Here is a 120,049-nt window from a genome sequence, read left to right on the forward strand (position 1 = left end):
CAGGGGACCTGGGCTAAGGCCAAAACTCTATCAATAACTTGCCCATTGGGGCAAGCTCTATACCTTCCATCCCTTCCATATCTGCAAAGAGGCCTTGCACAGGTGGCCTGGCGGCCTCTCCAACTCTAACATGTCTATCATCTTCCCCACATAACAGAGTGTGGCTGTAGCTAAAACTGGAAGCCAGCTTTATGTTTTTCTGACCATGAACTTGATCTGACTCAGCTGTGATAATTCCCCTGACACAGTATCGTGGAAGGAAAAGAAAGTGAGAATTTCCTGAGAGATGCCAACAGAGGGGAGTTCAAAAGAGGAAGGTGACAGGAGGGCTTCTCTCAGCCCCTTCTAACTAATTCTGAGTAGTCCACAGCTAGCCTGGACAAAGCACCTCACCAGCAGTATCCATCTAAGACAGTTCCCAGAAGACATTAACTTCAAAAAGCAGCCTCTCAAAGAATGCTGGAGGGAATGTGAAATCAATACAGCTTTTCTGGAAAGTGACTGGGCAGTATGTATCGAGATTCTTTAAAAATGCAGTCCATTTTGTTCAATAATTCCACTTCTGGGAACTTGCCACTCTTATGAGATTGGATATGTGTAAAAATTACTGGACAAAACATTCACATTAGGAGTTTTAGAGACCGGCTGCACAACAATGTACTTAACACTATCGGACTGTACATTAGAAAACGGTTACAATGGTAAGTTTTGTTATGTGTATTTTACCGCAATTAATAATTTTGAATCCATAGGCATTTGACAGCAAGAACAAAGCAAAATGTCTGGGCTTATGCTACAATTTAAAAAGACTTGGGGGCACTTCAGTGGCTCAGTCAGTTAAGCGTCTGACTCTTGATCTCGGCTCAGGTCATGATCTCACGGTTTGTGAGTTCAAGCCCTGCACTGGGGAGCCTGCTTGGGAGTCTGTCTCTCCCTCTCTCTGCCCCTCCCCTGCTCTCTCTCAAAAATAAATAAACTTAAAAAAAAAAAAAAAAACCCAAAGTAACAAAGTAAATAAATAAATAAGCCTGAAAAATAACAAATATCCAACAACTGGAAATTAGTTAAAAATCAATCATAGAGGGGCGTCTGGGTGGCTTAGTCGGTTGAGCATCCCCGACTTTGGCTCAGGTTATGATCTCGTGGTTCATGGGTTCGAGTCCTGCATTGGGCTTTCAGTGCTGACAGCTCAGAGCCTGGAGCCTGCTTCAGATTCTGTGAATCCCTCTCTCTCTGCTCCTCCCCCACCCCCGCTCTCTCTGTCTCTCTCTCTCTCTCTTTCTGTGTCTCTCAATAAATAAAACATTAAATAAAACATATAAAAATTTTTTTAATCAATCAGGGGATATTGAAACAACAGACATTAAATCTCAAGTTCTTCAAGCAAATTGGAAATTGTTCATGATATAATATTAAGCAAAAAAAAGCAGCGCGAGTGTGGTTTCAGGTCTAGATGGAATAGGTAAAAATAATTTTTTTAATAAAAACGCTAAGAGTAGTTCTGTTTCTATCCTGGGATCTCCAAATTTTCTACAAGAAACACTTTTAGAGGGTGAGGGCCTTGGCAGAGAATTAACTTACGGTCCAAGAATCAAAGGGTAGAATGACTTCCACTTTACAGGCTGTCAGCTTTGAGGTTTCTCCCTTAAAGAAACAGACAGCCAGAAGGGTTTTCACAATTGCTACATCAGCTCTGTCAACGGAGACAGAACTAGAACCGGAAGCAGCACAGGTGCAAACAGCCAGCACCATCCAGTCTCCCCGTATAAGTGAGGATGAAAAAAGCAAGATCACCCACTTTCCACCATCTGCTGCTGTACCCCCATCACAGTATTTTAAAAGCTTGCTTCTCGTTCATGTCCTACCTTTTGAGTGTTTCATAATGGGCCCAAAGTGATCTGGGAAATATAATCCAAATATAAAGTAACTAATGATATTACTAATAAATAAACCACAGGAAATGGGCTTTGCTCTTCTCTGGAAGACAAAAGGATACATTACAAATATTAATGACTTCTTAGTCCAAAAAGGCTTGCAACCACCACAAGACTATAAGGGATACTGGTCCTTGTTTTCTTTAGCCACAATGTAGTTATCATTCAGAAAAAAAAAAAAAAAAATTGCAACAATACTCAAAAACTGCAGCTTCAGACTAAATAATAGAAAAAATATAAATATATGGAGCAAGGTAGGAGAGTAAATAATATTAACTAGCAATATAAGTGGAATGTAAGAAACTCAACAATGAAAAGTGCAGGGTCACATTATTGCAAGGTTAATGAAACTCTCTGGCCCAGAGTTCCCAAGGCCCAGGAGCTAATCACCTATTGTATTAAAATACAAACTTTCATTAATACAGGCTATGCTGAGTGCCTATTACAGGGGTTTATAGTATTTGACCTTTGCCAAAATAGTTTCAGTCCCTGACAGTTTCTTGATTAGCATCAATTAGTGAAGAGTTTCTATCCAAACAAGTAAAACAGGTTTAGGTTTTCTTTCCTTCCTTCCTTCCTTTTTCTTTCTCTTTCTTTTTTTTTTTTTTAATGTACCTTCTTAAGAGAGAGAGAGGGTCTTGTCTTAAAAATGAGAACAGAAGTCATCAAGGTAATTTCAGAGCTAGGTCTGAAAGATGACAAGATCCTGAAGCATAGCCCACTAGTGCAGGCCTCAATACTTAGGGGTGTGGCACACACAATGTATTTACTGTATCATTAGCAACAGTGCTAGCTTTTTAAATAGAAGGCTATTTTTAAATCCAGTGCACGTTCACAACCATATGTCAACTTATTTTACAGGCAGGTAGAACAGTAGGTCTCTGGGTACTTTTCTAACAATATGGCTTGAACAGAAACCTGCCTGTGTTAGACACTGTAGAAAAACATTGTTTATTGTCTGATGTACTCTGAGTCACGCCATTTTTAAGCAAGCATCTCTGCCCTTAGCTTCCCTTTTGAATTAAAATTGCCAAGATAATGAAGCCAAATTACCACTGTGAGACACTAATTTGCTGCACAAATTTAGGCAACGCACAAGCATGGCTCCGTTAGAGGAGAATCTGCTTAGTGTATTAAATTTGGACCCAAAGCATCTAAATGGAGAGTATTTTCTTCAATCCATTAAAAAGTTGAATGTTGCAAAACTACTCTCTTCTATTCATAAGGCCTTGCGAAGAGTTTAGCAGAAATAAATTTTATTCCCATGGAGAAGAAACAAACTATAGGATATTTTCTCAACACTAAGGATATCAAATTTGGTCAGGACGCAGGAGACCAGGCCTCGTCAGCGATTTCTGGCCAGTGAGCCTATAGACTCTGAGACACTTCTGGATAGCCATACTTCCCATGCTTGCCATGCCATTCATTGCTACCTAACATCCCACTAAAACCTCATAAAATAAACAAATTATAACTATATGAGGTGATAGATGTGTTAATTAACCTTAATGTAATCATTTTGTAATATACACATGCATATTCAAAATCACTATGTTATACACATGAAACACACACAGTGTTATGGGTCAAGTGTATCTTCATAGAACTGGAAAGAAATCAAATTAAGAAAAATTAAAAAGAAGATTGAAGTTCCACTAAAACAAACCTTTAATTTGTTAATAATAAAATCCTATCTGAAATGCATATTCCCTACTCTCTTAGGCATTCACCAGGCCTAAGGCCCAAGAAGCATCAATTCCTTTGCAGCAGCACAGGCTATATAGGAGGGCAAATTCTCCTAAAGGTCGTATCTCTGCACTTGGCACTTGCAAGTACTATTCCCTTAGGAATCCAGATAGGTTCAGAATTCTATTATCTGTTTTTTATAGATGAGGTATACTTAAAGAAGACATCGTGCCTGTCCATGCCCACCAGACACAGGATGCACATGAACACACTGATTCAAGGAAAAAGGGCAAATGACGTGGCTGATACAGAAAAAAGTATAACGCTACGTACAATTTGCAGAGTCATTCCAATGGGGTAACCAGCAAGAAAGGCAGTGTGGGAACCAGGATTTGAAAGAAGAAGAGAAATCTGACAGAGATACAGTCGTAGGGAAAGGCAAAGAGAAAGAAGGACATTCCAGGAATTTCCCCAAATACTGATAAACAGGTCAAATTCCTTGGCACAGGAAATTGCTTCATACCAAAAAGGTTTCCAAGTTCCAGCTAATGACTGGATTGTAAACAATGTTGTCCAAAATAAGAAAGCTCTAGGACAATAAAAGATTTTGGACACTTACCAATTCATAGCATCATTTCTAACATTCAAAGCGTCAAGGTTTGTCCTCTTAATTTTGTCACCACACAAACTGCAAATATCCACTAAATGATTCAGAAATCACGCCTATCACATCTCAAATAATACAAACATTTAGGAAACCAGAAAAACAGATACCAATTTTATAGGCCCAGGACACAATGTAGACCAATCCCAAACACATTCATGGATAAATGAGAAGAATCCTTTCACTGGCATATGATTGATCAATAAAGACCCCAAACTATCCTACCCGCAGAAAACAAATGCTCAGCAAACATAAAAGAAGATCAAAGAACTTTCATGATTGCAGGTATCAGCATTCTGGAAAGGCTTTCCTCACGTCTGATTCGTAACCTCTCAAAGTTAACTAACGTTTGTGTTTTCATTGGTAATGTTAAGTGCAAAAAGTTGGTAATGATGAAAGAAGCCAAAATACTTTAAACAAGTAATCCATGAGACCCTTGTTCCCACCCTTTACAAATCTGAATTTTCACAAATTGTATATCTACTCAAATGCTGAGTGATGTAATCAAGGAAAGTATATCAGTATATAACACTTGGCAGTAATAAATGAACTGCTGTCAGATTACACTTGCCAAAATCCAAAATCTTTAAATGCGCTACAATGAGTTTAGATTATAGCATTTCCTAATTCACCACCAAGAAAACAAGACCAATGACTAACATTGATACTGATAACAAGATCCTGAATCTTGGTAAAAGTCTAACCTAAGCAATCAAAATAGTTTGTATATAGGCTGAACTAAAGAAATTCGTCTAAATTCAAATCAAAACTTTGTTTTTTAGAGATTTTCTTCTTCCAGAAGTTACTGTAACAAAGAAAAAACCTCCCAGGAAATTTCTTACAAGCACTAGTTTTGCTTAATCTCAATACATGCCTTACATATATAACGAAGACAGTTAGGGTGCTGTTTTGTTGCTTACTTACCTGGGGATTTTTTATTTGATCTTGATTGCACCGAATGAGACTGTCGAGGCAGCAGAGGTGATGAAGGCAGAGACATTGAGACACCTTTGGCCAAGCTCACCCTGTAGGTGTCTTCTGCCACAGGAACGCTGCTCACAGACAAGTCACCACCATGGCCAGGGGGCAGGACTGGGGGAGAAGTCTCTGGACCAAAGTCACCTCCTGGAGTGAAGAGAAAAAACCATAAATTAGGTCATCTATTACAGGTAGATTAATTCCTAAGAACTACATCCTTAGAATATAATTCTCATATGTCACCTATGTATGTTGTTTTTTTAATGTTTTCTTTTCTTCTACCACTCATAACTTTTTCTATGTGAGAGAAAATTCAAGTTTCACCACTCAAGTATCAATGAACTCTGCCTCATACACCATTCTGGACCATATCAACTGGCCCAGTTTCGCTCCTAACAATGGGTCCAGAAAGCCATCAATCTCAGATTAGATTAAGACCAAGTATGAATGATTCACAAGAAGCTGTGATTTCAGATTTCAGCTGAAGTAGGGGAGGGAGGTTATTGGTCTTACCCAAGTATCTTAGAGTAGATTCGAACACCCAGATTCATTCCAGAACTCCGACTTCACTTCTCTCCAATAAAAGACTCCAAGAGAGGGTCTCTCTACTTCAACATTCCTCCCCAGCACTATATCTCTTCTCTCATTAGATCTACTCCATACTACCCATGGCACAGGGTCCACCCTCCTTCAATTCGACCAGCCCAACCCTTAGTCATGAGACTAGAAATATGACTTACTGATGAAGCTGGTTCTTCTTGGTATTCAGCTTAAGAATAAACAAGCTTACTATTATGAAATCAGATATTCTAGGGTAAGCAGATCCAACAACAAAATACAGAGGATGCAATTACAGTATAGAGAGTACAAAAGGAAGGGAGTATGGTGGTGAGGATTAGCCTCTCTGAAAAAGATACAGCTGGTCCTCAAGTATTCCGATAACAAGCTCTCCTCTTATTGTTCCTCCCCTACCCATTACTTCCCCCCCTCTAGTGTGTACTATGAAGCAACTGAGGACAGGTAAAGAGGGAAGGTAAATCATTACCCTGATGATTAAAACATCTACAAGCTCTAATTTATATACAGAACTGGAAAGATATAGAAAGTTTTCCATAAGCAAACTAGTCTCTCTGATAAATACTACCCAAATGGTCCTTATCAGGCCTTCCTGACTCTGAAAACTCAAGGCCTGGATTTGAATCAGAACTCAACTTGTGTAGATCTTTGTGCACAAGACTCAAAAGGGATGTGATCCAAACCATCAAGTTCAAATTGCATCGCTGTGCTTGTTTTTCATGTTAGGAGGCACGGTGAAATATGTAGTCACCCCCTCCACACACTGGGAGTTTGGGGGGTGGGGGTTAAAACTGGCAGACAGGCTCATGCTTGATCCTCAAAGGCAGCTCAAAACCAGTAGATCTGTGAACAGAAAAGCCGTGGGTCCCACAATGGATAAGTTGGCAACATCAGAAAGGTAATTTTAGTCACACCTGGGCCAGCTATGCTTGAAGGATTTTAACAAACTTGGACATTTAGTGATAAATCTTAAGTTTCCCAAGTGACTGGTATTTGAAGAAGAAAACAATTACCAGGAAACCTTCACCAGAATTTTCAAAAAAAGGAGCATTCACACAAATGTTCTGTCCCTGAGGGAAGGAAGCAAGAAGGAATTAGTGGAAATCTTTACATCCTAAATCTATGTGAACAGCGAAGTCACCCACTCTGGTCCTCCTATAACCCTCGTTCACCCTGCTTTATGATGTGTACCGTGAGATACCACCAATTCCCAGGACCCAGGAGCCACTCTTACACCACTGTGGATAAAGCCAGAAATCTTTCTGAAACCACTTGTCCTTGAGGTCTTGAGCCAGGACATGAAGTTTCCCAGGTGCCTCTCCTTTGACTATCTGTCAATGAAAGAGATCTTAAGGCAGAGCTGGGGGTATACTGCAATGCCAGTGCCCATTGGGGCTAAGTGCCTCCCCGACTAAGGAGATTTGAGAAGATAGAGGAAAAGAGAGCTGTTTTCTCCGGTCCTATATCTGGTGCTCATGACCAGTCCCCACCACCACATTGGTCTCATCTAGGGAATGCAAGCAGGTGCTATGCCTACAAGAACGGTGCCTGGTCACCTGACTCCTGGCTATTTGGCAACAAAACTAGGAGAGGTAGAACTTGGAAAGCGCTGAGGCCACAGCCCCAAGGGGTACATGCACAGGATGTGCAGGGGACCTTGAAGAGGTTGTCCATGTGGTTTGAAAAGAGCTGCATTGCCCTGTGGCTGGCGCTTACACCATCCCAATCACCAAGCTGGTAGTCCAATGTCTAGACTGGCCGGATAGGAGCAGGCACTGTGACAAGGTATGGTCTTCCCTACTCACACAGAAATATTTCTAACCTTTACAATAAACAAAACAAAACAAAACCCAAACCAGACTTCAAGTCCCTTAATTTGGATGGGGACACAATATTAGGGAGAAAGGCATCTAACAACACCAGAAATAAAAAATAAGCTCCTTACTGAGAAAGGGTTTATTTTCTTAAATACTTCATATTCTCCAATGATACAAACAAAAGAGGGGAGTTAAGGATAAAAGAAAATTAAAGGGTTTCCTAATTATAAAATGTGCCCATAAACTTTGTTTATATCAAGCAAAGCAAATATTTTCATTAACTCCAAGTATGGTGGGGATGAGTTTCCAAAGCAGGCTGTAACCATGAGGACCTTCAGCCTTCTGAGCAGCTGCACTCTGACACTCTGGTTTTATGTGGTCTGCAATAAAAAGGGACTCGGAGATGGGGCTCGGGAAGGAAGGGTTTCTATTTCAGGATTACTTGAACATCTTACTATATTATCATTCCCAAACATTTTCTGTTGGTTTGTCCTTCAGACACAAAGACCCCTAACTTCCAGTTTCCTTTTATTAGAAAGGCACAAAGCAGGAAGAGAAATTTTATGTATGAACAGGCAGCATGAAACAAGTTGGGTGATTCAGCAGCTTAGAAGCTGGGGGCAGCATTCCGGAGCCTGGTGCTTTAACTACATGTAGGCAAAGGGGTTCAGGTCAAAGTAAATCCGAGAGCATCACAAGGATGCAGACGACGCCAAGGGCAGAAAGTGAAAATCTCCTAAGGGTATCCACAAGAATTATACAATACTGGTTTTGGGCAACAGGACACCAGAAATTCTCTGGTTGATTTAACATTCCACAGCAGATGCTTAAAGAGGTTTTAAGAGGAATTAAAAACATTTCACTGCAATAACCAGCACTGTGGACACATTTCCTTTAGCTCCAAATAGTTGGTGTCCTTTGAACTGTGACCTATTTTATTCCCACCTCAATTAAGTGATAAGATACACTTTGATCACCATTCCTGCTACTCCAGAAATGCCAGGCTAGGTAGGATGACCATGTTATCAACCACCAATGATCTATCAGGTCCCCTCCTGTTCCACTGGCAGGTGTTTCCCATGAAACATTCATACACCACAGATACATGCATCCACCCCACCATGCTTTTAATCTCGGAGAGTATCTAATTCAATCACATTGTTTCACAGACAGAAAACAATGGGACATAGGGGTTGAAATTGACGAGCAGGGGTCAAACACCTAGAATGACCTTCTCTCCCAATTCCTAAAACTGGCCAGCTCAGGCTCTAACACACTACCCCACACGTCTGAGGGGTGCCCAGATGGCTCAGTCGGCTGAGCACCTGACTTCGGTTCAGGTCATGATCTCACAATTGTGAGTTTGAGCCCCATGTTGGGCTCTGTGCTGACAGCTCAGAGCCCGGAGTCTGCTTTGGATTCTGTCCCCCTCTCTCTCTGCCCTTCGCCTGCTCTTGCTTGGTCTCTCTCTCAAAAATAAACAAACAAAGAAGAAAAAAGACCTGTACTTTGAAAAAAAAAATGGAGGTACCCAAAACAGACATATTTTTAAGTAACAAGTCTGTAAAGGGTCAGCACAGTTTTGCTTTTAAAGTTTAGGCTTTGCAGGTCACATACAGCCTCCATCACACGCATGCACACACACACACACCACAAACCCACACATACTTTTAAAATCACCACTTCTTTGAATTCCAAAAATAAAAGACCATAAATGGCATGGGGGCATAAGGTTCTTCCTATTTGTAATACATATAACTAAATATGTACATACGCACATATGTATGACACAAAGGAACTATAAGTCCCAGTCATAGTTTGCCAAGATAATAGAATTATCAAAGGGGATAAAGCCATCCAATAAGGCATTTTAAATTGGCAGAAATGGCTTTTGATAACACTTCTTTATTTAAAAATTTTTTTCTACTGTTATAGACTGTGAAAAGGGATTTAAGTTCATAATGGAAGAAAATGCAAATCTGGGAGATGATGAATGTTTAAAGGTGTCTATGCAGAATGGCAATGTCCAACATTACAGATTAAAGTAAATGGAGTGCAGGATTAGAGAAGGCTTAAAAAACGAGGGCAAAGAAGCCAGGGAGATGAAAGCAAAATCGCATTTCAGAAAGAGCAGACCTGAGAAAGGCAAGGGTGAGCTCAAACATTCAGGTAAATAGGTCTGCAGATGCAGGAAATAAGATTTCCATTTATTGTGCCATTGAAATCACTAGGTGGGGGGGTGGGGAGGGTCAGGTGGAGGGGGGAGGGTGGAAGCTCAGAATAGAAAGAAAGAATGTTCTGTTTATCCAGTTCCAGAAAACGGGACTTGTGCAGTACATTTAACTAGGGCATTAAATGTGTTAGGGCATCTTTTGTGCAGTCCCCGCCTGGGAGTGCATTAATGTTTCTTAAACATATTTTCCATCATAAGGTTTTATAACCACATAACTCATATATATTTACAGAAACCTAGAAAATTGGAAGATTTCCTCCCACAAGATCCAAGTATCATTTTGGGAGCCTTTGGAAGGCTCCCTCTGCAACCGAAAGCATTTTAAACTGTTTTATGTCTTATAGGATCTCCCCAAGTAACCAGCCAAAGCTACTGATTGTTAATGTACATTTTCAAAAAGAGAGTCAAGATAAATGTATCCAAGAAAGCAATTTTCCAGAACATTATTCACAGAGTCGTGACTAAGACTCAAACAATACTGTTAGGAGGCAACAAAGCAGCTAACTTCTACCCCCACTCCCCAGTACAGAAAAACCTGGTCAACAGGACAAGTTTATCCTTTTGTCTTCAAAAATCCACGAAGCAGATTCTACATGGAGATCAGTAAATACTATCCTCACAGTTTTATTCTCAATACTCAGTGGTTACAGAACCAGACATACTTTACCCTGACACAGACGATGAGGAAAGAGACTGGCATTTCCTCTCTTATTGTCAAAATTCTCCTTTAAGGCAGGTCCACCAGGCAAGAGTTTCTAAGCTTAAAGAATACAAGACCTCAGAAAAATTCCACCCCCAAGCCCTAGAGGGGTGTATTTCAACACAGTAAGTGCCTTCTTTGACGTACTATGTGTTAGGACAGGGTTCGTTGGAGACACTTTATACCCATTATCTCATATCCTCACAACGACCTCATGAAGTGGGTGTTGTTTTTAATACTCCTCTGACAAGGAGTCTACCACACAGAAAGTACCCAGCATCTTGCCCAAGGACACCGACCAATGGCAGGGCTGACTCTGAATCCAGGCAGTCCAATCCAGAATCTATTCCACTACCCTGAAAAAAGGGTACTGAGCTATGCCTTTCAACATTACGTCATTTTGAATACTTAATAGGGAATGCCAAAAATAGTATATGTAGGTCTATGCACAGTACCAGGCCACTGTGAAAAGAAACCTGTTCCCTCATCTATTTTCACTTTTCGTGCAGGCTGGTTAATTAGCTCCACAGCACTCCTGGACCATTCCATTTGGGAGGCACCGGGCTCAGATCATTAATTTTCTTTCAGTCAGTCACACCTTATGCTGTCACCACGCAAGCAAAGTGGATCTGAGTTAGATGTTTAGTAACCAAGCACCTTAAATAGTTTCTTCTCCTTTCCCTTTGCACTGTAAATTCATTTAACTCTTGCAGCATTTGGCCCTGCTCTCTCTGCCCAGGGTGGATGTGCTGAGTGTCATTCTCGCCTCATCGAATCAAGAATGTGGCCACTCTATCCGGCCCAGAGGAAGAAGAAAGCAGTGGGCTGGCTGTGGTCAAAGCAGCCTGGTAGGATTCATCCTCAATCTACATGGAATCCGTTATTCTGTATTTCCTTGTCAGGTACACTCAGTACTCGGGTCCCTGAGTCCACTGGGTCTGCTGCTCCTGCACACGACTAAAGCTGTAGTGCCCAATCCCTGCACACAGGGAAACCTGAGCCCTTCCCAGCGAGGCTGTTGTAACTAGTCTGGGGTATGGTTCAGGCACTGACAGGTCTCCCCCAAGTGATTCTCAGGTGCAGCCAGGATTGAGAACCACTGAGGCAGGAAGGTGGTCAAAGAGATCCAAAATGTTTATGCTCCTATTCCAAGACAGAGGTGGGAGAGATGAAAAGGGAAAGAAATTGGAGAACACCATACAGATGATTGTAACACAATGTACATTCCTTGAGTGTGTGTGTGTGTATGTGTATATGTGTGCCTATCTGTATACACATCTGTATATACACTATAAACTTATGTATATAAATCTGTGTAAACATACACAGTTGTACATGTGTGGGGTCTCTAGAAGGACACACAGGAACCAGCAGCAGTGGCCGACTCTGGGAAAGGGAAATGACCAGTTGGGAGCATGGATGAGAGGTGTATACTTTTATATGGTTTACATTTTATGTACATATGTTTCCTGTAAATATTTTATATTTGCATCCCCTAGGATTGAGCCTTGTATGGACATGAAGATCTTAAGTCTAAATGAGCCACCCACCATGGCCTGACCTGGCAAGTGGATGAAATGAAGATCTGTTCCACAAAGATCATCCAAAGTGACCATGTTTGGGGCTGACCACTAGAGGAGCTTATGTTCTACTGACTGAAGTGGACGCAGTACAGGACCCTGCTCTGAAGAAGGTCAGATTCTCGGTAGCACAGAACACACGTGCTCCCATCATCGATGGGCTCTGTGTAGGCACACATTTCATTTCTTTTCTGCCCACTCTGCATTCCGGCTCTCTTCCAGGTCCTGGGCATCTCTGCTGCTGGTGGTGGAGTGTGTGTGGTGGTTGCAGCACACACAGAATAATCCAGAGGTCTGCCAGGAAGAGGGCAGGAAGAGAGACAGGCTTGGCAGGGGGGTAGAGGGGATGGGGAGGAAGCAGAGGCTGAAAGGGCTAGGAATGAAACAGGCAGGACCAAGGACTATGGAAGTACAAGGAAGAGGGGGGACAGCCCATAGTACAGGGGGTGGGGTGATGGTAGGCTAAAGGTGGTAATTCCTGTTTCACTTAAAACATCTCCCAAGACCCTGATAAAATACTTGTAACTACAAAGTAAGAGGCAAGCTCATAAATGCAAAAAGCATATGGAAAGATAAGGGAGTGTCAGAAAAGGAAAGAACTTCCAATAATGTAAGGATAGTAACAGGGCATCTTTTGTTGTTATTGAAACAACCAGGGGCCTAAGCACACTTAGTCCACCAGGTCAGAGAGCTATCCAGGCCCTTTCCTGGGCATCTGCTCCTGTCTTTCCCCCACACCTACCAACAGGAACCAACAGATCAATCCATGTAGGTAAAACAGGGCTGACTAGGGGCACCCGGGTAGCTCCGTTGGTTAGGAGTCTGACTTTGGCTCAGGTCATGATCTCACCGTTCATGAGTTTGAGTCCTGCATCGGGCTCTGTGCTGACAGCTCAGAGCCTGGAGCCTGCTTCATATTCTGTGTGTGTCTCTCTCTGCCCCTCCCCAGCTCGTACTCTATGTCTCTCTCTTTCTCAAAAACAAAACAAACAAATCAAAATCAACAACAACAACAACAAAAAAAACAGGGCTGACTATACCTTTTCTCTTTGATGAAAAGCCTCCCCTACAAACACCCCCAAAATAATAAATGATGGCAGAATGAGCAAACATATAGCTTATGAGAGAAAGGAAAAGAGTATCTTCTTGAAGACTCAAAAAAAAAAAAAAAAGACGGAGAAAAAAAATTCAGTGAATTGCATGGCACCCTCAGTAGAATACAGGATAATATGGCCTCTATACCCTTCATATGCTGTGTTATTTTGATTATTTTATCTATACACTAGATTCACACTAAAAATAAGGGAAGACAAGCAAGGAAATTTAAAAAGCAGTAACCAGATTTCGATCCACATTTCAGGCATAAAGAATAAAATTAACACTATAGAAAATCCACTCGGTGATAAAGAACAAGCTTGAGGAAGTCTCCCTAGAATCAGAGGAGAAGGGCAAACATTTTAATGATGTGAGTAAAGATTATAGATATGAAAAACAAAAGGTGTTTTTGAGATGAAATGAGGACATGATATTTTAAAAACTAAAAACAAACAAACCTTGGGGCACCTGGGTGGCTCAGTGAGTTAAGCATCCAACTCTTAATTTCAGCTCAGCTCATGAGCTCACAGTTTGTGAGTTCGAGCCCTACACGGGGTTTCATGCTGCTAGTACAGAACCTGCTTGGGCTTCTCTCTCCCTCTCTCTGCCCCTCTCTGCTCATGTGTTCTCTCTTTCTCTTTCTCAAAATAAATAAATACACTTTAGAAAAAAAGGAAACAAACCCAACAGGGTACCTGGCAGGCTCAGTCAGTTAAGCATTTGACTTTGGCTCAGGTCATGATTTCATAGTTCTTGAGTTCAAGCCCTGCATAGGGCTTTCTGTTGTCAGGACAGAGACGGCTTCAAATCCTCTGTCCCCCTCTCTCTCCGCCCCTCCCCTGCTTGTGTGCACACACACACGCTCTCTCTTTCTCTCTCAAAAATAAACAAACATTTAAAAAATATCTTTTCTGAATTAAAGTATGCAGATAAAAAGAACCCACCATACCCCAGGCTGTTTCCCTGAAGGGACTGCACCTTGACTCACCTTGGCAAAACTAAGCTGATAATTTTTTCTTTATCACAAATATCCAGGTAAGGATATAGAAAAAAAAAAAAAAAAGAAAGAAGGAAAGAAAAAAAGAAAAAAAGAAAAAAAGAAAGAAAAAAAAAAAAAGAAAGGAAAAAATAAAAAAAAAAAAAAAAAAAAAAGTTTAATGGGCTACAAAACCACAGAGACTTTCAAAGGAACCAGAACCCAACTCCCCTCAGACTGCTTATCTTAGTTTCTCAGGCTGCTGTAACAGAGTACCATAAACTGGGTAGCTTAAACAGAAATTGAAGGCTTCAAGTCTACAATTTAAGGGTGTTGGGCAGAGCCAGGCTCTCTCTGAATGCTCTAGGGGAGAATCTAGTCCAAGCCTTTCTTGGTTTCCGGTGTTGCTTGTTATCTTTAGCTTGTAGACACATCAATCTCTGCCTGTGTCATCACATGGCCTCCTCCCCTATGTCTGTGCTTCTTTTCTTCTAAGGACAGTCATAGTAAATTAGGGCCTACCCTAGTCCTATATAATCTCATTTTACCTCAATTATGTCTACAAAGACCCTACTTCCAAATAAGGTCACCTTCACAGGTATTGAGGGTTAGAACCTCAACATCTTTTGGCGGGGACAGAATTCAACCCACAACACTTCTCCTCTCCAACCAATACCAAAAAAACAGAAGTCAAAAGCAACACCCACAGAATTTGAGGGAGGGAATAGCAAGACCAAACCTTATAAAACTATACCAAGTTTTCCATTAAGTACAGTATCAACCAGAAAAAAAATTATCTGAAACTCAAAGGCTCAGAAAATGCCCAGCCCATTTATCCTTCTTGAGAAAAAAAGTTACTTAAGAACCAAAATTAACTACTCAATACTGAGGACATTATCATTAAAAAAAAAAAGGAAAAAAAAAAAGACAAAAAAAAAAAAAAAAAAAAAAAAGAAAAGAAAAGAAAAGAAAAGAAAAGAAAAGAAAAGAAAAGAAAAAAAGGCAATAAACTCTAGCCCAAGCCCAGCCTCCAAACACCTCATTCAGCTGTCTCCCTCTTCTGCTTCCAGTCCCTGCTCATTCAGGAAATGTGGTTTTTGAACCATATCCTTCACCCCTTAGTGCAGAAACAATCTCTTACCTTATCTGGCAAGCTCTTAGAACAATAATGCCCTGTGCCAGAACTTGCTAACAATGGCTAACATTTTTTGCATGGTTGTGACACTGGGCAGAGAGAGCTCTCCCACACCACCGCCCCACCATTTCCTAAACAAGCAGAGGAGTGCAGAACACCACAACAACCATTTTCATTGCCAAGGAACTGAAATTACGAAAAAGAAAGATTTGAGTTTACCATATGATCAACTTAAAAAAAAAAAAAAAACAAAGGGAGCAACATTTAAGCCAGTATACACAATTTTGTATATGCTGTATACCAATGGGAAAAGAATATGCACAACCAAAAGCCAGAAGAAGGTTTGATAAAATGTTGATGGTTATTCTTAAGGGGGTGGAAGCAGCAATGGTTTTTCCCTTTTACATTTCTCGTTTGACATATCTTCTGACATTTTTGTAATGAGAATGTTTTATAAGAAAACACACTTGGGGCTCCTGGGTGGCTCAGTCAATTGACTATCTGACTTCAGGCCCAGGTCATGATCTCACGGTCTGCGGGTTCGAGCCCCACATCAGGCTCTGTGCTGACAGCTTGGAGTCTGTGGAGCCTGCTTCAGATTCTGTGTCTCCCTCTCTCTCTGCCCTGCCCTATGCTCTCTCTCTCTCAAAAATAAACATTAAAAAAGATTTTTTAAAAAAAGAAAACACAATTTATTTTCCATCAAACATTTATTTGAAACATAAATTTGTACCTATCTCTTTCTACTTCTGGAGGTTTCCCAGTAAGCCCCTGCTGGATACCTGCCAAGTTATTGCTCTTATGAATACCCTTCCCCAGGAACAGAGACTCACTTTTCCCTTATCTATGCACCTCCAACTATGCCTACTCAACCACCTGGTTCAGACTTGCCCTTGTCCATGTAGCTTAAACTGTCTATGGTCCTCTTTTCCCCAAGTCTTACAGACATCAAAAAGTCTTCCTTATTGGTTGATCTCACAGGGAAGGTCTGTTCTGGCTGTATTCTATGGTCATTGTGCAGTCCAAGATCCAGTTCCTTGTTCTATATACTTCAAAGTACTTAATAGAACCTCACTGCTCCAGCTCTGTCTACACTCTGATTTCTCTGCTTACAACTTCCAATCTCCAACCAAACTTCTCTTAACATTAAACTTTCTCAAAAACAATATCCTGAATATGACTTCTTGTAACATAGAAAACTCCACTTTTTCTGTAGGTCTTGAGTGTGATGTGAGGAAGAATGACAGTAGGATCACTGTGCTGCATGTCTCACATCTATGTGAATGGTGCCTTGGAACTGCAAGGAGGCAGCCCTGAGGACTGCAGCTACCCATTGAATATCCAACTCCTCAAGCTATCCTCCATCTCAATTACACGCTTAGCCCCACTATGACTGCTGGAGCTCACTTACCCTGGAATTTCACATTGCAGGAAGTACCCAAGTAACACATCAGGATTTACAGAGAGTTCTCTGCTCTAACTAGATATACATGTTCATCAAATGTAACTGTCCTAATAATAATGAGGGTGATTAAGTTAGCAGTAAAGGCCTTACTTTGTGTACCAGACATCTTGCTAAGCACTGTATACACATTAGCTTATTTATTCATCCTATTCCATTTGGTGGCATTGCTCCTGGGCTATAGCTGAGAAAACTATTGCTTAGGGAGCCTACTAAGTGAGCTACCTAGGGCCCCACAGCCTGTAAGTGGTACATGTGGATTTGAACCCAGGCAGTCTGACCCACAGAGTTCTGCATCATGGCTTTACACTGGCCTGCTTCTGTGTACACCATGGATCTCCTAGCCAAGGTGTGTACCAAGCATGGAATGCTTTTCAGTGCTTAAGAAATTCTGACTGTCATCCACAGATAATTTAGCAAGTCATGTTTCCCTGAACGATAATCACCAGGAACATTCTGTCATATTGGACACGATGACATTTTGGGGGTGGAAAAGTAAGTGGAGGGAAAAAGACTTTTAGAACAATACCATAACCAGCACACCACCCCCTCACTGACTACTCAAATCCAAACCCTGGCAGGCCCATCAGCAATACTCCTGCCAACAGGCCTTGTTACAAGAGAAAGGAAGGAGAAGAGGGAGCTGCCACCATTTATCTCATTTCAACTCCTTACAAGGAAAACGGGATCTATAAACATTTGGGGGGAAATGCCTCCAAGTTTCTAGGCAGCCCTGAAAGTTTCTTCCCTACAAAAACACGTTAAAAATGCAATGTAACCAATTCAGCACACATCCTAGAAAAAAGCAGACTAAATCAATTGTGTACATGTGGCTGTTTAACAAGATCCTTTTCAGGCCTGTACTGCAGGGCAGGGAGTGGGAGAATAAGACATTTTCTGCATCTGTTATTTTATTTGCTATATTCCTGCTTCACCAGCACCACCAGCACCACAAATTGGGGCAGGGGAGGGGGGGTGTTGGGGGGGGGAGCATCACTCAGTTTCGGAAAAAAAGCAGCCTCAATGACATGTCTGGTACAATATCTTAGCAACAATGTCAATATTGTCTCACCACAGCTAACCATATTCACATTCTACTCTAATCATGATTTCTCGACTATAAAATGGAATGTGAGCTACTCCATTCATTCTCTGAGCACTGCACTGGGAAACACAGCCCTCTAACAACTTCCATTAAGCTGCATGTAAATTAAATATCAAAATTACATCCAATAGCTATTACTTCCTGTGTATGTAACTTCGAAGCATGAGAATAAGCAAATATTGATGAGGCATCGACATAAACACAAGACCCAAATAAAATATAACTAACAAATTAATTTGATGAAATCCTGTCCCTGGTTATTTCTGGAATGGAACCCTTATCACTCACCTGCTTGTAGACCTGTATTTCCAACTCATCTTTAGAGGGCTGCCAAGAATGGGGTTGATTAGATAATGGGGAAGTTCCTTCTCCCAAGACTTTTCAAAGTCATACACACACACACACACACACACACACACACTTCTGCCATGGCTGGCTGGGGGTGGCCCTGCACAGACTCAGAAACAAACAGCATCCTAGTGGCTCTCAAACCTGGCTAACCATTCAAAAGCCATTATAGGGGCACCTGGGTGGCTCAGTCGATTAAGCATCTGACTCTTGATTTCAGCTCAGGTCATGATCTCATGATTCATGGGATCGGGCCCCACGTCGGGCTCTGTGCTGACAGCGTGGAGTCTGCTTGAGGTTCTCTCTGCCCTTCCCCACTCACACACATGTGCACACACACTCTCTCTCAAAATAAATAAATAAACTTAAAAAAATTACAAATACAGATGCTCGGGTCCCACCACTGAGGAGTGATTCAATACGCAGGATGGGAATTTAACTCACAAATCCCTCCAGTGAATCAGCCACGTTTGGCAATTAATGCACTAGACAATTATACTAGAGCACACTCTAATAAAGGCAAGGTGAACACCAAATCATGCAGGCACTACTCCTTTGAGTGCACACACATCTTCTCTTGGCAGATAAAGACGCTTCTGGTGGCGGGTCCTTGTGTTTGGGGCTCAAATCCTTTCCCCATTCCCTGTCCTAGCCAGCACATGCCATCTCAGACTATTTACAGCAACTGCCCCCACAGCACTTCGCTAAGGCCAGGCCCATCACCACGGCTCTCCTCCATCTGCACCAGATGAAACGGCCAGGGCTGTGTCTGCCACACAGGCAAAGAAATAAAAATATCCAAGAGGCTGCCACTTATTAAATGCTAAAGGAGGAGATTAAGGGGTGGGGGGAAAAAAGAACCAGAATGATACAGAAAGTACCATCAATTACAATAAGAGCAAGCCTAAAATGCTCACTATGGTCCAGGCACTGTTCTAAGCCCTTTAACTCACTGGATCATCAGAAAAACCAACACCCCTAGAAGACAGATACTGTTGTTATCTCCATTTTGCAGATTTTAAAACGGAACTGAACTTAGGCAACCTGGCTATACTAAAGAGAACATAGCCTTTGGAGACAAACTGGGTTCGAATCTTGGCTCTGCCACTTAGTAACTGCACAGTCTTAAATCAGCTCTTTAAGCTCTACTTAATACCCCATCCATGATATGGCATAACTGTTTATAAGCATTTAGCAGACTGTCTGATACATAATAAGTACTCAAAGAGCAACTTTTATCAGTGCCACCATATCCTCTCCCAGGGGATTCACTTCCTAGTTTCTTTAATATATTTGAGGAAGAAAAAGAGGTATTGCACCCCTCCCTCACAACACTTGGGTATCAAAAACTCCTGATATAAGTTTAAATATTCATATGAGTGTATTTTATTTTCTCACTTAATGGGCATTTCCCCCAAACCAAGAATACCATGTGGTTAAAAACAAAACAAATTCCCCACATCACCAATATTACTGTGCCAGAAGTTAAAACAAACAAAACAAAACAACACAGCTTCATTTGACCTTTACAATTAGTATAAGACAGACGATTACCTTCATTTTACAGGCAAGGAAACAGAGCTTCAGAAAAGTGAAACACTTGTTCACAGAGAGCTAGTAGCTACAATAAACCAGAACTCTAAGTTTCCTGAAGCCAAAGCAGCAGAGCGTTGTTCTTCTTGGAGACGCCGCTTCCACAAAGCACAAGGGATTTGAAGTACGGTTTGCGGAGTCCAATAACCATGGAAACCATTTAATGGATAAAGGGGGAAAAACTCGAGAACCTCTAATCTTAACAGTCTTAGAGCTAAGGATGTAGCTTTAAAAGGTTTAATCAGATTAGCGCATCAAAACTCTCACACAAAGCAGGGAAAGAGAGAGAGCTGACCTCCCTGAAATAATGATGTGTAACCTCTCAGTCAGTTTTCAACACTGAACTTACAGAATTAAAACAAAAGCCTTCACTTAATCCTACCAAAAACGAAGGATGACTTGTATGAATCCTTTTAGGGTTTATAGTTCAAAATTAAACAGGACACGTGTGACTTGCTTAGAACTCCAGCTGGTAAACAATTAATGGTTCACCACTTACCAAATTTTAAAACAAATTTAAAACAGTGAACCCAACAGAAAAATAGGTAAACATACAGGCAAGAGAGAAAAAAACTTAAATCTTTATGACAAATACTCATATAACATATACTATATGTCAAGCACGGATTTAAGCCCTTTATAAATATTAACTCATTTAATCCTCATAAGTGACCCAGGAAGCAGAGAAAGGTTAAGTAATTTGCTCATGTTCACACAGCTGGCAAACTACGGAGCTAGGATACAAATCCAGGCAGTAGGATTTCAAACAGCCAATAAATAGAAAAATGTGTATGAATTCATTCTGAAGAACTGCATAATTAAAACAATGAGATACAATTTTTGCCTATCACACTGCAAAGATGAAATAATTTGATTATAACCCATGTTAGTAAGTGTATAAAGAGACATTTTCATATATTGAAAGTGGAACTATACATTTTTATTTTACATGTTTTAAGTTTATTTATTTTGAGGGAGGTGGAGCATAATGAAAGGGAGAGAAAGATACCCAAGCTGGGCTCCACACCAAGCCCAGATGATCTCATGATGGTGAGATCATGACCTGAGCCAAAACCAAGAGTTGGACACTTAACCAATTGAGCCAGCCAGGAGTCCCACAAGTGGAGTTGTAAATTTAATGTCATATTTTTGAAGGGCAATTTGACAAAAATCTAGGAAGTTGATAAATGAACAAACTTGTTAACTAACTTTTTCTTATAGTTATTTTTATGAGAGCGCAGGCAGGTATGTACAAGGAAGTTCAGTCTAGTACTAATGATAATGATGACAACAAAAGAGATACAACCGTCAACAGGGGAATAAAGAAACCACAGGCTACCTGTCCAATGTAATAAATACTGAGCAACTTTTTAAAAGCCTATATATTAGTGTGTGATGATATGAAAAAGGTCTAAAAACACAATCAACAAATCTGCAAAATAAAACAGTGTAAAGTCTGGATTTCCTTAAGGATCTACACATGCACATATGTGTGTACATATACACATATATGCATAGAAAATACTTAGAAAGATCAAATAACCTATGAATGTTAATTGCCTTTAGGGAGTACAAAGGAAAAAGCAGAGAAGAAATAGGAATGCTGTCTATTTCTAATACCATTGTATAGCTTTTTAAAAAATGATTGCATTATATTTAACTATTACATTTACGGTATTTTAATGGCTTTACAAAAACTAAATAGGGCTGATTTGTAACAGTCTCAAAGACACCAAGCAGAAATGGTCCTTAAGATAAAGAAAAAGAAGACATATCACTCACAGTTACTGGGTCTAGATAAAGACCACGTAAGAAACTCAGAAATAATCCTTTGGGGCTGGGGCAGGGTGGAAATCAAAATAATCCCTGTAGAGAGAAATTATAAATATATAGGAAATCTATCTTCTATCTCAGGGACAGGTTTTCTATTTATTCAGTGCTAGAAACAAAAATAATGCAGCTAGCCAGAGACATAGAAACTGAACTAGTCTGGAGTCAGAAACTACACTTGGACTCCATGTTTGTTTTAACTAGCTATATAATGCTGGACAGTTGCTCAGTGCCTCTTTTCCAAATATTCCTCAAAAAAATGAAGACAGTGAATTTCTTAAGACTCCTCTAGATCTAAATCCTTTCATTATTTTACCTTAGTTTGAAAAAGAATCCCTACACATAACAATCTAAGATTTTGAGCCATGGATAAAAACTTTTACACTTGAGAATACAGCAATTTATTAAGGAGATGCTAATTATCTGGAACTATCCCTGCCTGCTGTTAGCAACTCACCGGGAGTCCAGCTTCGGGCACCTCCAGGTGGTAGGAGGTATTTAGACTTTTTGACTGTGCACAGAGACAGAATGCTATCAAGTACTGTGAAAAACTTGATGATTCATTTTGAGTTGGTTTTATGCTTTTATTTTGGTTTCTCTATAAATTTATTAAATAGAGCCAATCAGACTAACATATCTCCAGCCTCAGCACAAACTGAAACTTCAACAATGCAGGGGACACTTCTACCAATGGAACACAGGCAAGTTTTAGTAAGTTCAATAAAAATTCTTCGGTGAGTGACTTTATAAAGAAACCCCATTCTGACATACCAGGGGCCATACTAGGAAAAGGGAAGAACTAGAATGAAGAGCCTCTCACATTCCCAACAGATAAAAAAAATAAACAGTTGATTCTTGAACAACACGGATTTGAACTGCATGGGTCCGCTTAAGTGCAGATTTTTTTTTTTCAGTAAATACAGTACAATATGTAAATATTATAAAATTTTTAGTAAATACAGTACAGATATTTTTTCAGTAAATACAGTACAATATTGTAAATATTGTAAATATTTTCTCTTTATGATTTTAACCTTTTTTTCTCTAGCTTATTGTTTTTTAAGAATACAGTAATAAATATACAAAATGTGTTAATGTTTATGTTATCAGGAAGTCTGGTCAAAAACAGGCTATTAATTAAGTTTTGGGGAGTCAAAAGTTATACTTGAATTTTTGACTGTGGTAGGGAGGGAGGTGGAGGGTTGGTGTCTCTAACCCCCATGTTGTTCAAGAGTCAATTAGACACGGGCATAAAAAGACAATAACGAGAAAATATAAATGGGCACTAAATACTTAAGAGGTCTACCAATCTAAAAAAAAAAAGCTAATTAAAAGCAAATAACATGTTTTAAGTTATAAAATTGGCAAAGATTGTTCAAACCTACAAATACCCAATACTAGTAAGAGTCACGCAAGCAGGCACATGCACATACTGCTTACACAGGTGGCAATCAATACAATCCTCCTGGAAAACAATTTGGCAAGAGGTACAACCAGCTTCTGAAAAGTTTGCTTCCTTGCACTATTAATTCCTTGCCTAGAAACATTCTACTCAAATGATCAGAGATTTGTATACAGATACCTATTTTCCAGACGTTGTTTCTGTTTTGTTTTCAATGAACGAGAAAAGCACATACCCAAGCAAAATCATGGTATATGAGTTCAATAAAATATTAGGCATTGATCAAAGACTAATGGCATTGGAGAGGTAAGGCAAAAGGCAAAGAATATCCTGGGTTTTTTTCTTTATTCTTACTAGTATTTTCCAAATTTTTTACAATAAACACATGCTATATTGGGCATAGATTCAAAGACCTATATTTGTTTTCACTACCAAAATGTATGTTAACAGTCGATGGCATCTTAAAAATCACTATCAGCCAAGCAGTGATTGTAATGTGGAGGCCACTGACCACAAACCTAGGGTGACTAGACAATTTTAAGCCTTTCCAGGTTTCAGTCAACAAAGCACTTAAGATCAACTGTGGAATGAAGAAGAACCCTGGATTTTATCTGAAAACTTTCCATTAAAATCTCCTTTGGAGATCATGAAAGGATAGTATCAAATATGCAGAATGAAGATCTTCAGCTTGGAAGAAAGCCCTGGAGAATATAGTAACCGACTCAAAAAACACTCTATCATTAATGCTCTCAAAGGCAGATAAGATAATGTAGTGTGTAGAAAAATGGATGGTGACAACTAGGTTAAAAAAAAAAATAAGGACTTACAAAAATAAGGCTGTGAATATAAATTAGAAATGCCTTAACCAACCTGTTTATATTTTCTTTCACTTTTATGAAAAAGATTAAGATATGTAAAAATAACTCTCTGAAAAAGGGAAAACTTAAGTCAAATGAACATTTTAATTAATAAAGTATTATGTCAGCAGGTCAGTAGGTCTTTCTTCCTTAGAGGTACATGAAATAATGGTGTGTTTTATAATCAATGAAATACAATATTACATTTGTAATTAGAATAGAGACAAGTGCTGTGGGCTGAATTGTGTCCCCTGAAAATTCATTTATTGAAGCCCCAAATCCCCATATGATGGTATTTGGAGATGGGGCCCTTGGGAGATAATTAGTTTTAAATGACATCACGAGGGTGGGGCCCTCATGACGGAATTAGTGTCCTTCTAAGAAGGGGTACCAGAGAGCTTGTGGTCTCTCTCACCATTTGAGGACACAGGAAGGCAACCGTCTACAAAACAGAGTCTTACCCAGAACCCAACAATACTGGTGCTCTGGTATCAGACATCTGGCCTCCAGAACTGTGAGAAAATAAATTTCTGTTTTTTAAGCCACTCAGTCCATGGTATTTTGTTATGGCAGCATGAACTAAGACAATAAGAAAACATACCATCAAACAAATATATATATTTTTAATATCTGACACTTGGAAATAAATTTTCTATATAACTCAAAAGTTATCTACGGGGCGGTGAGAGGTAGGGACAAAGAAGCCCCTTTTAAAGTTTATTTATTTAATTTCTGTGAGAGAGAGACTGTTAGCAGGGGAGGGGCAGAGACAGAAGGAGAGAGAATCCCATCGTGACTGTCACTGTCAACGCAGAGCCTGATTTGGGGCTCAAATTCATGAACCGTGAAATCATGACCTGAGCTGAAATCAGACACTTAACCAACTGAGCCACCCAGGTGCCCAAAGACAAAAATTATTAACATATAAATAGTTCAATTTTGAGAACTGAAATAGAAGTGCAATCATCGGAAATCAGCAGTATACAGGTAGCTCTCTCCCATCCTTAGTCAGGAGTTTGCATCCAGGCTCCTAGCCTCTGCTGCCGGTCGGCTCCTTATCTATAAAAACTCCAGACAAGTGCTCAAACTATTACAGCCACCTATGTATGTATCCCCTATCAGAGACATCATCCTTCCTAAGTACTCTGTGTTCCAGGACAGTCTCAGGACACAAAGACCGTCATTATATACCAAATCCAGCAGTTTGGTGTCCCCAAACTCCCTTAAAGATGGGAAACTTTTGGGGCGCCTGGGTGGCTTGGTCGGTTAAGCGTCCGACTTCGGCTCAGGTCATGATCTCACGGCCTGTGAGTTCGAGCCCCGCATCGGGCTCTGTGCTGACCGCTCAGAGCCTGGAGCCTGTTTCAGATTCTGTGTCTCCCTCTCTCTCTGCCCCTCCCCTGTTCATGCTCTGTCTCTATCTCAAAAATAAATAAACGTTAAAAAAAAAATAATTAAAAAAAAGATGGGAAACTTTGACATAAATAAACTTGAAAGTAAAGAATTAAAAACCAACTGCTCATGTCTTATTTTTACCCCTAAAATAGTGCTGCGGTCGCCAAAACTTAAAAATTCTCCAACTCTAGGGGCACATCTGGGTGGCTCAGTTGGCTATGCATCCAACTTCAGCTCGAGTCATGATCCCACAGTTCATAGGTTCGAGGCCCGCATCAAGCTCTGTACTGACAGCTCAGAGCCTGGAGCCTGCTTCAGATTCTGTGTCTCCTCCTCTCTCTGCCCCTCCCCCACTCACACTCTCTCTCAAAAATACACAAACTTTAAAAAAAAAAAAAGAATTCTCCGAGTCTACACCAGCACCTTTAATGGCTGTTTCACAACTAGCCTGCTACCAAAGCAGGGAGAAATGTGGGATAGAGACCTACTTTCCAATGCCATGATATCAGATGTGAATAAAGGTTTCTCAATTTAAAGCTCTACACCAAGGCTAGGGCTACCCAACTGATTACCCCTAGTGGCCATCCATCAGCTGCAGGACAAATGCAAGGTCAAAGCCTCATCCTCCTAAGAGGAATAATAAGTTCATATCATCCTTCACAGAACAAAAAGAAAAAAAAAAGTCAATCTAGATCAAATCTTTGGTAGCTTACCTCCCCCCTCAGAAACTGTATTTTCCAGTAGATTATATGAAATCAAGATTTTTATATTCCTGTAGAATAGAAATAAAACCTTGGAATTCTCCCAGAAAATGCAAATTGGTCACATAAAAATTCAAATATAGAGCTTCTATGAGAATTAAGAAATTACACATGACAAAGTTCTTTGAAAACTCGATATATAGAAAATAAGACCATTGTTTGGGGGGTTTATTTGTTTACAGAAAAGCAACTTTATTTTTTAAAAAGTATTGATAGGGGCACCTGGGTGGCTCAGTTAGGTATCCAATTCTTGATCTCAGGGTCATGAGTTCAAGCCTTGCATTGGATTCCATGCTGGGCATGATGCCTACTTAAAAAAATAAAAACCAGGGGTGCCTGGGTGGCTCAGTCAGTTGAACATCTGACTTCAGCTCAGGTCATGATCTCACAGCTTGTGAGTTCGAGCCCTGCATCAGGCTCTGTGCTGCTGGCTCGGAGCCTGCTTCCGATCCTGTGCCTCCCTCACTCTCTGCCCCTCCCCTGCTCATGCTCTCTCTCCCTCAAAAATAAATAAACATTAAAAAAAATTTTTTTAATAAAATAAAACAATAAATAAAAACCAGGGGCGCCTGGGTGGCTCATTCGGTTAAGCAACTGACTCTTAATTTCAGCTCGGATCATGATCTCATGGTTGGTAGGAATGAACCCCATGTCAGGCTCTGCTCAGACAGCGCGGAGCCTGCTTGGGATTTGCTTTCTCCCTCTCTCTCAGCTTCTCCTTCACTTGCACACACACACTGTCTCCCTCAAAGGAAGTATTTTAAAAAATTAAAATAAAAAAATAAAAAATATTTAGGGGCTTCTGGGTGACTCAGAAGGTTAAGCATCCAACTTCCGCTCATATCATGATCTTGTGTTTGTGGGTTCGAGCCCAGCATCAGACTCTGTGCTCACAGCTCAGAGCCTGGAGCCTGCTTCAGATTCTGTGCCTCCCTCTCTCTCTGCCCCTCCCCCACTTGCACTCTGTCTCCCTCTCTCTCTCAAAAATAAACATTAAAAAAATTTTTTAATATGGTATTTATAAATGAAATTAGATTTGACCCAAAAAACTGGACTCTGAGTTGTTACTTTGTATTTCTCTATTAAGTTTCCTACTACATTTACACATATACAGTTGGCCCTTGAACAACACAGGTTTGAACTGCATTGGTCCACTTATACGTGGATGTTTTTTCTTCAATAAATACAGTCAGTACTGTAAATATATATTTTTCTCTTCCTTAGGATTTTCCTAGCAAATTTTTTTCTAGCTTACCTTATTTTAAGAATACAGTATATAATACTATGTATAAAATATATGTTAATACTATGTATAAAATATATGTTAATAGACTGTTTATGTTATGCTTCCAGTCCAACAGGTTATTAGTAGTTAAGTTCAGTCCAGTCCAACAGGTTATTAGTAGTTAAGTTTTGGGGAGTCAAAAGTTACATGTTGATTTTCAACTATGTGGGGGTCGGGAATCCCTAATCCCTGCATTGTTTCATGGTCAACTATACATGCAAAGAAGGACCCAAGTAAATAAGTGCTGTTGTTTGAGAATTCTGCCACAAACTTTATGAAGGAATTCTTGGAAGTCTTACTGGCCAAAAAACAAAGAAGATCCAGGCAGTGTCTTGATTTCACTTTCTGTGTCCAGAGCTTTCACTAATTATGCCCTTCACAGGAAACAGGCTGTTCAGGATGAACCAGCTTGGTCCATTATGTGTAGGCACCTAACACATGATAAATGCTAAGTATCTGTTCTCTTCCTTCTCTCTTTCATCCTTTATAGTTCCCTAAAACATATGGAAAAGGTACAAAGAGGATGGAAGGCAGAGCCTTCTAAACAGGAAGACCTTCATTAATTAAGGATGTGTTGAAATGAAACATCTCAGAAACTACATAAACTGTACTTAGAAATCTATTCTTAAAGCTGCTCGCTGACTCCCAAAATCTCTTTAAGCAAAGGAAAGAGGCTTTTCATTTAATTTCACAAAGAAAAAGGATAAAATGGCAGTACTTGATATAGGCTAAAAGGTAAAGGACTTCTAAAGAATAGACCACCATACAACAGACAAATGACTCAGCTTTCTCAGTTTGAGGGAAAGGGTAAAGATGGCACAAAAAGACTTCAGTATGCAAAGACGATGGCAGAGTATTTGGAAATGGGAAGTCGTGGAAAGAAGCTTCTAGAACATCACTCCTGAGAGCAGTCCCACCTTCTCTTCAAGGGAAGAACAAGAAGCTTTACAAGGGTTTTGTTTGTTCTTAAAGGCACCACACAGTGTTCTAAGGAAAGCAAAGCTCTACTGAATATTTAGCAGAAGCCATGTGTCAAGTGAGACTTCTGCAAAAAGGTCCTTGTATTTAACCCTGACAACATCCCTGTAAGGTAGCTTAGTGAATAAATTTGTCCAAATTCAAGTAAACTAGGAGGTGATCAAGCTGGGATTTGAATCTGTGACTTCTAATTCCAAAGTCTGTGCTTTTTATAGACTTTGAGACATGTATAGACAACAAAGAAAAAATGGTGAAGGAACCATATCAAACCAGAGGGAACAGCATTCCTGACTTTACCAAAAACCAACCTGGCTTCTATTCTGTTTTTATATCATGTCCCAATATTTTACAGAATTTTCTTAAGTGCCCTGGTAAAGAGAAATACAATACCTTTAGACTGAACTATTTCTGCCTGTTTTGTTGCTTGGGAAACATTTTTGGAGTCCGTTAACAACACGATACCATATATCCATAGCTCAGCAAGACAGTCACTGCACTAAATTCCTAAATAATAGTCCACAACCACAGAAAATGGGCAATGCAGCACAGAATAATCAAAAGCAGCTTCATATTTTCCGGATAAAACAAAGCATCGTTTGTATGGAGGCATTTTTAGAAGGTACCACTGAAAACCAGACTGCAGCCTGGAATGGCTTAAAATACCACATTTAACAATCACATCAGTGGCTTTTAAACTTTAGAGGCAAACAGCTTCCTTTTACTACAAATTCAAAGTGAAGGATTAGATGCAAAGCTAACAGATTAATTCAATACACATTCAAGTTTACAGACTATCCAATGCCTTAATTAACACCATTACAAGTGCACTTAGCCGACCAGCTGGGTTGTAACGATGAAAAGGTGAAGGTCAAATGTGTTTTTTTTTTTTAATAAATTGCTTCAAACTAAGCCTCCCTGCTGAAAAAAAAGAACACAAATAATTAAACTGAAAGGAAAAGGCTAATAAACAATTATTTGGGCATATTAAGCAACCCTTCTTTACACAGTCTATATTTTAATTGAGGCAGTGCTTCAATTAGAAGTTCACCAAACTTTGTTCTTCTTCCTCAACTTGGAGCTTCTTCCCCACCAAAACAGAACAATTGCAAAAGTTGGATAGGGCGAAAGACTATGGTTTCAAGCTTAGCACAGAGCAGAAGGGAGGGATACAGAGAGAGGGACAAACCCTCTCTAGAAGGGCAACAGGTCTTGTCTATTGCTTCCAGAAGGATGCCACTATCTCCAGGATTAAAAGAAAAAACCCAAACTGCTAGCAACTGTAAGCTGCAATTATATCAAATATGTTAGCAAAAAATTAGGTTTCATTTCTGGGAGCCCAATAGGCAAAAAAAAAAAAAAAAAGTCCAAAAAACTAGCCAACTCATTTATTCACTCTGGAAGTGGCAGCTATTCCAATGAGCTATCCTACAGATTTGTGCTTGGTTTCTGAAGTGGAGGGGACCTGCCAATGTCTAGGACAGAAGACTCCTCTTCAATGCATGTCTCAGTGGGAGGTGAAGTCCACTTCACCCTGTAAAATTAAGAAGTCAAAATACACACCTGTCCCACTTCTGCAGCTAGAACCCAGCATGGAAACCAGGCTCAGTCATTTAGATACACTTGCCCCACACTTTCAGTTATTCCTTGGCTATTTTTAACCATGTTTTCTCCCAGATGAATTTTTAAATCAATTGGCTATTTGTGTTAAAAAAAAAAAAAAATGACAGGATTTTTTTGAGCAGTGAAAATACTCTGTAGGATACTATAACAATAGGTACAGGTCATTACACATTTGTCCAAACCCATAGAATGTACCACATCAAGAGTGAACCCTAATGTAAACTGTGGGATTTGGGTGATTGTGATGTGTCAGTGTAGGTTCATCTATCGTAACAAATGTACTACTCTGGTGGGGGGTGTTGATCACGGGGGAGGCTGTGAGTAAGTGGGGGCAGAGGATATATGGGAAACCTCTGTACCTTCTGCTCAATTTTGCTATGAACCTAAAACTGCTCTAAAAGAACCATGTCTTTAGGGCACCTGGTTAAAGTATCTGACTTCGACTCTGGTCATGATCTCACAGTTTGTGAGCTCAAACCCTCCATCAGGCTCTCTGCTGTCAGCACAGAGCCGGCTTCAGAAACTGTCCCGCTCTCTCTCAGCCCCTTCCCAACTTGCATGCATATGCTCTCTCTCTCTCTCTCTCAAAAACAAAATAAACAATGTCTTTAAAAATAAAATAGGATTTCATTAGTGATTAAATGAAATGTATAGGTAATTCTATGAGAGTTAATCGGTTTAAAATAACGCTTTTGTCCACTTGGAAAGCATAGTATTTCTTTCCATTTATTCAGGTCTTCCTGTAAGTGCTTCAGCAAAGTTTTATTTTATTTTATTTTTTTTCAGTGTAAGGCTTGTACATTTTTTCTTAGGTTGATCTATGAAAGTTTTTGTTTCTATTATAAAATGGGACTTTTCCCTATTGGTTTTCTAACAGTGCTGTTCTATAGAAAAAATATTAATTCCCTACATTGCTCTTTTATCGACTCTAAACTCTTACTTGGTCCATACTTATATCAGAATACTCTCAATATACTCACAGCAATTATTTCATCTTCAAATTAAGTAGGTTTAATAATAGTAACATGAAAGTTTTTTGATAGCAAAGGTCACTTAAAAAGACGTGGTCTCTCCCCTCTGGAGAGCTTCAAAATAAATACATTTGCTTTAGATCAAGTCCTTAACATAAGAGCAGGGAAGGGAAAAAAAAAAAAAATAGATGCCCTCATCTAGCTCTCCCCACGTTGTGGTTTAATATTGATTTTTGCTCCCTCGGGCCTAACTCAAGGTCAAGAGAAATACAGTACTCATTTGCACTGATGGAATGGTGGGGACAAAGCAAATGTACTTTCCCAAAAAACATTTTCAAGTTTTTAATACTGCATTCTCTGACACAGTTCAACAGCCTCCAGAAAACACATTTTGCTTAGCTATAAGCATTCCCTACATTATAAAAAGCATAATTAAAAAAAAAAAAAAAAGAATTTCACCATTTTTAGAGTTCACCCAATGGCTTTTAATAGTTTAATATTCAACATACATTATTTCAAATACCATTATATACATATAAATTTCAATACCTAAAATTTTACCAATAATTTAAAGTACACATATGTGACATTTTCTTTTAGGGATAGGAACTGAGGATGTAATGACTTTTCAATACATATTTCTGAAAAAATGTCTGCTTTCTTTTGAAGAATACTAAATTTAACTCAGTGATTATGTTTTCCAAATTCTCAAAGCTGATTCGATTAAAAAAAAAAAAGTATAGTTCAAGATTGTAAAAACAACCTACAAGACATGTATAAAAAGCAAAGCTCAGTACTTTAGACATAAATATTTCCTAAATTTCTGTAATTGTGAGTTCAAGTACATAAAAATGAATTTTCCTTTGTCTTTGCAACAAAGATTGGTTTTAATTGGAAACAGGAGAGCAAAATTTTTCCACTTGTAGGAGATATTATTACCCAAGTCTCAGAGCAGTCTCCATAGATTAACCAGCTTTAATTTACAGAGAAACTTAGCTATGATCTACTTATATAATGAGAGTTGGCACTGAACTTAACATACGAATGGTCAAATTCCAAGTATTTTCCTCAATCATCTTGTGACATAACTTCATCAAGATTTAAAATTCCATCTGCTTTGTTCCCCAACTACCACAACCAGATTCTAGTTAAGAGAAAAAAGGCACATACCATACAGATGTTTTATGAGAAATGTTCCCATTGCTTTTTCAAGTTGGTTTGCATTAGTGAAAAGCCATAGTGTGGGAATTATTATGAAGAAATGATTCAGAAAAAAACAGTAGTTGCTCTTAACAACCAGAGGGGGAAATGAACCCAAAATCACATGCTCTAAAACTGGAAAAGTTACAAATGCAAACTATGTTCACGGTCTGGCCCTTCTGAAAGGCAGGGTGCCCCACATCATTACTGTACTGTTATTTTACTGGCACTGGTCAAAGAGCATCGTGGGTCTGCTGTGAAAGACTCCATTACAAAGCAGGGAGTTTTGGCTTGGAGATCCAGGCCAGTGGTTGGGCAGCTCCAGCTAGATAGACGGCTTAGGACCCAATTTAATGCTGAAAATTCCAAAGGCATGTAAAGAAGCAACTAACAAAGTCCCTAGCATGAGTGTCAGACAAGCCAAAACTGGGGAGGGAAATTTTTTTAAACAGCTTTCAGAGAAATCAAAAGAAGGATATTTTGGCCTTGCCCCAGCAGAGGGTGAATATCCTCCTGGACAGAAATCATGTGTACTGAAAAATCTCTATAGTAACCATTCTAATTAATTATTCAAAAGGTAGGGATTGGTTTTTTAAGATTAAAAGCAGAATATGGTCTCTTGTTTCTATCGTTAGAAACTGGTTTCTTTTTTTGTATCTGCTATACAGGTATTAATGAGAAGCTTCTAATAGAATCTTAACAGTAACTTTACAATAAAGGGTATCTTTTTTTAAATATTTATTTGAGAGAGCGAGCAGGAGCAGGGGAAGAACAGAGAGAGAGAGAGGGAGAGAGAGAGAGGGAGGGAGAGAGAGAGAGAGAGAGAGAGAGAGAGAGAGAGAATCCAAAGCAGGCTCTGCACTGACAGCAAGAGAGCCCGATGCAGGGCTCGAACTCACATCCGTGAGATCATGACCTGACCCAAAGTCAGATACTCAACCAACTGAGCCACCCAGGCACTCCTAAAGACTCTACTTTTAAAGTAAGTTTGACATTTTGCAGACTTTTTGGTTTAAGGGTTAATTAATAACAGAAAATTTGTCTAAATTCCATATAACTAAAAAGTTTAAGCCCACCTATTCTCTTAAGCACAGAAACAACACATATTAATATGATCATTAACATTACATAACATACATTATGAATCTCACACACACATTACATAGTAACATTATGTAATAAAAGCTATTGCAACATCTTTTCAATTGAAGAGTTAACTATAATTCAGTGATGTTTTGGTAATAAGTGTACTTATTTATACTTTAATAGAAATTACAGGACGCCTGGTGGCTCAGTCAGTGAAGCATCCAACTCTTGATCTCAGCTCAGGTCATCATCTCACCATTCATGCGTGAGACCAAGCCCCGTGCTGGGCTCTGCACTGTGAGCATGGAGTATCCCTGCTTAGGATTCTCTCTCCCTCTTTCTCTCTCTCGCTCTGCCCCTTCCTGGCATGTGTGTGCGCACACATGCTCTCTCTCCAAATAAATAAGCATTAAAAAAATAGAAATTAAAACTGCAATGTTATTCAGTATACAATAACTCAGAAAACCAGCCACTCTCCAACTCCAGATCATCGTGAGTTTGCAGAGTGAAATAGCACATCTTGGGGAAATCAATCAATGCTAACAGATTTTTTATTGTACAATAATGGTAAAAAATATGTAATTTTCCTAGCAAGAGAAACAGACCACTAGTGGCCACCAAAATAACCTTAGAGGAGTTTATCACATGGAATGCAGTGAAGAGTCACAATGACTACATATGCACCAGAACTCTATCAACAGGAATGAAATCCAAGGCAAATTAAGTAGCTCTCATCATAATGAAAACTAGCAGTCTGGCACTGAGTGAGGCTACACCTGTTAGGCGGAAAATTTGATACTCAAAAGAGGAGGACCAGTCAGCCAGCAGTTGGTCAAACACATAAAATGAAATCGTGTGTGGGAAAAGGGAAAGGGCTTTCTAGAAATCAAATTCCTGGACACACCTGCTATCCCTCCATGTCTTAACTCTGACTGCCTCTGGATCTGAATGTTCTGTTAAAATTATGAACCTTCCAAGCGTTCTGCGGAAAGGATTTGGTTCGTAACCCAAACTCAGTTTTCAAAGTCACTTCCCATAAAAGAGCTCAGAAATGTATTTAATTTCTCATGGCTTCCAGGATTATGTGCATTCTCACCCAGAGCACTCCTTGGGACCCATTCCCGATGCAAGGGCATCCGTTCAGCCTAGAGTGAGCAGGTGTTGATGTCCCATACCCACCTGCTTGTTCAGCTCATTCCTGTACGTACCTGTCTCCTTCCTGCTCCCCTTTCCTCCCTCTCGGCTCTTTTTCAGCACAGCCTTTAACATTTTCAACACTCTTTTGCTTCTAAAGAGAAAAGGAGGGGAGGGAAGAGGAATTAAGGGTTATGAGTTGGAATATAACTTGCATACTGACACAAAAGATAACCTGTGCTCTAACACATTGCTTAGGAGAATATAAAGGTACCTTGAGTTTTACATTATTTTTCTCTGAAGAGACTAAGATGGGAAACTAAATGCTAAAGACACAAAGAGTATTTTATAACATTTAATGAAGTGATCAGAAGTTCACTGTCTTGTTATAAAAGTTTAAAAAAAAAAAAACTCACACCAGGGCATTCTCAGCATTCCACATCTAATTAAGGTTACGAGGCTAAATCTGGGCATGTTACTGTAAGATGTTTGGCACAGGAATTCAGGTCTCCTAACCCCAGTTCATCAAAAGAAAACATTAGAACAGAGAATCAACAAGATAATGGTTAAGAAGAAAGCTACATGTTTAAAGGCACGTTTTGCAGATGCTACTGATTATATAACCACAAGGAAAACATTTTGTAAGTTTATCAGATTAAAACATAACCTTATAAACATTTATAAAATAAATACAATGGAAACACATTTCAAAGCTGATGTCAGGGGACCCAATCAAACAGCATACATTACAGTGGGTTTTTACTACATATAGTTAGGACTTGGGGTAGGGGGTGGGAGGGTTGGGGATGGGGAAGAAAGTAGAACCTTCTGTGGTGCTACAGCTGAATCCTTTAAATGATAAGCTGCATTTTTAAACAGGGTTGTACTGAGCATGTAAAAACACCACAATGGCCCAGGCCTAAGATGAAACCTAAAACCATCCCTATAGCAAAAGGCAGACAAAGGGCCATTATTTCATCTCTGAGTCTCCAGTAGCTCTCTCCCCTCCAGGAACTCAGAGGAGATGGCTGGACAACTCCCAGTGGTAATGAATCCGAGTAGGTTGTGTTACCCATCACAGCGTTGTTAAGGCACTAAGGACAGGAAGGTGGAAGGCAAGCAGGTTGCTCTTGGAAAAAAGGACAGGACAGGACAGGACAGGAGAGGACAGGAGAGGACAGGAGAGGACAGGAGAGGACAGGAGAGGAGAGAAGGAAAAGAGGGAGAAACTGCTGGGGAGAAGCGGGTTCCACCTGCCTAGCGAGGTTGAATGCTTGAAATGGCCTCAATGTAACTAACACCCCACACAACTGCTCAATCCCAGAGTGAAACAGAGCCTTTGTGGGGACCACAGAGAGCCAAGAGTCTCAAAGTGCTGCCATTCACAGAGTCACACAACATAAGCACACAGCGTGACCTTCTATCATTTGGTCCAGGCCTGTATTTATTTTTCCAAGCCCTTTGTTTCCCTGACGAAGAAACAGAGACCCTGGAAGGCTGACTGCCCAGGGTCACACAGCTAATTAACAGCAGGGCTAGAATCCAAATGTGCAGGCCCCCAACAAGGGTCTTCTCCTTCCAACACACTGCCTCTCCCCTCAGAAAGTGAAAGCTTTGGGCAAGAGCAATCAAACCAACAAACCAAAATCAACAACAAATCAACCCACCCTAGAGATACCAGGAAGACAGTATTTTAAGCAGAACTTGGAGAAAGCTAAAGTTTAATGGAGTTAAATCACTTTACAAAACAAGTCTGCACACACAAAAGGCTTACAGCCTAATTTTTTTTAAAAAGTCTGCTTCAGTGAAGGGTGCCCGGGGGGCTCAGTTGAGTGTCCAACTCTTGGTTTTGGCTCAGGTCATGATCTCACAGTTTGTAGGTTCATGCCCTGCGTCAAGCTCTGTGCTGACAGCATGGAGCCTGCTATGGATTCTCTCTCTGCCCCTCGACCCCACTCAGGCACACCCATGTTCTTTCTCTCTCAAAATAAATTTAAAAACTTAAAAAAATTAAAATGCTACTTCAGTGAACCCTGGTGCAAAGATTTGGGTTTCACCTGAAGGGCAAGCACTGAACCTGGGAAGACCACCAAATTGTGGCAACACCAGTTTCTATGATCATGCTTAAAAGAAACACTGAAAAATGTTGTGTAAAAAATGGTGGACAAAATTCAATAATAGATGCCTGCTAAGCTTGGATTTTTTCTTTTCCAAATCAATCAACCTTCAAGGTTTGTCATTTAACAAAGACAACATACTTCAAAAATAAAAGAAAATTATTGATGGAGTCGTGCCAATAGAGCTTGGCTATGGTCCCTTAGTGAGCTCTCCCAGAGCCCTGTACTTCTCTGGACCACAGACTGGCTCAGGCCCCACCATGGCAGTGAGGCTGCCCCTGATTAATCACCCTGGTCATCTCCAACCCACAGCATATCTGCTTTGCCATGGGAAAGACATGTCCCACAGGGTGAGGACTAGGAGACACAGGCTTGGGCATCTCATCCCAGACTCCCTGGATGCCTACTTTGGGGAGCTCAGCTATTTTCAGGATAGTCACATCTTCCACATCAGTGGTCTTGAGTTAAGTGAAAGAGGCTATCAGATAGCCACTGTAATTTTTCTTTCCAGTTCCTGCTTTCCTCCATAAATAGCAAGTCAAGGGGAAAAGCTTAAATTTATTTTCTAAGACTTATTTGAACTATGACCTGGAGAAACTTTAACTGGGTGTACCTGAGTACAAAAGTAACTTCAGCTTCTATTTATTTAAATTATATACTTTCGAGGAAGAGAGAAAAGACTAGCCCCTAGATCAGGCTCTGAAATTCTCTAATGGGGGAAAGTTGCTATAATTTTCATTTAAAAGAAAATAAAATGTGAATAAATAATGTTAACCCTAGACAACCAATGAGGAGAGGAGAGGAGAGGAGAGGAGTTTCCTTATTTTCCTACTATCATTCAACATCTAAGTTTCCCAAATACCATAGGTTCTTCCTTTTAAAATGCCCAGAAGTTAAATAAACTACCAAGCTTACTTTCACTTTTTGGATTTCTCCTTTAACACAAAGTCTTTGGGGATAGGCACAACATCTCCATGTTATGTGTTAGCATTCTACACAGTGATTACAATGATATGCAAATTATAACAAAGATCACCCTAAGTAAAACAGGGAGGATTTAAATGCAAGACCAATCTGTTCTGGTTTGCAGTCATAATGGCAGCATCGTAACCATGACCACCTTGTCTGAAATCACAGAGTAACATAGTGTTAAAATTCTCCTCTTCTGGAGTGCCATACTGCCTGTTTACACAATTCCAAGTGGAATCTGTGAGCTGAGGGCAGGGACTATGCTAATTCTTTAATACAAACAGAAGCCAGAACACAGGCTTCATACCCACTCTGTTCTCCGTATTTGTTGACAGATTTAACTAGGCTGCAATGAACACAGATGAGCGACTTCCTCCAAATCAAGCAATTAGCCAACATTTATAGCAGTTTATAAGTTACAAGGAACATTCCTATAGATTTTCATTCACAAGAAACACAGAAACAGAAAACACAGTTAAATTCATGTGACATCAGGCAATGAGACAGTACAGAAGGAATGCTACATTTCCTAATACCCCTTCAAGTCAACACCTGAATTAACCTTAAAATCTCCTGGTAACAAAATCTTATTATCCAGTTATCCTGAGTTTGTATGCACTCCACTAGAAGGAGCATCTCCCATCAAACCATATATCTGACCTCAAAGCAACGCTGTTTCTGAAGGTGGCTCCCTTTTGCCAAAATTAAGCAAATCAAAATAGCAATATTTACAAGTGAAACACTGAAAACTAAGTTGTACATAATTAAGGATTTTTTTTCCCCAGAAAAGGGAGAGACATCAAAAACATCCTCATCTTTAAGGGTTTGAAAATATTTTCCACCCTACTAAGGTCTGACTTATCAAAATAATAGCCATGTCCTCTGGTATGACTACCTGTGGAACTTTCTTTGCATTAGCAATCCTCAGTGTTTATTAAAAGAAAGGAAATGTGTGGTGGCAGTGGGAGGTCTGAAGCACCCTTCAAGATAAATAATATATAGAACAGGGCAAATTAAGAAAACAAAGCAGCATAGAGACCACAAAAGGAAACAAAGGGGCCTGCTAGCTGGGGCACTGGCCCTTGGCTGGAAATTCACGGAAAATTACATTATAGAAGCTTCCTGAAAGCAAGAGCCACATCTCAACATTCTTTTAGAGCTCCCATGAAGCTGGGGAAAAAACAACCCCTGATGAATACTTGAAATTCCAGTAGGTCTCTCTCCCTGCTCTGGCTCCTGGTGCCCCGTGCCCCCTAACCCCAGCCTTTTTTTCCCCCTCTTATAGTAGAAGCCGCCTAAGAATCAAGAGACCTAATCCCAGCTGTGGCCCACACATTGTAACTAGGAACAAGTCACTGAACTTCTCCAGGATTCAGATGCGTCAGCCAGAAAAGGTGGGGGAGACACTGGGCTATAATTTATTTCCCAAGACACACAGGCCCAATCATTCACTCTTCTTTATTCAAAACCACTCTACAAACTGTACCTCTAATTCTGCTGTTCTTTTCTTTAGTTAGGCTGGTCATAAGCAAAAAGACTTCCGATTTGAGTATGAGTTATTAAATGCATAGTAAATTTACAGTCCCACAGTGTGAATTTAAAAGATCTATTGGCATGAAGTCTCAACTCATATGTTTAAATTCTGATGCACAAATTAAGTGGAAACTATCAATTAGATTGAAATCACTTTCAACCCATATTTTACATATTCTGTAGGAAGGTATACATGTTGTTTGGGGAAAAGTTTCTTTAAAAACAAACAAACAAACAAAAACAAAAACAAAAAAAACAAAAAAACCTGACTCTCCTAGAGCACCTGGCTGGCTCAGTCAGTAGATCATGTGGCTTATGATCTCAGGGTCATGAGTTCAAGCTACACATTAGGTATAAAGATTCCTGAAAAATAATAAAATCTTTTACAAAATTAAGAAATTAAAAAACCTGACTCTCCCAAGCTGGTATTTCAAATTACTAGACAATTACTATATGCAAGTTTGTTTAAAGAAGTTCTCATTTTGTGAACTAGTTGGCAAAAAGAAATTTTCACTTTAGAAGCAAAACAAGACTAAGCTACTTCCTTCTGACTGCAGGAGCTTTTTTATTTTGTGAAGAGATTTGTTCAGCCCAACTTGTCTACCTCTTCCATAAAGCCTTCCCAGGCCATAGCCATAAAAAGTTATCTTTAGGGTTGCCTGGGTGGCTCAGTCAGTTAAGTATCTGACTTCAGCTCAGGTCATGATATGTTCAAGCCCCACGTCAGGCTCTGTGCTGACAGCTCAGAGCCTGGAGCCTGCTTCGGATTCTGTGCCTCCTTCTCTCTCTGCCCCTCCCCTGCTCATGCTCTCGCTCTCTCTCAAAAATAAAGAAACACTAAAAAAAAATTTTTGGGGTTATCTTTAATTCCACATCCCACTTTGTACTGATATATGGTTATGACTCAAAATCATGCTGAAAAATGTTAATTCTACAAATCCCTCTCAGCACCTTGTAATGTACCTAATACACAATCAACACTAGGTACATTTTTTAAATGAATGAACAACAGGTTGTCATGAAAGGGAACTCAAAAATCAATGGCAAGGGGTGTGGACTAATAATTTAAGATTTTTTCCAGTACTAACCACTGGTTTCCAAGTTTATGGTCAAAGTTATACATTTCCACAGCAGGATCTGTTCTTTTATCAGGCCTTCAGAAGGTCACAGGGAGGTTTTATTTTGGTATTTCAAATATGCATACAGAAGGAAAAAGTACAATGACAGAAAAATCAAACCCTGAAATCAATACATTCTCCTCCAACCAGGAAAAACTCCGATGGGAAGATAACCAAGGGCAGCACTTCTGGCAATAATCTTTATGCCTCCCGGGCCAATGGCTGTTGTACAAGATTGAGCACCAACCTTACAGAAACCCCCTGCTCACCCAGAAGCTGCCATCAGGTTGGAAGCTCCCCAACCAAGCACATACCTCCCTACTCCAACAGCAATGCTCCTAACTAGAGCTCCTAACTAGAAGACAAAGTAACCACCATATTGCCACCACCACCACCAGCCAGACATTCATAGATATGTAGATCTATTTGAGAAAGCATAGGCATTTCCCCCGAGCCCACTTCAAAAGCTACCTCAAAGCCCCTCCTACTCCTGAGGCCTTCTTACCCACCTGCTTCCTCCTCTAGGTCTGATGGTCAAACCCTGCCCCACTCCCCACATCAGCACAGAATTTGTATGGTCACTCCAGTACCACTGGATACTTTGGGGAGGAACAGAATTTTATTCCATCTATAATTCTCCAAGGGAAGGGTTGTATCTCAAAATAGACTGCCATCCCTTAATAAATTTAAACAAACGTAATAGTGTCATTTAGAACGCAAGTCCTGGGGCGCCTGTGTGGCTTGGTTGGTTGAGCATCTGATTTTGGTTCAGGTCATGAGCTCACAGTTCGTGGGTTCAGGCCCCGCATCCGGCTCTGTGCCAACAGTGCCGAGCCTGCTTGGGATTCTCTGTCTCCTTCTCTCTGCCCCTACCCCGCTCACACTCTCTCAAAGATCAATAAACATTAACAAAAAACTTTTTTTTTTTTTAATTTTTTTTTCAACATTTTTTATTTATTTTTGGGACAGAGAGAGACAGAGCATGAACGGGGGAGGGGCAGAGAGAGAGGGAGACACAGAATCGGAAACAGGCTCCAGGCTCCGAGCCATCAGCCCAGAGCCTGACGCGGGGCTCGAACTCACGGACCGCGAGATCGCGACCTGGCTGAAGTCGGTCGCTTAACCGACTGCGCCACCCAGGCGCCCCAACAAAAAACTTTTTTTAATAAAATGCAAGGCTCTGAGGATTAGAGGAAATTGTTTTGACTCTCCTGGGCCAGCTGGCAGCAAAGAGAGACAGGGTTACAACCTGATTTTCCAATTAAGGAATCAGCCCTATGCTTGGAGTTTTTCATTTTATACACTCCTAAGTATTTGTACCAAGCAAAGAAGGATGCGAAGTCAAACATAATATGATGGAAAGGGAAGAAAATGATATTAACAAACATGGGCAGGAAGCTAGGAGTTCATGCCTCCATTTTCTCTATAAAGTAAAAATAAGGTATGAAAGGAGCAGTGAAGGTTGAAAACAGCCCTTGCAGAAGAGAGGAAGGTAAGCACAAGATTAAAAGGACAGCTGAACAGCTCTGACTGCCCAATCTAGGCTGCAGAGCAAGCCATGGCACCAGATCAGAGTGTGCAACTGTATCCTCATGCTCAGCCCTACGGACCACCCAGAGGAGGAGAGGAATGAGCCAGCGAATGAATGGCCAGCACAGGAGCTCCAAGACTGAGAAGGGTGCTCTTGTGATGTGCTGAGAGTGGTACGCCATGGAATGAAGGCTAGACAGGGAGGGAGGGAGGCCCCGAGAGGTCTGATAGCCAGAGAGAACAGGGACTGTGTCTCAAGGAGATCAAAGAACAAAACAGTCACACTAAGTGAATGAGGAAGTTGAAAAAAAGTCCAGTCCTTCTGAATAAACTTTTAAATTTTGGATGTGGAACAATTCCAGACAATGATAAAGGTCACATGATGGCCAACAGCATTGTTTGGTAAAGTGGAATGTCTTCAAGCCCAGGTTGCTGGAAGCAAAGAAATCACGGAACTTGATTCCTGGTGTATGGAAGGGCCATTCAGATGCTTATTACAGTAATGGAGGCAGCATTTGGGATATCAACCATCACCCGAATAGCTAGTATTTACTAAGTTTTACTATATATCAGGTAAAGTGAAGAGTTTTACATACATATATAATCTCCTTTTATCCTCAAAAAAAAAAAAAAAATCCTGTGAGATAGCTTACTGATTTTTTTTTTTTTTTATAACCAAAAGAAGCAGAAAGGCTTAGAGAGATTAACAACTTTCTCAAAGTTACACAATGTGTAAAGGTGGAACTAGAACTTGAAAGCTCAGGCACTGACTGGCTGACTCCAAAGTCCTCAATGAACTGGGGGGAGGAGAGGAGGGGGACAGGGAGGTGACCAGGAGAGTGCATAATACAAGCTTCAAAGACAAGGTGGCTTTTGCATAAGGGTGAAAGTGTAGTTGTTATGGATCCAGCCAAGGAGAGCTGGGAGAAGGCCAACATCAAGCGTGAGCCCCACTGGCCATGAGGTCAAAACCCACGGAGGACCACCCAGGGTTTGAATATGAACCACAGTCTTTGAACATGCTTCCTTCCATCCTCTCTCACACAACTCTGTAGAGGATGTAACTAGGGTCACAGGATGCTCCCCTGTAAGGTTTACAGCAACTGGAGACCCAAGCCGTGTTCCTCACAATGGCAGTTAGCTCTATAACAACCACACTGATTACATTTTCTTCTCTTTTCCCTTCTTTCTGGGAAGTTTTCCACTTGTGTCATTTAACAGATCTATGAGCTCCCAGCTTACACTGACTACCTTCTTGATGTATAGCAACTACAACTCCCTTAATAAGGATAGAAGGCATTATGTAAACAAATAACTTTGGGCTAGTTATTTCCCCTTTTATGGACTCCTGTATCTAACAGGAATACTGCTCCCTTTCTGGCTTGACTGGACAACCAGGCCTCTTCCACCTACAGGTGCTATAATTTCACAGGGAACATTTTATTTCTGGTTCATAAGACCACTGTAATCATAGTAGCTGGTAAACCATCACTGCTAAACCATCACTGCAGATGAAAAAAGAGCCCCTCAGTGGAGTCTATGGCATGGGTGATAAGCCTTTATAGGAAAGGAGAAGAGACCTTGAAGACATGTCAGAAAGTCCATTTTTCAAAAACTGCTAAAAGGTAATCAATCAATGCCAGCTGAATGAAGTCTGGTATTATAAATCTAAAGAAATTAAATTTTTTAAATTGCACTGCATCTGGCCTCAAAGTGAAAAAGGTCAGACAACTTCAAAGATGCCGTGAAAGGCAGCTATTCATTACACAAAGATCTCTTGCTTATGTAGCTGACAGATGGATCCTTCACTTAAAGCCCTACAGAAGACATCAAAATCCCTCCTCCACTCCTGTCAGTGATGTGCTAGGATGCTCCAAACAAGGTTATAACCTCCCCCCACCAGGTCCTAATTTCATTAGCATGGGAGTTCCCAACACCCAGTGTCATTTTTTTTTAAACTCCCCTAGGTGATTCTAATGTGCACCCAGCAACACTTATTTCACACTAACTACATACAAGGCCTTGCTCTAAGCACTTAGCCTACATATATTGTTATTTAATCCTTACCACCACCATCCACAGAAGGTACTATTAAGATCCCGATTCTACAAAGGCAGAGAGAAGCTAGTGATTTGCTCGGGGTCACACAGCTCAAGGGAGCAGAACCAGGGTGTCCATCCAGATTGTCCTGCTCTAGAGCCTAACTATATAGTCCCTCCTATGCCTCCTTTTTTAATTAAAAAATGAGACAGACTAGCTCCCAGGGGCCTGATGAGGTGGACAGACAGAAAAAAACTGCCAAATAGGAGGAAAAAAAAAAAATCATCGTTGGTCTCTCACACACACACACACACACACACACACACACACACACACACACCTCCATCCACAGAGCAGCATCCCAGGTTTCAAACCTATACTGAAAGAGTCTGGCTCTATTGAGAGACACCAACTGTCCACTTGCCCAAGTTCTGCTAGGCATCCAGGAGTTATTTCAACCATCAGTGTTGTCAATATTTGTGACCTGGAGGTGTCATGCTACAAAATACATGCTAGAATAAGCAAGTTCTTCAATTCCTGAGCTCACAAAAGAACAATACTGGAAGATGGGCCATATTGCCAATGGGGGAGAGTATTTGGGATAGAGACCTCCATGTCACACGGGCAATGCTTCCCCTATTCCTAACATCCAGAAGTTAGGAACGGTGTATTCAAAAGGATCTCAAAAATCCCACCCCATTTCTCACTGAATCAATTTCATAAAACCTGTTAATAGGAGATGGGGCATGGAATGGCCTGGTGCCCAGCATTTCTCTGGGCAATTTTACACAGTCCAAATAGACATAATAAGGTTTTAACTTTGGATAGAAAGTTCTAAAATAAACTAGGGTATGCCTGCCACAATAATGCAATGGAGAACTCACTGAAACTAATACATAGCTACAGCAAATATCATCTTTTCCATAGCTACAGCAAATATCAACACATGGAGCACTGTGTATTCTTTTCTGAAATTTGTAAGGGAAACCATTGTTGGCCATAAACACTCATTGTAGTAAGCCGTCTTAAGGGGGACTGCTACAGTGGGCCCTAAGAAAGGTCACCTGGAAATAGGGGATGGTCTTATTTTATCATTCACCCCAAGAGCCCCAAAATGGGGGGAAGTCAGAGCTCCAGATGATAAAAGTCAAAGACAACTAGGAAGCAAAAGCCAAATATGTTAAGACTTTTCTTTTTTTTTTAAGTTAACTAATCTAGTCTCAAAGCAAGATGAGAAAGACACAAGGATGCCATCCAAGGCAGAAGCTTATGACCTTTTAAGGGACACGGACTGCTTCAGCAATCTAGATCCTCTCATGAGAATGTTTCTGAATGATTCTGATGAAGAAAATACGCTTACAAAGAAAATCAGTTACACTGAAATGCACATATAAAACTATTTAAGAAGCAAAGATGTGATAATAGTGATGTGTGCTTAACACATACATAACAAGACACAGCAGCAGGGCTAACAGCTACTGTAGTTTTCTCAGCAATGATGGGCATAAACGATGGTTTAAACTATTTCCCACAATGTGATACCAAAATCTGATTTCTACTTGCCAAAACCACAGGTGCTACTATATGCTGCATGTTTTCATGACTTAAGGAAAAGCCACATTCTGGTTAAAGGTTGTGAAAATAAAGATGTAAATTTTTTTCTCCATCCATCCACATTCACAGAACCCCTGAAGTGCATCCAATGATCTCAGGATTAGGAACCCTGACTCAAAGAATCAGAGTCAGACAACAGGACAATTACTCAGACTTGCTAAGTGGTCTGCTAATAGCCCAGGAGCTTCCAGAGAAACAGTAGCTCAGTTTTATCCCACTAACAGAACCACTGAAATTCAGAAAATTAAACCGCAATTTACTGACTGGCACACATTAGCAAGATGGGGTATTTCACGTATGCACCACTCCTAGCAATTAAATGCCAAGTCCCATGATTAGTGTTCATAGTAATCTATAAAAGTTCTACTTAACAAGAAAGTCCATCACCACCAAATTACTAACCCACCCACAATAACCAGCCTGGCATTGCAGGAGAAAAAGACCTGTGGGGATTTACACCATGAGACAATATACAAAAACAGGAAAGCCAGGTTGGATATATGGGACAAGTGTATTTTATTATGGTGTTGTTTTCTTGGATGCTCTCCTTATCCTTTTTAAAAGTGTTTAAGGTCCAGCAAGTATAGTCTTCCAATTAACTGGATCAGGCTTCCTAGTTAAGGGTGATACCCAAGGCTTGGCCTCTCCCACACGCACTGCCTCATACGGTCAGGCCATTCCCCAGCTGTGTGCCCTAAATCAGGGGATACCCATATGAAGATAAATATAATTCAGAGTCCAAAATACATGGACTTAACATTGGGCTATTGCCAGTTTCTCATGGATCCCGGGTAACTGAGACGGTTTTTGTTTTCATGGCTAGGACCTACAACAACAGCTGCAGGAGCGTAATACTTTTTCTAGACTAATAAAATTACCTAAGTCTGGCTCACAGTTTCAGCTCTGGCAGCAGCCAAATTTCCCAGGAAGATGCAAGCCTTGTGTAGCTGTAGAAGAACCAGGAGGGTAGCGCTGGGCTAAACTGGTAGCATTCAAACCCGACCCAACAGCAAACACTTTGGCTAAACTGTGAATTACAGAGTAATTCCCTATGCATAGAGATCACAACTGTTATTATTTTTAGGAGTCCCACAGAAGTTTAACCAAACCTATGAAGTTCAAGCTTTACACGTGAAGTTATGTGACATGCTACGTATGAACATCAGATTGTTTTCCCTCTAAAATGCAGTGAAAGGTTCAATTAAAGTCCTTAGTAACTCTGCAGTGAAACCTTTGATCGTGGATTCTGTCGCCACTTCTTTTAACACATACCAACAGTATGAAGCATATCTGAGACCTAAGGAACAAAATCACTATTGTGAAGTCACACATGCACATACCTATATATACACAGATAGATCCCTTTTCTTTGAAGCTGGGGGAGGTGGGGTGGGAGGGTGAGTTTCAGATTCTACAGTCTCCAAACTGAGAAGGTTCCTTGTAGTTGCAGCACAGTTGACAAAGTTATTTCCTAAATAGAAGTGTGTGGTCCCTTTAAGGAAAAACATCCCAATTAGAACCCAGTGAAAAACAGGAACACATGTTTCTTGAATGACTCTGAATTAGAAACAGTGGATGTGAAATTGTTCTAGATATAATGAAGATGTTGCACAGATGTACTAACTTTCCGTGGTCTCAGGGAAACATCTTTCTCGTACAGAAAAATATTTGAGTCTACAACAAAGCTGGATATAGCTTTTTAACTATCTGGTCCTTGTTTTTATGCAAACTTCCTAAGCCGACTCCCTTCTGCCTTCTCACAAACCTAATAAAACACATATTTCAATGTATTGATAATTCACTGAAAACCACAAAGCCATCCATCTCCGATTCAGACTTACAACTTTTTAAATTTTTTTTTTAACGTTTTTTTTATTTTTGAGACAGAGAGAGACAGAGCATGAACGGGGGAGGGGCAGACAGAGAGGGAGACACAGAACCGGAAGCAGGCTCCAGGCTCTGAGCCATCAGCCCAGAGCCTGACGCGGGGCTCGAACTCACGGACCGCGAGATCGTGACCTGAGCCGAAGTCGGACGCTCAACCGACTGAGCCACCCAGGCGCCCCCAGACTTACGACTTTTTAAAATTATCTCAGTACTTAAACCAATACTGTAAATTTGTTACAAACATAAGACCTTTACTCCACAAATCCAACAAAACGTCATAAAAACCACAGCCCAAGTGGAGACACAAAAGCACGCTTCAGCAGGCACGGTTAAGTTTTTCCACAGTGAGGGGTCCTGTTTCGTCCTCACAGCAAGAAGGTAGAACTCTCCTTGTTCTCTTTGACACATAATGAGGCTGAGACAGGGAAACTCAGCGGCCTGCCCCAGGCCACCTTCGCTCTGAATCCGGACTCCACAAGAACCTTGCCTTTGGCACCCTAAACTTTAGATCCCCAGATTAAATGATGTCCAAGATCAGCCTCTATTGCCCAGAATGGGGCCTCTAAAGATAGCATTATGAACTCCAACGTGTTTGCGATCATCTGGTTTCATTTAAAACTATTATCATAATGTATTCCTCAATATTTCTACTTATACTGCCGAAGGAGAAACTGAATGCTATTATCGCAAACATCCAATTCCAAACCCATCAATCTCAGCTCTTTTCTGTGCACCATTTTCCTCGGAAAAATTATCTGAATACCCACTTCAACAGCTACCTTCACTCAGGCAGCTCACAAATATGGTTTCCCCATTGTTTTACCTGTGCTGTGGTTCCAGTACTCTATTTCCAACTTGCTGACATCAACCCTGGCAACACAAACTCAAAGTGTCCCAAACTAAACTCACCTTTCTCTTCCCCTGACCTCCAACACCCACTCACCAGGCTGGGCTCCAGGTTCCTGTTGATAGCACCACCCCCGCTTAGTCTACCAGACTCAAGCCCCCTACATCCTCATGGCCTCCTTCCTGGTCTGATCAATAGCCAATCAAATTACTAAGTCTCACCAGTTCCAGCCCCTCCACTCCCACAATTCTGGGGAGGTCTTCACTATATCCCCCCCACTGGACTACTTGGGGAGCCTGCAGCCTAATTTTTCTAACTTCAGATCAGTTAAAGTGCATCAAAATCCCCTCTAGGGCTTGCTAATAAGGCAAATTGTGGAGTCCCACTGCCACTGATTTTTAGGTCTGGTTTGAAGCTGAGACATTATATTTCTAGTAAGTCTGAGCTTGTGAAGACTCTGCTTCTCAAGGTCCAACGCCTGGGAACCACTGCCTTAGACTCTCCTGACTCCCTTCCCATCTCACATCAATCCTTCCCAAATTTTTTCTTCATGGACCAGCAAAAGCCTTTTTAAATCTGAAACTGTAGGCTTCTGATAACTAAGTGGGTACAATAGGAGCTACTATTCACCGAGGACCCACTATGCTTTAGGTTACCTCTGTTATATTCTAGTTAAAACAACCCTACAAAATACAGCATTGCCTCCAAAGTTACAGGGAAACTTTGTTAAAAAAAAAAAAAGAGAGACTTTGAAATGTTAAGCAATTTTTAAATTCTACAATGACAAATTGGTTTTATGTATTTATTAAAGGGGACACTCTCCTTAGAAAAACTTTTGTTATCAAAATTTGATGCAAAAGGGAGAAGGATGATGGAAAACAAAGAGGATTTCCTTCTCAGGACAGGGCAAAAGGAGAGACCTATGAGGATACAAAGTATAGAACCTCCTCTCCTTGATTTGGAGTTTGCTTTAGTATACCACAACCCATGTTCAAATCCATCCTCCCAAGATCAATTTAACTAAATAAAAAATGTCAATAGACTCTGTTTAATTCACCTGCCTCAGGGTGCCTGGGTGGCTCAGTCGGTTAGGTGACCGACTTCAGCTCAGGTCATGATCTCCTGGTTTGTGGGTTCGAGCCTCACATCAGGCTCTGTGCTGAACACTTGCTGGGAGCCTGAAGACTGCTTCAGATTCTGTGTCTCCTTCTCTCTGCCCCTCCCCTGCTTGTGCTCTGTCTCTCAAAAATAAATAAATGTAAATCAATCAATCAATAATTCACCTGCCTCTACTTACATACATACTCTCTCTGGTTTTTGTACCCTCACCTGTTCTAACACAGCTAAGCTTGAATAACCAGATCTATGTATGCTATCCTTATCCACAAAGTCTTTACTTGAAAGGGCTTTTTCTGCCTACATTATGACCAGCATGTGAATGAGTCAAACAGCATGACCAGAGATTCAGAAGAATCTACATTTTCACATGCTGTTATTTAAAAACAAAGATAAAAGCTCCAAGGCTCTACAAGAGATTCATTTCAAACCAACAGGCACCTGCAGATTGAAAGTGAGGAGACGGAGAAATATTTATCATGCAAATGGATATCAAAAGAGAACTGGAGTAGCAATACATATATGGGACAAAATGGACTTTAAAGCAAAGACTGTATTTAAAGACAAAGAATAACACTATATAATAATAAAGGAGATAATCTAACAAGAAGATGTAATGACTGTTAATATTTACTTACCCAAATGGGAGCACCCAAATATTTATTTACCCAAATGGGAGCACCCAAATACATTAAACAGTTAATAACAAACATAAAGAAACTAATGGATCAAAATACAATAATAGAAGGGGACCATAACATCCAGGAAAGATCATCTGAGCAGAAAATTAACAAGGAAACAACGGCTTTGAATGACACACTGGACCAGATGGACTTAAGAGGTATATTCAGAACATTTCATCCTAAAACAGCAGAATACACATTACTTTCAAGTGCACATGGACCATTCTCCAGAATAGAACACCTACTAGCCCACAAAATAAACCTCAACAAATTCAAGATCAAAATCATACCATGAGTACTTTCTGACCACAATACTATGAAACTAGAAGTCAACCATGAGAAAAAACCTGGAAAGACCACAAATACATGGTGGTTAAACAACATGTTACTAAAAATGGATCAACCAGGAAATAAAATTTAAAAAGTACATGGAAACAAATGAAAATTAAGATGGTCCAAAATCCCTGGGATGCAGCAAAAGCAGTTCTAGGAGGGAAGTTTATAGCAATACAGGCCTACCTCAAGAATTAAAAAAAAAAAAGTCTCAAATAACCTAACCTTACACATAAAGGAGCTAGAAAAAGAACAAACAAAACCTAAAGCTAGCAACAGGAAGCAACTAATAAATATTAGAGCAAAATAAACAATATAGAAACTAAAAAAGGACAATACAACAGGTCAATGAAACCGGGAACTAGTTCTTTGGGGGAAAAAAAAAATTCAATAAAACGAATAAAACCTCTAGGCAGACTCACCAAGAAAACAAAGATAAAGTACTCAATAAAATCACAAATGAGAGAAGAGAAATAACTGCCAACACCACAGAAATACCAATAATCATAATTATTCAAAATTATATGTCAACAAGTTGGATAACCTAGAAGAAATAGATCAATTCCTAGAAACATACAAACTACCAAAACTGAAACAAGAAGAAAAAAAAACTTGAACAGACTGATGACCGACAAAGAAATTTAATTTTTTAATTGAAAAAATTCCCAGATGACTTCATGGCAAATTCCACCGAACATTTAAAGAAGAGTTAATACCTATTCTCAAACTACACTAAAAAAAAAACAGAAAGGGAAGGAACACTTCCAAATTCATTCTATGAGGGCAGCATTATTCTGATACCAATACCAGATAAAAAGTCCACCAAAAAAGAACTATAGGCAGTGTCCCTGATGAACATAAATGAAAAAATTCTCAATAAAATACTAACAAACTGAATTCAACAGTACATTAAAAAAAAAAAAATCATTCACCACAATCAAGTGGATGTACTCCTGGGTTGCAAGGATGGTTCAATATTCTCAAATCAACGTGATACACCACATTAGCAAAAGAAAGGATAAGAACCATGTGATCATTTCAACAGATGTAGAAAAAGCATTTGACCAAGTACAACATCCATTTGTGCTAAAAACCCTCAAAGTAGGTTTAGAGGGAACATACCTCAACATAATAAAGGCCATATATGAAAAAAAGCATAGCTAACATCATCCTAAAGGGGGGAAAACAGAGCTTTTCTCCTAAAATCAGAAACAAAACAAGGATGTCCACTCTAACCACTTTGATTCAACATAGTAGTGGAAGTCCTAGCCACAACAGTCAGACAACAAAAAGAAGTAAAAGGAAACCAAATCAATACGGAAGAAGTAAAACTTTTAACTATTTGCAGATTACAGGATATTGTATATACAAAACCTAAAAGACTCCATCAAAAAACTGCTAGAACCAATAAACAAATTCAGTAAAGTCTCAGGATACAAAGTCAATGTATAGAAATCTGTTGCATTTCTATACATTAAAAATGAAGCAGAAGAGTAAGGAATCAATCCCATATACAATTGCTCAAAAAAACAATACGATACCTAGGATTAAACCTAACCAAAGTGGTGAAAAGACCTATACTCCGAAAAGTATAAAATACTGATGAAAAAAACTGAAGACAAGGCGAAAAAAATGGAAAGACGTTCCATGCTCAAGGACTGGCTAGCTCAGCAAGTAGAGCATGCAACTCTTTATCTCAGGGTTGTTAAGAGCCCCCACTTGGGTGTAGAGATTACTTACAATCTTTTTTTTTTTTTAATTTTTTTTAATGTTTATTTATTTTTGAGACAGAGAGAGACAGAGCATGAACAGGGGAGGGTCAGAGAGAGGGAACACAGAATCCGAAACCGGCTGCAGGCTCTGAGCTGTCAGCACAGAGCCCGACGCGAGGCTCGAACTCACGGACCACGAGATCACGACCTGAGCCGAAGTCGGCCACTTAACCGACTGAGCCACCCAGGCGCCCCAAGATTACTTATAATCTTAAAACAAAACAAAACAAAAACAAAACAAAACAAAAAAACCAAAGTTGTAGTAATCAAAACAGTATGGTACTGGCACAAAAACAGACACACAGATAAATAGAACAGAGTAGAAAATCCGGAAATAAACCCAAAATTATATGGTCAATCTTCAACAAAGCAGGAAAGAATATCCAATGGGATAAAGAAAGTCTCTTCATCAAAAGGTGCTGGGAAAACTGGATACCAACATGGTAGACAATGAAATTGAACCAGTTTCTTACCCCATACACAAAAATAAATTCAAAATGGATTAAAGATCTAAATGCAAGACCTGAAACCATAAAAATCTTCAAAGAACACAGACTTAAGTAACCTCCTTGACATCAGCCCTAGCAACTTCTTTTTAGATAGGTCTCATGAGGCAAGAAAAACAAAAGCAAAAATAAACTAATGGGTTTACATCAAAATGAAAAGCTTCTGCACAGCGAAGGAAACAACAAAAATAAAAGACAACTACAGAATGAGAGAAGATATTTGCGAATGACTTAATGCAATACAGGGTTAGTATCCAAAATATATAAAGAACTTCTACAACTCAACACACAAAAAACAAATAATCCAGTTAAGAAATGGGCAGAAGACAGGGTGCCTGGGTGGCTCAGTCAAACACCCGACTCTTGGTTTTGGCTCAGGTCACATTTCGCAGTTTCATGAATCTGAGCCCTGCATCATCAGGTTCTGTGCTGGCAGCACAGAGCTCGCTTAGGATTCTCTCTCTCTCCCCTTCTCTCTCTACCCCTCCCCAACTTGTGCTGTCTCAGTCTCTATCAAATAAATAAACTTAAGAACAAACAAACAAACAAAAACAAAAAAAGGAATGGGCAGAAGACAAACAGACATTTCTCCAAAGAAGACATACAGATGGCCAACCCATGAAAGAATGCTCATCATCACTTATCAGGGAAATGCAAATCAATAAGCTATCACCTCACACCCATCAGAATGGCTAAAATCAACAACACAAGAAATGACAGGTGTTGGCAAGGATGTGGAGATAAAGGAACCCTAGTGCACTGTTGGTAGGAATACAAACTGGTGCTGCTACTGTGGAAAACAATATGGAGGTTCCTCAAAAATTTTTAAATGTAACTACCTTATGATCCAGCAATTGCACTACTGGCTATTTACTCAAAGAGTACAAAAACACTAATCCAAAGGAATACATGCACACCTATGTTTATATCAACATTATCAACAATAGCCAAATTATAACTGATGAGTGGATAAAGAAGATGAGGTTATGTATACATATACATATATATATATATATATATATATATATATATATATGTATATATACATACACCTACATATGTATATGTATATACATACAACAGAATATTACTCAACCATAAAAAAGAATGAAATCTTGCCATCTGCAACAACATGGAGCTAGATATTAAAATGCTAAGCGAAGTAAGTCAGAGAAAAGGCAAATATCTAGGATTTCACTCACATGTGGAATTTAAGAAACAAAAATGAGCAAAGGAAAAAAATGAGAGAGACAAACCAAGAAACAGACTCTTAATTATAGATAACTGATGGTTACCAGAGGGGAAGTGGGCAGGGAGGGGTGAAAGAGATGATGAGGATTAAGGAGTGCACTGGTAATGATGAGCACCAATCGGTGCATGGAAGTGTTGAATCACTATATTGTATACTTGAAACTAATATAAATACTGTATGCTAACTAAATGTAATTATAAAGTAAAAACGTAAAGAGAGGCTCATCTGAGCAGTCAATTATTGACATCCACAACTAATCATTTCCCCCAAAACGCACCCAAATTTTAGAGCACTTTTTCTTCTGCTATCCCACCTGTTTCTCATAAGAACTCTGGGAGGATAAGCAGCATGATCCCACCATCCTAACCTTGGCTACCTAGCTAATGCACATCTAAGAACCAGGAACTGAACCCAGATAAAGCCACAGAAGACATGGTCCATGGCTTTGCCATTAAGAATCTTGTCTTTACAGATACCATATGGTTTCACTCTTATGTGGATCCTGAGAAACTTAACAGAAACCCATGGGGGAGGGGAAGAAAAAAAAAAAAAGAGGTTAGAGTGGGAGAGAGCCAAAGCATAAAAGACTGTTAAAAACTGAGAACAAACTGAGGGTTGATGGGGGGTGGGAGGGAGGGGAGGGTGGGTGATGGGTATTGAGGAGGGCACCTTTTGGGATGAGCACTGGGTCTTGTATGGAAACCAATTTGACAATACATTTCATATATTAAAAAAAAAAAAAAAAAAAGAATCTTGTCTTTAGCAGTGCCTGGGTGGCTCAGTTGGTTAAGTGTCTAACTCTTGATTTCGGCTCAGGTAATGATCTCACCGTTCTTCGGATCAAGCCCTGTGTCGGCCTCTGCACTCACAGCACAGATCCTTCTTGGGATTCTCTCTCTCCTACTCTCTCTGCCCCTTCCTCGTTTGTGTGTGCACTCTCTCTCTCAGGATAAACGAATAAACACTTTTTTAGAAAGTCCCCATTTAAAAAAAAAATCCTGCCTTTAGCACCTACTATTATGAAAAAATATAGGACACACAAATTTGAATAACACCCAGTTCCTCAACAAAGTCAACCTACCAACCAGAGGTCTACAATGGCACTGTGGCATTATGGGAACACAGCAAGACATGGTGACATGGTGTTAAAGGCTTTGGAGTCAGGCAGACCAACCCACAGGTTTAAAATCCCCCCATCCCAACCCCACCATGCTTTACTTGCCCTGTGATCCTAGGCTAGTAATTTAATCTCTCTGAACCTTAGAGTCCTCATTTATAACAGAGATAATATGCCACAGAATAGTTGTGAAAATTAGAAATAACATGACAACATATGTAGGCCTACGCTGAGCATAAAATGTGTATTATATAAATGGTCACAATTGTCTCATGTTATTCTATCTGCTTATACAAACCAAACTGCAACTTTTAATACCTATAATATTTAAATGTCAGTGGACTGGCCTTTTCCTTTATTATTTAGGTTATTAAAGTGATAGAACTTAATTGCAAATTAAGATATGGGCTGACTGAGGGAGGATGAAGGATGAGTCACATTTCTGGCTTGAATAGTGCCAATGACCAATGTGGGAAAAGCAGACAGAAGCCTAGAGATGAGGTGCCTTGTAGAGGCAGGGGAGGGGGCACGGATGCAAATATCAGAAATGGTGCAAAAGGGGCACCTAGGTGGCTCAGTCAGTTGATCATCCGACTTCAGCTCAGGGCATGATCTTACAGTTCATGAGTTCGAGCCCTTCATTGGGCTCGCTGCTGTCAGTGCAGAGCCACCTTCGGATCCTCTGCCCCCACTCCTGCCCCTCCTCCGCTCATGCTCTCTCAAAAGTAAATAAGTCAGTAGTATCAAGTGCTACAGAAAAGTCACGCCAAGAGTCCTAGCAGAGGTCATTTGTAACCTTAACAAGAGCAGTTTCCATGAAGTTGAGGCAATAAAAAACAGATAATAGGCCATCTGTGAAGTCCTACTAAACAGTAAGATTCTTTGATCTTGAAAAGAAACCTATTCTCTGTCAAATCAATTAAACTATTAAAACCTCAAGTAACAAACTGCAAGGTTTTCTTCCAGAGAAAGGGAATTTGCAAAAAAGACATAGTTAAAAAACATTTAACTTGATCTTTGCTATTAAGCTCCTATCTACTTCCTGAAGATGGTCCCAGGGAAGGAATAAAGAAAAATTAGCTAATTCTCTACCACCAAGAAACGTCCCGGAAGGGGAAAAAAATGTATACCTTACTAAATAAATTTCCTGTCAAATAAATCTCTAAGGGCAATATATTTAAATTGCTATTTCAATATTACTTTGAAAACGGTGTCACCACAGGTCAAAAAGCTTTGGTTTCAATATGCAAATCTCTGCATACTTTGGGTGAAATTCCATTTAAGCAGATTCCCACCTGGATTTCTAAATAAGCCCTAACTCTTATTAAATTTAGAAAATTGTTCTTCAATGTCATTTTTTCTCGTTCTTTGTACACTTACAACCATAGAAAGTGTTGTCTCCCAGGCAATTTTAACTTAAAGTTATAAAATGGTTCTACAATACAAATTATGGCACAACAAGGGAATGTTTGGCTTGGCTGTATAAACTGGTTAAACTAGTTAGTAGAGTTCAAAAATAATTCCCCCAAACATCTGCTCAGCCTAAGAAAGAACTTCTTTGTTTTTAAGTCTACTCCACATACAAATATTTTTCAAGAAGTTATACACTATCACCTCTTGAGGAGCTTTTAAAAAAGCAAACATAAATAGTAAGGACTCCCTCCCCATCCTCAAAATTCTAGCTTAGCACACCTGGGGGCGGGGGGGGGGGGGGGAAGTCCCTGTATTCTAATTTCTAAAGCTTCATGTTAGATTCTGATGTGTATTCCCCAGCCATGCTCCTTCTGACAAGCTTTACTTTTTGTCAGGATCCCCCAAAGTTTTAGGGGCAATGTGACCACTGTGTTCTTCATGGAAGAGTGAGGCATGGCAGGAGGGATGAGTACAGGATATGAAATCCTGCCAGCAAGCCACACAAGACAGATGGCATAGTGCACCTGCACGTTGCATGCACGTTTCGAGAATTCACGGAAGTTTGGAGGCAGCTTTAACCTTGACCCTCATCTCCTATGGGGGCCCCTTCCACCACTCAGAGAGGAGAAGGAATATGGAGTGGTCTTCAGAACCCTCAGTCAACCACTCTGTCCTGGACCTCCTAGGGATTCCTGCTCCACGGTCTCAACTGTGAGCAGTGGAGGATAAATAACAACCCTCCAAGCTGGGCTCACTTAAGATGGGATTGAAGATTCTGTTCTCAGCCAACTCTCTTCTTAAAGGAAAGAGCGAATATTTGAGCCCTACTAACTGCTACACATTAGAGATAGGGAATATAACAATGTGAACAGAACGAAAGTTTTATCTATGTATTTTTTTTTTATCATTTGTTTATTTTTGAGAGAGAGATTGAAAGAGAGTAAAAGAGGGGCAGAGAGAGAGGGAGACAGAGGATCCAAAGCAGGCTCTGTGCTGACAGCAGAGAGCCTAACAAGGGGCTTGAAATCACAAAGATTTCATGCAAGATCATGCCCTGAGCCAACATCAGACGCTTAACTGACTGAGCCACCCAGGTGCCCCTGAAAAGAACAAAAGTTTTAGCCATCGGGAGCCTCCAGCTTCACCAAAACCCTTGAGGTAGGTATTTTTGTTTCAAAATTTACATATAGAACTGCAGTACAGGAAAACCATAGTACAGAGTTCCTAAAGGAACACAACTAAACAATCCTCCTTGAAACCCAGAAAAGAGAAGAGACACAACTCAGAATAACTTAACAGGACTTCTGTATTTGCAAACTGTCAAACTTTATTTGCAAACTGTATTTGCAAGCTTAGCAAATACTAAGGTATTAAGCTATTCACACAACACGTACTAAATGTTTTCACTGGAAAAGTACCATGCTAGGAACCATAAAGAGAGACCCAAAAACTCAGAAAAGTTCTGGAAAAAAATGTATTGAAGCATCCCTATTAACAAGAGTGTTTTCACCTAGTAATTAAGACACCAATTTTAAAAATTTCTTCTTAAATTTGACTAAAAAGCCAATTTACTTCCAGAGTCCTCAAAATTTTCAGAGAATAACCAATCTTGGAAAAGGTGGTCTGTCAGAGGATGGGTTTGCCATGGATCTCACTCACCTTGCCTCACCCTAGACTCCACTTGTTTGCAACAGAAAGAAGCTGGCTCACTCGGGGTGCACCCAGAAAGTTCCTCGGGACAAGTCAACCACAGAAAGCTAGAAAGAGAACTGGAAAAAAGACAACATGTGAGCACATTCACCCTAGGAGATGAGAAGCAAAGAGTTTACAAAACCAGCCACAACCTCCCTGAAACTCCCAACCAAGCCATGATGGAGACAAAAGAGACGTCAACCCATATACATACTCTTAACAGAGGAGAAAGCAGGTTGAGGGGATGGCAAAACTGAGAAAATTTGTTCTTTCTTCTGATGCCCTCTATCCAAGCTGACCGGGGACATTTACTGAAAGTTCCTTGTCTTGAGCAAGGTACTGAAGTATCTGTTTACTTCTCCTAGCTCAGGTTTTAAGTGAGGCTAATCGGTTTGCAACCCAGTACACAAAGACATGTTTCAAAGGTTTGAGATAAGGAGCCCAGAACCTCTCTAAAACACTCAGGGTGCTGAAGTTCCCACACTTCCTGCCTCACTCTTCACAGATCCCAGCTCTGGACACAGCTCACTCTGAACACACCGCTCAATTTCACACCTCTGCTCTCCCAGGTCCCTCATCCTGAAGCACCTCTCTTGCACTTTGGAAATTAGTCATCCTCCACACACAGCTCAAACACCCCCACTGCATGCCCTGCCCCACCCCTACAGCATCCCACCAGCCCGTCCTCTGAGCTCAAAAAGCCTCTCAGGGATCTGAGTTCTAGCATCTGTTTCCTTCTGCCTTGACCTCCCCTCCTACCAGTCTCCCCAGGGCTGGTGTTACCTGTCACCCCCTATCCCAACCTCCTGCTCTTGTCACAAGAAGATGCCAACCGCAGGCTTGTTGAAAGAAGAACTCCAATAAGAGGTTCCCCATGACTGACTCAGTCTCTTTCCCTGGGAAATGCTCTTCTACAAGGGCGCTATCCATGCTCAACCACACCAGCCATCAGGCTCAGTCCAAGTCAATGCCTTCAAGGCTTCACTGCCTAATAGGACAGAATCATGTGTAGTCACGTTTAGGCCAACAAAAGCACCTTGGCAGGGCAGCAGAATATAATAGGTTTGTGCATGCAAAGGCTGGGTGGAGGCCTTTTCTCCCCTTTAAGTCTGTTTAATGAGGAGCTCTAAAAGACATGCCCCCCTTGCCCACCAGGACTTCAAAGATGAGAACGGAGCACAGGAGCCTTTCTCTAGGAGGAAACCAGGGACAGAGGCAGGGCACAGGTTCACGTCTTCCTCTGCTTCAGAGACAACAGAGATCTCACTGAAGCAGAACGTGGAGGAGAAACCTACACGAACCAGGTGATCGCGCTTGGGTCAGATGTTTCCTCCAAAAGAGTCTCATCTCACGTCTAGTGACAGCCAACAAATGCTACCAAGTCTTCCAGGCACCCCAGACCTTTCTTCCACCAGGTTGCTGACCTCACTTGTAGTATTTAAGCATTCACTGCAGGACAGCACCACCTGGTGAACAGCAGCTCAAATATCTCAGGGCGTCTTCCTATTATTTGCCCATAATAGGGATCACCTGCCTCTCTACGGAGGGTTCTGGCAGCTAGGGAGGGAATCCATCTCACAGCTGGTGTGAGTACTTCAGCCAACCTCCTTTCTTAAAACACACCTCAGCAGAAAAGGCAGGCTTCTCATCTGTCCCAACCACACCGACACACAAGTATAAAAGAATATCCATCACAGCCTAGACATGCCGGCTGTCAGGCAGACCTGCCCAGAGGACCCACAGATGTGTGGGCACCCTTAAAATTACATCTGTAACAGGTTATGCACACACTTTCCCTCTGGCCCCTTCTCCACCTAGAACAACCCATCTGTTTCACAACTTCTGTAAGGACAGGGGGAAATGCCCTTTCTAAGTTCAAGACCACAAAGGAACCACTATAAATTATGGAGTTACAGTGGTCCCAAAGGGAGGCGGCTTCCGGTGAGAAGGAGGACTGTCCCTATAGTCTGTTTTTGTGGTGATGAGATCACAGAGTTTAGATTCTGTATTTGGCCCTACATGGGTTTTCAGGGCCATGTTCAGTAATTACAGAAAGGAAAAAGGGAGGTCAATGAGACCAGAGGAACTCTGAGTGGTGTTTGAGAAGTTACTTATAACTGCAGTTACATCACTCACCTACCCAAACTCAGAACAGACCCTATGCCTGGACTTTTCACCTTTTGTCCTTCAGAATCTGTATTAGATTAAAGTGGAACTGTCTACTTTTTACTTGTTTTTGTTTCATTATTCCTCCATTCAAAGGGATCCATTCATTTTCAATGCATAATCTGAAATTTGGGCCCAAGAAAGTTTTGAAAACCAAGCATTATGTGATAAAATATTCTCACATAAAATCCAAAAGACCACAAAGTACACTTATTGGGAAAATTTTTATGGAACATAAAACATAGGAGTTTAGAGCCCAGGTGAATAACCCTCACCTGCCAATCACTAGTTTTTACTTTGCAGATCTAATCTCCAATTGGCTCCTAAAAAAATCAAACAAAAATAAACAATAAAACTTAAAATGCTTTTGAGAATTTTTAGGGTCTACTTCCTGCCAAACTTTCTTACTCGCTTTCAAGGATGAACAAAGAGACTCCCAAGTTGTTCATCCAATAGAAGTTAAGTATTCACCAAAAAATTTTCTTTTTTACCTCTCAAGTTTCTCCCTCAACGCTAGCAGTGGGCCTCTTCAGCCAACAAAACAAGGACTACTGTATGTGTTCATGGACTAAAGTGTGTGGCCACTCGTTCGTGTGACAGTCCACCAGCTCTGGTTGTACAGGGTTCTGCAGCACCAAATGCTGCTCCATTAGAACGTGAGGCCCAGAGAGGTGATGAAGGTCACAGCCTGCTGGGTCTGAGAGTTCACAGAGGTGCAAGTCACAATCAGCTAGCTGCATGGACAGAATGGAAAACAATACCACAGAAATGCTAAAGCAAGGAAAAGAATGTTCTCAGTTTTTTTTGTTTTGTTTCATTTTGAATGCTGGTGCTTAATAGAAAGCAGGCTTATATAAAGGAGGAAGACAGGGGGAAGGACAACCTGGGGACTCGACATGCATTTGAAACACGAGCAGCAAAAAGCATTATTTTAAAATACTACCTATGTTCATTCTAAATCCTGCAGCTTCCATTTCCCTTAAGACACATGTACAGCTAATATCATTACATCTAACTTACAGTGAGGTGGCCACCAGATCAGAATCTCCTGGCAAGCTTTAGAAGTTCTGACGCCCGGAAGAATGGAAACGGAATCTCCGGGGATGAGGCTCAACTGTTGATACTTCATAAAGCTGACCAGCTGACCTTAATGTATAGCCAGGACTGTGAACCACCGCCCCTGCCCTATCCCCAGAGTGTTTTCTTTTTTCTTGAAGGTATGGGGGCAGCAGTAAACATTTATGCCTAAAATAAGGGGTGGCAGGACAAACAGATGGACCGAGGAGAGGGCTGGAGGAAGCTGAAATGAGTAACAACTTGCAGCTGGTGATCACTAAAGTGAGCGCAAGGTGTGCCTGCAGGGCACACTCCCTCAGGGAGAAGATATGGGGGGGGGGGGGGGGGGGGGGGAAGCCTGGGTCATTCCCCAAGTACGCTCTGGATGGCCCTGCCATGGGGATGACAAGAGGTAACAATTCAAAGCTCATCTGTAAAGAACATCCCTAGGTTAAGTGTCTGGTATGTAAGAAGTGATTATATAACATGATGGTTTTCATATGTGAAGAATCAACTAAACTGTATTTACCGCTATGATTTCTCCTGGTCCTTTTGCTAACAGTATTAACAGGTTTGTTGTTGTTTTTCTTTAACTGATGATGCATATTTCCTTGCTCACCAAATCTAACAATGCACATACTCATTAAGAGATAACGCCTGGAGTTACAGCACCCAAAAAACAGAACTGCCCTAGACATAAAACCAGCTGGCTCATAAGGGGCTGAACCCAGATGTGATTTCAATTAGCATCATTATGTTCTATGACGTGACAGTGACTGGCTAGGGAGGAGAACGTGGGTATCAGGGTGAAGGGTGAGGACGGCAGGAACTGTCTCCAGATGAGGAGCTTATTCTCATGTCCATGTTCTTTAATTCTTAGGGCAACCTGCTCTCCATTCATCCTTCTGAAATAGTGACAAAAATCAGGCAGCCCAGCTTGGATGCCTCCTTCCCAATTCCTGTGTCTCATGGAGGAATTAATCAGCTTTGCCTAATTCATCCTTGACCAATATTTCCTAAAATATGTCCTGCAGGCCAGTGTACCCGAATGATCTGGGCCATCCCTGGAGACCACCCCAGACCACATAAGAAGGGGATCATACTATCTGGAGTAGTGCCCAAAAGTCTACATTTTAATCAACTACTCAGACACAACAGTGAACCAGTCAAAAACTCTCCTCTATTTCTCCTTTGAAATGGGTTTACCAGATGCGCTGCTAAACCTCTCCATAACCTCTGCCACTTCCTCACTGGGGTTACATTCTCCCAGTGTGGCTGTTTTCTCCAATGTCACTGCATGGCCACTTTCTCAGATACCGCTTGGACCCCAGCACAGCCAGCTCAAAGTTCCTGACTCAAATCACACCCAATGCAAAACTTCTCTAGTACTTTCACTTTAGGATTTCGGGTCTGTTAGTTCTCTCTCCCAACTACACATTCAGCTTCTTGAAGGCAAGCTCCACATAATCCCTCGGTATCTTCCACAGAGATCAGTCCATCTTAGGTTTCAAGAATAATGGTTGACAGACAGACCAATGGTTGACAGACCAAACCCTTGCCTCAGCCCTGGGTTTTTCCTTCATTCACCTTCTCATTTTCCCTGAGAAAAATTCATTCTCTCCTCTCCATAATAAAATTGCTTCAGGCACAGGTGGGGGGAAAATTTTACACACTATTGGGGGTAGTAGGAAAGGGACAGAAGTCATAAGCTAACAATCTCAACTATCCAGCAAACAGCTACAAACCAAAATTTAGTCTTTGCTGCTGCCAAAATCTGTGAATAAATTCACACACAGCTCAAAAGAGAACTCCCCAGCCTCTCCCCACCTTGATCCAGCAGCACCTTTTTCGCAGGCCCTCCTGAGAGCTATTTTACTCCTCTTTTAGATAGGATTCTAACAGGAGGAAAATATTTGGTTTCCCCGACCACCGTAAATTAAGAGGGTGGTTGGTGACTGCTAGATCAAGGCATAATGACAGCCCTGAGAAATTATGACTGACAGGAGACAATTTATAAAATCCCAAATAGTAGATTATAATTTAAATATAGTTATAGTTTAAATAGCCTTTCAATCCCCAAAAGTGTCCAAGGACACCAAAACAAGGCATTCCAAAATAGCACAATCAGTGGCCCTGAAAGATTATGCTGGGCACTAGGAAAAGGTTATTTCACTTTTAGTGGGTCTACAAGATACTCTGTCGAGGAGAGAAGATGCTCACATGGCCACCCTCTGTCCCTAAGACCCATGTGTTCTCAAAAATAAGAACGGGCACTGTATCCAACTGCAATGCACTGTCTCTATGCGGTCTCCAACAGCACTGAACACCAGGACAGATTTTCAGAGGCAGGAACACAACCCTCAGCATTGCCATTCTGATCAGAAACCTTCCATCTGGCTACTCCCATACTCTCCACACACTAGTCACTTCTCATCTACCTTTTCTTGTATTTGTAAGCTAAGCACCTTACCAGATTTAAGCATCCTTGAACAGGGGAGTCTGGGTAGCTCAGTTGGCTGAGCGACCAACTTCAGCTCAGGTTATGATCTCATGGTCCATGGGTTCAAGCCCCGCATTGGGCTCTGTGCTCACAGCTCAGAGCCTGGAATCTGCTTTGGATTCTGTGTGTGTGTCTCTCTCTCTCCCCCTCCCCACTTGTGCACTCACGTTCTCTCTCTCTCTCTCAAAAATAAACAAGTCTTAAAAATTAAAAAAATAAACATCCTTGAGCACAGGAACACCACGTATGGACACCATGCCCCCCATCTCTGCATCTCACAGCTGATGCTCCTGACCCTGTGTCAGTTCACTTAATCTAGAAGCCCTATAGGCCAGATAATCTTAAGGAAAGAGGGATTTAAGTAAGTGTGTTTTAAGATAGCCCAAGCATCTCTTCCTTTTTTTTTTTTTTTTAATTTTAATTCCAGTATAGGTAACATAAGCCCTAGCATTTCTACAGTCTTTAAAGATACAGATTTTCCTGCTCTCTTAAGGAGCTAAAAAATAAAAGTTTAAATATTAGGATTCAACAATGGGACAAGCTTTGGTTTATCTTGGAATCTAATCCATATGGGATATGGAGCCAAGGAATAAATTCTGCACCACTGCATGTACCTATCTGAACCACAAAGGTGAGGGTGAGTTTTTCCTTCATCTAAAAGCAACCCAACCTCAAATGGCTTCAATTAGTTATCTATTCAGAACTGATCATTGGGTAACTTCCCATTTTTGTCTTGATAAGTAATAGCACTCACAAGTACTGATTTGTTTTGGGATTAGTAAAGAGAGTACTTTAATGAACTTATTTTGTAGTTCCATAAATGAAAGGTCATGATTTACACTTTGTTCAAGGAATTTTTTTATCTAAAGTTAACTATCTACACTTAACTCTAAACTGAATTAAAAACTAAATCTTATTTCCAGATTCACAAAAACAATTCTCAGTTTTGTTTCAGGCTCATTGTTGAATATGTCCCTTACATTCAGACCCATTCATTGTACAAACAGGCTACAATGACCTACCAGGGTACTGACGATCTATTTTAGGAGGGTGGAGGTCAAGGTTGTCAGGACATCCAGGCCTAGTCTGCTGTTTTCAGCTTCTACAGCCCTTCCTTCCCACAGCTGAAGCCTCTTGACCCTTGCCCCACCCTCCCTGGCTGGCTCAACCCAGTGGGAATTTCTAGCAACTTGGGCCAAGTTGCTTTTGCTGCTTAACAGGCCCTGACCTTGTGTCTAGTGACTCGACTTCTTTCTCCCACATTCCACAGGCCTAACTCACCCTCTAGCTCAGTTCTGATAAACTGCAAGACTCTGGGGGCTGAGGTGCTTCCTTGCTCTTAGCAATCATCCAGGGGACCAGAGGTCTTCTCTAAACCCACGGGGGGCATGAGTACCCATGTCAGGAGACTCTGATGTTCTGGGCCACTCTAGACCACTGTCTCCCAGACCACTAGCACTAAAGACCCCTGTTCTTTCCTCCTGGTACACTAGACTTCCTCCCAGCTGCACAGTAGGTCTGTTGCCCCCAATACATGTCCCCCACCACTAGGCGTGGAGTTTCAGGCCCAAACCGGGCCTCAGAAGGAAATTACTCGGATCACACAAAGCTGAGGGTCCCCTGGCCAGAACACAAATAAGTCACAAGATCTGGATCTTAACCTATCAGAAATTAAAATCCCAGCAACAAAACATCAACAAAGCAAGAGAAAACAGAACATGTCTGTTTCTATTAAAATATAGAATAAATGCATAAAAATGCCCCCATGCTGACCACGGGTATGCTGAAGCCATAACACCCTCATTCACTAATTCTAAGGTGAAACCTGAGGAAAATCAGAGAAATGGCATCAAACTGCATCTTCCCTGGATGGAAGGGAGCGAAAAGGCTTCTACAAACCACTCCAAAGCTAACACCGGTGGCTACTAAAATTACAAATACAAAAACAATGAGGTAGGTCTTCTCTCCACAGAAATCAAGTCCTGTTCTAAAACCCTGTTAACAAAGCTAAATTTATATATACATTTTTATCAACATCTGAAAAAAAAAATCAGACATTAAAAACTCTAGCTAGCTAAACTGTATTCCAATTCAAAATAACATGAAAAACAGCAACCTTCATTTTCTGGTCAAAGCTTATTTTTGTAATACCTATCATTTTCTACAGAATTCTAGCATTTTCTGCTTTCCGCCACCATTTTATAGAAAGTCTTTTCCCTCTTGGCTTTATATCTTTGCTTTTTGATCTTGTTAACAATCCTGAAAATTCCAACCTTGCAATTTTTTCAGTCCTGGGAAGAAATAACACACAGTCATTTAAAAACCAAAAGCAGTGTCAACACTTCCTCAATGACACAGCTGCTGTGACTGACCAGTGAAAAAAAGCTTGTTTTTCTTTTTTTCTTTTTGGAAAATGATGACTTTGCCTCAAAATAATTCTCAAAGTTACTGAACACATGATCAAAAACAGTAAGGCATTAGTAAAGCAAAAAGTACTAACTACCTATGATAAAACACAGTTAAATAAATACATGAACAAGAGGGACTGTGGAAGGGAACAAAATTGTGTGTGGGGGGGGGGGGCATATATTCCAGCATTCCAGCAACCCCACTTCCAGGTATTTATCCATAAGAACTGAAATCAGGACCCCAAAGAGAGATCCATACTTCAGTGTTCATTTCAGCGTTACTGGTAATAGCCAAGACTGTAGAAGCAACCTAACTGTCCCCTGACAGATGAATGGATAAAGAAACTGAGGTACAGACACACATAGACTATTATTCAGCCCTAAAAAAAAAAAAAAGGAGGGGCACCTGGGTGGCTCAGTCAGTGGAATGTCCTTCACTCAGGTCATGATCTCACAGTTTGTCAGATCAAGTCCTGAATTGAGCTCTGCACTGACAGTGTGGAGCTTGTTTGGGATTCTCTCTCTCTCCCTCTCTCTCTGCCCCTCCCCCACTTGCACACGTGCTCTCTCCCTCTCTCTCAAAATAAATAAAATAAACATTTTAAAAAAAGAAGGAAATCCTGTCACATACTAAAACATGGATGAAACTGGAGGGTTATGCTAAGTGAAATAAGCCAGTCACAGAAGGTCAAATACTGTGTGATCCCATACTAGGTATCTAAAGTAGTCAAACTCACAGAGGCAGAAAGGAGAATGGCTGGTTGCCAGGGGCTGAAGGGAGGGGGAAACAGGGAAATGTTGCTCACTGGATATAAAGTTTCACTTGTATGAAATGAAAAAGTTGGAGAGATCTGCTGTACAACATTGTGCCTATAGTTAAAAATACTATAAAGCACACTTAAAAATTTGTTTGTTTAAAGAGTAGATCTCATGTTATGTATGTGTGGGTGTTTTACCACAATTTACAAAAAAAAAAAAAAAAAGAAGAAGAAACAAGCTCAGCAATTCAGATTATGCTGGCTTCAAAGTTCCCATCCCTTCTACTGCTTCATACTGCCTTCATGCAAATGAAGTATATAGGATATAGATTAGCATATAATTAAAGGCCAGGAAGAATGGAGAGGGGACAGAGAACCAAAGAAGGCTCAAGTAGTTGAGGAAAGCATCAAAATGGAGGGTAACTCAGGCCAACCCCTGGAGGATTAAGCTGAGCATGTGGAGCCTGCAACGAGCCTGGCATGTGAATCTGGACAGACACTAAGCTGGTCCAAGCCAAGAAGGCATGCTACGAAAGAGCTTTCAAAGGCTGTGGGGGTAATACTATGTAGCACGAACTCCACACTTGCAGCCCATAAATTAGTCACTGACAGCTAGAAATTGAAGCAAAACCAAAGGAACTGGTCAGAGTATCCTAAGCCATTTATAATCTAGCTCTCAGAGTCTGAGTTTTTCCAAATCCAGGAAAAGTACATAATATAAAAAATCATAAGACACAGCTCTCCAACAGGGCCAGTCTGAGTTAAAATGATCAGAAGACCAAATAAAGTGTATGACATTTCTTAAGAAAGGAATAAAAATATGGTATTAGAGTAATGCCCCATTTATCCAACATCTCTGAAAAATTAGGTATGCTAAATAAAGTCATCTTTTAGATAATGAAATGGCTCCCTTTAAGTATAAAACCTGTATTAACAGGGAACATCTGCATGTGGACTGGTGTTGAACAGATATTATGGAAATACCCTTATTTTATTGTGTGATAATGGCATGGGGGGATCTTATCAATTAGAGATGCATACTGAACTCTTTACAAGTAAAATTATATAATGTCTGGAATTTGCTTTTAAAACAGTCCAAACATGGGCGCCTGGGTGGCTCAGTCAGCTAAGCATCCGACTTCGGCTTAGGTCATGATCTCACGGGTTGTGGGTTCCAGCCCCTCATGGGGCTCTGTGCTGACAACTCAGAGTCTGGAGCCTGCTTCAGATTCTGTGTCTCCTCCGCCTCTCTCTCTGCCCCTCCCCTGCTCACACTCTCTCTCTCTCAAAAATAAATATTTTAAAAAAATTTTTAAATAATAAAATGGTCTAACCACATAAAAAACAGTGAAGGGTTAGTAAAACAAGACTGGCAAAATAGTAGTGTTTGTGAAGCTGGTTGATCGGTATACAGCAGTTCATTATATTCTCACTACTTGTATGTTTTTGATGATTTTTATAATAACTTTTAAAAGCCCAAGTTACGCATTTGGAATAGAATTTTCTCTAACATTTATAACCCTGATTCCAGCCACCTTATTAGTGTACACAGGTCTCTCTCAACCTGGGGTATCTTTTTATTCCACTTGGACAAATCCTATTCACTCCCCAAGACCCCATCACCTTACGTTTACTCCAGAGAAGAGGTCTCAATTTTCCCTCTGCTCCCACTATATCTCATTCATCTCTACTCTGTACCCCTTATTATACTGTCTTGTATTTACAGATAAAACCATCCACCCTCTTAGCCTGTCAGAAAGGGACCCTAGGGGCGCCTGGGTGGCTCAGTCGGTTAAGCGTCCGACTTCGGCTCAGGTCACGATCTCGCAGTCCGTGAGTTCGAGCCCCGCGTCAGGCTCTGGGCAGATGGCTCAGAGCCTGGAGCCTGTTTCCGATTCTGTGTCTCCCTCTCTCTCTGCCCCTCCCCCGTTCATGCTCTGTCTCTCTCTGTCTCAAAAATAAATAAACGTTAAAAAAAAAAAAAAGAAAAAAAAAAAAAGAAAGGGACCCTAATTTATCATCATACGCCCAGAGCTTGGCACATAGTACACACCAAATAAATATTTGGGAATATAACAAGACCTAACCTGGAGGCATCACAAAAACCCAGTTACCATCCTGCCAAGGGATCTCAGAAAAGCCTGGCAGGCTGCACAGCATGTGTTCTTCCCAAGCTGATGTCCTTACACAGCCAAGCATGTCTACAATTTCCAGACTGTCATTTCTATGGAAAGAATCCCTGAACACATTTCAATGCTCACAATTCAAATGACCTCCAAATAAAAGAGCTCCTGGACTCAGGAGATAGGTGCACATAAACTCACATGAACTACGTCTTCTGGACTGCTCAGAGGGCTTTTCTGCTTAATTCCAAAAGTGTAACTGTGTTCAGGATAACTAGATTGCCAGGTGATACATAACTGTTCCTGTGCAGTATCTACATCTCCTGCCTGAGTGTAGACCACTAAGAACGCCAAGCTGAGAGAGGGTGGTACTCTAGCCACTCCCTTGACAAGCAGTATCATCTCAATGGAGTTGTGTCATCCCCATCACCCAACCTCCGCCACCAGTAGGCTTCAAGTCTTAATGATCCAAGAAGAAATACCTCCAAAGGCTGTTGTGAGCAAGTAACATCACATATATCCAACCAGGGTTTTCAAACCCATTTTGACATAGCAGAACTCTTTTCTTCTATAATCTTGAAATGCCGAAAAAAGACACCGATTAATTTATCTAGGAAAAATTTTCAGCTTAAGTTTTTAAGTTTAAACATTTAAAGTTTAAACATTTAAAAATGTTTATTTATTTTGAGAGAGAGAGTGTGCACGCGCACGCACATGAGCGGGGGAGGGACAGAGAGAGACAGAGAGAGAGAGAATCCCAAGCAGGCTCCTCACTGTCAGCACACAGCATGTCGCAAGAGATGCTTGAGATCACAACCTGAGCTGAAACAAAGAGTTGGACGCTTAACCAACTGAGCCACCCAAGCACCCCTCAAGTTTTTAAGTTTTTTAAATGGGAGTTTACAAGTCCCCTTTCCAGTCCTCAAACTTTGACCCAAGGCCTGTATCACATACTCTAGTCCTTAATTATATGCCACTCCATAGTGTTTATCCTTCTCTTGCATGTGGACCATCTGGTAAAGTAGAAAAGACAGGAATTCTGAAGTCAAAGTAATCTAGATTCTTGTGCTGGCTTGTCAATATCTTTCATATACTCTTTTTTTTTTTTTTAATTTTAGAGCAATATTGTTGGGGTGTGTGCAGGAGACATTAAATTTGAAAAAAAACATTTAGGTTCGGCAATTCCTTCAGTTTTAATTTCAGTTGCATTTTGTTCCATTTAAATAAAACTAAATTTACCGTCTCATTTTAAATGTGTGCAGTAAAGCTCTGAATGGTAAAAATTACTCTTCTGTCTTTCTTTCTTTTTTTAATTTGTACCAAAAGCATAGATTACTTTTGTCATCAGGAAAATAACTTAAAAAAAAAAAAAGCCTTAATATTTTTCAGTTGAATGAGAGAAGTATCCAAGCCCCGCCCTCCAGCTTCAAATGTAGACTTGAAAACCAGACACCTACCAAGTATGGGAAAAGGATCAAATATTAGATTAATGTGATGAATACTGTATCATCTGTAAATTACCTGTTGTAAGTTAACCATTCTCCTTACATTCTCATTTACAGTATTCTCTGTGGGATGATCAGATATTTCAGTTTAGGGTTCTGTGCTAATTAGGTAAGGACTTGGGTATCTTTTCTTTCTTTCTTATTTTTTTTTAAGATTTTATTTTTTTAGTAATCTCTACACCCAACTTGTGGCTTGAACCCACAACCCTGAGATCAAGAGTCACACGCTCCACCAACTGAGCCATCCAGGCAGGCGCCCCCTTGTGTATATTTTCTTAGCCTCACGTAACTCCAGACTCCAGGCATCTCACAAAGGCACAACAGATGATCCAAAACCACACCTGTACTAACAAACCATTTCAAATATCCTAGTAACATTCCATAGCTCAGAAGCTATTTATAGGAATGATAACACATTACACTTTAAGTTAACAAGCCCTACTTTCCCACAGATGACAGAAAGATCCAAGTAGCAGTACTATGGTGTCTAGAAAAAGACCATGGAACCAGAGGTCAGGAAAAAGGAGACACAGGCTACAGCCACTCAACAGACATTTATGTCCAAAAGGGTTCTGGCTATACCACTCAACAGATGTATGATCTTGAACTAGGCTCTTAAATTCACTGGCCCTAATCAGCTTCATATGCAAAGTCAGCAAATTGGATTAGGTGTGTACAACCACTTCCAATTCTAAAATTCAATCTAAATCCAAATTCTTAACCGACTGAATGTAAAGAAATAGGCGTGTACAATCCTTAACATTTTGGCTAGCTTACAGTAAGCATGTCAAAAATGCTAGCAGCTGTTGTTAGAATAAGGAGGTTTAGGTTTATGTGTGTTGTACACAGCATATATTTGAATTTCTCTGGTGTGATTTTCTAAAGGAAAAAAAAACAAAACACTTTAAAGTCTTATTTTAATCAGCGCTGTTAAGTCAAAAAAGCCCAAAATGAAACAATAAACTATGAAGCTCTACAGGAAAGGACATGAACCTCTCAAAATCGACTGGCTTTGTTTTGTTTTAAATTAGACTTTCAGTGAACTCTTGCGGCACGCAGGAAGAAATCATGAGTGCTGTAGAGACTCACTCAGTGCACATTCACTAAACATTGCTCTGTGAAAGCTGTGGCTGGGGAAGCAAAGATCAGCAAAGACCTGCCTATGGGTCCAAACGATGGCAAGTGTTGACAGTGCCAGAGACACTCTGTTGAGGGGCCTGGACAAGTAAAAGGTTATCCAGAAACTCCAGTAGCAGGCTACAGAAATTCTGTTCCGCCCACATGCTTTGTTTTTGTTTTTAATCAAGTTAGGTTGCCGAGACCGAGGAATAGCAAGGTCGTACCTAAAGAAGGGATTCTGGCTTCTCTTGGAAATTTAGAAGTGCCAGCAGTACCGAGCTCACATTCCCACTCAGCAGCATCTCCACATCTACCACTCCCTTAATTAACCCCAACACAGGGGTTAAGAATCAGATGCCATCTATGGTCAGCTCACTCTGTCCCAGGCTCAGGATTCCATTTTCCTTTGTCCATGCCACCTGCACACAACAAAGGAGCTTCTTAGGAGTCCAGGCTCTGGCACAGAGACTACTGAGCTGAATCTCCGCTCTGCCATATACGAGCCAGGTCATTATCTCAGACAAATAATTCATCTCTCAGTTTCCCTCTGCAAAACTGGGATATGAATAGTAGTTACCTCATGGCGCTGGGGTGAGGGGAGATATGTAGTCACCTGCAAAGTGCTTAGAGCTGTACCTGATAGACAGCAACTGCTTTATAAATATCAGATGTTACTACTGGCTGGCCCCTGAAGGCATATGAGTTTTGAACTTCTGTCCTACAGCTTTAATATCCTCAAGTTATCTACTATATTATTTTATGATCAAAGAGAGAATGGCATATGGTGAAAGCTATTCAGATACAACTTAAGAATTACCAAACCTGCCAGATACAAAGGACAAATATTACACGATTGTACTTACAAATGGTACCCAGAATAGAGTCAGAGAGTCAGAAAGCAGAATTCCTATTAGAGGGGCATGGAGAAGGGGGAAAGGGGGGAATGAGGGCTTAGTGTTCAATGTCACAGCAATGTTAGAGTTTCTCTTGGGAATGATGAAAAAGTTCTGGAGATGGAAGGTGGTGATGACTGGGCAACAATTTGAATGTTCTTGATGCCACTGAAGTATATACTTAAAAATGGTTAAAATGTCAATTTTGCTGTGTATATTTTAGCACGATTTTTAAAAATTAATTATTAGAGGGGTGCCTGGCCAGCCCAGTAGGGGAAGAAGCATGCAACTCTAGATCTCAGGGTTGTGAGTTCGAGCCCCACGTTGGGTGTAGATATTACTTAAAAAGAAAATATTAAAAAAAAAATGAATTAGCAGAGCCTACACAATTTAGTCTGCTGCTATTTGTTAGAATTAAATTGTTAATGATCTCAAAGACCCCAAATGCACTCTAAGTTCATGTTCTCAAAAGCCAGATACTGTATTTCCCATAATAGTTTAGGAAGAACAGCATTAACTATTTTAACAGCTGTACTGCACAAGAGTGGGCTTTCTCTCAATTTGGTGACCTCATGGGAATGCATGTGTAGCACATACAGTATGAGGCCGGTGGGATAGGCTTTTAGTACCTGCCTACAGCAGTCGGGCTGGTCTTCCCTCATTATAAAATGCTCCACACAGACGACTCGCTCTCTCTCAACAAATATACAGAATGGGAGGCTTCCTGCCAAGCACTATGTTACTGGCTGCCTTTGAACTCCGGGATGCTGGGCAACAGTGACAAGAGGTTTTGATCTCCATGCCTGTTCTATAACAGCATTCAAAACACCCACCCACACACACACACACACACACACACACACACACACACACACACGAGTCCTGCCAGGTTATAAATCAACATGCAGAAGAGAATATCCTAAACTGTTTCAATCAGGGTCTTATTTTTAAATTTCAACATGCTGGTATCTGTTCTTCATTTAAAAAAAAAGATTTAAAATATAAGCAAACTTAAAACTACTTTGAGAACTGCATTTAACCTGTGTGTGCATACACAATACATCCAGTATGTGTTTGTAGTTGTCTGATTCAGAACCACTCAAAATAGTTATTTCCTAACATTTACAGGGCCATTTCCTATGAGTTTACAACCCTGAGTCAGACAAACTGGGCCTAGCTCTAAGGAGAAACTAACTGCATGACACTCGGAGATTTCTTAAATAAACTGATACCTTTTGGGCAGGAAAGATCCCTGGATTTTTTAAAAATTGTTTAATGTTTATTTATTTTTGAGAGAGAGAGAGTCAGAGCACAAGCAGGGGAGGGGCAGAGAAAGAGAGAGACACAGAATCTGAAGCAGGCTCCAGGCTCTGAGCTGCCAGCACAGAGCCCAATGTGGGTGGGGTTCGAACCCACAAACCGTGAGATCATGACCGGAGCCAAAGTCGGACACTCAACCGACTGAGCCACCCAGGTGCCCCTGATCCCTTTAAATATTACTGAAAATTTAAAGTGAGAGAATATATTTTATCTTTTAGATATAATATTCTGAGTACCAACCCAAACTTGGAGTGGGAGAACTACCTGAAACCTTGATTTTTACTGACACCTGGTAGTTAAAAGACCAACCATCCAGGTGGCTGCGTGTCCTATATATAAACCCTCAAACACTGGCAACCATTTTCCCCTGCTAAGAGAAGAAGAAAAAAATAAATAAATAAAAAATAAAAGATCATAGGCAAAGTGCACATATATTGGTTTGTATGTCTTAAACTGATGTGTACATTAAATGACAAGAATTTTATATTCCAGGGATCTAGAGGGAGAAGATATATGTGTTTAAAACACATTAATAAACAGCCTCAAGCAAAACTGCTGTGATCTAAGAAATGACTTCTATCTATAAACCAGCATGTCAGGGAACCACTGAAGAAGTGGCATTTCTGTGAGTAGAAAATTTGGCTTTCCCTGTCCAAACTGCATACAAGCCAATCAACAAATATTTATTAAACAGACTGAGAAAGTTGCTGGAATTCGGAGACAAAAGGAAAGTGTGATCCCAAGATGTGCTGCTGTTATGAACTGAATTGTGTCTCTCCAAAATCCACTACAGTCCTAACTCCCAGCACCTCAGAAGATGAATTTATTTGGAAACGGGGTCTTTATACAGAGGTAATCAAGTTAAAATGAAATCATTAGAGTGGGCCCTACAACGTGACTGGTGTCCTTAAGAAAAGGAGAAATTTGGACACAGAGACAGAGATGCACAGAGGGAGATGACATAAAGGCACACAGAGAAGACAGTCCTCCATAAGACAAGCAGGGACGGCCAGGAACAGATCCTTCCCTCCTCACAGGCTTAAAAGGAGGAGGCTTAAAACTGCTAGCACCTTGATCTTCGACTCCCAGCCTCCAGAGCTGTGAGACGATACGTTTCTGTTGTGTAAGCCACCCAATTTGTGGTACTTTGTTACGGCAGCCTTCTCACACTAATACAGCTAATACAGCTACCCACTGTGTGGCCTCAGACTTCACAGAACACAGTCGTCGGGAGCATCTCCATTCAGGTGCACATAAGACAACATCCATGGGAGTATCCTGCAAATCTGCAACTGGCTATGTAGCTAGTCAGCGCTGTGTCAGGCACAGTGGGTTATCTAGAACTCTCTCTACCCTCTTCTGCAAAGATCTTACCACCTCACTGGCACAACAGGATGTATAATGCATTGTAAATTGACCATACTGCTATAAATCAAAGCCAAGAATGCATTTTTTAAAAAATCAAATTCTTTACTTATCGGCTAACAACCAAAAAATCAGAGGTAATTTTTAAGACCAGATTTTTACCCAGGACAAATGGCAAGCATGTTATAAAAATTCCCATGTTCTGTGAAGTTTGGGTACATCAGGATGTGTTATCCTTGGTGTTTCACCCCCTTGGGACACAATCTTACTGCAGGAATATGACGTAACTGCCCTGCTTTGTCCACCAAACAGAATACAATATGCCTTCAATATGTCAGCCTGTTTCATCTTCCTAAATACATAATTGATTTTCAACATTTTATGCTCCAGTTACTGCCCAAAAGCAGACTGGGACAAGTTCACATGTCAATGCTCCTTCCTTTAAAGTACAAAAGGAGTGATCGGAACAATTAACAAACGGTCTTTAATTTTTCTGGGAGGAGTCATGTGTTTATTATTCTCTACAGTTTCTTTCTCACTCACACATATACCCCTCATGTATCAGAAAAGATACAGAACTTACACAACCTGGCTAAAAATCAGAGCCACATATACCATGAGAAACGACCAAAAAAACACAAACAAACAAACAAACCACACACATACACACACAGAAACAAGAGAGGAAGGAATTTTATTTATTTAGAACACTGAAAGGCTAGCTTCTTACATTCCCAATAGAAACAGAATTAGGACCAATGTCAAGCAAAAATTAAAAGCTTAAACTTCCCTTAAAAAAATTAGAACTATATATTTAGGTCATTTTATTTTTAACCACAGTCTTCTAGATGACCTGAATATCCTAACATCCACTCTAAATGACAAGTTTTATAATTCCTATGAATAATTTAGTTGGGCAAATTTGTTTTACTTGTTGAATAAAAATGTTACTTTAGAAAATGGCAAGCCAGTTGCCCACAGTAATTTTCAGTCTGAGTATGTTCCATTACTCTTAGGAAAAAAATAGTGTGTGAGGGGGGAGAACATTAAAACTGGGACTCTTGCACAGCAGAGACTTTGACAAGCCATACGGAAAAGGGTGGCTTTTGTTTACCTGAAGTTTTCCATCTATTCACCATCTCCCAAAAAGAATAGAAGCACCAAAGTGTTTTAAAGTTCCAAAGGCATGTGTTTAAATTCAGTTTCTGAAAGATACTTCTATTAGCACGATTACAGGGACTTAGAACATGGAGTGAACAATATACCGGACAATAGTTTACTCTGACTCCTACTAAAATGGAAACCAGAGCAGCTTGCCTCAGCAACAACACAGGTAGGGGTTTTTGTTTTGTTTTGTTTTGAAATCCAATTTCACTTTTACAAAAGCCAGTATCTCAAGTAGAAGAGAACAATTTATCCAGAATGTTGTTGACTTTGGGAAACAAAACAGCATTTATTATGGGGGGGATACCTGGTTCCTATTTCCTTTCATGTGGAGAGCAGGCCTCCAGCTCCCATCTGGGCCTTCCCACTGGCCCCTCACTCGCCCCCTCCTAAAAGCCATGGTGATTTATCTAATCCTTGTGGTTTGGAAACAGTAACTGGGGATGAGGACCCAGCCCCTCCCCTCTTCCTCTCCTTGAGTGCCAAGCTACTCTCTGGAGACACACAATTAAGTCTTCTTAAAATTCTGGCTACATAGGAGCAGGCCTCCATGTCAAGGAGCCTCAGTGGTCCAACACATATTCTCCAATATCAGTTCTATCAGTAAAAAAGGGTGCAGTGTGAACTCCCAATGTCTTCTTCCTCTTGTCCCTGTCAGAACTGGGTCAGCTCTCAGACTGACAGGAAAAACTGGGATGATGCTTATTGCCCCTCCCCAAATCCCAACAATCCAAAACATGAGCTTTTCCTCTTTGAGGGGTGGAATTTCAGATCTTGCTGTTTTTTTTTTTTTTTAAGTTTTTACTTTTTTCTAAATGTTTATTTATTTTTGAGAGAGAGAGAGAGACAGCATAAGCAGGGGAGGGGCAGAGAAAGAGGGGAACAGAGGATCTGAAACGGGCTCTGTGCTGACAGCAGAGAGCCCGATGTGGGGCTCACGAACCGTGAGATCATGACCTGAGCTGAAGTTGGACACTTAAGCAACTGAGCCACCCAGGTGCCCCTAAAGATTTTAGTTTTAAGTAATCTCTACACCCAGTGTGGGGCTCAAACTTACAATCCCAAGATCAAGAGTTGCATGCTCCAACTGACTGAGCCAGCCAGGCACCCCAAGATCTTGCTATCTTTAAAGAGCCTGTTTTACTTCCAAGTAACCTCTGAGAAAATAGAACAATTCCAATACCCCACTTTTTTTTTCATTTCATTCAAAACTTATGATGAATCACTGTTACTATTATTACCACCATTTCTCTCTGTATTCTAGCTCAGCCACATATTAGTGGTGGCCGAGTGACCTTGTCCACGTGACTCACACTCATTTGTAAACTGGGAATAATGATGTCACTACCTCACGGGTAGGATTTAGAATGAATCAAGGATGAGGATTAAAGGAACTTTTATACATAAAGCACCAGGAACATATGTAGTAGGTAGTGTTAAATGCTACCTCTCGCCCTCAGCTACTCAAAATGGACACATATTTAGAAGCAGAAGGGGCTTTCAGAGACTATTTCAATAAACCTCTCTTTTATCTTTAGAGGAGGAAATTGAAACCCAATGTAAACAAGTGATGTACCTAGGGTTACTCAGAGAAAAATTTTAAAAGCTTTTCATTCATTTCCTCAAACAGTTCTGAATGTTATCCCCTTCCCACATCCTTGAAATAGTGTTTGGCAGATTATAGAATCTGTACACTAGAGCCACACGTTAGCATGAATTCCGTTACTGTCCGAACAATGGGTTTATGGGCACCCCTGCGTTAAGACAGGATGCTCCCAGGAATTCTCATTCAGAGAGGAAGGACTCGGTTGCATTGCCCTAATGAGTAATGTTTCTGGAATCAATATAACTTTCCTTGATTCACTTCTTTAGTGAGGTCACCTTTCTCAAGGACTCCCAACAACCCCAAATCCTTATTTTATCAGTTTCTAATTCTATTCCTGGCACTAAGTAGTTGCCAACTATCACGGTTTCTCATATTCCCCATGAAGCCACAAACACACCAACCAATAATTTATGAGTGACTAAGCCTTTTTTATGTAACATTAAGGACAGGAATGTTCTAAGAATGTTATACGAATGATACTGGGTTTTTGTTTTTGGGTTTGGTTTTGTTTTTTGTTTTGTTTTTGTTTTTTTGAGAGAGAGAGAGACAGAGAGAGAGAGAGAGACAGAGTCTGATGCTGGGCTCCATGCAGACTCTATCAGACTCTATCCCATGACCCTGGGATCATGACCTGAGCTGAAATCAAGAGTCAGATGTTCAAACAACTAAGCCACCCAGGTGCCCCTAAAAATGATATTGTAACTATCATTTTAAAAAACTTCTCCAGAGCCGAATGCTGCCAAAGACTGGGTCCCTCTATTTATTTTGTCTTTCAAAGAAGTTCCGAAGGGAAAGGAAGTTACCCTTCAGTGGCCCATGTTGCCTTTTCCTCTGGTTCTTTAATATCTGGCCCACCTATTTCCAGAAGAGGCTTTTTTCTCTCTTGTTGTAGAATGCCTCTCCTGAAAACATTCCAGTAATACTCAAGTATTTTATTTGTAGATAATGAATAAAAGAAAATGAAGCTTTGGGTAATCAATCAGTTATTTCTCCAGTCTGCTTTTAGTCCTTCAAGAAACAATTTGAATTCTCTGTCTGCATTTCCCCACTTATCCCAGTAGTGAAACCCAGTCCCAGAGATTAACAGAAAACTAGGTGATCAATCTGCCTCAACCATCATCTCAAAAAAATTCATATTCATTACCACTTGTTGTTGTGAAGCACTTACCAATGTTGCCAGGCTGACGACTTCTGCCATGGAATGCTACTACAGGACTCTACCCAGATAAGCAAACAACAGTTTGTTAACTTGACAGCCTCCCTTCCCTATGATCTTTTTATTTCTTTTATTTGAGAGGGAGAGAGAACAAATGTGTGTGTGTGGGAGGGAGGGGGGGGAGGGAGGGGGGGGAGAGAGAGAGGGAGAGAGAGAGAGAGAGAGAGAGAGAGAGAGAGAGGATCTTAAGCAGACTCCACACTCAGCATAGAGCCCAATGCAGGGCTCCATTCCATGACCCTGGGATCATGACCAGAGCTGAAATCAAGAGTCAGTCACTCAACCAAATGAGCCAGCCAAGTGCCCCACCCCACCTCCATGGTGTTTAAATCCAGAAACAGGTAAGGTATTTGACAATCTTAGAAAATGTTAATTTGTGGGGAAACTACGACTAATTTACCAGCAGATATTCCATAATAACCACAGTAAGTGCCCCACTCTCTGCTCTACTCCTGCCTTTCCAGAGGCCTCAACACCCTCCACCCTGATCTCTCCTGGAGCCACAATCAACACCTCCTCACTACCCCTCTACCCACCCACACCTCTTCCCAAGGTCAGGTCCAGTGATTTCATCTTACTTCACTTGCTCACTTGCAAACAATCAACTTGACTTCCATACTACTCCATTCAGGTCTATTCCTTTCAAATAGTTGAAATACCTTTCAATGAGGGGTGCCTGGGTGGCTCAGTTGGTTAAAAGTCCAACTTCGGCTCAGGTCATATCGCAGTTCATGGGTTCCAGCTCCTCATTGGGCTCTGTGCCAACAGCTAGCTCTGAGCCTGAAACCTGCTTCAGATTCTGTGTCTCCCTCTCTCTCTCTGCCCCTCCCCAACTCGCACTCTGTCTCTCAAAAATAAACAAACATTAAAAAAAATTTTTTTTTAAGCAATTTTGCAAACCTTAGCGTATGAACTGTACTTTTTCCCTCTAACTCAGCGAGTCTAGCATAAGCAGTTATGAGGAAGTGATGTGACCATTCTAATGGGGACACTTTAATCCTCAGGAGTTTAGTTTGTGACCACCTCACCAACATTTTCAAGCAGATGGCCAGGCACAGTGTTCTGGTTCACTCTGCAAAACATCCTACACTCAATCTGCCTGACAGTTTACCTCTCTGTCAATTGCTCATCCCCACACCACTCCATCCATCAGAAAATGCTATGTGCTTTCTCTTCTGGATTACTTTCAGTATTTCTAAACCAGATCAGATGTGGAAGGTACAAGGTGACCTCCTGGACATAGAAAGAAAACATCAGAATGTTTAATCATGTTTATTTGTCTCATTCTTTTATTTTTATTTTTGTGTGTTTTATAATGACTATAATTCATAAATATACAAATGTTCTAGCGTGACCAAAAGTATTTTACTGATAGGTCTCTGTGTCAAAAATGTTTAGACTATCAGGCTCAACAATGACACATTCTTCTAAAATACCTTTCTTGGTGCTCTACAGACTACTCCTACTAAAATACTGTATTCTAGTTGTTTGGCTAAGAAAATATTTTGTATTCATCTTGTGTTTGGCTGGTAACATAACATTGTTATTACTAAACTCAGACCTCACTCCTGGCTTTCCTATGATGTCTCTGAGTTATATTTTCTCATGCAGATCTACCTTTAAAGACAGTCCCCATTGTGAAAAAAAAAAATTTTTTTTCTTTACTTCAAAATTAAAACCAAGTGAACCATCAAACATCCTTTAAAAGATAAAGGATCCTCAAGGCAAATTTTCAAACACAATGAGCGTGTATAGTATAGGCAGTGTTCCAAGTTCTTTCTCATGTAATCTTCATGTAAGCATTATTACAATTATAAAATTATATAATTACATTTATTATTAATAAAATTAATTATAAAGATTAGTTTTTAATAGATGGATAAATTAACTTTTGTAAAACCCAAGACACCTCTGTGACCATAGTAAATAATATTTTCAATCAAGAGGTTTCAAAGATACATTATTATTTTCTGTGCCTTCCACACTATCAACCTATTCTCAAAGAATCTCACTTATTAATGGTGTGGCCTTGGGCAGGCAATTTACCCTCTCTGTGCCTCAGAATCCTTATCTGTGCTAAATTCATCCACTGGAGTGCTTCCTCTGTGCCAGGCACTGTTTTTGGCTGGAGGAATATAGCTGTGAACAAAAGACACGATCCTGTTCTCAGAGAGGCTTTTAGATAATACCCGGAAGGCACTTGGCCCAGAAGATAACCGCTCATTATAATGTCAGCCATTATTATTTCCCAAACTAAGGGCTACCATCGTTATTGTTATTTTAGTCCTATTTTCATTCTAAGGTAAATCCCATTTGCCTTCTTCTACCTGGCCCCCAAGTGTTTCTTAGCCAGAGAAAAAGGGCAGCAAAGAGGACATTTAAATGATTCATCAGAGTTTGGCACCAGCAACCATATAAACTCTCTTACTTCCCTTGAAAAGAATTGTTGTAAAGCTCTATAGATCCAGCCAGCTATTGGGCGTAAAACATATCACAGCCAGGAACAAGGTTCTGCAAATGACTTTGGATGGATAGCATCCTGCTGAGCGCAGAGCCTCCCAGCACTTTTCAACTATGCTGATGAAGGTCTGTTTACACCTGGAGGTTACGGTTGACATGCTGCAGCACCTCTGACAGCTGCAAATTTTAACTGCAGTGCAACTTAATCCCTTATGATGCTGGCTTCCAGGCTGCCCTTGCAGGACCTGTCATGAGAACATCTCTTTATTTATTCAAAATTATTATATAATCACAGGCCACGCTGTCCACAGTCACCACTGTTACACAGACAGCATTGCTCAAGGAGCCTGTCTCTCAGCACCAAATCGAAAACCACCAGCAGGAGAATAAAAGAATTCTGCTGAATCCAAAGTACGCGCGTGAAGTAAAATAATAACAGGAACTCTCAACAGAGCACTTCCCTTATAAACAGCTCAGATCACCTCACAAACACCTCGCCGAATCCAAATATCTGAGATAGAGTCACATCTCCACCCTGGGATCACAAATGCCACTGACCACCACTGAAGCCAGGATACACGTTAGGAGTTTCAGGTTACAACCTCCAAAACTTCGTGAAGAGACAGGTGTCTCTATTTCCTGCTATATATATTTCACACCATTCTGTTTCAAAGAAAGAAAAGCTGCAGCAAAACTTTTGCAGTTTGCTGATCAGCTACAAAGACAGAGAGCTGGCCATGATTTGACCTCACCCTTGGTATTTGCTCTGTCAGCATTAGAAATATAGCCAATCCTTTCCCCTGTCTCCACCACCTCCTCCTCCCTGCATTCATGCACCTGAATTCAACATCAGGCTGACTTCAGATTCAACAGGCAGTGTAAAGAAGAAGTTCAGGAGGAAAACGGTAAGTTCAGAAAGAGGGTACAGGCTGAGCCCCGTCTCTGCACTTTCCACACCTCCAGCCCCTCCTCCTGCAGGTCCAGAAAGAACTTTCTGCCAACAAAACTGCAGATGGCAGACACCTCCCCCCACACTCTGCTCTTAGCACTCTCTGTAGCCCCAGCCCCTTCAGAGACAAGTCAGTATTGGCCGGCCTTTCCACAAGTTCTATCAGGGCTCGTGCCCAATCTAGACACAGGAGTCCTTGCATCTAATCTCCCATCCCCATGGTCCTACTGCTCTCCCTCCTTGCCCAACCTCATCGTCCAGCATTTTCCTTATTCCAGTCCCCCTCTGCCAACAACCCGGCCCTCACCCTCTCCACCATTGCCTCTGGAACCATCTTTCCATTGTTCAATTCCCTAGGGGTTAATGGCAAGGGCTTTGGAGTCAGGGGGATCTGGTAGTGTCTGGCCTCTGCCATTTTCTGCATACATGAACTTGGGTGAGTTGCCTAATCTCTTCAAACCTGAGATTCCTCATCTGTACAACAGAATTTACCTCATCTCTGAAGTTGGATTAAATAAAACTACACGTAGAGCACTTAGCAGAATCCTCAGCATACATTCAAATATTAAATGCATCCATCTTATACTGGGAAAATCGTTAAGTGGTAGCAATTATCATTTTCTCCTTTCACCATCTTTTTATTTTTTATTGTGACAAAACATACCACAACAAGAAATTTACCATTTCAGCCATTTTTAAATGTACACTTCAGTGGCATTAAGTGCCTTCACATTGTTGTGCAACTGTCACCATCATTCATCTCTAGAACTTTCTCAGCTTCCTCAACTGACACTCTGTGTCCATTAAACACTAACTCCCCAGCCCCCTCCCCGCCTTTGACAGGGCCCCTCTCCACCAGGAGACACTGGCCAAACCCATTTCTCTTACAAACTCATGTTAAAAATACACCCTTCTTTGAGTCTGTCCCCCTCTTGGAGACTCACTACCCACAGTCACACCACCCTCCACTCCAATTCTCAGCTGTCACCTACCTGGTTTTGGTAACTTCTCATATACTAGAAAAAGGAGGAAGGGATTTGGCTCTTTGGCCAAAGGTCAGCTCCTAAAGGAACGACAGCATAGGAGTTTGGGGGTGGAGGACAGACAACCTACATTAGAACCCCATAATCTATTAACTGTGACCTTGACCAATTACTTATCCTCCTGGGGGCCTCCGTTTCCTATGAGTGGGTATAATAATGTGCCTACTCGCAGAGCCAGCATACAGCACTTAGTAGTTGACCTGAATTACCCTCACTGTTACTGCACTTGGGCTTCTAATCCTTGGCTCCTGACTCTAGTCAGCCATTCCCAGGACCACAGTTTAGAGTCAGAGGTCACAATTCAATGCTCTGGCATGATGACCACACCTCCTATCCTTCCAGTTCTTACATCCCCTCACTCCCAGGATACGTGTTCTTTGATGCCCTGGAGTGTGTCCTCTTCTTCCTTCCTTGATAGCATGGACCCCACCGTTGATCATCTGACTTACCTCCACAGCCACACCTTCCGTTCTCTACAACCCTCTCCTTTTACCACATCCACGGGAATCAATACCACAGCTCTGCTTCCCCATACCTAAACTCTGGGCCAGAAATCCCTGAAGAGAACTCACACCACTCACAGAAAGATGCCACCAAGTGCATCAAGTGTCTTTGACCCCGAAAAGCTCTCAGCGGCTTTTTTAAAAAGTCCCAACCAAGTCCCCTCAACAACTATCTCAAACTGTTATCATCATTCTCCTCAGTCCTGCTCTAGCAAAAGACCTTGCCTCCCACTTCACCCAGAAAACGGAAGCTGGCAGGCTTGACAGGCTAACACCCCAATTTCCTGTCCCTGACCTTACCCACTGGCATCTGCATGCAACTCCCTGGCTTTTCCTCTTGGCTCCTTTTCCAAAGCAACCTTACATGGACCTCTCCTGAACTTCCCACTGAACTCCATGTTCCCTCCACTTTGTTCCTACATACCATTTACCTTTCTCATTTCAGTCCTCTCCATTCAACCCACACCTCACCTGACTACTCCCCTGAGCTGTGGCTCAAGAATCATCTCCTCCAGGAAGTCTCCCCTCACTCCTCCTCTGACTTCTTCAATGGTCCACTCATACCTCTGCAAACTTCACTTTGCCATTTCCTCTGTTTGTGTCTCTCCCTGAGAGCAGAGGTTTCATGGTCCACTGTGAATCCTCAGTGTCTGGCACATAGCTGACAACTCCAAATAAATCAAAGGATGGGTACAGGAGACTGCCTTCTGCTCTCAAGTGTTTCATTAAATGTTTTATTAAAATGTTTTCTTGAAAACATCACCAATTAAGACTCATAATCAGCCACTTACATATGGTGCCGTACATTTTCTTCCTCTGGTCTAGACTGAGAAACATCCCCTCCCCCTGCTTTCCCAGAACAAATATTCCTTTGATGAAAGAAAAAACCAGAAACAAAAACACTACTTCCTCCTCAACCAAAACAGAAAACCCAAAATAGCAAGGCAGTTTATGAAAAATATCCAGCTGACACTGGCTTAGGTGGGGATAAGTGCAGTTGTCCGCACTTAAGAGGAGAAAGGGAAGTTTACTTTGGATGGCTATTGGGGGAGGCAATGATATTCAAGTACTAAACAAGAAAGTTGACCAAATAATAAGTCTCAGGTCTATTTATAAGGCAAGGGAGGAAGAGGGAGTGGGTAACTCCAGTGGAAATTTCCTTCCTTTGTCTAGTTTTACTACAGGTATGTCTTCCATACTAATTTCTCAATAGTGACTTACAATGATTTAATTTATAGGAAGCAATTTCGAAGGGTCCCAGGGAGCTGCAGATGGTACCTCGGGGGCCCATCTGTTTAAGGATGAAAGCTTGGCACACACCATTACATCACCCTGACCTTCCTCAGCAACTTCCTATCCAACAAAATCTAGATGTTTGCTCTGTCAACAAGATATTTGTGTTTGTCCCCCCTGCCTCCGGCTTTGGTTCCTGATTAGTTTAAAAATCATTATGCACCCAAGCTGAATAGGGCTACTGTTAGCAGCTGTAAGGTCCTCTTCTGGGCAAATCCCCAAGTCTGTGGCCTTCAGGGAGTGATTTCTGTCCTTTCCACATAATTACACACTCTCCTGATTGATGAGCTGATCAGTCCTCCTACCCCCGTTCAGAGCTAAGCCTCTCTCTTCCCGCTCTATTTATTTTCCCAGGGGACCAGAGAGAAGGGAAGAATGGCATGGGCAGGGAGGCCTTGGGCTCTCCCCAAATAAATGCTCAGGCGCTATACATTCCCACCTGAGCATTCAACACGGTCCCACTCCAGACCCGCCTTCTCCTCTAGCTATCCTGTGAGCTGTGATCTTGGTTAAGATCATGTGAGGTACTGGAAACATGTAGCAGGAAAACAGCTGCTATTTCCTGGATACTCACAGGCCCCACAACGCCTCCGTGCCCACAAGCACAGATCCATTTCAGTCCAGCATGGCTTCCTAATCATACGCTACTGTGATCACCTCTGGAAAGCGCCTACATAACCTACAACTTCTCTAACCTTTCATCCCCCTCTGGGCACAACCACAGACATAATGTCAACTGTGAGTGCTGGTAGGTACCGGACAACAACCTTGGCAGAAATTACATTCTCACCAAGTTTGGGGTTTTTTTTCTGTGGCAGAGTAGGGCGGGAGGAGGTCACGTGTACTGATGTTTGCAACTTACTGTGAAATACTTTAAATTGGTGGGTTAGGTATGTAATAAAGCAAAGACCACAAAATCTTAATTGTAGAATCTAGTTGTGGGTATGTGGCTGTTCACTGTACACGTCTTTCAACTTTTCTTTACATTTATTTGAATGTTTTTATAATTAAATGTTGAGAAAAAAATTTTAATATCTTTTGAAAAAAATTAACCAAATTCCAGACCTCATTTGGGTTTTTCTAATTTTTCCACTAATGTCCTTTTTCCACTCCGCTTTGTAATTACTCATGCTATCTACTTAGTCTTGTCTGTTCCATCACAGTTTCTCAGTCTTTCCTTGTTTTTCATGACTTTAACAGTTTTGAGGAATACTGATCAAGTACTGTGTATTAAGACCCTAGTTGAGATTTCCTGATGTTTTTCTCCCAATGAGACCGGGGTTCGGAGGGGAAACCACAAAGGTAAAGTGCCCTTCTCATCATACTATAATAAGGGCGCATGCTAACACTGGTGATGTCAACCTTGATCACTCGGTTAAGGTAGTGTTTGTCAGTTTTCTTCACTATAAAATACCTTTCACCCTTTCCACACTGTGTCCTTTAGAAGTGAGTCACTAAAGTCAGCGCACATTCAAGGGAATGAGGAAAATTAAGCCGCAGCTCCTAAAGGGATAAGTGTCTACATAAACTATTTGGAATTCTTCTATGAGGAGGATGTCTCTTCTCCCTGTACAAACTCATGTTTATTTATTTATTTTATACTCTGGGTTATAATGCAGTACTACACTATTTTGTTGCTCAAAGTATTCCAGCGTTGGCTATTAGGGGCTCTTTGAGTAAAGCTCCTAAGCCCTTTTGACTTTTCTGAGCGCTTCATAATTTTCTGATAATACAAGATGCTCTAAACCTATAATTATCCATGTTTCAAGGAGCCCTGGTTACTTTTATTAAAGAATGGTATTTAGAAACAAAAATTTGGGAATGTTGCTACTACTGGAATGTCATTGCTTTCAAGCCCTTGCAGTGGATCAGATCTAGGAAATACATGCATGTATAAAGGTCCGCATATGTATACACATCTATAATTTCTGTGTCCATATTAATCTAAACATAAGTTCATACTGACATCTCCAACTCCAATCCAGTACCACACGGTTCACTGTAGCCTTGTGCCCCTGCTTATCTGTAACTTCCCTCTCCAACAGCAAGAAAATCTGGGTCCCAGCATCCACCATCATTTATTTGTTAGACCCCTGAACACATGTAAAGCAGTTCATAATTGCTAACCTGTACTCCATGAGAAACAATCTTACCAACTACAATAGTGTCTACTCAAAAGACCATCTTCCAAAGCTGTCAGGTCTATGCTTTTTGTCCCTCATTCCTTTCAGTGAGGTTATATCATATAACTATAATACAGGTAGATTCTTTTGTCAAAGTCTGCATTCACGCTGAGACACATACCCGCACACACATGCACAGTCCTCTTTTTGTTTTTTAATGTGCATACAATTCCTAAATAAAATTATTTTTCTTTTCTAGCTGTACTGATACCTGACAAAACTGTAAGACATACATTGTACACAATGTGATGTTCTGATATACATAAATTATGAAAGGATTTCTCCCAAGTTAATTCATATATTTGTCATCCCAGGAGCGCTTGGGTGGCTCAGTCAGTTGAGCGTCTGGCTTCAGCTCAGGTCACGATCTCATGGTTCGTGAGTTCGAGCCCTGCATGGGACTCTCTGCTGGCAGCATAGAGCCTGGAGCCTGCTTCGAATTCTGTGTCTCCCTCTCTCTCTCTGCTCCTCCCTCCGCTCATGCTCTCTCTCTCTCTCTCTCCTTCAAAAATAAATAAAAACATTAAAAAAAAATTTTTTTTAAAATAAAAGGCTCCTGGGTGGCTCAGTCAGATGAGTGTCCGGCTTCGGCTCAGGTCATGATCTCACAGTTTGTGGGTTCGAGCCCCGTATAGGGCTCTGGGCTGACAGCTTAGAGCCCGGAGCCTGCTTGGGATTCTGTGTCTCCCTTGCTCTCTGCCCCTCCCCCTCTGACGCTCTGTCTCTCTCTCTCTCCTTCAAAATAAGTAAATAAATAAAAACATTAAAAACATATATATATCTGTCATCCCACATAATTACCTCTTTTTTTTTTTTTTTGGTGAGAATTTTATGTTCTACTTTCTTAGCAAATTTATTTCATTAGTTTATGCAGTATTACCAACTATAGTTGTCCAACTTCAACTTCAGTTACCAACTTGTGTCCTGAAGATCCATGTTATATATCAGATCCTCAGACTTTATTCATCTTATAACTGAAAGTTTGTACTATTTTACCAAACTCTATCCCTCCCATCCCCCGTTCACTATTTTTCTACTTTCTTTCTATGAATTAATTTTTTTTTGAAATGATTTCACATATAAATGGTATCATGCAGTGTTTGTCTTCTTCTGTCTGGCTCATTTCACTTAGCATAATGCCCTCCAGTTTCCTACATGTTGCCACATAGACTACAATTTCCTTCCTTTTTTAGGGCTGAATATTATTCCATTGTGTGTGTGTGTATATATTTTTTTCTTTATCCATTCATCCACTGATGGACACTTAGGTTGTTTCCATAAGTTCTTTAGTGTCAATTTTATATAAACAGTCTATTTAAATATGTGACATCCCTTTCTATTAGTATATATGTTTTATTTGATCCTTCATTCTTTAATACTTATTTCTGAGTGGACCCCACAACAACTAGAACAGTCCCAGACCATGGAGATTACTCAGATACTAATACAATAAGCAGATTCTACAAATGTATCTTCTTAAACTACTATATTGATGTTAACAGAGGGGAATGTTCACTACAGTGTTATTTAAAATTCAATAACAAGTGGGGCGTCAGTGTGGCTCAGTCGGTTGAGCAACCAACTCTTGATTTTGGCTCAAGTCATAATCCCAGGATCGTGGGATCCAGCCCTGTGTGAGGCTCTGAGCTGAGCACGGAGCCTACTTGAGAGTCTCTCTCTCTCTCTCTCTCTCTCTCTCTCTCTCTCTCCTTCTGCCCCTCCCCCATTCGTGCACACTCTCTCTCTCTAAAATAAGTAATAAGTAGTTTAAAAAATTATGTTACGCCTATAGGCTGGAATACGACCAACACACAACCATTACAGATCATTGGTAAAATACATATTAATATGAGATAATATGCACCATATGTGTACATAAAAACAGCAAACTATACAAAAAGTACAGCATGTAATTTAACATATATATCATGTGCATGTATGCTATGAAAAGAAAACACTGAAGGAAAGAGCACACACCAAAAAATTATTTTTTAAGTTCCTTGTCTTTTTTTTTTTTTTTTTTTTAATTAAAAGTAAAGAAGAGAAGACTTTGCTGTGTGAAAAACTTTAAGGAGGATTTTTCCAAGACACAGGTGTTGGTCCAAAGAGGAAGAAACAAAATCAGCAGCTGTGTCCTGAAGGTCCACATTGCATCCAGGTAGGAGATGTAAATAAAGAAAAGCAAGTAAAAGGCATGGCTGTGGGTGTCCCCAGGTCAGTCATAATCTCAGACTAACAAATAAAAGGCAGGGACAGTGGTGTTTGCACTAATATGTTCACTACAGGCAGAAGTACAAGAGTGGAGATGGAGAAGTCTGGGAAGCATCCTGAGAAATGTGGGTGCTGGATGAAGCTTTCAAGGGCAGGAAAGATTTAAGTGAGAGGAAGAAGGGAGGTGGAGTGTGAATGGAGACAGGTTATTAATAAGTGCACCTATCTGGAAGTTTTCTCATTATCTCATTCTATAAAAACCCAAGGAAGATCCTAAGCAATGGCAGCCATTTGGGGAGCTTCAGTTTCAAGTGTCTGACCCTCTGGCTACCCGCCATCTGGCCAAGTGCTTGGGGGTGGGTGGGGAGGATTACCCAATAGGATCTGGTTAGCCTGTAGCAGATTTGATAACACTCAAGTGGCTGATAACAGGAACCCAGCTCTGGGTTTTCAAAGATTAACATTTTTACATTGGAATTTACACTCCATCACTACAATTTTTGCTTTTTAAAAGGGAGTAAGACAAATAAACACTGGTAACCAGCCATTACACTGGAAAGCTCAATGGCAATAATGACCGAATTTCAGCTTGTCATAATTCTTCAGTGCACCACACTGTGCCCACCACCTAGCCACCTCTAGGGCCGGATCACACACGGCGTAAACACAGGGAGAGAATCTCCATCTCAACTTTAAGAGCTCAGGAGGAACTAGTATGTGCCGGACGTCTAACTGGACAAGGCAGCAGATGTTTCACACATTGTCCCTCAGTCTTCACAACCAGTGAGGCAAGGATTAGTCTTGGAAATTGCCACTCGGTGTGGAAATGGCAGAATAAATTCACACTCAGCTCTGTCCAGCTCCAAGCCTGTCATCTTTCCACTTAGACTGGTGTCAGGTGTTTCAACAAACTCAAAAGCAGACTTAAACACACCTTTAGTAGCACTCTTTAAAAAAAAAGAAAAGAAAAAAAAAAGTTTTCCAATCCATTTTTCCCTCAAAATAATAGTTCTTTTACAATATAATTCATATACAATGCAAAACATTCAATTTTAAAATCTAAAGCATATTCTCAAACCCCAATAAAGCTAACCAGTTATGATTTAGCAAAATAATATTTTACAAAGTCCACAAATAAGTTAACTTGATTACAAGTTTTTTAAATGATTGCAAACCTAAAATATTAAAAAGTCAACATTTTTCAATATGAAGGTCTCAAATTGAGCCATGAACATCAGCACTGATGTTTTCTTCCTTCTCAGTAAGAACTAAGATAGTTTTGGGGCGCCTGGGTGGCTCAGTCGGTTAAGCGTCCGACTTCAGCTCAGGTCACGATCTCGCGGTCCGTGAGTTCGAGCCCCACGTCAGGCTCTGGGCTGATAGCTCAGAGCCTGGAGCCTGCTTCCGATTCTGTGTCTCCCTCTCTCTCTGTCCCTCCCCCGTTCATGCTCTCTCTCTGTCTCAAAAATAAATAAACGTTAAAAAAAAAAAAATTAAAAAAAAAAAAAAAAAGAACTAAGATAGTTTGTGTTCTAAAATATATTACCCAATTCCTCTCTTTACCCTTTCTTCTCCCCTTCCACTCACTCTCCCCTCCCCACAAAAAGAGATCCTGCTCCTACAGTTAACTGCAAAACAACCAATCTATTCTGTGATCCATAAACCACAAAATAGGGACTCCTGAGTGGCTCAGTCGGTTAAGTATTTGACTCGATTTCAGTTCAGGTCATGATCTCATGGCAGTGGGGTGAAGTCCCATGGCTGGCTCTGCGCTGGGCATGGAGCCTGCTTGGGATTCTCTTTCTCTCTGCCCTCCCCACCACCACCAGTAAATAAAAAATAAAAAAAAATAGGGGCGCCTGGGTGGCTCAGTCGGTTGAGCATCTGACTTCAGCTCAGGATCTCATGGTCCATGAGTTCGAGCCCCGCGTCGGGCTCTGTGCTGACAGCTCAGAGCCTGGAGCCTGCTTCTGCTTCTGTGTCTCCCTCTCTCTCTGCCCCTAACCCATTCACATTCTGTCTCTGTCTCTCTCAAAAATAAATAAACATTAAAAAAAAAAAATTAAAAAAATATATATATAAACCTGAAATAAAAAAGGCTAGGACCCACTGATAGTTTAATCTCCAATGTCCTGAGACAGAAACCTCCCTAGAAAGTTTAAACGAGGTATGTCAAGTACACTAGAGTTCCTTTGTCCAAATCACCTGAAAAATTTTTCATAGTAAAATGATTTAATTTCTTAAGCACTCTTTAAATGATCAAGAGTGATAGTGTCAAACACACACTATAAACGTTTGGAATATCACTGCCAAACCATAGCACATTAATTCACACAGGAGACAGCAAATCCTATTTGTTATGGAGTAAAGTGCAATTCAGGACAAAAAACAGTGTCTTCTCTTTAGACAAACCAAAGGAGAACTTTAGTAACTAACTTTCTAAAAGTTTAAGAAAAAAGTTTAAGGGTTCAAATTTGGAGATGGAGAAAAGGGCAATGCCTGTGTTTTTTATTTTTTTTAAGAGCAGAGGAAAATGCTTTAATTTTTTTAATATGGTTTATTAAAGTAATACATAAATGAGGAAAAATAGTATAAAAGTATTTTTTAAATAGGGAAAACTGTTCAATCTTACCACCCAAAGTTCTTCAAGACTTTTCTACGTACACAAACCTATTAAAGGAGCCTACAACCTCCACATAGAGCCTTAAGTGTGTCAAACAGTTACATAATGCATACTTTGAAGAAAAAAAACATAAATGCAATTACAGCATGCATACTATGCTGTAACCTGTTTTTCAAAGTCACAGTAAATAGAAGACCCCTTTCCACATCACCCCACTCAGTTCTCTCTCACCCTGTACAAAGCTGCTTATTATTCCATTGTATGGGTAACCAAGTTTTTCACCAAGCACCTTTTCAGGTAAATATTTGGTTTCCCCACTTTTTTGCTATTAACCAATATTGTAATGAATATCCATGTAATGAAACTGTATTTATACAATTATTTTCTTCATTCTAATTTCTAGAACTAGATTTTCTGGGTCAAAGAGCTGGCATGTTTTAAATTAGCACATTGAAAGGCTGCCCTCCAGAAGAGTTGTCCCCATTTATTCTCCCAACACTGTATGAGAGTATTCATTTCCCCATCACTCTTACCAACACCTCAAACCATAAGGGAAAAAAAGTTATATTCGCATTGAATAAGCCCCTACCATGTGCTGGGCACCATCTTAAAAGCTTTACGTGTATTCTGATAGCCCTATGGAGGTAGGTGCCCACACTCTTTATACCTGCCTCCTTAATGGGAAACTAATGCCCACAGATGTTAAGCAACTTGCCCAAGGTCATACCACTTGTCAAACAGGCTGCTGGGGCTTGAACCCAGTTCACCCATTGCCAAAACACACACCAGAGCAATTAAATATCTCAAAAAGATCAAAATCCTCCTCACTCATTCTAAATGGAACCCAGCCATCTCTTTCCCCAGCAAAACCTACTGAAAACTCTGACTTCAAGAAAAGTGGAAAGGCAGCTGAGATCAGGAGAACCGAATTCAAGACTGAATTCAGCCACTTTACAGGTTGCTGCTGCGTGAGTCTGGGAAGACTGCTTAACCTGAATCTCTTTCTTTGGCTGAAAGCTGCACATATCTACCATCTCTACCTTCACCGCTGTTGTAAAGCCCAAAAGGAACATTCATCCTTTCATAACTACTGCTGAGACCTCTCCCTGGGCAAAGGGACCATCCTACCTCTGAGGGTCTAGGAAGAGACGAACATCAACTCAGAAAACCAACACACCTACTCTAGAGAGCACTCAAGCAGGAGTGAGTCACCGGGGTCACAGGGAAAGGAACCACAGCGTTCCACAAAAAAGAGCAGCTATTCAAAAAGATAAGAAAAACACAACACCCAGGAAAATACATGAAATCGTACAAACAGAAAATCCTCTAAGTAAATGCACATTTTATTTAGTCGTATTTTTTACAAAGGCATATACAAAGAATAGAAGGGAATCAAATCCTGGACGCTGCATCAAGCAAACAGTATTTATTCTTTTCTTTCCTCTTCCAAACTTTAGCATTATTTAACATTTATAATCCTTAAAACATTTTAATTGCTGTGAGAACAGATGAAAGTGATTAATTCTGACTGAAATAATGTATGTAAAAGTGGGAAACTCTAAAACACCCCATGAATGGTATTATTGTCAGAGCATGAAATAATCTAGCATTCTGCATAATAGCATTACAGTGCGGTAGCCCAAGTTATTTTTACACTGCCGCTTGGTTTCCGGCTCACCTGATAATGTACATTAGTCATTTCTTTACAGTATTTTTCTTTTTTAAAGAAATGCATGCATGTGGGAAAATGGCCCAACGGTACAAAAGGGTCTGTAGTAAAATGTAAGACTGTCCTCTATTCCAGACCCCCGCATCCCTCCCAAAGGCAATCACCACTTCTATATACTGATATGTACTTCCAAAGATACTCAATGCATACATACCTTTTGCATTTAACAATATTCTTGGAAGTTTTTCCTTAAGAGCACATATAAACTGACCTCATTCTTTTAACATCTGCAGATCACTCTCTTATGTGGATACACCATCATCTATTTAACTCAGACTATGCGCTATAAAAATGCCTGACTGGGGCACCTGGGTGGCTCAGTCAGTTAAGCATCCAACTCTTGATCTCAGTTCAGGTCTTGATCTCAGGGTTACTGAGTTTGAGTTCAAGCCCCGTGCTGGTCTGCACTCAGCAAGAAGCCTACTTTAAAAAAAAAAAGAAAAGAAAGAAAAGAAAAATGCCTGACAATGTTATTAAACACTATTAACGTAATTCTTTCTCCTTATATTTTGATTTTTCATCCTAGCAAATTTCACATCTTCTAAGTTTTTCAGCAAGGCCCATCAGGCCCACCAGTACCTTCCCAGACACAGGTTCTCTGGGCTCCTTCCCCAGTATTTCCTGCTTCCAGCCAAACCCAGGCTGCATACAGTGCTCCCAAATGCTCCATGCATTGCTCATGCTGTTGCTTTAGCTGCCACCCATTGCACCTTCTTTTGCTTGGTTAATTCTTATTTAATCCCTTCAAGAGAGGCTTAGGTATAACCTTCCAGAAAAAAAGGCTCTCCCACCCCTCCAGGCACCTTTTCTGGCCTCCACCACAGCCCAGGGCTTGCACTTAACCTCCTCGTGATGAATCTGTATGTGTCAGCCCTGGCCACTAGCTTTTAAATTTCTCCAGGAAAGAAACCATTTTATTAATCCTTGTGCCTGCCAGAGTTTAACATAATATCTGGCACATTAAATATATTTAATACTGTTGATTCAAGCTAGAATGAATAAGGAAGCTCCTTAAAACCTGTTAGGTGCCAAGCCCTACTTTAAATGTACTGCACAAACATTATTTCTCCCTGAACACAATGATACCCAGTTTACAGATGAAGAAACCAAGGCCCTGAAGTTAAACTTGTCCAAAGGCAATAAGAGAAGGCTGAAATGTGAAGCCAAGTCTATTTTATTCCAGAGTCATTGATCTTTCCATTATGCTGTCGGCCACAAGATCTGATGCTGAAAGTTCAGTGAGGAGGTGGAATATGCAGTCCTGAAGGGCAGGACATCTTCATAACTGTTGTGGGTAATCCAAGGGCACTACAGTCCCCCCAAAGAAGCCAGCCAAATGGCACTAAATGGCAGAAAACAAAAAGGAAGTTATGAACAAGCAAATCTTGTCTATAGCATCCACAAATGTGCACGTAGCACACCCTGGCAGTCTTTCGGGAGCCATTCAAAATAAAGAAGACAAGCCGACTGAAGCAGCCGCGATATCCCTGCTTAATCCCACCAGCTCGCTCTCCCAGTGAGCACTGTCTGTCATAGTACATGTTTTTCTTCCCACCCCCAACTCCACAGCATCCACAGTCTCATACCACTTGCTAAAACTGATCTTTGGGCCTGCACCTGTAAAGGATTGAAAAGCTCACCAATCCTGCACAGACAGAGCCACCCCTGGAAAGGCCCAGGAGTGGGCGAGGGGCAAGACAGAGGGCAGCACTACAGGAGCAGTTACCAGGGCCCTATAAACCTGCTAGGCAACCTACCGTCAGATACGGACCCTCATCTGCAAGGTGAGCAAAGTAAGAATGCCTGCTCCTTTCTTACGGCCTTTGAGAGTATGAAATCAGACCATCTAAGAATAACCACTTAGCACAGAGCCTGACACCTATTCCATGAATGAACAAACCAACCAGGGAACAAGCCGACCCCCTCCTGTCCTCCGCACCAGGACAGGGATAAGGAAAAGCGGTGGGGAAGCCCTGTAACTAACACAGGAAGTATAATGGCATTTAGCAAAGGTGGGGACACAAGAGGAAGCTGTTCCTCCCTCTCACACATGATAAAAATGAACCTTCAGCAGCAAGCAGTTAATGAACCCAAACCTTACTCATTAGGTGAGACAAAGCAACAAGAATTATCCAAGGGTGACCATACACCAATACAAAAGGCACACGGGCTGAAAACAAAAACCAAAAAACCCTTTCTCTCCTATTATAAGCCACAACCAAACAAAAATGCCTCCTACCTCTTTAGGAAAGGTAGAATACGGTAGGTAATGTTGTAAAGAAATGCACTGCAATCAGCCCTCAATAAATACACTGCGGAGTGGAAGAATTAGGCGCTTAACGTGTGACGAATAAAGTACATTCCCAGGTCTGACTCTCCCTCCCAAGATTAAGGGAGTAAGGCTGGGTTTAGACCTAGGTGTTTTGACCTTATATCTCTCATTTCCCAAACAACCTTCAGAAGTACTCACATTCCAAAGTCACAGAAAACAAGGTCATGGAAGCTGGGTAGCATGCCAGGGTCACACTGAGATAATTCACAGTCAGGTCACACTGAGGTGGGACCCAAACCCAGTCTGTTTGGCTTCAAAGCCTTCACTCACCCCAACACACATGACTCAGGGGATGGGCAATGTGAATTAAAGGGGGTCAAAAGGTACAAACTTCCAGGTATAAAATAAATAAGTCCTGGCGATGTAATGTACAGCATGGTGACTATCGTTCACAATACTGTACTGTATACCTGAAAGTTACTAAGAGAATAGATCTTAGAAGTTCTCATCACAAGGAAAAACTTGTAGCTATATATGGTGATGGATGTTAACTAACTAGACTTATTGTGGTAATGATTCCACAACGTATACAAATATTGAATCATTATGTTGTATACCCAAAACGAATATAATATTGTATATCAACTATATCTCAACAGAAAGAAAAAAGACACAGTGACAGAGAGGAAAGAGGGAGGAGATTAGGCCAGGGTCATGACCAATAACAAAGAAATGGTCTAATGACCAGTTGGTTGACCATGTTTGATAACATTTAAGATCCACCCTCTTAACAATTTTCAAATATGTAATTTTACAGTCACCATGCTATACATTAGGTCCCCATTCAGTGACTTTCTGATCTGTGACCACCTAGGCCATTCCCAGGCAAACCAAGAGCCCCAAGGCATTATTCCTCACTCTCTACATGGCCAGGTTCCCTCTTCCAACCTCTTTTTCATAAGCAAGGAAAATACTCATTATCTAATTTCCCTAGAAATCTCTTGCCAAAAGTCCACTTAAAAGGCAAGCCAAACCTAATATTGGGGGCTTGCTACTTTTGAGCATTAATCCAAAATACTAAATAACTAAAAAATGACCTTGGCAAAATTAAATATGAATGTTAAGTTCCTAAAAACAAGCAATTTTCCAAGGTGTCGGTTCTTACTAGAGAGAAACATCATATTAAGGTGCTATCGAAAGCCCCCCTGAAAGAAATGAAGTTAAAAGACAGCCTAGACCACACACAGCCAAACAGTCTCAACAGTATGATGCTCTTGTTACCTGTCTGGCTGAATCCAGGATCCCAGGATCTTACTATAAATGCAGACTGCCAACTCACTCCAGACCAACTGAAACACCAACAGGCAGGGCCTGGAAAGGGCCCTTCAGAAGAAGGGCAATACAACGCACTTTAGGACTAGGGTCTATGGGAGGAAGGGCTCATTACCCATCCCCCCTACACAAGTTCTAGTCCAAGCCTACCCGGAGGACTTCAAGGAGTTCCTACAGGGAGGCTGGGAAGGGCTTCAGGAACCAAATCTCCAATTGGCTACTGGGAATTTCCAAATGGGTATCCCAGAGGGGCCCCAAACCCTGTCCATCCCCTCCTCAGAGAGGCCTCTGAGGGGTATCACCGATCGTGCACACCTCGATGCCGGGCCTAGAAACAGCCTTGCCCTCTACCTTTAGTCAGCCGCCAAGCAGCCCTTTCTATTCTGGAAGGAGCTTCCACTCTGCTGCACAAAGCAGCTCCCATGAGCACCCTTCTTTGTGTTCTCATTCCCTCTGTCATAAAAGCACAATGGCACTGGACTGTCCAGCTGAGTTCAAACCTTGGCTGAGCCAGGTTACTCTGAGCCCCTTTCCTTCTCTGCAAAATGAGGGTGAGGACAACAGGACTCTGTGAACAGAGTTCTGCGACAATGAAATGAGCTAATGCATCCTAAATGCACAATAAAAGGTGCTGAACTGACATTAGTTCTCTTCCCCCACTAACGCAGGCCCCAAACATCATCTCTCACCTGACCTACTTCAAAAGCCTCCTAACAGAGAGCCCTGCCGCCCATCTGTCCCCGATCCAGTCTCTCCTCCATACCACCGCCGCCAGAGCTTTTCTCCAACACACAGCTCTGATTACATCATCTCCCTGCTTTCAAACCTTTGACAGCTATCACTTGCTTTACAGGATCAAGTCCACACTTCTTAGCCTAGCATGCAAGGCCTTTTGCAATCTGGCTCTCTCTCCTCCCTGCCACTGTACCCAAATGCCAAGCACCATCTGTTCTAGTAACAATACTCCAAACATGACTTGTATTTTCACGCCTCCCTGCCTCTGCCGGTCATGCTCCCGTCACGGAGAGCCCCTCACCCCCTTCCCCAGTTGGCAAAGTGCAACGCATCCTTCACCCCCTCCCTGAAGTCTTCCTCAGCCACCAGCTCATCTGCTTCCTCCTCCTTCTCCCCCTCCCCTTCCTTCTCTACTCTCCTGCTCCACACCTGCCTTCTAATATTTGTACTATGTATGCACTGGCCTCCTCAGACTGAGGCACAGAGCTGGGCTTCAACCTCAGAAGGGCACAACGGCAGCCCTCAAAAAGTATTTGTTGGAAAAATTATTGCAAGCCTTCCACCAAATGAAAACAGTTTCTGATTTGTCAGTTAACACCTTCATGGTAACTTTTTACTTCTAAAACTCATAAGGATATTATATTCCTTGAGCTAAGATTGCTCTTAATGAAGGAAGCAAAAAAGTGCTGTGTAGATGAATGTCTTTATAAATTCCATCTGCTTAGAGCTCAATCACTATCCCTCTAGAAATGATATCTCCTCCCTTTTGCCATGATGGGAGAGGGAAATCACATTCTCTGATTCTTCCTGGCTTGACTTTCAGTATGTGGAACTGGACAGCTTAAGGAGTCCCTCTTACTTAAGCAAAACATTTCAGAAACGAAGGGATAAACAAAACTTACTTAATGGTAGGAAAAAAAAGTGTAAGAAGTTCAAGTGCGCTGGACCTGTGTGCCCTTGGGGAATCCGGTTCATTCTCAGAGAACAGGTGTCACCTGGGCAGAGAACAGTGTGAGTACTGGTCTTCCTGGGACCTGCTCTTGCACAAGCCATTAACAAAGTCACATGTCCCAAGACTCAGAAACAGCTGACTGGAAAAGAACACTTCTTGGTTCACCCAAAATGCCAAGGAGTCAAGCCCCATAAATGTCTATTTATGCTGCCTCCAAAATGTGTTCCTTGACTACTTTCCATTTGAAAGTTAAGATATATTAACTGTCTCTTTACGTGAGTCTTTAACAAGGCACAAGCCAGGAAGGAGAATCTCTCCTCCTCCCCACTATGAGGCTCCTGAGGCCCTTCAGGGAGTCAGGGAAGCACTGACCCCTCTCCTCCACAGGAAGGCTGTTCTCCTGGTTTGGCAACAGCCCTGTTCATAAACACACACAGATGACTTGAGTGTGGTGCTACAGGCTTACTTCATCTGGGTAAAAGAAAGCGTATTATTCTACCCGACACTCAAACAACAGTCTACACAAGTTCGCAGAGCTTCTCATGTTCTCACACACCTTAGTAAATAAATGGATTTTTAAAATACTGATTTTCATTAAAACCAGTTTGTTAGCAACAGCTTCATGCCAATAACAAAATATCATTTTTTCTCTGGTTCCTTCTCCTAGATTACCACCTAAAAATATCCCACTTGTTTGCTGAAAACATTTCATATAAACATCTAATTGTTTTAATACAAACAACGAACCAACTTATAAAGATTATCTTGAAATTGGTGTGTTATCTGGACTTCTATACCAAGTCCCTTAAAATTAGCAATTTTAAAAATACTCAGAATAAGCAAAAACTTCCATTCAATTACTGATCCAGAATGCTGAGCTTAAAAATATGGTTAAGAGGAAAAGAAGGAAGAAGAGGACATGTTTTCGGCACCTATAAGCCAAGCACAGTGCTAAGCGTGTTATATAGGTTCTCACCTGCATCTTGGGAGGAAGCCTATGAAACAGGATTACTACCCCATTTTACAGGCAAAGAGACAGAGGTCAAGTAAACTGTCCAGAATCACACACAAAACCACAGTTCATCTGACTTCAAAGATCATGCTTTTTTCACTATACCCTATTTATTTGTATTTTTAAAAGAGGAGGAGAAAAAAGAGAGTGCTATGTGTCTATTTTTAGTATACTACTATAGTTGCAAAGTACTGTCCAAGGCACCTCATTTACAACAAGCAAATTTCAATATATACAACAGTATTCCTACCCTCTAAGGGATTAAACACAAGAATGTGCTGGGAACTACCTATGATAGCTATCATTCTTCACACAAAGTTACTTTATATATGCCAAACTATTCTTCATTAAAACACAAAATTTCTGATTTTAATTTTTCCCAGACATACAAGCACTTGGAAGGATATCAAAGGAAAAAACTTAAATATCAAATTAAGTTAGCAAAGTCAGCTACAGTAGGAACTTTTATTTACATGTCCGAGTTTCCAAGACAATGTATGTATAAAATTATTACCCTGAGAGTGTCCTTAGATTTATGGCTGTACCTGAAATTAGCATAAGCATTCATCAGAAAGATATTGTTAAGATTTATCCAACAGAAGTAGAATGCATATTCTTAATTAATGTGCTTAGAATAAATTTTTATAGAATAGTGTTTTACAGTTACAACTCAGATACCTTGTCATTCTGAATAAAATCCAACCATCAAAATGTTTAACACTCAAGCCATTTTAGCCAATAGGCTCATGGTTTATAATCTTAAGATACACTGAAAACTTACATCCATTTAACCAGACCAACTATTCAGAATACCACCACGTTTCCAACCACAACTGGAATAAATTAAATTTGCATCCACTTGTTATACTAATAAAATTAATTTCCAAACAAACTCTAAGCCATTATATATATATGTGTGTGTGTGTGTGTGTGTGTGTGTGTATGACCTACTTATGAATTGCTAAATTAAAATGCCTGTTCTCAAATCATAAGGAGGAGAAAAGCATAGTTTAGGACCTGTTCTTGCCCAAAATATTTAACCTAAATTTAAACCATGCCTTGAAATCTAACCTTGAATTTATAAGAAATACAGAGGGCAAAGGACAAGGTACACAACACCACAAGGAAACAAATTCAGATATAGGACGTCCTACAAGTTATCTTCTAAAAGTCAGGAGGGAGAGGGAGGGGGTAGTGAAATAGCATTTTTCTACATTTAAAAAGACTAAAGGTGGGGGCACCTAGGTGGCTCAGCTGGTTAGCGCCCAACTCTTGGTTTTAGCTCAGGTCATGATCTTATGTTCATGAGATCCAGCTCTACATTGGGCTGCACACTGACAGCACGGAGCCTGCTTGGGATTCTCTGCCCAAGGATTCCCTGCTCCTATGATAACGCTTGCTCTCACTCTCTCTCTCTCAAAATAAAAATAAATAAACTAAAAAAAAAAAAAAAAAAAAAAAAAAAGACCAACAGGCCAAATCAACAAAAACACACAGTGCTATATGTAAACTTTATCTGGCTCTTGATTTCAGCTCAGGTCATGATCTCACGATTCGTGGGTTCCAGCCCCACACTGAGCTCTGCACTGACGGTGTGGAGTCTGCTCTGGATTCTCTCTTCCTCTCTCTGTGCTCCTCCCCCGCTCACTCTTGCTTTCTCTCAAAATAAATAAACTTAAAAAAAAAAACTGACACTAAGAAATCACTGTTAATTTTATGAAAAGTGATAACAAGGTGGTAGGTTGTTTTTTTTTAAGTCCTTAGTTAGAAATGCATACCAAAGTTTGTCAGGTGAAATTAAATGATGTCTGGGATTTGGTTTAAAGCTATTTGACCATATCAAACAACCCAACATTGTTCTCTGGCAAAGATGCTTTGCAAAAAAAGTTTCTACAACTCAATGCATTTGGGAAATGCTTAAAACTCTGGTTCCCTCCAAGGAGATTTACAATAAATATTTAAAAAAATGGTGCTCAAAAGTCCTGCAGCTAAAAAGAAAATTACCAAGGCCCTTGGTAGCTCAGTCAATTAACCATCAGACTCTTGATTTTGGCTCAGGTCATGATCTCAGAGTTGGTGAGATCGAGCCCCACTGTGGCCTCTGCACTGATAGCATGGAGCCTGCCTGGGATTCTCGTTCTCCCTCTCTCTCCGCCCCTCCTCCGCTCGAGTTCTCTCTCTCTCTCTCTCTCTCTCTCTCTCTCAAATGAGTAAATAAATGTTAGGGGAAAAAAACAAAAATACCTATTTTACTTTGGTTAACCCCAATCTTCCCACTTATTTGAACATAGAACCTTTTTTCAGTGCATTAACATCTACTAATTTCCTAAGAATTGCATTTTCCTTGGAAACTCCTTTGGGAATTGCTGCTTTATCTAGCTAAATCACTCTGAGGTAAGGCTCTCTTAAGTCACATGCATGTTCTACGAACCCTGAATAATTAAAAAACTCACAAACTCCAATAATAAAATAATAAGAGTAAATAAATAATAAATAATTCACAATTTTATTTGCAACTTAAAAGCCTCTCGCTTTCTCTGTCTTTTGCATCTGTAAATAAGTACATGTGGACTCTTTAAGTTAGCATGTTTTCATTTCTAAATCGAACTCTGATTTTTTTAGTGTTTATTTATTTTTGAGAGGGAGGGAGAGCGAGAGAAAATGTGAGTGGGGGAGGAGCAGAGAGAGGGGGAGACAGAGGATCCAAAGCAGGCTTTACACTGACAGCAGAAAGCCCAATGTAGGGCTCGAATTCACAAACCGTGAGATTATGACCTGAGCCAAAGTCTGATACTTAACCTACTGAGCCACCAAGTTGCCCCTAAATCAAACTCTTTCTGCAATACAAAATTGCCACTACAAAATTTCCCTCAAGTGGAGTTAAATTTTACTTATTCAAATCTATTTCCTTTTGAAATCTACAACGGAAGAGATTTCAAATTCATAAGTTGTCAAACCACACCTAGTTTTTTTCACTTTCAAAATGTCCCTGAGATATCTTTTTTTCTTTTAAGTTTTTATTATTTATTTTGAGAGTGAGTGAGAGTGCACGGTGGGGGAGGGGCAGAAAGAGAGAGAGAGAGAGAGAGAGAGAGAGAGAGAGAGAGAGAGAGAGAAAATCCCAACCAGGCTTCTTGCTGTCAGCACAGAGCCCAACATGGGGCTCGATCTCATAAACCATGAGATCATGACATGAGCCAAAATCAAGAGTCAGCCACTTAAACAACTGAGCCACCAAGGTGTCCCTGCCCTGAGATATTTCAAAGCCTCCTCAAACCCTCTCCAATGACTCCTCAAAATAAGTTAGTGGTTTCACAGTAACAAAACACAAACCAAACCAAAACCAAACAAAACAAAACCTGAAATCAAAACTCTCTGACAGTCTTTCAGGTAGTTCCTAAGGGCTTCTAACAATTTACCTCAAAGTCCCCCAGATTCCCATCTTTCTGCACCAGACGTGGTCCCATTCTTATCAATGATCTTTTGAGTACTTGAACAACTAGATCCCTAGACAGATTCACCTTACCACAAATTCTATCTACTCCACGGCCAAAAGTTTAAAAGCAAGCTTTCAACTAATATCTACAGTTCATTTAAGAAAAAAATGTGTCCCATTCCATTTAAGAGCCTCCACACTTAAAAAGTCTTTGGAAGTACACTTAAAAGAAGACAAAAATTGCTAACACAGAAATCTGAGCTAGAAGTCACTGCTATAAGGAAACAATAAAATTTGATGTATCCCTTGCATCTAGGAGGCAATTTACAATGTTCAAAAGCCTTTCATACACATTCTGTCATTTGACCCTCAAAACCCTGGAGAGATGTCTGTTTTCCATCATGATAGCATATATCTAACATGGCTCAACTTGAAAGCCGACAACTTGTCAACCTTCAATTATCCTTACCACAGAGAGAATAACGGCATATGCAATCTGACTCAGCTGAACCACGGAGAGGCCATCACCTCCAGCTTCTCAAAGGGGACACTTAGGCCAAATCCTACCGTGGGAGTTCCCCCATGATTTTGTTTGGTGCTACTTGCAGACAGCTAACTGTCCACAGGCATTTAGGTTGTCACACAACCCATGCTCCAGGCCTTGCCTTTACTCCACAGGAGAGCAGACTCTCCTTTGAACTGACTGCACCTGCCTAGGATTGTCCAGGGAGGTTTCTACAGCATCAGCCCACCAACCTCCCCATTTTTACCCATGTCAGTGTTTCCACATGAAAGAAGAACAATGTTTAACTGTGCACAACACATGAGAGGGCAGACAAAAAACCTCTGGAATAAAAATGTCCTGGGTTTGGACCCTGGATCCTCCTGTCTTGGCCATGTGCATTCCTTACCCTCAGATCCCTTACATGTATATGGAGCACTCAACCTCCTAAGCCTGTTGAGAAGTGGAGGAGAGAGAAGCTCCCCACAGTAACTGGGTTCTCCACCTGCCTCCCTTTTCTCCCCGGAAAGGGAAACAAACAATTTAAAAAGCTGACTCAGGCAAGACAGGACTCCAACCATCAAGAAGCTATAACCCATAGGCAAAGTAAGCAGGCCAACAACTTAATAATAAAGGGCAAAAAGAAAAAAAACAAAACATTGTAATTGTTCAAGTAATGTGCTGGGGACTAAACAGAAGCAACCATGTAAATGCAGAAGGGGGAGATCAGAAAAATATTAACAAGGAAGCAGTATTTACTTGAGCTAGTTCTCGAAGGACAATGAAAATGTAGTGGGGGGAGGGGGGGAAAACAGCCTCCCCAGAGGCAAAATTTATAGAAAGGATATGACAGTTATGGAATGGGCCCCTAGCTGAAGTGTCATTTGCAGAGACACAGAGAAGACAACTGGGTCTGGAAAGGAAAGTTATGAGCCAGATCATGGAGAATCTTGAAAGCTATGAATAAAAAGGGAACAACCATGTCTCTCACCTGACCTTGAATGGGTTATGCCTTCAGCTACAAGTAACAAAAATTACATAACTACAAGTGGCACGAAAACATGGTCTCAAAACTTTTTGGATCATGCAGCCCTAAAAGTAAAAAAAATGTAAACATGTACCCCCAACATGTTATAAGTTGCATGTAATTTATGCATAATTAAAACACTAGACTTATGAATTACAGGTGTATGTAGTATGTACATTATAAAACATCTATTAAAAACTTTTTAAAGGATGAGAATGATTCAAATAGCATTTGCAAGTTTATTTTTATTAATACAAATTCATATACAATTTTTGTACCAATTTACTAATCTGATTTAAAAGTCATTTCCAGGATGCTTGAGTGGCTCAGTCAGTTAAGCATTGGACTCTTGATTTTGGCTCAGGTCATGATCTCACCATGAGTTCAAGCCCAGCATCAGAGCCTGCTTGGGACTCTTTCTTCTTCCCTCCCTCTCTCTACCTCTGCCCCTTCACCACTCCATCTGCCTCTCTCTCAAAAATATAAATAAGTAAACTTTAAAAGTCATTTCTTAATCTCACAATAAGACATTTTCTTGTTCCTATAGCCTCAGATCATTATCATTAAACTTTCTTTGCAAGAATCTTTTTAAGCCACTTGCCCATTCTGTGGGAGTCGATTTACTTAAAAATAGATAATATAATCCATAAACCCGTTTACACAGATAAAGTACATCAAAGGCAAGAATGAGAGTACCACTGGCAATTCCACCAGGTTGTAAAATGCCAACTCATCCCTCATGTAACCTAAGAAACAGGAGACTTTCAGATATGGCAAACAGTGTCAATCCATCTATTAAATATTAGTAAAGCTTTTTCTTTTCTGGATAAAGTTCTAATATTTTCTTCCTTTCCATACGGGATGATCTAGCACACTCTACTTGGAGATAACTGCCTCAAACAATAACAATAATAAAAAATAATGCTCACATAAGAAGTTCTGAGTCACAGTGGTTTTAGGGTTAGTAAATTCAGCAGCTGAAAAAGGTCACTGTGTTCTTAGGCACCATCTATCCTTGAACTCTGTGATCCTCACAGTATCAACCTGTTCTATTTTGCTGACCACCTTTGGTTCCTAATATGGTGGTACCCAAAAGGTGTCACATAAGTATTCATTAACCAGTCACTGGCAACAGGTATATTACTAAAGTTGACTTAAATCAAGATTCACTCCCTCAGGCAAAGGACACACCCAACTTACCTTGAAGTGAATGGCCAATGGAAAATTAATCAAAAGCAAGATTATGATACCAAGTAATGTGGAAATTATTATAGCAGTGGCCCTCATAAAGAATCATGTAACCACCAGGGCATGAATGAGCCTAGGCCCAGGCGGAAAAACCACCCAGCTGAGCCCAGCTCCAACTTCTGAATCCAAACCAACTAAACAGTAGTTGGTTTAAACCATAGGAAGGAAAGGAGACCAGGATGGGGAGTGCTGTGATTTAGCCATCCCTGGTATAACAATCTGCATGCAGGATAATGGGGGAAGAAAAAACTATACTGTTTCATTGCCACAGATTTTTTTAAATTCAAACATCTAGTTCAGTGTAAGCAAGCACTCAATAAACATTAATAATTGACGTTACTCACCCCCAAGTAATTTAGAATAAAGCATGGCAAAGAGAGGGGAGTATAATGGGATACATGATAATAATAACCAATTCCCGACTTTTTTGCAGTAATTCACTATCCTGTTACACAAGTGCCTGTATATGCAGCAATTCAAATCTCCACAGAATGTGGAAAAGTCTCAGACTGTGGAGTGTATATCACAGGAGCATTAAAAATGTTCTTACCCTCTGACACATTGGTATGTTGTTATGACCAGCAATACCACTTTTGGAAACATATCCTACATTAAACAGCTAGCTCTTTTTGTTTAGCCGGTTCCCTCCCTCTTCCATTAACAATAACCTCCTTCTTTGTGGGACACTTTGTCTCCCCACAGTCCCATCTTGTGGGTCTAAATGGAGACTGCCGATCGTAACTCTCCTTTGGCTGGCATCAGGCCAATCTGAGTTCTCTCCAGGGTTTTCCCAAATTGGAACTAAGAGCAAAGAGTCAGTTTCTTGATGATGGGAGGTTCTGAAGCTACCAGCAGCCAGGTGCCCCTATGTGGGGCAGTGTGCTGGACCCTATAATTTAATGAGTAAATCAGATCTGAGCCAAAGGGCTCTTAATGCCTAAGAGGTATTTCTTTTCAACACACCTAAACGTCCAAATGGACTGGCTAAATAAATTATGGTAATGTAGGTAATGGATTTACCAAATAGCCATTAAAACAGTGCCAAAGAATTTACTGATATGACAGGGGGAAAAAAAGCACATTATACAAGTATATACTGTACTCTAAACTGTGCAGATATATGCACCCTTGTATGTCAAATCTTTTTCACATCTCTTCAAAAGCACATGTAATAAAGGACCCTGTTTGCATGAGTAGGTATGCATGAAAAGAATATAACCAAGTGTTTCTTAGAGACTGCCCTACCCCCACCTGGACTTACAGAGGTAATAAGCCACTGTTCATGATAGGTAAGTAACCCTCAGTGTGCTGGGGTGGGGCAGGAAAGGTGGTGAGTCACTGTGGCTCTGGGCTATACAACTGAACATACTGGGTTCACATCTACATACAACTGTGGCCAGAAGATTTTTACTAATGAATTCCTTCACAGTAGTGGCAAATATCTGTACTAAAATCCAGGGACCATGCCATCCTTCTACAACAATCTTTTAGTCCTTGACATTCTTGCCTATGGGACTCTTCTTTGCAGAATATTCTTCTTGATTACACACACCTGCCAGAGCCCTTAAAGACAACGTCTACTGTAGAAGAGCAAACCCCATCAATACCGCAGCCTAGCCAAACCAGAACCCCTTTCACTCTCCACAAGATAATATTTCCTGATAGCCTTCTTTATCAAAAGTCTTCCCCTATCATTCAAAACCCAGTCTCCTGATAATAAAAAACCAGAAGCTATTCTTCTGCTTTGCTGCTCCTGTCCCCTTCTAGTACACTGATAACAAAGTCTCCCAACTTCACTAGCAAATACGGGTTCATAATGCTCTCTCTGCTCACACACACAGAAATGGCAGCCTTTACAGTCAGGCAATCGATACTTCTTGGTACACACTCTTTTTTGAGGTTTAAACCCCACTGCTTAACTTTCTGAAGAGGCAGTCTTCGGAGAGTAAGTTTAAAAAGCTAAACATGGACAGGCTGCTCAGACATAAAAGAGCCTATAGCTTAGCACATAATTTTATTTTAGAACCTTTTAAAGAAAATCCATACCAGCTTCCAGATGAGTGTCAAGTTGCACTCAGTGCTCTTAAACAGGCAAGCAAGACACAGCACAAACATTTAGAGTCACGGTGAAAACGGGTCACCTGCATCCTACTACTTACTTACTTCTTTACCATTAAACCAACAGCATAAGGGAAGAATTTATGTAGCACAAAAAGAGCTGCAAAATTAGACTTATCCAGACATCAGTAGAAAGAGCCCAAAAACGATGACACCAAAAAAGGGACATTTATATCCAGGCTATATTATTCCGCTGAGAGATACCAAGATGAAAAGCAAATGATACGTTCATTTCTTATTTTAAAAAAAGACATACAGATTTGAGGATTGACTTCCTTAAGAATGCTGTCTGGGTTACTAGTCTGGATTATAAATCACACTAGACCCTGAAGCCTACTTAATAAAAGAAAAGTTGAAAATAAACAAATGATTAATTTGAGGTATGTGAATTTCTGAAACTCTCTTGGGGAGAAAGTTTTATTACCATTATTACTGGTCTGTTTTTAATCTCTGACATCAAAGCATAGATGTTAACCCTGGAGTTCTGAAACCAGAATAACCTATAAATGAAATACTGTGAGAAACTGCCACATATTAACAATTAGTCTGTTTGTCAAGTTTTGGCCAATTCTCAGGTGTCTCCCTAAACAAAAGGGGTGGAGAGGAGGGGGAGAATCCAAGAACCTAGGTTCAAGTTCAACTCCACCGTTTGTAGATGACATCTAGCAAACTGATCTAACTTGCTCAGCCTCAATTTCCTAACTTGAGAATTAAGGGTTAAAATTATTTAAGTAAAGCCCTTTGTAAATCCCAAAACACTGTGCTAATATTACAGCACAGGTTCCAGAATGCCTATATTTCTCAAACTCTTGGAAAACTTTAGGGCTGAAAGATAATCCCATTTTAGAGATGATAATGATGAGAAAATCAAGACCCAGGAAGGTGTTAGAGCCTTGTACAAAAACACTTTTGTGAACTGGTTGGGAGGAGGTTCTAATTTTCCTCCACTGAAAAACACATTTAAAAGACAATCAAACAGGGGTGCCTGGGTGGCTCAGTCAGTTAAATGTCCAACTCTTGATAGCAGCTCAGTCATGGTCTCCCAGTTCATGAGTTCAAGCCCTGCATCATGTTCCGACTGACAGTGCGGAGCCTGCTTAGGATTCTCTCTCTCCTCTCTCTCTGCTCCTCTCTTTCTCAAAATAAATAAGCTTAAATATTTTTTTAACAAAATCTCTCCCCAGCAACACACACACACACACACACACACACACACACACACACACATCCTCTGCTTCATTTTGTCTTTGTAAACTTTACGCCTATAACAAGTTAAACTAAACTTTCCATCAGAAAGATAAAAATAAAGCCATTTCTCTTACTGTGAGGCTCACAGACAACTTTCACCCCAACCTAGACAAAACCTTTACACTTGGGTTAGAAATGGCTAGAAGAAACATTGACATAACATTATAACCTCCAGCTAAGCTGACAGGCATCATTATAATATGGATTATAGGGGCGCCTGGGTGGCTCAGTCGGTTAAGCGTCTGACTTCGGCTCAGGTCACGATCTCGCGGTCAGTGAGTTCGAGCCCCGCGTCGGGCTCTGGGCTGATGGCTCAGAGCCTGGAGCCTGCTTCCGATTCTGTGTCTCCCTCTCTCTCTGACCCTCCCCCATTCATGCTCTGTCTCTCTCTGTCTCAAAAATAAATAAACTTAAAAAAAAAAAAAATTATAATATGGATTATAGTTATACCAGGCCAGAGATACTGGTTTTAATGTTCCCTGGGAGATAAAGAATTAATCAGCAACTCTGAAGGGGCTGTTGCCTAAAAAAGGACAATTTAATGGAGACAATTTCATTGTCTTTAAAATTGTGCCCTCAATCACCCAGTATCAAAAACCCACTATGGCACCAAATAAATTGAGTGTGGTGAAAGAGACAAAATGTTCTTTTTTCTACAGGCTCTTATGGGAAGCAGAAAAGGGCTGACTATGAATCAGTTATGCTTTAGTTCCACGATGGACATAAATTATGATGATTTGGGCGTTCTGGTGGTTAAACCAGGAAAGCAGGAAAAACAGTGCTTCCAAGTCCCAGCAAAAGTTAACTTTGTGGCATCACAGCTGAAAGCCAGGGTCATGAAAAAGTAACCTTACATTTATTTCTGGACTTTCCTGCCCCACTAAAATGGATGACACTATTTCCCATCCCTTATTGTCAAATCACAACATTCCGGAAGCCTGGACCAAGTTCACTTGGCAGGTAACAGGAGCAAGGCTAGGAGGAAGTCCTGAAGGATGTCAGATACCACATTTCCTTTACTGCTGCATACTTTTCATCTCAGTACCACCAGGATATATTTACCATGAGTTCTGACTAACACCCACCAAACATTCTGGCTGACAAACTCTGCAGAAGCTGGCATTGTCTCAGGAAGGTCCCTCCTGAGATCCTTAAGTAGATTAGATGAGTAAAACATTCAGACTACTACTATAATGACCATCTCTCAGTCACTCATAAATTCTCTCATTCCCAGCAATCAAGAAGCAGCTGTTAAAATCCAGGAATCTTCCTAGTAGCAGATCTAAAATACCTCCAAGCTGGCCAGTGGAGCTTCACAACTGCTGCTTCTCCTTCCCCTCCCCCATCCGGGAGTGCCAGCCTGGCAGGAATAAAGATGACCCAGGAAGGAAAAAACAAACAAACAAACAGCCAGAGTAACGGATCTGGTGAAAGCAGAGATGCAGACTCCCCTCATTTTCACTACAGAGAAATACCAACTTTCTGTACCAACTAACCAGGTTTCCCCTTTCCTCTCCCATCCCCACCCCCTCCAAACACATCAACTTCTGCAGTCTGGTGGTCTGGTATTTCCAGAGTTAGTGAACTCAGCAGTCCTAAACCCTTTCTCAAAGATTCTGAACAAGGCACTTCCTTTCCGTGCCAGAGTTCGAGGCCCATCCACGGTTACATTCAGCTTGCCTTTACTTTGCAACCTGCCCAGACGGCGCTGCTCCTAGGGTCAAGTTCAAGATGAAGGTGCCCTTCCACCTCCCCTAGTTGACTCTAGCGGGGACAGCGCGACCGTTACGAGTCACCGGAGGCACAATGATCTAGGGCTGTCAAGAGTGGGCTGGAGGGGAAGACTGTGGCCGAGCCCAGCGTCCTCTCAACTCCTGGCCACGGCGCGGTATTTCTACCCGGGCACCGCCGCATTTCTTCCCCGAGCCTTACACAATAAGTCAAGTAAGTTTTGAGACTGCCGATCCTTAGACCTTTCTGTCTGCAAATACGCCACACAATGCCTAGGGCTTCCTTCCTCGCCAGCCGTTCCGGAAAGCTGCCGCGCCAAAGCGGGGAGCCCCCAAACTCCCAGCGCTGAGCGCCCGCACCCCCAAAGTCTTCCAGTAAGACGCGAGCCTTGCCGTAAGTCCCCCCAAAAGTGACCACTCTCCACTATCCAAGAACCGGGGGATTCACAATCCTGATACAATCATCGTCTTTTTCAGCTCCCCCTCAATGTCTAATCTTACCCTCCCCCCCACACACACACAAAAAAGAACGTAGATATGCTAATCGCGGTGTTTTGGAAAGGAAGCAATGGACTTTTAGCCCAGACTGGGGCAATACCACAGCACCCCCCCACACACACGCTCCGCTCTCCGGCTTAAGTTCACCCGGCAACTTCGCGACTCGCGCTCCCCTACACTCCGGGGGGGCGCCCTGGACCACGAGGTGCCAGGCGCGCTTCTCCTCCGCCTCCCCTGCCCCAGGTACCAGGCGCAGCCCAAGCCCTTGCCAAGCCCGCGGGCTACAGAGGAGGCGGGAAAGGGGGCGAGGAGGCGCGCCGGGCGGGGGTGGTCCCGAAACTAGCGTGCTGCCGCGCGTTCCCGCTTGCCCCCGCACCTCAGTCCTGCCGGGGACTACTCGGTCCGGCACGGAGGGGACCGCGAAGGGAAGGCGCCGACTTTCCCGAGCCGGCAGGACCAAGGCCCGGGGCGCCCAACATGTCCAAGCCTATCCCCGGAAAGCTCCCGGGTGTGCCCAGCCAGAGAGGGGGTGGGGAAGAGAGGCTCCAGAAACTTTCCCACATGCTTTTCAACTCTCCCCATCTCCCTCTCCTCCTCCGCGGGACCCTCTTCTCCCCTCAGCACCGCAGCAGCTGGCGGTGCCCGGGACGCATGGAGTCCGGCGGCGGCGCCAGGGCGGCGGGAGTTACCTGCCGGGAAAGTTTCCAGCTCCTCGGCGCGGTTCCCTACCCCAGGGCCGGGCCTCGGGGCGCGGCCAGCTCGGCGGTCCGCGGTTGCCTCTCCTCCGGCTCCCGACGCGGCCAATGCTCCCGCAGCTGCCACCGCGAAGGCTGCGTTCTGGCCCGTCCCCCCGCCTCGCGCGGCCCACACCCGGGCCTCATTGGCAGCGCGAATCCCCGCCCTTGCGCGTGTTCCCGAAGGCACCTTCCTCTCGCGCGCCCGCCCGGGCCGCGCCTCCCGCGCCCCTCCCCGCCCCGGGCTGCGGCGGCTCCCGGGACCCGCTGGGGCGCAGCGCGCGAACTTTCCGCCGGGCGCGGGCGCAGAGCCTTCCGCCCCACCTCTCCGGGTCCGGTCTCCAGCGCCCCGCCAGGGGGCTAGTCTCCTGAGGCTGCGCCTGGGGCCCTCTGGGCCTGGATCAAGATGAGTAGTCGTTTTCAACTTCTTTAAAATCAGTGACAAGGCGTCCCCCTCCTTGCTGCGTTTTGAAAACAGTCGAAGACGACATATGGGAGCAATTAACTAAGTGAAGTTTTGGTGGACGCTTCACGGTGACTTTTGTGGCTTTCTTGAATTCTCTCTGCCTCACTTAATACACACACTCAAACACTCGCTTTTTGGGGCGAGAATGAGCTAGGGAAGATGGAAGGTGTAAAGAGCATATCCCCTGCTGTCTTTTTCTTTCCCAAAAGCGAACTAGGGACGTTCAGGGACTGGTGATTGCCCGGGGGTCTCCAGGGCCCGGTGTCGTCAGCCTCCTCCTACCGCTGCTACAGCCGCCTCCTACCGCTGCTATATCCAAGGAGGACCAACATCATGTTTCTGTCGGTGGGAGGAGGGAGGTCGGGAAGGAGGAGAAACAAAGATGTTATTATTGTTTCGGTTGGTAGCAGTAAATTAAATTCCCGAGTTCCCAAAATGTTTTGTTATTTCCCAGCAGAGTGAAAGCCAGGATAGGGCCTACGGATTCTGGGGTCCTGGGTTCAGCCAGCACCCCGCAGGAATCTGAGGCAGTCAATTCAAGCCAGGCGCGCGGGGGGGAGGGGGGGCACATCTCAGCCCACTCCACACCCCAAGCCCTTTGGACCAGCCTTGGTCACAGAAAGATCAACTAGGACTGCTGCTGCCTTGTGTGTCCTGCGGAAACTGCACAAGTCACCCCAACTGTGTGTCTGGAGCTGTGAATACAGAAGTTGCTATAAATGGATTTATTGGCAACCCCTAACCTTGCTGTGGCAAACCGGCCTTTAAAGACAACTGTGTTTTAAGCAAGTTCCCCATAAAAATTTCAACCTCATGCAGAGCTTCCCAATATAAAGATACCTCTAGAGATGGGTGTCCATATTTAGAGTTCTTATGAACAGGGACAGGAAGCAAAATGCCAGACAATCTTCCTACATAAATAAAAGACAACTGAAATTGGCTGGATTTTTCACCCTAACTTTCAAAGGCCTGATTATTACTGTCCTGATATTTGAGCAGTAAACATATCAGCAGCCTTGAGGTCTTCCTCAAAGAAATCAGGATCTGAATATTTACGATAAAATGTTAACTTATTAAATCAGAAATTTATTGACTTATTTCTTCCCTCTGAAATGTCTCATCGCTGAAAAATATGGTAATATGCTTTATTTAATTTCTCTTGAAATGAAATGCATAAAAGTTACCAATCTTTCAACAACAGATGAAAAGGCAGACAGCCACCTTAGAAATAAAAGACTGACACAAAAGAAAAAAACTCCATAGTAGTTTAACTAATCTGAAATACTGAGATATAAAAGAAGCAATCCTAGGGAAACACACTGGTACAGTTCCCTGCCTCAGACAACGGGTGAAATGTATAATGGATGAAATTTACAATTTGTATCAGGTTCTTCTGTCTTTGGCTCTTTTAAGCTATATTCTCCAAGTTTTTGATGAAATTGCTTAATTAAATTGGGCTTTAAAGACAATGAAATTTATTTTCCCCCCTCTATCCCCAAAGCTCCCTAAGTAGCAACTAGAAAATCACATAAAGTAAATATGTTAATTATCAGCATCATCTTTAAATTATTTTCAGTTGAAAAATTTTCATCTCTATAGTTTCAGAAGTCGCAGTCACTAAAGAAGTAACTTCATCACTGCCTAGTTAGGAGTGTTTAACATTCTAAACAGGCATACAGCTAGCAATCTGAGATTTGTACACAGAAGGGCCCTGTCTCCCCTTCTTCCTGTAGTGTTTATATAATCCAAACTACATATGTTATTATGCACAATCTGATCTCCAGCTTTGAACAGCTAACATTACATACAGTATGTCATACTAAGAACATCAAAGCTGTCTTAAGCTGTGAGTGAAAATGGTACATTTTCTAGAAGACGAGCCCCCAAACACATAGTAATCACAATTCATGGGAGGGGATGAAGGGGGGGGGCATTAAGTCTATAAGAGAAAGACTTAAAACATTTTCTAAGAACCTAAAAATGTGAAGTATTAGTTGAAACACACGTTCAAAAAATGAATTTCAATGCTTTTTAAATCTCTGCCTTTCCCTTAAAAAAATAAAAGATATTTTTAGTTAGTTGTTAGGTGATTGCTTTTATTTTTAGGGGTGGGGGGTGAGCAAGAATCACCTCTTGCTTTCCTTATGGTATTTCTGCTCATCCCATTGAATTTTAAAAGCTCACTCACTACATTTCTATGGATTCCAGCTGAAAAAAATAATTAAAAGACAAATATAGATCACATTAGTGTTGTATGTTTGAACATATTCACCAAACATACATACAATATATTGGATTCCGTTTTAAAATTTTCTGTCAGTTTGCCAGCAATGTAGCTTTTCTCAGCAGAGTGAAAGAAAACAGCAAATAATAAACTGGCTATTTTAATGTACAATTTACTGCCCAGGGCAATAGGCTGAGGAAGGCGTGAGAAAAGAATGTGTCTCATGAGTGTTAGTATGCTTTTTTCCCCTTGCTCAGATTCTTAAGTACTTCTATTTTAAATCAAGCCTAAGTTAGGATCAGAGCCAGTGTTTATTATGGTATGCCTAGTATAGAATACATAGTGAGAAGTGAAATGTTTAAAACAGTGTAGTAATTAAATACAAAAACTGAGAAGGGACCAAAAAAAAAAAAAAATTAAGGCCAGGTAGGAAATCCAGACTCCAAATAATTCAGCCCACAAACGCTTTTTCGCCTACCTTGGAGTGTCTTTTCAAGTTTACATAATTCATTCTCCTTTGGTCCATTCATTCTTCCTTTCCCTTTTAACATTTTCGGAGGAAAAGCATTTTTAAGGGCATGGGGAATACTGAAATAAATTGGGTTATAGTTAGAAATCCGCTGGGAAAAGCAATTAAATTACATACCCTACACAGTTCCTGGGTATGTAACAATTCATGGTCACACACTTGTATCAACACCATGGTCAGAGGTAGGCTAACAGCAGACATTCATCCTAGGATGTCAAAAACTGCAGTTGTATACAGTTAGCCAGGCAGTCAAAGTAAAAGTCATCTAATGGAACATATAACCCCCTCTGTAGATCTAGCACATGCCCTGCCAATATTGTAAAAGCTCATCCAATAGGGGCGAAGCAGTGAATTATTTAAACTGATAAGGAATCCACAGAGGGAAGAAAATAGGGAAATAGATTCAGGGGGTCACATTTCCCTATAATAATAATGGAGTAACTAAAATCCCGGGAGAATTTTTTTTAAGATGGTACGCCATCTGATTAACATTTTAAACATAGGTTTAGTTCAGTCTTCTGATGGTGAAATGGTCTATAGGGGGAAATAGAAATTTTCCATGTTTAGGAAGGCTGAGGTAATGCAATCAGGTAGTCATCCCTCCAATAAATGTTGTTGAGTCTGGTTAAGATGGCTTAAAAAGAAATGTGCTGTTAACTTTAAGTATAACAAATGCATTTTAATATTCTCTACCTTGGAGGGGCGCCTGGGTGGCTCACTCACTTAAGCGTCTGACTTCAACTCAGGTCATGATCTCAAAGTTCATGGGTTCAAGCCCCGCGTGGGGCTCCTGTGCTAACAGTCAGAGCTTAGAGCCGGCTTTGGATCTGTATCCCTCTCTCTCTCTCTCAAAAATAAATAAACATTAAAGAATTTTTTTTTTAAATATTCTCCACCTTGGGAGTGGTACTTTCCCTCTTCTCAGCAAGTTGTATAAAAGGCACTGACATTAGAGTTATAAAATCTAGATCCCAGTGCTGACTTTGGCAGTTACTGTTTGTGATTCCTGGCAATTCGTTTAGTCCTTTTAAGTCTCTGGCCTCTCATCTATGAAATAAGGAGGATAGAATCTGTGCCTCACAGGTTTGTGGTGAAGATTAAACGAAATATGGTAAAAAGCACTTAATGAATTAGAAAATGCTCTACAGAAAGTAACTTTTATTTAGTAGACAATAAGCTATGCTTTTGACTGCCCCCCCCCCACCATTACCTGGGACCGCTTTGGTTGGAATAACAACCTAAAGTCTGATCAGAGAAGTCCAGAATGCCCACATTTGCCAAATGTGAAGAAAGAGTGCCTTAACTATGATTTAGTAGCAGATAATAACTCCAATTAAGCTCTCAGAGGCTCATCTGGGGGTAAATTGACAATTCTTTTCTCAAACAGAAGCAGTCAGGAGCCATCTACAGAGTTACATTTTTCTCCTGTGTTAGTATTAAAGAGGGAAAATTGCAGTATATATACAATATAAGAGTACCTCACTTTATGCAAAAATATATGGAAATTATTTTTTGAATTGTTTTAATGTTTATTTAGTTTTGAGAGAGAGAGAGAGAGAGAGAGAGAGAGAGAGACAGAGCGCAAGCGGGGGAGGGGCAGAGAGAGAGGGAGACACAGGATCCGAATCAGGCTACAGGCTCTGAGCTGTCAGCACAGAGCCCAATGCAGGGCGCAAACCCACAAACTGTAAGATCATGACCCGAGCTGAAGTCTGACACTTAACTGACTGAGCCGCCCAGGTGCCCCTGGAAATTCTTAATTACACAATGTTTTGATTTAAAGGAAATGTTTCCTTCAAAAAAATTCTTGCTCAGATTCTTCGCAATTACCATTACAATCTTACTTACATCATTAATTACTGAACATCCTTTCAATTCTATAAAAGAGTACTGATCAACACTAATGAAATTATGAGCTCGAACCCATATAAATATTTTCTGTAAGACCAAGCACTAGTCAAAACTCCCTTGCAGGTGCATATTTATTTGAAGAAATATAAATCAGGAAATAGCACCTACCAAAAGATGTGGTTTAAGCTGGGGAAGGGGAGGGGGCATAAATATGGAGAGACTAGCCAAAATGGAAAGTTTGGTTTTACTTAAAAATCCGTTTGCTGTTTTCCCTTTGATGATCAGACAACCTACTCCAGAAACAGATGAGGAATATTGATGATGATGATTGATGACTAGGATGATTAGGATGATGATGATGTTGACAATCAACTTTCTAGAACTGAGAGAGGTTTCTCCCCTAAGAGACAATACAGAATAGGCGGACTCGCCTTCCAAGACAAAATGTGCTTAAAGCAGGATTCCTACATTTAGGAAACATTTTTAAGCTAGTCTTGGGATTTTAATACAATAATTAGAAGCTCTATCTAAAACAGTCTATTAAAGATCTGAACATTTTAGATTTGGGGCAGAAATGTTTAAATATAAACTTTTGCTCTATCTTCCGTGTGTGTCATGTCTAAATGTTTCAGTGGCTGTGACGCGAGTCATGTCTGCCTAAGAGAAAATAGGGCACAATGTAATTATCACAAGAAATTAAACCACTGGGCTTCATTAGAGAAGTCACCTCTTACCTAGAGCATTTGCTCTAAAAACCAGCTACTTAGTAAAGATTGATTTGACTACCTAGTGAGCTGTAGCTAAAGCCTTGCTACCTTTCAGTGGATTCAAAGCTCTTACTAAGCCTCTTTTTGCTTTTACAGCTCATCTGTTGCCTCTCTTCAAGGTTTTCAGTGCCTTTGAAAAGACCTCCTGAAGGGAGAGAGATTACTGATACAATTACAATAGAAACAGGTTAAAACAAGACATCAGCAACCCAAAATAAGACCACAATCACTGAGGGTTAAAATTAGATGGTGTCCTCATCAGCTCTCCATCTTCTTTCTAATTCTTCATGCCCTCATCCTACCCCTAAGGGCCAATCAAAATGCTAGACGCCTAGGGGCACCTGGGTGGCTCAGTCGGTTGAGCGTCCCACTTCAGCTCAGGTCACTATCTTGCGGTCCGTGAGTTTGAGCCCCGCGTCGGGCTCTGCGCTGATGGCTCGGAGCCTGGAGCCTGCTTCCGATTCTGTGCCTCCCTCTCTCTCTGCCCCTCCCCCGTTCATGCTCTGTCTCTCTCTGTCTCAAAAATAAAAATAAACGTAAAAAAAAAAATTAAAAAAAAAATGCTAGACGCCTAAATCTTATTGACAAAGAATTGGTACCTGCAATGGGGGAAAAATATTTCTAATATTTATCTGGAAAGCTATATTTAACTTACCATTCAAGATGAGGTGGCATGTGGAGAAACTGAATCACTCATACATGACTGATGGAAATATAAAATGAAATAGCCACTCTAGAAAACTGTTGGGCAATTTCTTTCAAAAAAAAAAATAAACATGCAAATACCATATGACCCAATAATTGCACTCCTGGATATTTATCTCAGATTAACGAAAACTTGTGTGTACACAAAAACCTATACACAAATGTTCATAGCAGCTTTCTTTGTAATAGCCAAAAATGGAAATAATTCAGATGTCCTTCAACAGAGGGATGGTCAAACTGTGAAACGTCCATAGAATACTAGTCAGCAATAAAAAAGAATGAACTATTATTGATGCACACAGCTTGGATGAACTTGCAGAAAATTATACTGAATAAAAGAAGCCGATTCTAAAAGGTTACAGAGGGGCGCCTGGGTGGCTCGGTCGGTTGAGCGTCTGACTTCGGCTCAGGTCATCATCTCACAGTCCGTGAGTTCGAGCCCCGCGTCAGGCTCTGTGCTGACAGCTCAGAGCCTGGAGCCTGCTTCACATTCTGTGTCTCCCTCTCTCTCTGCCCCTCCCCTGTTCACA

At 41.1% G+C, this 120,049-nt stretch overlaps 1 protein-coding gene across 1 annotated transcript; it reads right to left on the reverse strand.

Annotated features, from left to right (window-relative positions):
• Positions 1–2,778: 2,778 nt before the first annotated feature.
• On the reverse strand, positions 2,779–113,119 carry LOC125916949 (protein TANC1-like). Its single transcript, XM_049623195.1, has 3 exons — positions 112,933–113,119; positions 34,476–34,555; positions 2,779–5,409 (listed from the first exon to the last, which is right to left on the reverse strand). The coding sequence occupies exons 2-3, from the start codon at positions 34,534–34,536 to the stop codon at positions 5,201–5,203; spliced, it is 270 nt and encodes an 89-aa protein (XP_049479152.1). The 5' UTR covers positions 34,537–34,555; positions 112,933–113,119; the 3' UTR covers positions 2,779–5,200.
• Positions 113,120–120,049: the final 6,930 nt, after the last annotated feature.

This window comes from Panthera uncia, unplaced genomic scaffold (genome assembly GCF_023721935.1).
Source record: "Panthera uncia isolate 11264 unplaced genomic scaffold, Puncia_PCG_1.0 HiC_scaffold_1345, whole genome shotgun sequence".
Lineage (NCBI taxonomy): Eukaryota > Metazoa > Chordata > Mammalia > Carnivora > Felidae > Panthera > Panthera uncia.

What these genes read in the sequence shown, in the direction of transcription:
- LOC125916949 (XM_049623195.1), bottom strand. Translation starts at nt 34,536, where the DNA reads ATGTTAAAGGCTGTGCTGAAAAAGAGCCGAGAGGGAGGAAAGGGGAGC. An exon ending in GGGGAGCAGGAAGGAGACAG is followed by an intron (nt 5,410 to 34,475) that starts GTACGTACAGGA and finishes TCTTCACTCCAG; the next exon opens with GAGGTGACTTTGGTCCAGAG.